The sequence below is a fragment of the Chaetodon trifascialis genome, chromosome 13, assembly GCF_039877785.1.
Source record: "Chaetodon trifascialis isolate fChaTrf1 chromosome 13, fChaTrf1.hap1, whole genome shotgun sequence".
In the NCBI taxonomy this organism is placed as follows: domain Eukaryota; kingdom Metazoa; phylum Chordata; class Actinopteri; order Chaetodontiformes; family Chaetodontidae; genus Chaetodon; species Chaetodon trifascialis.
Window position 1 is genome coordinate 17,753,704 of NC_092068.1, and position 144,179 is coordinate 17,897,882.

At 43.4% G+C, this 144,179-nt stretch overlaps 2 protein-coding genes across 10 annotated transcripts; one reads left to right on the forward strand and one right to left on the reverse strand.

Annotated features, from left to right (window-relative positions):
• Positions 1-2,993: 2,993 nt before the first annotated feature.
• LOC139340873 (transcription factor COE3) lies at positions 2,994-70,844 on the forward strand. 8 transcript variants are annotated; one of them, XM_070976971.1, is made up of 16 exons: positions 2,994-3,724; positions 4,013-4,169; positions 4,461-4,524; positions 4,797-4,852; positions 6,755-6,828; positions 8,618-8,686; positions 42,810-42,891; positions 44,998-45,115; positions 49,761-49,894; positions 50,026-50,152; positions 60,949-61,037; positions 66,037-66,102; positions 66,333-66,504; positions 66,919-67,104; positions 67,517-67,606; positions 68,935-70,844. In XM_070976971.1, exons 1-16 carry the CDS (start codon positions 3,594-3,596, stop codon positions 68,964-68,966), a joined length of 1,647 nt encoding a protein of 548 aa, XP_070833072.1. In that variant the 5' UTR covers positions 2,994-3,593; the 3' UTR covers positions 68,967-70,844. The 8 variants fall into 8 exon arrangements, with proteins under 8 accessions (XP_070833072.1, XP_070833068.1, XP_070833069.1 ...); XM_070976967.1 differs by having other exon boundaries at positions 3,001-3,724; positions 49,764-49,894; positions 67,517-67,684; positions 68,935-70,760; XM_070976968.1 differs by having other exon boundaries at positions 3,070-3,724; positions 44,998-45,139.
• Positions 70,845-78,727: 7,883 nt separating this feature from the next.
• On the reverse strand, positions 78,728-98,868 carry mgmt (O-6-methylguanine-DNA methyltransferase). Of its 2 annotated transcripts, none has more exons than XM_070978408.1 (5): positions 98,769-98,867; positions 96,050-96,196; positions 87,078-87,238; positions 82,500-82,639; positions 78,728-79,518 (listed from the first exon to the last, which is right to left on the reverse strand). In XM_070978408.1, exons 1-5 carry the CDS (start codon positions 98,783-98,785, stop codon positions 79,390-79,392), a joined length of 594 nt encoding a protein of 197 aa, XP_070834509.1. In that variant the 5' UTR covers positions 98,786-98,867; the 3' UTR covers positions 78,728-79,389. The 2 variants fall into 2 exon arrangements, with proteins under 2 accessions (XP_070834509.1, XP_070834510.1); XM_070978409.1 differs by having other exon boundaries at positions 79,255-79,518; positions 96,050-96,193; positions 98,769-98,868.
• Positions 98,869-144,179: the final 45,311 nt, after the last annotated feature.

Below are 144,179 nucleotides of genomic sequence, written 5' to 3' on the forward strand. Positions count from 1 at the left end.
ATACAGCTGGGAATGATGTGATGATTGTTTGAGAATAAAGGCTGCAGCCTGCATGTCACTAAATGTGATTTTTTTAAAACTTTTTTTTTTTTGGAGTAGTAGCTTGCACGTGTCACACGCACGCGGATAAATAAGTAGGTAAATAAAGAGAAATTTCAGCTCATCCATATACAGAATATTCCAGGTTTAAACAATGGAATGAACATTGTTAGTCGAGTTGCTGTAAACAATAAGTGGGCTGACTGCCTGTTCCTTCCATATGGAATCAGGAATGATGCGTAACTGTAGGCGTATTTGATTAATATTTAATCGAAAAAGGATCACTTTAAAACAACCTCTGTGATAAAGCCGTGAGCGAACTTGCTTGGTGGGTGCTAATAAGATTTCTTTTTCCCTCCTTCTCTTTTTGCCAATCAATTCATTAGGAAACAATGCAGGTGAGCATAATGAAAGTGTTGTCCCAATAAAGTGCATCGATGGACAGCTGGGCAGCGGCCGGCTGATTGACTTTGCCTTGACATCTGGGAGGCCCGCTGGCCCCTGGCACGCGTATAGGCTGATGTCGCCATTTACATGCAAATTTAAGGAGATCATGAGGGCCTCGCCCCGTAAATTCACACAAAAAAGAAGACGTCACCCTCAATACGGAGGAGGCTCAACCCGTCGAGACGGGAGGTCTTCGAAGTCATCGTGTACATTTTTATTGGGAGCCACGCGTCCCGAGGAGTTTGGTTTTATATCAATGGTCAGGCCGAAATCTTTGGGGGTTCATTCATTGTGGCCACTGAATAGAAGAATGAGATAACAGCCCCCCGTGTCATCAACCGGTCATTTAAATGAGCATCCAGCTTGGCTCGCTGCGGCCAAGACGCAGAGATCAGGCGGATAGTTTGCACTTGTTTCCCTGCTTGTCACCCATCACTTACCTCCAGTTGAGCACCAGGCTTTTTTTTCCCTCCCTCTCCCTCTTTTTTTTTAAGTGAGAAATGAGAAAATGTGACTAAGATCCTCTAATTCCACGCCCGTGCAAAGTTTTCATGCACGCAGCCACTAAAACAAACGGGGATCAACATTTCCTTTATTTTGATGCTAACATTTCACCTAATGATGGAGAGCGCATTTTCCACGGTGTAAGCCCACCACGCAGATGATCCCACAGAATGAGCTGAGACGGATTCAGGCTCCGCGCCTCAGTGTGTGGAGCAGCTGACTCCCTCTCTCCACGTCCAGATGGCTCCTGCACACAGATTTGCATTCATTTTCCTCTAATATCTTCTGAAATAGCGGGGCAGCTGCATTTGTTGTCAAATACGGTTTAAAACTCCCTTTCAGGACAGCATCGTTACCTACGTGACGGGTGTGGAGATCCATTTTCCCTCTCCAGTCAACAGTATCAGATCTAAGAGGATTTGTCTCAAAGTCTCCTAATTTGATAATCAGATTTAAATCGCCTTGGTGCGTGTAATCAGGGGTTAAGTTCTAATAAGCGACTTGAAACTGTGCAAAAAAAGCAGAGTGAGTTCTGTGCAAAAAAGATATTTGCAATCTCGGTTGAACAGACAAAACATTTCCAGCATGCGTGTCGGTTTGTTTCATCTGAGAGGAAAACGGAGAAGATTTTTTTTTTTTTACAAAGAGCACCCCCCCCCCCCCTTGAATTTTTCATAAATTGAAACTTGGATTTCTCTTCAATAATAAAAAAAAGTAAAACATCCACACCCTCATTTTGTGACTGGGCAATTTGGCAATAGATTGTGTAGAGGTGAAAGCAACAGCTTATAATTCACTTATCTTTGGCAGCAGCTATTAACCCTCAGCACCAGCTAGATAGATTGCTCAGGATATAGCACACATCTCTCTTCCTCGCACCCTCCCCTCTCTCCCTCCATCCTCTCCTCCTTTTCACCACTAATGAACCGAATTGCTTGCTTGCCCCTCTCGGACAGAGTCGGACATGTAGGCAGTCGGCTCTTTAAAAATGATTAAGATGTTTCTGATTATTACTGATTTACCGGGACGTGCGTGAAATAAAGAAGACACAGAACCATGGATTTCCTGAACTTTGTTTAATGTCATGAGACACTGGGGCTCTGCTTTTTAAGCCAAGGAAAAAGAGATCAGAAAATCTGACTTTATCGTCTGTGAGTGGCACAGTGATGTGATTTGATTTCACATAAAGAATATGGTTGCCGAGACACAATGTCTGATTTTCAAACTTTGTCCATATTTCATGCTCAGCACTGAATAAAGAAATGCTCTGCGATACACAGCAAAACCATTGAACGTCAATCTATTGTTAACAACTCTCAATGCAAAGTTAATGTAAATTAATAGATTTATAATCATGTCTAATTCTCTCAAATCAGCCTTGTATTAATTACGTTTTAATTACAATAAAATAACCCGCAGCATAGAGTTAAAAATGCACAATAAAAATGTATCAGTTCTATGAAGAAACATCAGCAATTACTGAAATATGATTTATGGCCTGTATTCACACTATAACTATTGAGATGCTTTCGATACATTAGTGAACAAACAATCTCATCAAGCCAATTTGTAAGAAGAATAACAAATTTAATCGAATAAATATGTCAAATACTATTAATTTTAATCCAATATAAGAAAACTAATCACGGAAATTGCTATCATTAGGCCAGCAACAAATAATCAGCAATGAATCCTGAATTCCGAGTTATTATTATGTATTATTTATTTATTTTTTTTTCCTCATTATGTGTGATGGTTACACCCGGTTGAATTTTCCATATCATTAAAAAAATCAAACTCACCACATATAGGGCCTAAGCAAGAGGAAAAGTGGAGCGAATGAATGTTCTCAGGCTGCTGCACTATAGGGCTGTACCCGTATAGTGGAGCGCCACTGCTTGACAGGAACCGTCAGCGCTCCATATATGGTCAAAACCACGCCCCTTCAGCGTCATATTCTGACAGCGCCTCTCCCGTGGGTTTAGAGTTTTGGCTCCCGGGAAAGATTTCAGTCCTCGGGGAAAGAGGGCTTAGTTTTGCATGTTCCCATCCATCCTGCACGACGCGAAAGGGCCCCTTATCCACCTCTCCTGTGTACTAGGAACACCTCCACTGGTGATCAGCCTTTGCCTGTGTTTGTCTTGTGGAGAAGCAGCAGCACCTTTTCAGGAGTGGGTTTTTTATTCAACAAGAAGTCCTGAAGGTTTTGGATGCGGTGCTTCAGGGATGTGGGCACTTTGAGAGCAGCATCACCCACAAACACAAACAACTGCCATCGATTTTTCTGTGAATAGCACAAAAAAAGAGAAAAAAAAAAAAGAAAAACAAAGAGGAACAATAGCAACACAAAAAATCTTGTCTATTGAACAATTCACTTTTCCAGTCTGTGGATACCGCTCTAACTAAGTACAGCACTTTGAGAATTGTTCACATCGGACGGACTGAAGAGGGAGGCAAGACCTGTGGACCGGGTTTTCCCTCGCAAGTCTGAATCGGCTCTCGCCACTTATCCCGTGAAAAAACAAACCCTAAAGGATAACACGCTTGGACGTTTATTTTCCTCTAATTTCGCAGGAGGCTCTTTTTCACGCAAATTGTCCTAAATGTTTGGGATTCAGGAAACTATACCGCGGGGTGGGACGACGATGAAGGAGGAACCGCTGGGTGGACTGAACTCGGTCCGCTCCTGGATGCACACAGCTGGGGTGGTGGATGCAAACACAGCCGCCCAAAGGTACGCATGCCAAAAGCATCTGATTTTTCTCACGCATTCCCTCCTCATCATATCGACCCCTCAATCCCCTGAATACTCTGTATCAATTACGGTCTCCCAATAAATGCCCCCCCTTCGGCTTTCCCTTCTTTCATTACATCAGATTACCCATTATTGTGACAAATCAAGAAATCTCCCCCGTACTCAAGCGTGCTTCTGCATCTCCAATGTTTCCATCAGCTTCTCCATCATCTAGTATCCCCGGTGTCCGGTGCTTAACCGAGCTGGTCTCTTGTTTTCTCCCCGCAGCGGTGTCGGCTTGGCACGGGCACATTATGAAAAGCAGCCCCCTTCCAACCTCAGAAAATCCAATTTTTTCCATTTCGTCCTGGCGCTGTATGACAGACAGGGTCAGCCCGTGGAGATCGAAAGGACAGCTTTTGTGGACTTTGTGGAGAAAGAAAAAGTAAGCGCTGTATTTTAGAAATACATGCACCCCTGCACATAATCAACACATGTATCGAAATTATGTTCTCTGAAATGGCAGTGGGTTACTAAGGGGATGTCACGTGTAATATTGATTTTTTTAAAAACTCAATTCGTTGATGACAGAGAGTCGTTTTAACAACTGAAGCTGTTTCTCTTCTTTTGCACAGAAACTACAAATATTTCTCTTTCTCCCCAACACGCGGGCATGTGGTGGTGATGGGCTGTTGTTTTGTTCATGTCGATTTTCACAAACTGTTGTCTCCTGCAGGAACCAACCAGTGAAAAAACTAACAATGGGATACATTACAAACTACAGTTATTGTACAGCAATGGTGAGTTCAAGTGTCATTAAAATTTTGCAAACACGTGCAAATATGTCCAACGTGAGTTGGTCTGTCTGCATGAAAGCACATATAATAATAATTTTAATAATAACAATACAAGCAGTGCGATATTTTTTACAAATGCAATGACTGTCTGAACTCTTTATATTTTTTATTGCATGTTATAAACTTTTTTTTTTTTAATCCAAGGCTTTCTGTTTTGATATTTATTGCCCACAATTCCTGGGAATTCACAAGTGCTGGTGTTTTTCTCTCCCCAGGTGTCAGAACAGAACAGGATCTTTACATACGGTTAATCGATTCCATGACGAAGCAGGTAAGCTGCTGTTACACTTGTTTCTACGCACAGTGCAGCACACTGCTCACATCCATGGTTCACTTGTGCAAAACCTTAACACGCCGTGCAAATTGTCACCCCTGAGATGCACACAGCACGCGCTTTTCGCAAAGAAGAAAAAAAAAATCTGCTTGCAAAAAGCATTTGTGGCACGAAATAAAATCAAATTACCGGTGTAACAAGAGCAGGCAGCTTCCATTTTGGCTGTTTATGCGTGGCCATATCATATTGCAAGACTCCAAAGTCAATTTTAGTCTGCCAGAGTTAGGCTTCTTTGCAGGCTCAGTTTGTCCAACATTAAAATTTAAACGCTACGTCTGCTCCATATGATCTAACGTGACTTCCCCTGCAAAGAGTCAGAGGTGACGCTCTAAACATATTTAAAAAAACGCATGATGTTTTACATCTATAAATCTAAAATTAGTATTTTTGCCGAGGTGCATTTCACTCATCTTCCTCACAAACATCTGAGTGACTTTTAACCCAGAGCTCCAAATGCTATTATCAAGTCTTAATGCACATTTCAAACCAACGCAAAGATTTGTATGCGTAATTATAATTGTGGAAATAAAATCACACGCCGTCATTCCAGCTCTCCAGCCCACTTTTTGTTGTTAAACAGAGGGTTTAGGTAGAGCCTTCTGAATAGAGCCGTGAAGCCTGGACCACTGGTCACAGACAACATTCCTGCGCGAATGATCCGAGTCAATGACGCAGAACAAGCAATTTATGGATTTGTGTTTCTACAGCTGCAAATAGCGACATAAATCAAACCAATATAGATAATCGCCCGGTTCCCATAAAAAAAAAGAAAAAAGAAAAGGAAGAAAAGGACGGGGGGGAAAAAACCATCAGGTCAAGTAGGACAGCTTTTAAAAGCGAGAGTGATGCGACCTGGTTCAGATATGTCACTTTTTCAAAGTCACTCTCTCATATTGGCCTCAAACGCGCGAGAAAAAAAAAAAAAAAACATATATGAAAATTATGAATGGCATCAAAACGCAAAGAGACAACACTCAGTTTATTTCCCTCTATTTTTGTTTGTGTTCTTTCTCAAGTATTTTGTCAATAACGTGGTGCCTTTGCCTGCGTTTCCACTTGGTGCCGGTTCAGTGTACGAGGGAGTGAAGTGTCTATCCTCAGAAATGGAAGAAGGAGGGAGGGATCGAGGGAGGGAGAGAAGAGCGGCAGAACTGATAGCTCCACGCCATCTGTTTCAGCCAATGCTCAAAAATTACTCAACCGTACCGCCAGACACCGCTTTTTATCCACAGAAAGATCATTGTTAGCGGCTCAAAATAAACAACAGATTGCCCATTAACACTTTCCCCCAAATATCCCCAGATTATAAGCATATTGATGACACTTCTATTGGATCTCTCCTTATGAAAATCTCTGTGTCTCTCTCTTTCTCTGTCTGTCTGTCTGAGCCACAGGATATTATCCAGATTAATAATAATAATAATAAAAAAATACAATTTGTTATTTTATTTCTCATCATGATCATTGTTCTTAATTTTGTAATTATATATTTTTTAGCATTACTGCTACTAGAAGTACTGCTGTTGGTGTTATCAATATTAGTCACAGTTATATTTGTAATTGTTTATTTATGTAGGTGTCATTGATGTTTATATTAATTAATATAATTTATAACGCTGAGAGATTGCTGTGATGATCTTAACCATGTTTCCTACTTAGCCTTTGCTCTCTAATATATTCTGTTGTGCTAACATCATGTGTATTCATGCCCTGATTTATTTTATTAAGTGCAAAAATAGCAGATACGTGAGTGTAATTATTTGTGAATTTCTGTGAATTAATATGTGTTTAAGAGATGACTGTGTTTTCACTTTCTTCCCATCTCATTTCCTTTCAAAGGCCATAGTTTATGAGGGCCAGGACAAGAATCCAGAAATGTGCAGAGTTCTTCTTACTCATGAAATTATGTGCAGGTAAGCGTTATTTTTGCTCTGTCCATTTTGCAGATCCAGGCAAAAAGTAATTCCCTCCTCTTCAATAAGTTTTGACACTCATGATTTGATGCAGCAATCCAGACTGTCCTGTGGTCCTTCAGCAACCACAGAGAGGGGGGGGGGGGGGGGGGGGGAGAGAGAGAGAGAGAGAGAGAGAGAGAGAGAGACAGAGAGAGAGAGGGAGAGAGAGGGAGAGAGAGAGAGTGAGAGCTGCTGTCATTTCTAACTTTGATATGATGTGATTCAACTTTGATATGAATATGACAGTGAAAATGAACTGACTGTCTTTTTCAGTGAAGGGAAATTGAATGTAGAATAAACAGCCAGTGACAGTACACAAGTTATGTTTTTTAATTTGTAGTTTATTCATTTTTTGTAATATATTTTAAGCATTGTATGTCATCATTTAAGCCTGCCAGAGACAATGTGTTTTCTGTTAAGTTATGCATACACGTTGCATGCTATGCATCAGTTTTTTTTTTTCTTTGGAGCACAGAGTCAGCTCTTGGTTGATCCCACCTGTCAACAATGATCAGCGAGCCTTTTAGCGTCGTTTAACCACATAAATCTCAAGCTCTCATATTGCGCTGCTATTCAGCGGTGTCATTGATACTAAAAGGAAAAACGCCTTTTGTTGTTATTGTTGAGCTCAGCATGAGCTTTGTGAACATTGAATTCGGATACTGTCGGTTAACCTCTCCTTTGTTGCACCGGTGCATTGTTCAAGTTACTGGTTGAGAGCAAGTGCAGCATGAGAACTGAGAATGATTTGTCTTTTTCCATGCATAAACTCATCACTCACGCTCAATTTATACATGCATCCATCACTTATTTGTGACACGTTGAATATGCTCGTGCTCTAGAGGTAATATTTTTTGTCGAGAAGAGGTGCATTTTGCTGCTGAATAACGAACTGCTTTAACTGCTGCCTATTATCAGATAAGAGGATGTACATAATAAGAAGAGTTCTAATAAGAATAATCTTTTGATATCTTATTGTATCTTATTTTTTGGCTTGTAATACATTGGTTCTTGAATTATATTTTTTGCCTTAATACTTTGAGGCGCCTTAGCTATAAAACACATCTTTATTATTGCTGCTAGAAAGTCGTGTAAATCAGGCATATTTAAATAGCGTGTGGTTGACTGACAGTAGATTTGCACAAAATCTTTGTTTTTCCTTCTGCACCATATGGCATAAATCAATCTTATTCACATATGTTTATATGTTTTCATTTCAAATGGAAGCTGGGATGATGTATTTGTTTATTTTTGCAGTTTTGATTCAAGTCCCAATCAAAGAAGTGAGAGGCAGCTAGCTATAGGCTTAGGGAGGAGATGGCTGAAACATGTGGTGGAAGATAGATTAGTGCTTTTGAGGCCATAATTGATAAATGCCCCGCAGAAATATTGGTTGAGGGTGGCACCTTGCATCTCCCTCAGAAATAGCAGCTTGGCAATTAGAGGTAAACAAAAGCTGAAGCTGTGAAAAGTGACTCCCCTGCCTCCTGGCCCAATCCCCACTCCCCTCCCCTCCAACACTAAGCCAAACAACACAACATGTTGTTTTCACCATTTTTATCAGCCATCAGCATCAATGGAATGGATAGATTGAGTGAAGGGAATCTCATGGCATTTTTTTTCCCCGACATCAAACCCACTCCAAGGCTTAATAAATGTATGTGGTTTTGTGTGCATTATTTATTTATTTTTATTTATTCAGCAAAGTATTGCTTGTTCTGAAACACACTTGTCTCTGTTCCTACAGCCGATGCTGTGACAAGAAAAGCTGTGGAAACAGGAACGAGACTCCATCAGACCCTGTGATCATTGACAGGTAGGCTGTGAGCGGCTGCTTTCTGTGCTTGTGAACGGGGGAATAAGTGAATGAGTGAGTGTCTGAGTGACTAAACGGATGAGTGACTGAGTGGATGAGCAGGCACATGGACGAGCTAGTGAACAAATGAGCTCCCTCCCGGTGTGCCAGACGGCCCAGTTGGGCTGACTTGCATCTTCGAGCCCACAGTGTGGGAACTGTGGGTGATTCTGTGTGAGTGGCTAAGGGGCGTCTTTCCCAGGTACATGTGCACCGAGGGGCGGTCACCACCTGGATAGGGTTTGTTCAATCACAGGTGGTTCAATCACTAGAGGATCATGCTGGGAATACACCTAATTAGCTTAGGCAACTTCACATTTATTTGGCTGGCTTCCCCTCTTTGTTTACGACAGTGATGCTTACACTGTCAATAGTTGTTTTTCATTGACTGTTTCCGTCTTTCAAGTTAGCTGTGAGCTAGATGCCATTAAAGTTTCGTTTTAGAAGGGATAAACATTTTATGTCTGCTGTTTTGTTCTGCACCTTTAGGGAAGCTACATCTGCCACATTTATATTACCTTCATCACTTTGTAAAGAGGGAGAATAAATGGTCTCCTCTCAGGCATTGACATTTTTCTCACACTGTGAAACTATATACCCTGGTCAGTCTGAATATGTTTAGATAGTTGTGTGTGTGTTGCATATAGGGGTGAGGCAGGGGGTGTAGTTTGAGCGTCGATCTCAATGTAACTCTCACCACGTAGTAGGGAGAGACAGCAATGCTAATGTTTGACTAGCCGGAATCACTGTTTGCTTAGTGGAGAATGCCTGGTATCTGACAGAGGGGACAACTCTCTTATTAGTAATCAAATAGGGCTGAGCAGTTGTTGCTGCCACTCCACTCCAGCAGCTTCTCATGCATCAGGAAGTAGGAGCTGGCTGCCCTGGGAGCCTGGATGGATTACCAGAGCTACTGCTGTCTGAACTCAAACTCACACAGACACACGGAGATACACGCACAGACGAGGACACAAACACACCGACAGACAGGCGCAACACACACAAGCATGCAAGTCCTCAAACGCATGCATGCTGCCTGCTTTTCTGCTTGACAGCCACTGTTCATCATATGCGAGAAAAGTACTGAGGTGTTTAGGACAATGTCAAGAGCTTTTTTTTTTTTTTTTTTGCTGTAACTGGCACCGAGTGGATTACTTAATTTATTAGTCAAGTGGGTTTGTTAGCAAAGGGACGGCAGCGCAAACATTAACATATAACTTGAGACGTCTACTTTGCCTAATTTCCGCTGCTTTTATGTTTGCTTTGTGTCGCTCTGCTGCCTTTTACTGCTTAGAGTTTCGCACACCATTGTTCTTCAATCTGGCGGACAAAACATGTAACATAAGTACAATAAGCAAAATGAATGCATGGAGAATTAAAGTCAAGAAAGAGGGGTGGGAAAAAAAAGAACAGGGAAAAGAGAAGCGGATGGATATTGTAAGCTCAACTGACTCAGGGAGGGCTCGGATTTTCATTGTGACGAGTCTGAATAGGAGAAGAGTATCCCTTTCCTTGCACAATGAGCGGCTCTGTTGAAACACAAAAGCATATGTTCCTCATTAGACCCTCCCATTGTCTCCATGTCGTAACTATGAGCCCGTCAGCTCACCCTAACAGACCCACACAGGTTCCCAGTGACTGAGGGAGGCTTGCAGAGAGGGGTGCTTGTGAAGGGTTGCAGGGTTTAGCAAGAGTTACGGACATGACCAGAGCACACTATAGGCTCGCTATGTAGGATTATTTACTGCAATTACTTGTCCATTCCCGCTGTGCATATGGGTAAGCTTTTAGTTAAAGCTTCCATGTTTTACAGCCATTTCTGTTACATCTGTCATTTTCTCATGCACATCATTACAGGCACCTGTGCTGCGGTCGCTGCTGGCAGAAACTGATTATTTCCAATTGAGTAGAACATAGTTGAGTGACATAAACCTAGAGGAGAGGTTTGATTGTTGAATCAGGCACGTCTCATCTGTCTACAATTACAGTATGAAAGCCAGCTAGCACTGCCACATTTCCTAGAGAAACAGTAGCATGGCCGAACCTTAAGAAACAGATTTGGAGTGAATCATTGATGGCGTTCATTCGCTGTAACATTTTCCCAGATGGTAAGAGGGGAAAGCGCACACAGCTAGCTGGCATCTAGCAAGACATTAACTGGCGTTCCCATGGATCTGGCATATCCAACGGAGTTTGGGAAACTTATCATTCCAAATGTGTCCTATTTTCCTGCGGTCAAGCCAGACATCTGTTTACCCTATTTTCTCTCAGAGTTTTGATACAGATTTTCACTCAGATTTTTGAAGAGGAAGGATTCTCTTTTAAAAAAAGTTGGTTAGATATAGGCCCAACAGCTGTCACAAAGTTTCAGCACTGCTTGGTCTTTAAATATTTCAGCACTTACATTCGATGCCCTTGCATTATTCATACTCCTTTTTGGATGAAGAAAGGCCCTATTTTAGTTGCATTTGGGCGGGTTTGTGCGTTGTGACTCAAATTTCAATATCTTTCGGGAAAGTCGGTACATATTTTGCTCTACAAAAAAAGTCTATTGTCTTTCAATAGCGTGAGCAGATTTTTTCCTTTCCTCTAACATCAGTTCAGGAAAAAGAGATTTCAGAGTCACACGGTGCTTATGTTAAATAAAGGAAACAGTAAATTTATCTTGTGACTAATTGTAGCACTGTTGCTACGACCGCATCACTTTGCAGTTCGGTATAATCGTCTCTCCCCTTTATAAATCCAGCAGTGCTACAGATGCCATATTTATAAGTTAATGGTGCCTTAAAGTAAGTGGGGGTGTAGGTTTATTCAGTTGGTAATTTGAGTCTTTAGAATTATAGTGATGAGGTACCCAATATCTGATTAGATGGTTTTCCCATTTACAGTGCATGTAGTGTATAGACAAACATAACTCAATTTGCGATGACTCTCCTGGTCTGGTATCTGTCTTCACTCTCTTGCATATTGACTTTGTCTTCTCTTGTGTGAAAGATTAGATACATTGTTCAGGCTTACACATGGATTTTGTAATAAGACAGCACATGTTGTTGAAAGAGGAGAGAAAATGACTCATTCTTCGTGTCGGGGTTCAAAGGTCACGCTTTACTCTGAGAGGCTGGAGCAATTTATGCAAGGAGAATTGAGACAGACGGAGAGCGAATGTGATATCAGTGTGTATTCTGCCCATATATGAATTTTGAATTTAATGTATGTTCATACAGTTTAACATCCTGTGTCAATTTACGCTGCCATTCACAAACGGATTCTGGACCAGATCTAAACATGTCAGCTCCATTTATTCCAGCGGCTACGGCACTCCCTTTCACTTCCTGTCACAAAGGTCAAAGAGCACTGACCTTTGGAGTGCAGCCCAGCCACTGAATAATTCATGACATTGACTTGTTTTTTCCCTTATTTTTCCCCTTGTCTCTTTTTTTGGTCAGCACACATGGTTGTGCTGTGGGAGGCTTTTATTCATTTAGCTCATTTATAAAGGCCTCACCGCACCTGTTCACGTGTTAATGCAATTAAATTTTGGCCTAATGTAAATTTTGCTTAGCTTTCCGTTATGTCCCTCATTAGTGAGGCTGTATTTTCTAAATGACTTTGCGTTATCGTTCATTTGTGGAACACCTACGAGGTCATTTCCCAGAGTGCACTTGACTTGTTGTCAAGTTGTTTACCAGAAACAAAAGACCGCAGTCTTAGAACGTCTCATATGTGGTTCCCTCGGCCTTCTAAGAAACAAATCAGAAAATTTGTGTGCTCCCATCTGGTTTTTGCAAAACCGTGATTACCTCCAAAAGCTGAACAAATGCCAGTATTTATAAGGTCAGCCCTTTATGTGGAAATGTGATGTAAATGAGAATCAGCGAAAGGGGACATTAAACAAAATTAAATTCATTGTCTCCTTTAATGTCATTTACATTTTTGGCTAAGCCCTGGACTGTCAAAGAGGATTTCTAAAACCATTTTAATTGCACATCAGCATTGGAAAAGAGGGTGTGTTTTCACCGAGCGGCTGTCTCGATAACCTGCAAAGAGAAGTCTGTTTATGAAGTGCCTAAATGACATGTTTTTACTGCATCTGCAGAGGGGAAATTAAGATGGCATTCGCTAGGTAGTGTTAATCTAGCATTTCGCTCCCACCATCCATAATGAAAATGATGCAGTGGATGGGGTCACTGTTGTTGTGATTGAGAGTTGATTGCTGCAGGTGTTCCTTCTTGATTTTTTTGCACGCTGAGCCGTGGGACCTGCGCTGCGATGTTTTTTTAGGCTTTACAGCGAGTCATTTAAAGCTGTTAACTTGTATAGGAAATGCTCTCTTTCTATATTTACACACGCTTGCAAACACCTGTGCACACCTTTTTATTTGTGGCTTAACCGTCTCGGGTGTTTTATTTATGGCTGCGTTTGGTGTAATTCATGTGACAGATGTGAGTTTCTGACGCCCATTGAGAAATGGGAGAATAAGCTGGCCACCCCTGCCTAAGTCAACGTGATGTTTGAGTGAAGCCTGTCTCCTCCCGAGCCAGAGTAGGAAGAGCAGGAAGTGTTGAGAGCGAAAGCTGTACTTGGCAGCTCTCCTTTGGCTTGCACTTGCCGAAAAATGAAACCCAGACCCTCTCTGCAGCCCCAGAGCCAGAACCTCCTTCCCAGTGCTCCAACATCCAGGATTGGGTAATACTGTTCACTAAGCAAAACATTACCTCAAATTATTCTCGCCCTGTTTTCTATTCCCTCCTCCCTCATGTCGGTTTTATCGCAGTTTGTAAATGTCAAGACACGTACAAAGACGCACAGTATAAATGATATTTTCCAAATTATGCTCACATGTTTGGGTTCACATGAGTGGCGGCTGAACGTAACGTGGTGCCTGACATTCCCGAGGGAGACCCACCTCACTAGGGTAGGATTCCCCAGTGGCATCAGCTAATGGCAAGACTTGACAACAGCAGAGAAGCCGGGGGTGTTGTGTTTTACTAGCGCTGAGCAGGGGTGATGACTTTAACATGTGTGCAGAGAAAGACGGAGATGTTTGTGTGGTGTGTGCGCGTGTGTGTTTTTTGCGTGTGTCTCTCTGCGTGCACACACTTGCACGTGTGTGTGTGCGTGTTGCGCTTAAGAGAGAGGTGTGCTGTACGAAAGAGTGGCGCGGGCCAACAGAGCGACGGATTCGGCTCCAGCTTGACGGCAGTGAAAGACGAAACATGGTTCCACATGTGTTGAGAAAGAGCAGTCCATCTGTCCATGGAGACAACCCCTCCCCCCTTCACCACCCCCTTCTCTTTCCCTCTTTCCTTCTCTTCCTCTCCTTCTCTTGCTCTCCTCTCCCCCCACTCTTTACTCCCCTGGTTCACTGCTGACAGAAACAAGGCCAGAGCCGGGGTGATGGGATGAATGCTGGGCCAAGAGCAACACTGGACCTTGTATACACACACAGTTACACACACATGGACACACACCGAAATGAGAAAAGGTTATCACAGATGTTTTTTTTTTTTTTTTTTTTGGTGTATATGTTGTTAAAGTTTACTATCTTCAGTCGCATTCACTGACTCGGTTTACGCTGCGTTAATGTGATTTAAATCCGGCTGTGGAGCAATGCAAGTGATTTATTTTGATATTATGAAAGAAAACAATCTCTTAAGATTTATTCACTTTTCCCTGGCACACTGCTGCAATAAGCCACCGTGGCGAAAAAAATCTTACATTATTGAAATTAAATCTGAAGTGAATAAAACATGCCACTCTTTCTCAAATATTTAGCAGCTCTCCTTTATAATTAAACTTTGTAGCTGTTTTGAAGATGTTGTTTGGTTTCTTAAAGCATTAATGACGCAAGAGCTTTGTCAAACAGCTCCTGATTCTGTGAATCACATTTAGGTCACTCAGACCGGTGTTTTTTTAGCCATTTTTTCTTTTGAAAAAGGGTCTCCTTTCTTTCTCTTGGCATGTTCTCACTCCCATTCAATCCTTATTAGGTTTCCCCTAATTGTCAAACAAACTGTTGGGTCAACCTCAGTCGTATCTGGCCGTAAAACAGCACATTAGGCCCTGGTGAGGGATATATGTGGTATTTCATCGGAGACGGAGTAATGCTGGGGTTTTATGGTTAAGTACCAGTTCACGCCCACGCCATTTGTTTCGCATTAGAGAGGAGGTTTTGTAAATCAGATCAATATGTTCGCTGAGATGTGATTCCTTGTCGGGATCTCCCGAGTCGTTCTTTCCTCAAGTATTTTTCTTAGGGGACTGGTTGTCGATGCACACTCCTCCGCTCCCCCCCCCCATCCTTCCCTTTTTCCCTACCTCTGTCAGTCCCTCCCTCCATCTCCACCTCAATCTATTTCCATTTTCTGAATGTAGCAATTTGTAGTGTGACACAGGCAAGATTAGGATGGGAAGCAGTCTGAAGATTTCATCGGACATGGTCCTGCTCCCGCTGGTGTGAGGTCACAGGACAAAGATGGGGGGAATTCAGGGATAGGGTCATCAGTTACCTCGGGGAAACGAGCTGGTCTGCTGGCTGCTCTGTTGGCCCCAGGGGTGCCTGGGATGTATCGGAGGAGAAGCCCCAGAGAAAGAGCCCTGAACCAGTGTCATTTATTAAAAGTGACAAGTTATTTCTAACTATAGCTCTGTTTTTATTGTTTTACAATGCTGTCATTTGGAACAGTGCCTCTCTCCTCACGAATCACAAACAAGTGATGAATGAACGAGGTGACCTGCTTTTTTAACATACCCACAGATGCTTGATGCACTCTGGTGACACGTGCACTGTTAAATTATATTTTGTACGTGTTTAAATTAAACAAATGTGCGGATTTAATAAAGATGGACCGTTCGATAAGCGTAATGAAAATATTTCACCATTCACCGGTTTTCTCCAGGACATTTGTTCAGTAAATTAATAACAGCTTACAGTATGAATCTCAAGCTGACCTCTGCATAATCAGTACCAGAAGTTCCACACAACATGACCACACTGTGGTGTGTGTGTGTGTGTGTGTGTGTGTGTGTGTGTGCATAGAGAGCTGAGCTTCGGTGTCTATTTTAGTGTTTGAGTTGGTTGGACTGGAGTTTCTTTATTAAAAAAAACACACATTCATGCTAATAATGGAGTATTTATTCCATGTTTGACCAATGCTCTTCACCGAGGGTCACTGAGGTACTCTGCTCCCCCTTTTTTTTTTTACTTCCTGCCCCAACTGCGTTAATGATATATGACAGAAATTTCCTTGAGCTGGTTCAGTGGCAAGAAAGGTCCTGGCTAGTCTATATCAATCCATCTGACTTATGTTCCCATGTCTTGAATTACCGCTTGATGGAAACCTGCTGTGGGCTTCTCTTGCCAATTGAAATCAGATCTCCTCCACAGCCTGGTGTGATATTGATCCATATTCAACACCCAGGCAGCCGATCGATCAGTATTGATTTACAATAAAAAACACTCCTCTGCTTGTTCAGCACTGCGATCGATACTTTAAAGCAAAGGGAAAAAATATATTTAAAAAGAAGAAAAAGGGGACTGTGCTTTTCGCCGCGCAGTGACCGGCTGGAAAATATAAAAACGTGAGGATTTCATCAGAGTGTGACTTTAAGTGACCAAGCCTTGACCACGCTGACAACCAGCGGCCGCGGCTGCAGTGAGCGATGATACCCCACCGCCATGTGAGACAAACCAATAAAAATGGTTTAACGGGATGACACTTCTATTAGGACTCATTTATTGAAGGAGGTGTGTCTGTTTCTGAATTAGTGGCACATCTGCACTGCAATGGGGAGTGCTAAAACTGTCATATCAAATGTATCTGAAAATTGAAATGAGATGCTAAAAGTGGGGGATCAAGCCCGAGCACTTTAGCTTGATTTCGGCGTGTTAACAGGATGACATGATTTCCTGTGGTTTTGATATTAATTTGTGTCTTATTCTCCATCCCACCCGCAAAAGCACACACATGCCAGGCCTCCACCTCCCACACGGTCATCATTAGGGCCCGGTGCAATGTCGAACACACTGGAACAGACTAAGGCGACCCATTCTGCTCCGGTCCAGATCCACTTTCCTCCCTGTCACATCTTAGTCCTAATCTCTCGGACTTCCTCCCCTCTGCCAAATAACCGTTCCCATCCAGCAGGTCCCAGCATTGGCCAGGGCTGCCAACATCTGAAAGTTATTATCCCCAATCTCTGACATCCAGGAGTTTACAGTTATATAATGATGGGGAAAACCACATGTCCCCAGAGGCAGAGAACATTTTTGAGATGCCTCCCCATCTGTTTTGGGGGAGCTGCCCATTTTGGGCCAAACTCGGAATGGCAGGCAGGCAGATTTTTTTGTAATTTTTATTTTCTACCACTGGAACAGACCAGTCTGGGAGTCATTATATGGGGTGATAAAGCAAATCCAATTGGGTCAGGTTCCCCTCCGCACAGTGCTGGTGGCACCAGCTCTCCCTGCCTCACTGCTCGTCCCTGACTGTGTAAGTGGTGGTTGTTTGTTTGTCCTAGAGAGGCTGTTCTGGGGGACTAATGCAAGCCCGGGGGCCAGCCAGGTCGGAGGCGACGGTAAACCCGAGCTGCCTGGTGTAGCAGTGCTCCCTCGCTGCTGGCTCGGCCTTGTTTGGACTGCAGCTCCGGTTTGCTTTCTTAGAGGGAAGCTGAGCCTCCGTAATCATTGAGCCTTTCGCTCGGGTGGGGAGCACAGCCGAGACCAGAGGGAGTGATGACATAGGTCCGCAGAGGCCTGGCCCGGTCCACCCCTGCTGCTCTTAGCATATTTATTTTCTCTTCTCATTGTATGGTTTAAGTCACACCATATTATGTTCGGACCTTGTGCACGTGCATAGGCACTCAGATGTGATGAGCTGCATGGCGTAAAGCTGTAGGCTTTGTTTTTACTAATAACGCCGGGGATTACTGACTTGCTGACCTCAGTGTAATCTTTATTAGTCTGTTAACCATATACTCTAGTTATGAAGCAGCCCGAACTGACGTGAGAGCAGTGACACTGACAGGCAGCTCAGGACAACACAAAGGGGGAAACTCACAAAATAACATGCTATTATTAAATCAATACGTAGCAGATTTTGTTACGTGTAGATGACTTATGTTTCTGCTAAAGCGATCCAAAATCTTACAGATTTAGATAATTTAAGACCCCCATGTTGCCCCGTGGGCACTCCTCAAAAATGTTTTATTCAACATCGCCACTCTGTTCTGTTTTGTTACGTTATTGAAATGGGTTGTCGATTCGAATAGAGTCAACCTGGTGGGCCAATCTCATTGTAGCCAGTGGAGAGTGAAAGCCATCTCTGCAGCGAAGGCTCACCAGAACACACACAGAGATTGGACGAGGGGGGCAGTGAGAGCGAGAGTGCCTTCTCCAGATGGAGATCCCAGATATGGGGGAAAATGTCCGGGCCATTTTCCAGGGTTTCCATAATGGGAATCTACCCCTTGCTTGCTTATTAAGTTGTGCACACAAGGAGGAGTGAGGAGGGAGATGGAGAGGAGAGGAGATAAGGGCAGGCGAGGCGAGAGATGGACAACCTGTGTGCCGTCACCTCTCTGTTGTAAGTGTCAAGCAGACCCTGTTGGAGAAATCACAGGTCATGTGGATAGATGATTGTCAAAGCACCACATTGATATAAGGGCTTTCTTTTTTCCTCTAAGCCGCGGAGGCGCATGATAAGATTTGTTTTTGTTTTCTGTCGGAGAGGCAGAAAGTATGACGTTGGGGTCAGGAGGGTCGGCTCGGGGGTCGCAGGGTCGCAGCCTTTTTGGTACCTGAGTAACCTCACATGGCTAAGCCATTTCTCAGGCTCCCTGAAATGATGGCGGGGTGCGGAGGGGATGGGGTAGGTTGACGGGGTGAGCAGGAGAGTGATCTATCAGCGGTAGCAGCAGACATGCAGACAGAATGGCAGCTACTGCAGCTAAACAGAGTGAGACAGATAGGCAGGAGTCTCTCATACGTAACACCAGGAGCTTTAAGAAGACAGCGCTGAGTGTTATGGATGCTTGACATTGACCTCTTATACAGAGATGGTGTATTTATCAAGGTTGTGGGACAATAGTGCATTTGTTTGTAAATTATTTAGTTCACTGGGTGAGATGCTACTTTCCTCACATAACACTTGGCACTTGTGTAATATAACAACAATCTGTTTCTATTCTCCCTTTTGTGCGTCTTGTTAGATGTTTCCTACAAGGCGTCGAATTTAGGTGATCATATTTTGAACACTGTCAGTTCTATCAAGTCAAATCCACTTTAAAAAGAGAAGAGGAAAAAGGCTCTGAAGCTTACATTTTTCTCGAAGAGAAATATTTGTGTACAGATAGGCCTGTCATTCTGTGAAACAACATTCATGATTCTTTTATTGGTGCTCAGCCATCACCCCCTCTCTTCCTCTGTGGAAAAAAGGGCTAGTCTACAAAGTGGCTTTTTGCCGTTTGAGAGAAGTAAACTTCATCAGGTCGACGGCGAGGTGTGCTTCACATGTCACTCAGTCGAGCTCCCTCCTAATGAAATGCTGCATACAGATTTCTGCCTGCGGGCTCAGGGGGATAAGACCGTGGTAACAGAATGAAACAAACCCCTTCCCATTCCCTTCACTCACACACACAAACACACGCACATGCAAAAACATACACTGACAAACACACATTCATACGGCTGCACGCGCGCGCGCACACACTCTTGCTGGAGAGCATCCATGTGAGGAGATCCAAATCTGCAATTTATTCAAATATTGATATTTCTACTTGTCAGGAGAAAGGTGCCTTGAAATTTCCTCTGAGTACTCCTGTCAAAAAAATAGCAGGAAATATGTCAGATAATTCATAAATGGAGTTCAGCGCTGCAAAGTCAGTTGGGAACAGCAAAAAATATATATGCTTGTCAATGAAGAATAGGAGCAATATTACAGAGCCTGCTGCTCATTCTTCCATCATGTCAAGCAAACAGCTTTTGCAGGCCCATAAGTGTTCGTTTCAGTCCGTGTGTGTATTTGTGTATATGCTTGTATATTTGTATATGTCCCCGTGTATGTACATGTGTATGTATATTTATCCATGTGAATGTGTGTGTGTGTGCTTTGGCTATGTTGTGACTCCTACTTAGATGTGTTTGTTATCTTTTTCCATCAAGACACCCCATTTCCCATCCTGAAGCAGCCAATGGGAACGTGTCCTTTTTTTTTTTTTTGCAGAGGTCCGTAACCGGACGCTGGCCTCCATGTGGTTTGAATTAGGGCCCCTGAAACTGTGAAGGACGCCTCGAATGACGTGAGGCACTTGCAGACCAAATTCCATTCTGCTGAATGGTGGAGAAAAGAGCTCTCCGGAATCCTCCGAGGTTTTTTGGCTCGGGCCCGCCAGCGATTAAAACAGGGCGGAAACCAATAACTCAATGAATCATGGGGCAACGTCCCATGAAATCTCTCACTGCTCTGTCACACCCTCATGCAAACCCAAATCAACTCGAACTCTGCTGATTAGTCTTTTTTCCAAAAGTGAAAAAAGGGAGAGAAATCGGGCAAAAGTCTTGTTCTGTTCTCCAGCGTGGAACTTTCAACACTTCGGGCAGGAAAGGCACTCTCTCCCCTGCCTCCTCGCTCTGTTAGTTGCCTCCATTTTGACAAAGTGTGGGCTTCCTGATGATGCATCACTTGACCATGTTGTGCCAAGGCACGACAGAATAGGACTCCACATATCTCCTGCGGTCATGTGATGCCATAGTTCATAGCAGTTGATGAGATGCAGTTTGGCACAGCTTGGGACCCATCTGGGAGATGCAGATACGCAGACAGGAGAAGTATTTTACAGCAATGCATCTGCGCGCTTGAAGAGCTATTTAGCATATGCTGCTATACGAGAGAATTTGCTTAGCTGTTGCCAGCTGCAGATTAGTCTTCATTTCTCAAAAATCCGACAGAACAGCTGATCCGTAGTCGTAGACGGCTAGCATCGAACACAATGCTGTTTTATGTTAATGCAGCGTGTTATTTACTATTCTACTGAATTACTTATGCATTATGTTGAATTATTTGGTTCAAATAATACAGGAAAAAGAAAGTCCTTTTTTCCAGTTTTTCTTGTACCAACACTAACAATGTCAAGCAGTGCAGTAATGCTGCTGCCAGCACTGGCCGGTTTGTTTCTGTTAGCTCTAGCAGAAGTCAAAGCCCATGCTGCTGCTCTAACTCAAGTGGCTGATATGTTAGGCCATCTAGGGCATGGCAGGCGGTTGACAGTCCATGCAGCCTGTCTACCCACAGGACATCTCCACATAGTGTGTCCACAGTGGGGCCAGTGCTGTCATCTGGGCCCACTATGGACCACTGCTCTGCTGACAGTGAGAGGGTAAACGTTTACCACCTCAATCCCCCATTAACTCGGTGAAGGCGCTTCGATCCTCTGTGAAAATAATGATATTGATTGGAGCTTGGCTCTACAAACGAAATGGTTGCAACTAAAAGAGGGATGGGCCCTTGCATTAGAATATGGGATTTTCGAGGATAAAAGAGTGTTTGGATCTTGTTATATTTTTCCTCTCCTCCATCTCCCTCTAGCTTTCCCCCACCTCCTTGTCTCCTCTCTTTCTGCATTTTTATGTGTGTGCATGTAGTGTGAGAGCCCGCGTGTCTCCTAAGATTACCCTCCGCTATCCCCGCAATCAAACAACAAATGACAACATCATTGCTCAGGCCTTTCAAAATACGACACAAAAAAGTGTGTTGTAGCTACATTAACTTGCAACAACCCCCTAATAGACCCTTGTGGGTTTTGTATCTCTCCGCCTCTCTCTCCTCTCTTCTCTCTGCTAGGCTGTCACATATCCACCCCCCTCACAGTGCGAGCCTCCGAGCCTCGGTGGAGATCAGGAGCTCCCTGTCGGAGGTGCTTTGTCACGTAGCCCAGGGAGCGTGGAACTCACCCAGAGCTGTTGAACAAACACAAGCACAGGGGCTGTCAATAGCAGCTCCGCAAACTAATTGCCTGTCAAATGAACCACCCTCGTTAAGCTGCCCTCACACACGCACACACACACACGTGCATGCACTGTGACATGCACACACACCCACACACGGAGCCGATTTGATTCAAAGAGTAGTGATACCTTGTTAGAAGAAAAGACACACGAGTGGCACTTCTCTGTTTGCCGTCTTGTTTCTACAATCGTTACCGGCGTGTGTAGTGCAGTCACCGTGAGATTGCCATTTTGTTATTATTAAGGGGAACATAGCATTGTATAGAGTAGCTGATGTAATCTAAACACATCCCACTCACCCTACAGTATATCAGCTGGCGTAATATTTCAGTTTTTAAAACCACTCATTAGATGGTAGCAGAGCTCCATACGCCAAATGTTATTGTTTTTGTGTTTGTTTTGCTTTTTTTTTTCCTGTAGTCATTAGGCAGTAGCAGTGGAGTGCCCAGCGCCTTGTCTGGGTGCCTGTAACAGTGCTGTCGGATTGACACAGCTGGGGAGAGCAGCTTGAGGCTGCACGCTCAGGAATACACAGGGGTGTTCAAAGCCCCTCTCTGAATCCTGATCAGAGCGCTGCCCCGGCCAACTGATGGCCTATTAAATATACATGCGCAGAGGTCAGAGCTGGAGGTCCCGGCTTCCTCCCAGCCATGTGCACTTAAGCGGAAGGGCTGGGCAACAATAAAACCTCCTCTCGCTCCAGCGAGCTCTCCCCTGACACCCTCACCTCCAGTGTGTACGTCAAGTACAGTGCTCACCTAGTGCTATATTACAACTGCCTTTGTGAAAAGGCCAAATGATGCATTTTTTACATGGTTATTATATATTTATATTCAATAACACCAAGGACCACTCTTGCGTCTGTCTGTCTCCCATTTTTTTCTTTTGTCACTGATAAATAGCCTTGCTCGACACAAGCATACACAGAGTTTGAAGCGAGTCCACGTCCCTCGTCTTTGTAGTTTACCAGAGATTCAGACAAGGAGGTAGAGGAAGAGCCCCATAATGGCCAGTCATGATTAACATATTCAGAGTGACACTCTCTCTGTGTTCGTTCGTTAAGCCCGGTCTGTCTGACTAATGAAGTGGAGCGGCAGTTTATCAATTAACCCAGCACTGAGCCATTTGTGCTGGGGATAACGCTCGCGCTGGGTGTCACGGTGATCCAGTTTGGTGAACTTTAACCTCCGTGAGTGTCCAACAAGGCAGGGCTGTGTGACAATGACAGCAAGACACACAAGTCCACAACTGGAGATCCACTAAACAGGATTTGTGCCTGCTGTTTGCCGGCACAATGCAGAGAATAGGGTGCGGATTGATTGGGTAATAGGATCATGAAAAAAGATCTCCACAAACTAACATTGGGGGTTTTCAGCATTCTCAGACTTCGCATAGATCATAGCAAACAACTTAGTGCTGTCTCTATTAAAACAAGCCCTCCCCTGCCATTATCTTTCCCCCCACTGCTCCTTCCTCCATTTCACATTGTTTGTGTTCATTAAGACATGGGCGACCTGCCTTATCCACACATCAGACCTAGCTCTCAAGAGTAATTGCGATGGTCTCGCAGAGGATAATGTGGTTTAAACTCAGTATAGCCTGTCTATTAGGAGAGACATGATGGCAACCACAAATAATAAAGAACTATTTATTCCTCTCTCTGTGACGCTAACTAGGTAACATATCAAGCCAGCACCGCTAAGGGTCTCTCTTACTGTCAGATATGGCACCCTTCATCCATTCCCAATGGCCCTTCCCTCGACATCTCTGCTCTTCATTTTCTACATGAGCTTGGTCATAAATGCACACACACCTCATATATATTTGATAGTTAATATTTATACTCGCTTGGGAAGTGCACTTTACATGTGGTAACATACGATTACCTGCAATTCTTATAGCAAAGAAACAAAATCGATATGGATATATAATTCATGACGGAGGGGCTATCAGTTTTTATGGCTCTCTATCCAGGCTCATTAAAGTTTTATCGTAATTGACTGCAAGCAGGAGTTTTTAAGGCATGTTTCTCCCTCACTTTCTACCTTTAATAATTAAGTAAAGTTTAATTGGTTGTATTTTGAAGCACCTAGTGGATGATAGGAGTCTCCCAAATTCAGAACCATGAATTATAGAGTGATATGTTATGCATTAACCTGTCAGTTTGTTCATTTGTTAAGGCAGAAAAGTATGGTCCCAACCCCCCAAATCACATCCAGAAATCGAATAACTGGCCAGGCCCTTCAAAAAATTCCTTTTCATGTCTTTCATTGCTGTGTTAATGTAGTGACATGACGCTGTCACTCAGAATGCTCCCATCAACCGCCAGCCCCGAATCGACTCCGCTGATTGGTGGTCAACTTGTTCTCTTGAAGGGAGATTGACAGACGGAAAATTGCACTCTCAGATTTCACCCTTCATTCGTTGCAGTTGTTCTTCCACTCGTCAACTCTCCGCCATGCCCGAGACAGACAGAGGCTTTATCCATTAGCTGCTGGCTTGGCGGGTGGGTGGGCAGATTGAGGCGGGATGGAGGAGGAGATGGGGGTAGGAAGACAATCCTACATTTGAGCACTCTGAGGGAAAATCAATCATGTCATCATAAGTGAGAAGTATGGATGAATTTCATCAGCTGGTTCCTGTCCTGTTCACGCCGCTGGCTTTCTGACTGGCCTGTTCCTCTGATTGGCATTCTCAATGACCCTTGAATCCGGAAAGGGAGAAGATTTTGAAAACACTTTAATAAGAGAAATCGGACAGTAGTTTCAGGGTCACAATTTCCCACTTTTCCTGCTGTTACACTGTCGGAAACCTCAAGTGGTTTCTCTTGACAAAGTGGTAATAGATTTACCATATGATTTTGTGCCAAACCACCATTAGGCAGTTTTGTAAGAAAATGTTTCTCAACTATTTTCCATCCACAGCAGATATGATGAAGTGTTACAGAGGGCAGCGGCGCTCTGCCACTGAAAATTTATTTTATAACCCCCCCCCCCCCCCCAATCATCTCACAAGGTCACCAATGAGCACTAAAAGCATCATAGGTATAGGGTGTGAAGCAATCAAAAATGGATGAAAGTGAAGACATGGAAATCACAGATGAGAAATTGACAGCCGTTTACAGCCTTGTTGTTGATGTGAGTGACAGAGTGAGGAAGAAAGTGAGAGGGAACGAGTGAGGAGGAGAGGGAAAAGGCAGAGTTAAAGTGGTGATAAATTTAATGGAAAAATCAAATACAAAACAAATTCATTCCTCTAAACTTGATGCTTCAGTCGTTCTTTTCTTGGCCTGTGCTAAGCCTTAGAATAAACTGTCACTCCTTATCGATCGCATCTGAATTGTTACCGAGATTTCTGAAAAGTAGTCTTGACACACACCCCGCGAATAGTAATCTTGGGAGATGAGAACATCCAGACTGAACAGCTAACACCCCTGACTTAAAATAAAAGAGGCTTTTCTTTTCTCCCTTTTTCAAATCCAAGCTAATACACTTGAGGTGAATTACAAATTCAGTGATAAATACGTTGCGGTGAAAGATGTGCCCTTGCTGGATTTTACTGTCTTTGCTGGTAACTGTGAATGAAGGGCGGGAAGAGGAGGAGGAGGGGTGGTTACTATTTTGTCTTGGGGAATGTTTATAAACAGCAACTGAGCATGAAATGTTTGTACACGATTTGTTTGCCATTTGTGATGGAGATGACATGATCAAGAAATCAATTCACTTCACATTTGATTTCCAGCGAGCGGTTAAATGACTGCTGTCGACAGCACCCACTGAAATTCATGTATCATGGTATGCTTCATTATATTCCGATGGTGTATTAATTATGGCTATAGATAGAGAGCTCTGCTGTGAGTGGTAGCCTAGCTGCTGTGTGCCAGAGGGAGCTAGCCTGAGGAGGAAAGCTCTGCTTGTATCCACTCATCCCTCAGCTGACAGGCCTGCTCCAGGAGAAAAGGATTTCTCCGGATTGAGTGCCATTTTCTCTTCTTTAACAAGGAAATTAGTGTGTAAAGGAGATCTGTCAGGATAAAGTGCAGCTTGACTGCTGCCGCCCTCCCCTCCTCTCTGTCTTTCTTTCCCGCCCTTCCCTCCCTTCCCCATCCTGTAAGTCTCCCTCTCCGCCTCTCTTTTGCTTTCTCTCCCTCTTTCTGCCTCTCCCCTTCCTCTCTCTTTCTTTCCCCTTCTCCCCCACTCAATGGCTCCCTCAGGGGATCTTCCTTGAGCATTAGCAGAACACATCCAATGTCCCAGCTACATGATTTCATGATATGATTTGTACCGGGGATTTGCAATAATCCGCAAATAAAGTTGAAAGTGAATGACTCTCAATAAGAGACGCAGACAAGCAAAACCAAACCTTTTAAGATTTTCTTTATCTTTAATGGCATGAAAAATGAATTTGTTTTGCATTAGATCACAACAATTTAGCAATGGCCTGAGTATGTTGTTTTGTCTTTGGCTTTTATGATCATGATTAATTCCTGCACAGGAACCTCAATGATATACATAATGCATCACTCGCTCATTTAAATGTTCAGTTCCTCTGCAGTTGCAGAGAGCTTGGTAGCTCATTACACATTACCCATGTGTGCCTGGGAGATGCAGTGTGCCAGCTACTCACTTGTAGTCAAAGATACTGTATCTGCTGCTTTAGCAGGATGTCACGAATTGACTATGCGATTAAACCTGTGTGTCATCTCCACCACTCCAGCTTCATTCACCCCATGTTAGTCCCTTTATTTTGTCTCAACATTAGCGAGAACTAACTTTTCACCTCGAGTAGATAGACAGGGATGAGCCCCACTGGCACATTTTAATAAGTCTGCTTCAAAGGTGTAGGGTAAGATAAAAAAAAATCAAAACATCCCGGGTTAATTTGAAATGTACTCTGCATCTGTGATGGGAAACAGCCTCACAGGTAAGTAAGGGAGACAATTAGGGAATATCCGTAAGTGCAGGAGCTGCATACTAAAAAACGCAAATCACTATTTCCCCATCTGGCCCCTACTGTGCCGAGAACTGCAGCTGAGGTCCGATTTCACCCGTCAATCACGGCAGCCTCGCTGTGGGGTGTGTGTCCTGGTGAGAGAGCCTACCCCCAAGTCATTAGCACACACAGTCAAACTGTACTGAGAACTGCCCTGCACCGCTCTGCTCTGCACCACGGTTTAAATATCCCCAGCCTGTGACAGGATCAGTTTAGCGATCTGTAGGATTGATCTCCTCTTTAAAGTTTTGCCTGAGGCGACTCTAATTGGGAACGAGGCTGCCTCCCACTCCCCTCACTCCCTTAACTGTCAGTCTTGGCTTTGTTTACTGAGGACATGCCCAAACCTATTTACTCAATAATGAGGAGACGTGGTGGGGATGCTGCTGATCACATTGAGGCCCCCAGCGGGACTTCTGCATGCTGGGAAGGGCGGGAACATCATATTAGACTTTTTGAGCTGAGTGAAAGTTAGCCTACGCCGTCGCCATAATGTTGTGATATTTTTCCTCCTTGTTTTCTCATATGGCTCTCATTCCCTGATTTTCAGAGCACTTGTCCACCTCGGGGAATTTATTGTTTTTCCTCTGTCATACCATGCAGTTAGCGAAAATAGAACAGCATTTAAAAGACAAAGCACATAAAGTAGTGCCATTTTACACTTGTGAAATGCCCTCCATATGTTGTCTGCCATCTAGAAAGAATGAAAGCAGACTGGAAGCCCACTCCAAACATGTGAGGTATCGCCATTGCCTTGTTGTGGAGTGGACTATTCATGACTGGAGTGCTTTGGCCTATTGGGCCATTTCCATGTCTCTTATAGTGAATTCCTCAGATTCTCACTCTCATTTAGGTTGTTTTCATTTGCACTGACTGACTAAGCCTTTGGTGTGGATGGCGAGGCAATAGAGTCCATTGATGCCCATTGGGATTATGAATGATGAAGTGGAGAAGCTGCCGCTATCAGAGGGACACAACACTGCTCTTAATAGAAAAGCATTTAGAAAGGCAGCGGGAGGAGGTGGTGGTGCTGGGGGCTTTCTGACACTCGACTGATAAGAGGCAGCTCTTCAGAGGTGGTACTGTGTACAATGAAACACGCTGATGGGGGATACAATGACACACATGTTGCGTCTGACAGGCGGTGATTTAGACGTGGGGGAGAAAAAAAAGAGAAAAACCTGGACCACACAACAGACGGTTTCATGACGCGATAGCCTCGATACAGAATTTTCTTGTTAGGCTGCCTGTGCATGTTTCTACTTATTGGTTTGATTTGCGGGAAAATGCATTGTCATTACTCATATCCGGCTTTGACAGATTGAAGAGGGACAGGGAGCGGGAGAGAGAGGAGTCAGTGGTGTAGTGGCACAGGAGTGAAAGAGAGATATGCAGAAAGGGAGAGCTGTCAGTTTGAGGAATGAGTCTGATAAGAGGAAGGGACTCGGCAGATGGGCTGAAGAAACCGGCAGCACACTTCTCAATTAAACATGAAAATACCAAAAGCAGGCAGCGACGGAGATGAGAAAGTTAAATAAACACAGCACCGTGCTGTGATTACAAGCTCAAAACACCACCACCTTTGCCACTTTTCTTTTTTAAGTTCCCACAACTCCAGCTAAACCTCTGTTTTAACAAATTCTATATTTCTTTTGTTTTTATCACATCCTGTGGCTTAATTGATCCATGCAGAGTCGCACTCTTTGCGAAGTTGCGTGCCCACCAGGAAGCCTTGATATCGATATAATTGAGCCATTCATCCATTCACTCTGTCCTTTGTTATCAAAATTAATATTTTTTCTAATAACTGTTGTCCATCATTTTTACATACCACCCCCTCCACCGCCCCTTGTGCGCCCTGCTGTGAACTACAGGGAGTATCTTAAATACTTCTGTAGGCAGTGTCCCTGACATTAATAACAATGAGCTTGGCATAACCACAGTGCATTCTTAGGGAAGATTCACAGTTTGACATTCAGCCCAGATGCTATCGCGGAGCCTCAGTGTTTAAGACCGCAGAGAAGACAGACATCTGTCACTTGTTACCTTTGAAGTGAATAAGAGAGGGACGCAGAAAAACACAGTGGACAAAAGGCCATTCTGACCACAGACCCTCAGTGTTTACAAACGGAAAGAGAGAGTGACAGGAGAAACTCAAGATGAATGGATCACTGCTGTTGATCTCTCCTCCTCATTCCATGTGCTAAGTTATTCCGTGGCTGCTACCCCAGTGGGGGGTGTAGGGAAACAGGAAGTTGAGAGAGGCAGGCAGAACGCCTCAAGGACTCTGGAGGAGCCGAGCACTGCAGCCTGCATGGGAACAAAACTCCCTAACAACTTACTGTACACTTCTCTAACCTGAGGTACCAAACATTACAAATGTGAACATAATCCACATTTTAATGAGTGGATGACGCTATATTAAGGCAATATTTGCAATAGTGTTGATTTGCCGTGTTGAAATAACAGGATCTATTGCATTAGCCGTTGTTTGCGTGGAGTGTGGATTAAGAGTAAGAGTAAAGAAGTGTATTTTGATATAATTATTAGAACAATGGCTGTATTCATTTATCTTCCGTCATGTCTCCTCAGACCTGTTTCTATTTCAGGTTGCACGTCAAGTGAGAGCAGCTATATCTGGCTGGCAATTAAGCTGGTCCTGCCTCCCCTTGATGCTTGATTAGTCCGATTGATGGAGGAGGCCATATGTGGCGGTGTCAAAACTTGGCAGCCAAGCTCCATCCTCTCAAATGAGAGGCAGGCAATAAAGAGGCAGGCTGCCCAGAGTGGGTGCACGTATGCGAGGCCTGCAGCGCCATGATTTGGGCCCCCTGATATGTAGCATTTTCTCTGGGGGTCTTCAGGGCACTGACCGCTCCAGCCAAGTTCTCGTCGGGGCAGAGGTGGCCACCGGCTAGGGGTGTCACTGTACTGAGCCCTCTGGGGCACAAGCTCCAGGCAAGGCGTGGGTGTGTATGTGTGTGTGCGTGTATGTGTCGGGGGGTGGAGTGCTAGATGGGGGGGTTGGGAGGTTTAGAAAGCTGAAAGATATGGCCCCCTTCCCAATCTCGCTCGGAGACAACAAAAAGGGAATGCTTGAGAAGGGGAAGCAGCGGGAGGAGAGCACAAAGACAAAGGCGCGGGCAAGGTCAGTCTAGCTAATGGGCCTGAGCCGTAGGCTGCCTGGGGCTAGGCACACTTCTGTTCTCTCTCACACACTGGGCCTTCAAAGACCCTTCAGTCCACCCCTCTCCTTCTCTCCTCTCTTCCTCCATCTCTTCCACTCCTCTTTTGCTCTTTTCCTCACTTCCACTGGTGACACTTCCTCCATTCAAAAGCGTCCGCACAGGTGCCTTTAAAAACAAATTTCCCACCCAACATCTCCCAAACGCTCGCGTCCGTCCGCCGTATCGACAACTGCGACGTCAACGGGTGACCCAAACGTTATTCCACGCGGCATTTCCAAAACGACGGAGAAGATATTTTTCGCTCTTAGACTAAAGAGGATGCAGAACGCTTCAGGTTTATCTGCTGTCACCGAGCGTCATTAGGTCCAAGGTGGGTCCCTGGAAGTGCTAAGAGGAACTGTTGGAAATGAGGAGGAGGTGGAGTGTTGTTGTCAGGTTGGCTGGCTGGCGTTGCTTGGCTCCACTCGAGGGCTCCTTTAATGTGCAGCGGAGTAGAATAAGTGAGTGGCTGTGGGCACCAGCTGAGCTCACTCTCGTCTTCGCCTGGTAGCTGAGGGGTGAGCCGCTGCCACCTGACACTGGGCACACGGCTCAGGGCTCCTCTTGGCAACGTGGCACAGCACACATGTCCTCTCATTTGGATGGAGATTCAGACACAACACACAAAAGCTTTACCCCCCCTGCCTGTCCTCCTCCTCCTCCTCCTCCTCCCTTCCCTCCCTCACTCACTCACTCAGTCTCTCTTTTCCCCTCCTGTTTTTTTCTCCTCTTCCTTTAGTTTTTGACGGCATCATAATAATCTGGGTATCTTCTTGATCATGCCCCATGTTTTTTTTTTTCTTTTCTTCCTCATCTTCTCGGAGACGAGTTTGAAATTGCCTGCGTCAGGACTTTGCTAATTAAAGTCATACTTTCAAAAATGCCATAATAACTGTTAATTAGCTTGATGCTATTTTCAGCATAATTTGCTAATTAGTGGAAAACCTGTACAGCGTTTCTCTCTAATTACAGTATGGCTCCGCACGGCGCATCTGTGCCTTGACTCCAAATGATACCATTACAAAGTCCCGTATTACGCATTCTCTCAAAACAGTTAATTGCCTCCACAGATAGTGAGATACTTCAGTCAGCTGATTTTTATGGTAATAAATGGACAGGCACAGACACAAACCTCCCTGGTTCATATTTATGAAATATGAAAAAGGAAAACAACCTCTTTATGAGATGCACAGAGTTAGTTTGGAATATAATCTGGTTGGCTCTGTGATGATTTTGTGTGCTCATGCGTTGACTTGCTGAGACTTTTAATGAAGTTTGATTTATTCTATGTTATAACCTTGTGAACAAGTAAGCCATAACATCGTAATTAAAGCAAAAGACGTCGGCAGTAACGACATCGACCTTATGAAAAGGTAAAGGCAAAGCTCAGATGGATTGCGCCTTTAGAGGAGGTTGCCATGTAAATACAAGTAGCAACATAATGTGGCCATGCCACAGCTTATTACCGAGAATGTAACTACCTTGTCGCCCGGCCAGTTATTTTCATGTAGTCTAGCAAGGGGAGAGAATTATGGACATGACCACAGGTTGACCCTGATACATGTGTATACTCGACACAAATTATGACTCATTAAGTGTGGTGAGGAGCATGATTGGCATGACCTCTGACCTCAGGACGTCAGCTGTGCCCATCCTCCGCTTTGCCCTGCTTTTGACAGCCACCAGTCTGACAGGGCTAGCATCGGCGCCGGCTAATTAATGCACCACTTCAGAGACCCTTTCATTTATGGCTTCTGAAAGGCATTATTAAATTAATTAAACCACCAAGAGTTAGTCATTATGAAATCAGGAGGTTTACATGGATGACAGCGTTTATGAATTAAACATCCCCAAAGTTCCTCGCAGGAGATACCCCGAGCTGCGTGCGGGTACCTAGCACGACAGATGTTTGCCCCCCCCCCTTCCTCAAGCTAACCTGTATTGCAAGCGATTTAGGTCTCATTTGGGGGTTTGAAAACTGAAAGCAGGAGAGAAAGAGGTTCAGGATAGCTAATGAGCAGAGAAAGAGAGGGGAAAAGGAGGTCACTAGCTCTGTTCATCTGTAGACAGTACAGATGGTTCTGTTTTATACAATACAACAATGGCGTACATCAATTTGTTGATCGCTAATAGATAGCTACTCTCAGATGAATTGCAGACTGGGATCAGTTGTCTGTGGGTTTTAGCTGAGAACTCTGCATTTTTAGCCTCGAAACATTTAGAAAAGCTGTGTGCTGTTTTTAACTCATCATGTGATGTGAAAACTACAAATGGTTCACGAGATAAATCCCATAAACTTGGGCTTAGCTGGAGAGCAGAGGGCAGAGATGAGTAGCTCACTCAGGAGCCTTGACGATAGACTCCTTTTCATCTGTGGACTGAGATTCACAGATTATCTCAAGAGGCTCTCTATCTCTGTCCTCGTCTCTATTTCTCTTTTTCTGTTTCTCCACCCTCCCTTTCTCGCCCCTCGATTCAGGAAGTTTGCCAGCTACTGTCTTTGTTTACAATGCCAAGGGAAAATGTCAGAGCCGTTGAGAAAAATATCCTTAGAATCTTTTTTTTCATCTTCTTAATCTAACAGTTTACTGAACTTGATAAGTGTCCTATCAACATGCTAATCAAATTACTTCGGAACCAAAATTGACAGTTTTCATTAATTATACAAGATTATTCTAATTGCAATTCAAATTTATTCATTCCGAACAGAAGGTATTCAGTAATATTTTACAAAATTTGCATATTAAATGGAGGGAGTTGTGCATTATGCATGGTAATGTATGCAGAGTTTCTTATTTTTAACTTCACGGCCATATGTGGTGTCGTTGTAGGAGCAGGTGAAAAGTCTAAGTGTGTTTAATTTGCTTGACAAACATTCGGCTGGAGCTTGTCAAGGGGAGTATTGTGAATGCCAATCTTTATTCCCTCTTTATTGATTACCCCAAACTCTAAACATCTGGAGGTAAATGGCACTGAGAGAGATGAACTGAATCATGGGATTAGTACCTTCAATGACTGAATCACTATCAATTACTTCAATAGCATAATTCAAGTGTACTGCATAAAAGCTACAGTACCTTGGTTTGAGCCAGGATTAATATTGCAATTTAACGTAACAATGGAAGCATGGGAATGATATGGATGGCGTCCAACTTTTTCACATTGATGTCGTAAAGCTAATGCCGTTATCTAAATACGAATGTATTTAATTCCTAATTTAGGCTTTGTTTGTAAAATGAAAAGGCTGAACGCATTAGGCACATGTTTTAAAAGGTAATGGATTCTGTGAGTAAAACAACCTTATTTATTCACTGAGACGCAAAACCCCCAATTTGCTCTTTGTTTTTATTTCCTAGAGCGGGCAGTGAAGTGCAAACAGCTTACTGGGAAGCTGTTTACTACTGTATATGACAAAGGGTGTGCGTGCATGCGCGTGCACGTGTGTATGTGTGTGTGTGTTTATGGGGAAGGGGGGCCGCTCTTCCAGCTCCACAGGCAAGGTCTTGTGTTGTAATGTAAGCGTAATAATTATCAAACAGCATCAGGGGCTCTGGGTATGGGCTTTAACAGGGGGAGAGCATGTTTGATATGTAGAATCAGCCCATAGTGCATCCATAGAGGGTGACTAAATCGCACGGTTCATGGATCACATTAGTATTGCTCTGCATCCACACTCGCACTATAGGTGATTTCCATTTAGACACACATTTCCACATGAAGATAAATATGACTTGAATCGTAATTTCCCTGAAGTAAATATAATACAAATACAACATAATACAGTGTCAGGCCAGGCAGGCTAATAGATTACTAGCGTGTTTTCCATTTGTATGGTAAGTGGTGAACCTAGGTGGTGGTCTGGCGAGTAACAAATTGAATGTTTAATCCATCTCAGTGCAGATTGAGGGTATCAGAAAGATCGGTAGTCCTATGAGTTCTCTTGTGACTGGTAGTACATTAGATATTTTTACTCTTCAGGGGTTTGAGGAATGTTGTTGGATTAACAAGAGGTGCAAAGTGGTAGATAAATGCAATTTCTTATCTTTTCTGGAGTTGTCTGTTATTTTTCAAATAGGTATTTGGATTTGACATGCAGTGTTTCCAGTCACTCAGTGGTGTAATCCCTGATGTCGGATTACAATAACATTGCCGCTGTTTTATCTTGAGATATTCACGCACTATTTTACGACTTTTAAGAAAAGAACTATATATTGTATTTTACGTTTCAACGCTGAATTATTCACTTGACTCTCTCTCATCGGTTTCGTACGTGGAAGTCATTACACTCACTACACTATGTTTTATTATTCTCTCTTATATGTTAGAGAGATAATTGTGGGGAAAGCATGACAAATGTGCAAAAGATGTGCTTCCTTAATGTTACCAAACATTCTCTAAGTACATATTTAATTCTTTAATAAATGTTTGCTCTGGCATTTTGGAGAAGCAAGATTAGCGTCAACTGCACAGCATCTCATATAAAGTGTGACAAATTGATATTTTTATATAGCTTAATCTGTTTACTATGATGTTTATGCGAGGAATTATTACAAACTAATTAAAGAAATCACTTTGATATAATTAGTCAGATTTCAGGAAGCTCATTAGTAGTAATTTGCATGAAAAATAAGCCCTGTAGTGGTGCTTAGACCCAGCTATTCGATCTGTGTTTTATCTGGTTACACATCAGCCCCCATTGTTTGTTGTTTGAGGCCGTCTGAAGTGGCCCACAATATTTTCAGTCATTGCCCTGAGAAGCGGTGGGGTATCTTTTAACAAATTCCTCCCCTAAAGCAAGTCAACCTGTATGTGGAAGCAGACACACGCCTCTGTGTACATAAGGCAGGAGGAGTGAGCGGCAAAACACTGTCTATTTATCTGTCAGGTTCCTGACAAAGAACTGAGCTGACAAGTAAGGGTTTCCCTCAGCAGAGCAGGGGGGCTTTGTTCACCGTACTTACATGCCCAGTCTATGCCCAGAGACTCATGTTATTTGCAAATCATATTCTTTGAAAACTCACAAACGGGGCGAGACATGCCACGCTACGGGTTTGTCAGCTGCCTTCACAACAGCTAGCTATATCGCTAACAGTGTGCGGTTCGGTAAGGAAGCAGCTTTCTCTTAGCATTTGCCGCGCTGTCACTTTTTCCAACACATGCGATCTGTGTCTTCATGCTTGGGGTCTCTCCTCCCTCAGAGGGTTGCCATCTTCCCTTTGGACTGACAAATAAAACGCCCACACTCCCACAGAAATAAAAAGAGGAAGAAAAAAAGGCTGGAATTACATCATTCTCTGCTGAAGCACTTCTTCCAGATATTGATGTATATGTATTATATTCACATAATTAGATAAAAGTAATGATTATAAATGGGGAAAAAAGAGGTATTTTAAATGCACTGTATTTTTTCTCAGGATACCCCTGTCTTTGGAAGAGGGGTTCAAAAACAGGACCTGTTTATTCTCTATACTCTTTTCCCACCATGGACGAAATCCTTCCCTAAACATCCGGACAGAGAGGCACTTGTGTTGCGCTGATGTCACAGACCTACCTGGCCTCCCTCTCACAAAAGCTAAGGTATCATTAGCTAGGCGCACACAATGGCCATTCAACCAAGCCACTGCGCTCCTCAGGACTAGGGAACAATGTTATTTTTTGTCTCAGAATTATAAAGACAGAGTTTTGCAGGAAACCTGACAGACAAAACCCTTTAGAGGTAAATGCTCCAGGCGGCTTTTGGGTTTAATCTTTTCCCATTAGCATTTTGCCCCCCTCCCTCCCTCTTGCTCACACACAAAGACCATATTTACAGGGTCAAAAGTAAAGGCTCTGAGTCTCCAGAGACTGTTTTTTGTGTAGATCTTTACTATATATTGACAACACGTACTGCTTTTATTTTTATTTTCTTCAAATGGGGCTACTGAATAGTAAAATCTTAAACAGGTATATTTATTTGTGTTGGTAGACACCTTTTTTTTTTTTTTCTACAACAGAATAATAAAACAACAAATCCAACAGGCTCCTTCACCCTTAACCAAATATTCTGAGAAATCACACACGCAAGCACATTAAAAATTATTAACCCACAATGCAGGGCTTTATATAATATAATAGTTATATTGTCAACAATACAACAGCTATGCTAAGGGTTCATACTATGTGCTACCTTTGTGTGTGTGTGTGTGTGTGTGTTTGAGTATGTGTGTGCTTGCGTGTGTATGTGTGCACACATTCACTTATACTTATGTGTGTGTGGGGGGGTGTGTGTGTATGTGTGTGTGACTCCATGTGTGTGATTCATTCCAGGGCAGTTTTAGTCCTTATAAAATATTCATTTTGGTTGTGCAGGGCCCTGTAATTGCCATCTCTCACCCTGAATTATTTATACCTCGCACAGACTGACAAAGCTTTGCCATACGGCCCCAGATGAATCAGAAAGCAGCCATCTCTGCTGCCAACAGCACTGGGCTTTCACACAAATATGGCAGCCACGTCTCTCTGCCTGGCCTCTCTTAATTTGACATTTTCTTTTTCCCCCTGCCTTTGTCCTAGGTGCACAGAAAGGTTACCTGTTAGCTTTAAGCACCGACCCGCTCTCTGTCTTTCTGTCTCTATCCCCCCTGCCTACATGACAGTCCACAGTGGGTGTTTTTTTTTTCTTCTTCTGTGAACGCGTTAATGTGGTGGCGATGTCAAGAGTGGCTGCCTCATGTTTTATGATGACTGACCAGTCCTGACAGCCACTTTAGATGTATGTATTATACATTAGTAATAATATGATGTAGAAATACACTCGCATACATTTGAGCATGCATGGACAGACAGCAAAACCACTGACTCACTGACCTATATATATCTAAAACACACAAACACATGCACATACACACACACACACACACACACACACACACACACACACACACACACACACACACACACACACACACACACACACACACACACACACACACACACACACACACACATGCAAATAAGCCCCCACGGGCCTGCTGGATCCAGCATGGCTGTCAGTAAACGGTCAAAGCCCCCCTGCTGGCCTTGCCTGTACAGCTGCGTTCCTCTGTGTCCTGTCTGGATCTGATCACTCCAAGGTGCCATAGGAGAGAGACGGCACTGTATAGCTCCCATTGTAGACTGGGTCTGGGGCCTTCCAGAACCCCACGTCCAACACCCTAAATACTACTATTCACCCAGGCCAGCTACTCCAACATATGCTTATCTTCCATCTCACCAGTGCAGGGAGGTGCTGACTGGTATTTCCTCAAGGCCCCGAGCTCCAGTGCTGACCAGTAATCAAAGCACCACATTTCTCCTCCTGCGCAAAAATAACCTGGAGATACCTCTCTGCCGTCCAGCTGGTGAGCAGAGTAAATATTCCTGAGAACTGCATTGTTAATGTGCATGATTATTTTTATAATGTCAGCAACCTCATGACTGACATCGTTCCAGAGCGTCATAGTCATTATCAGTGATCATCATCATACGGCTTTTATGGCGCCCGTGATGATTCAATAATATTTATGAATTCCGGTTTGGGTGTAGATGTTGTTGGCTCTATAGCGGCAACCAGTGTTTGATTCGTTTTTACAATCGAGCTGCGCAAGACACAACAATGCAGAATTATTTATGTTTTGTGTCTTATTATATTGTGTTCAAAGTCCTGGTAGAGAAAAGGCGTATTCAGAGTAAAACAAAGAGCAGCGTGCAACAGTACACAGCCTCAGCAGTATCTTGATGTGAGGGGATGGGAGAGGCAGAGAGAAAGCTCGGGGCTAAACATGCAGTATGTGGCGGGCTGGAGCTTAAAGCTGCATAAAGCGCACAGCCTTAGTCCACTGTTAGCAAGTGATGGATAGTTAGCAGGAGCTCCGAGTCTACGTCTAATCTGTTACAGTAAACCTGTGCCAAAGCCTGAAGGGAATCAGTGGGTCTTGCTGGGAGTGGGTTTGACGTGGAACCATTTGTGAAGACGAGCGATTCTCTTAAGTAAGAAACTAACAGTGTCCGGAGAGAGAGAGCGAGAGAGAGAGAGGGAGAGAGAGAGAGAGAGAGACAGGAGGTGAGAAGAATGAGTGAGAGTAGGAGAGAGAAGGAGGAAGGAGGAAGAGGTACCATAATGAGTCCTGTAGCCATGGAGCAAATGAAGAGGGATTGACAGAGTGAGGGATCCTCAAGTGAAATAATGTCAATGCCACTCTGCCCATTAGAGAGAAAGGGGGATGGTGGAGGAGAGGGTAAAGAGGGATGAATGGAGGGACACGGCTACATCTTAGGGTGCAGAGGAAGCACATAAATTATTTGTGACACCGCCGCAACACACACACCGCCGACAAAAATATGAAATATGAAACAACAAAATGAACTGACAATAGCAGCTGAAAAAATAAAGGAATAAAACAAAAAAAAGGCCTTGGAAATACCCAATAAATTCTCCGAGACATGTAGTTGGGATATTTGATGTCGAACAATAATAATCACAGTGACATCTGCCTTGCTGCTCTCGCAGGAGATGGGCAGAGCTCGAGCGTGGAAGGGGTTAATCTCCCAAACCCAATAAGGTTGGATAGTGAGGCACTTGTTCCCTGATAAAGAAGTGATAGGATCTGCGGGTCTGGTCCCTCGGCGCTTGTACAGGGGTAGAGCAAATATTGTTAATGTGCTGTGGTTTACTTCAGCTAAGGCGAGAAAAACAGCTCCGCTTGACGAGAGAAGACAGCGGCGAGCCAGAATACGACAGAAATGGCCGCGCGGCTCGGCTCGGCCTCCCAGGGACTTAACTGGCACATATATCCAAGACCACTCAGTTGCATAAATAAGTGTTCGGGAAGATTAAGATCTATAAGTGTCTCTATTTCTCGTTTTACCTGCTCGGCCTTGTCACAACAGGGATCTGAATGCAGTTCAGTGGAGTGCCTAATAACTGGAGCAGTAGGTAGGGAAGGCAGGAGGCTTGACATTAAGACCCTGGCGTTTTGGAAATCCGATACGCTATTGACCCGTGTACTACTATCTCAGCGTAGAGATCTGGTGTCAGCAGATTGTAGTCTGGTGTTGGGAGCCGTTTCTTACAGGGCTCCTGTAACAGGGGCCCATTGAGTCTGGGAGGCAGCTGGGGCGTGATGGGCTGGAGCTGGGTGGTGATCGATACTCACCGCCCTGCAACGGATGACCTCACTGTCATGGCTGCCGGCTGTGGACACTGCATGCTAGTCATTAGTGCCGGGGCACCAATCAGGAGCTTAGAGTTGTCAATACCTGACTCTTACAGATACTGTGGCCATCTGTCAGTGTATTGTGTAACGGCCTAAGCAAATACAGGGGAGCTCTTGTTCTTGTACAATAAGAACAAGGTGTGCTATCGAAGAAAAAAAAAACATACTTTCACGATAGAAGAAAGCAGCGAGTGAAAATAATTCAGCGCAGACTTAAAAATTTTCAAGCCGTTAAAAATAATCCAAATCTGAAAATGAATGGCTAAGAAAAAATGAATGAAATTGACAGGCGAGCTCGCCTCCGCTGTCGATGGAGCCTTCTTAATAATACAACATTATCCTTATTTGCCCTCTTCACTCAAATCAAAGGGATGGACATTTATGCATGAGTGACATCAACCCTGCAATTAAGTTGGCCATTCAAATGAGAGAAGGCCTTCCTCACCTCGCCTGTTTGTTTTTTTCCCCTCTCTCTTCTTTTTTTTCCCTATTCCCCTCTCTGTTTGATGATGGGAGAGGGTGAGCTAGAATTAGGGCGATGGGTCTTCCTTTGAGTGTCAGCCTAAAATGATCAGAGTAAAGATAAGAGGGTCTAGCAGCCCTCAAATCAGTCAAAGTGCCAAAGTCGGCCTTTTTCTCCTCAATTACCGGGTCTGTGAAGCCAGGGAGTGGAAGGCGCCGAGCCTGCTGCATTACTAAAGAGACAATCTATTTCCCCTTTGACCAGAGGGAGAGAAATCATTATGGCATGATTAGTAGCTTCGGCAGTGGGCGAGCATGGAGGTACTACAGGAGAATCGTATTAATTGCCTTAGACCAAGGCAGGAGCAGGATTGTTTTAACGTTGATTTGTGGACCTGTATGACTAGCTGTCGGAGATAAAAGCTGATGTCAGGTCTTAGTTATACTGGCAGACTTCGGGCATGCAGACAGAGAGGGTTGATGTCAAAATGAGCTTCCACGGCTGTGCTGGAAGTCTTTCTCTATATGCCTGTCGATGTCTTCCTCTTTGTCTTTCTTCACACTTCATAGTTTTCCTTTACGCCTCCCACTATCCCTCCCTGTACTCCCCCCTTCCCTCAGATGGACTACACCCCACCCCTTCCCGCACTCCCTTTCTCTCTCTCTCCTCCAACTGATAGCTGCCTTGGCCGATTATTTCATCCAGTGCGGTCCACTGAGAGCCTCCTCGCCCGGCTTTGGAAGAGCTTTAATTAGCCATGTTAATATCCCCTTCATTGGCCTTAATATCACTCAACACCTTCCTCCATCTCAGCGGCCACCAGGGTCCCCCTGTCCTGTCAGAACAGCTGATTATTGAGAAGGATAGCTTTAATCAAACCTAATTGCAGTTCATTCTTTCTCTCTATCCCCCTTTGCCCTCCATTGCCAACATCTAATGGCAGCGACGACTTGATATCCCATTAAAAAACAATTAAACAACCTCCTTTTGTCTCTGTGCGTGCCAAAACACCAGCACAAACTTCTGTAGATATTTAAGAAGTAAAAGAGAGAGAGAGGGGCCTTGTCTTAATTGCTCTCCTGTTCACCAAGGACCAATTTGCACTGTGCTCATAGAGAATCTTAACCAACTCAAATGTAATGGATGCTATAGCGCTGCCACTGCTGCGGACTATGAAAATTAAGCTTATCTTTTTAGCAGAGAAATTGTGCGTAATTGCCTTCATAACAGTAAACATAAAGGAGCTACTTTATGATAGCGTGGGCACTCAATTTCTTGTGTTTATTGTTTCTTAACTTTTGGTTTCGCTGTAGTAGAAACAGTATGTAAAAGCATTAAAGTATCTGAGAAAAGAGACAAGACTAACTCTGAAAGTAATGTGTTTCTTTTATGAAGTCAATGCATTGCCTGGGAAATGTATTCTATCTCTTGTTCTGACATAAATTGTCGACCAACGGGTGATGTATGGGCACGCACATGCACACACACGCGCACATCTACACGCACGCACGCACCCACAAACACACACTGTGGCCTTACCCAATCTGTATGAGAGGCGACAGACAAATAAAAGTCGTATTTCAGGTCTGCTTTCCGCAGATGTCTGCTGCTCTACATTATGACTCTTTGGGGAAATAAAAACAGGGTCAGGGAATTAGAGTACATAATGGTCATTTTGATGATCAGCCAACAGATGCAACCCGAAAACACAGTGAACACAATCAAGCGAAATGCACTAATGACAAGTCAGGTTTTTTATGGCCTCACCACACGCCGACAGGCAATCAGCATTCTGGCATGGGTTAAAACGTCTTTTATTGATGTCCGAGCCAAAGCTCCTTGGATGTGGAGTGAAAATATTTTCTCACCTCTCCTCTCCCTCCTGGGCCCTCAGTGAAGCACAAGGTATAGGAGTCTATCGAAGAACGCTTCTAAATGACCAGTGCATGTGTTAATGTGGCCAGGGTTAGAAGGGTCATTTCAGACTCTGATTTATGGCCTGGCCAGGATCCCACTGGGCGAACGAGAAGTCTTAAGTGTTGCAAAAGCGTCCTCGCAGGCCACACAAGCCACTGTATTTAGCTGAATGAAATGGCCGTGCAATCTATGGTGCAATCTATGGTAATCCAATGAGCCGCTGTGATTCTGTGAGCCAAGGTAGTGTTACAATGGAAACCACAGTATTGCATATAGTAATGCTAGTGCAATGTGATGAAAAATAAATATCATGGCACGGTGTTTATAATGAATCGGAAGAAAGCAAAAGCACAATCAGTCATGATTCTGTGGGGAGAATTTGCAAAAACAAGTCAATTTCATTGTTTATTCTGTGGAGTTGTGTAAGATTTTACACAATGGGCTGCGTATGAAACAATTTTTCTTATTGGCCTTGTTGTTAATCTTCCTCTTTTTTAACTATTTTATGTCTATGGGGCCACATCTGATATTCAGCTCTCAATACAAGGCTTTAGCAACAAATTCTGCGCAAACCCCCGAGAAAGTGAGAGACGAAGGCAGCTTACAAACTAACCAAGCCCAGATCTCACTCAGACGTGACATTTGTTCAGAGACGATTAGCCAGGTTGTAATTTGTGGCATAATTGCCTCACCCACCCACAAGTGCATGGGTGTGTGTCTACGTTATGCTTGTGTGTCTGTGTGTGTGGCATACGGTGGTCCCAGGAGTGTCCGCCTAATTGCCTGACAGGACTATAAGTTTTGTGGCGCGCTCTCACCTTGTTAGGTCCTTTATCCCTGATGCTCTTCAAACAAGACCTGGTCACAGGTGGGCCTCATTTGCTTCCCTATTGAACAGGAGAACTTTAATTGCACAGGGGGTGTCCTGGGATTAAAGAGGTGGGTGGAATATCAAGTGACTTCCTGTATGTTAGTGGCAGATGGGTGTTGGGAAAGACCTATGAACTCAGGTGAGGCGAATAAGATGACAAAGAGACTGATGCTCTCGATTTTGAGGGACTGATAAATAAGGCGACTTTGACACGTAGTGTAACATCACTTTGGTTTCTGACTGAATGGATGAATGAATCAGACGTGGGAGTGTTTGATAATTCTCTCTTAAATATTCCCACAACTTTGCTATTTCTTACTTTAGCTTTAAAGGCATAATAATCAATGGTCTTTGCCTTTGTTTTGTGCTCTCTTTCAGATTCTTCCTAAAGTTCTTTCTCAAGTGCAATCAGAACTGTCTGAAGAATGCAGGGAATCCACGAGACATGCGCAGATTCCAGGTGAATCTATTTCACATGTATGCTCTGTCTATTTCTGTCTCTGTCTCTCGCTGTCCGTCTCTCTTCTTGCACTCGCGCAGGTGTGCAAACGCACAACTGCACTAAGTCACATCGACACACATTCACATATGAATCGAATTCTGTTATTGGCACTGAAGGAGGCAACAACCAGGGAAAGAGAGAGTGAAGGATTCTGTGTCCTGTGCGCTCTGGACAGAATATTTATTAGGGAATACCATCTGACACAAATAAGGATATAGGATTTAAGAGTGTCATCAATTGTGTTCCTGACAGCTTTCTGAGCCCCAGCGCAGAGGGGAGGACGATCCAACCACATGTAACAACAGTGTTAACTCAGGATCTGTCTGGCAGCGGAAACGCATACCTTCTTATACACACATATGCGCAAGCACGCACACACACGGACACACACGCATATGGTTGCATTCCCATACATGCTAGGAGTGCATATATTTGCTTTCTCTACATCCCGCTCTCATTCTTACACACATATGCATACACTTAAACTCACACATATATGCAGCTCTCTGTGCAGCCAGTGAAAACCATGCTGAGCCATCTGAAAACCATCATTATTGCGGGCTGACAAAATGCTGCGATTTACACTAAAAGGACGTGACCGTTGAGCACTTTTACAGCTTCTTTAACCCTCTCACTTCTAATGTGTCAGGTAGTTGAGCCTTGAAATTATTGACCCCCCTTGCTGATCCATTTATCCAACCATCCATCCATCCTACTCAGACATTTTCACCACAAACAGCCCACTAGGTCAAGGTGAGAGAGTGAGAGTTTAGTGTGATTTGTCCTATCAGGATAGCGACAAACTGCAGGAGGGCGTCTGTCACTGACAGCGCTGTTCTGTGATAGACACAAAAGCCAGCATCCTCCAGGAGGAAGCCCAGACATGAAACAGGCAAGACAGGGTGTCCCCTCCTGATGTCACCACCTTCAGACCTCCCCTGCCTCCTCAAATCTTCCCTCAGGGTGAATGTGGACTGATGCATGACAGCCACCAAGGGCTTTCACCTCTCACTCCCGTGTGTCAAAAGGAATGCAAGACAGAAGAAAGTTGTAGCATCGCTCTTTTTGCAAAGCAAAAGCGTGTGCATTAAGTGTGAAATAACAAGATTCTGGATTTTTGTTTTGTTTTGTTTTTGCTGATGAGCATCCCTTGTCATCAGTCCAACAGTTAGTATGCCATTTTTCCCTAAATAGATTTCCCAGATGCTCCACCATAGGTGTTTCTCTGGCCAAAGTTGTGTATTCTGCATGCCTTCCACTCCACTTATTACCCCCAAAAACCAGCTGGAGGCCAGAGAGGGCCCAATCCATCATCCTCAGCTTGGCCCAGCTCTGAACCTGCTCACAAGAATGGAGCTCTTTCACTTCCCCTTCTCTCCCCTCCTCCCCTTACACCCCCACCCTTCCCAAACCAACCAAAAAAAAAAAAGCGCCCCCCTAAATTCCACTGCTACACCGAGGTCACTCACCGGCGAAGCAAACCTGAGAGGGGCTCTCTGTTTCCGGCTCAGAAACACTTTGGCCATTCACATGCGGCTCACTGTTTGGAGATGTGGTAGCCAAAAAAACAACAACAAAAATAAGCATTATGAAATATGGAGTGTGGCTTGGAATCCGATCCTAGTAAAATGTTTGTTGAGTGATGGGATGGAGTACGGCTCAGTTGCTAATGACTCCAGTAATATTTTAAAAGGGAGGCCTTCCATCCTCAAATAGATGGACAAGCTGATCAATAATTCTGAGCTTCGGCTATGATGACAGTTGGTAGAGTGGCTAAACGGAAATGGTATTTTAGCGATTGAAAAGTCAATTAGCCGCACACAAATGCAAGACACTAAAAAGCAAAAACAAAATGGCCGAGAAGCTGGGTAACGTGATATGTGCAAAGAGAACAACCACTTCAAGAGGTTTGACAATGGCAATCAATGGCACACAGGCAGGTATCTGGACACCACAGGATTTATGAAGTATCCGCTGCAACCCACAACAGAAGTGAGAATGTAAAACTGTATTTCTCTGATTGTTGTTATTAAATTGCGTGTTTCACCTTCACTCCTGTTGCAGGTTGTCGTATCGACGACCGTCAATGTGGACGGCCATGTCTTGGCTGTTTCAGACAACATGTTCGTACACAACAATTCCAAGCATGGGCGAAGGGCTCGCAGACTCGACCCTTCAGAAGGTACGCCTCCTTATCTGGAGAATGGTAGGCACATTTTTACATCTTATAATTTGCTACGCTCCTTTTTCCTCATACTTTCTTTCAGACGTCCTCCCATCTTACAAATCGCACACCTAGTTGCTTCTAGTTCCTTAGAATCTTTTTGTTCCTCCATCACTTTCATTTTTTTCTCTTTGAGTTGCTTTTTTGCCTCCTGCACACCTATTATTGCGCATTCGCTGGAAATGGTATGCATCACTCGCTGTATTTATCGTTTCGATATCACTAATGAGAACAATGGTACGCAGACTAAGTCGTGATTTTAAAATGTCATACTACTTCCAGTCTCCTAATGCACCTACATTTGTCCTAAAAGCCTATGTGAAACATGATCAAATTGCTTAAGAATTTGGCTGTGAGGTCAATTTCCTGTCATTGGGTTCTGCAGATTTAGCTGTGAGAGAGCTGAAACAGGGGGAAGGAGAAAGAGAGAAAGGAGGGGGGAGGGAAGGGTGGGTTGATGGTGTGTGTGTGTGTGTGTGTGTGTGTGTGTGTGTGTGTGGAGGGGTTGGTGGGGGGGGGGCGGCCTATGAGAAAAACAGAACTTACTGTTTTTCTTCCAACTGATTCCATATGATAGACTGATTGCCTGCTCAGCCAAAAGAGAGAAAAGAAGGACCACCAAACCATGGGAAATCCAAAAAGTAAAACGCACTAAACATAACCTTATGACCCTCATGGCCTCCACTCGCAGATGGGAGCGCACACAGCTGAAAGATTGTAAGAAAAAAAAAAGGGAGAGAACTGACTCGGGCCAATTGTGCAAATTGCTTATCTTCAGATTTCAAGAGCCAATTATGGCTGGGCAAACAGTTTATATACACCACTGACTAAAACAAGCTTCTCTACACATTAATGGGCATTAATGGTTCTATCACCAAAAGCAAATGTAATGTTTAATACAACAACGACTAATAAAAAAAAAAAAAAAAAGACTAGACAATTAATATATCTCAGTGCTCTCTAGTCCTAGTGGGGGAAAAAGCTAATCTATTTGTTTTTGTCTTTATTAATGACTCCTCTACTGGAGAACAAAATCAAATAATTAAAGTCCTGCCCGGAGCACCAAAGTCATTATGTTCGCTGACGTTCTGTTTGTGTGTTTCACGTTTATGACACGATAGGTGTGGATCGCCTAGCAACCAGTTTCTTAATGAGGGGAGCAATTAAAGAGGTTGAGCCCTCGCCTCCATGTTCCTCCACTCCCATGGGACCCCATGTGTTGTGTGTGGGTGAGTGTCTGTCTATGCGTGTGTGTGCTTGTGTTCTTCACAGGTTGCCCCAACCCATCCTTTTCTTCCTCTCTTCACCACACTCTTCAAAGCAGCAGAGTGACGCCCCGTAAAGCAAGAAAAGAAGCTATTGTCAACCGCCCAGTTGAACACGTCTTTGTCTAATAACTTTAATACACCTTCCCTGTGCTCAACCCCGTGCACTCTCTTACAACCCCCCCCTCCCCGCCCGTCTCCCTCCCTCCCAGACTCAGCTCCATAACAAACTAATTTAACATGCATCAACAACGATCACTTGCTTTTGTTTGAGTCACCTTTAACAAACAGAGATGTGACACATGAGAAAAGGAGACCCTGGTCATAAAATGTAATTCCAGCCATGTCCACCATAGTGCTCTGACAACTAGCAGACAGACAGACAGCATGCTTCAAATTAGCAACACATTCTTCCTTGTGAGTTCACTGGGCGAGAAGCCTCAGATATGCGTCTGGCTGACTGTGGCTGAAACAGAGAGGCATCCTTCCTCTGAAGCTCACGCTGCACTTGTGCCTCTCGCCTCGCATTGATCAAGAGGTGCTGCCCCCTATTGGCGCACACACGGGATAGCCTGTGGATGACAGACTGAATCTCACCATGTGACATTTTTGTTCACTTGTGTGTACTGTCACACAACAAGCATATTATGTATTCAGACACGAATGTGCTTTGTGGCTGCCTGTCACTCAAACATGTATAGATTCAGGCTCAAAGGTGCATAAACATGCTCACAAATAGTCGAGTCTTTCACACACACAGCGACACCCCCCCACACACGCAGACACACACGAACAGCACAGCACCGACACACACAGACTCTGTCTCCCTTTCTCTCTTTCACACACACACACGTTCCTTAGCTCAGTTCCACCATTATAGAGCCCCAGACAATATAGGAGACTCAGCATAGAGCCTGCAGCGCCTGCCTCATTTGCATGCCAAGTGGCTGTAATGCTGTTAGGGTTTATGCAATAAAGACAAGTGAATCCAGACTGCTGGGCCTAAGAGGAAGAAAGAGAGGGAGAAAAGAAGGAAGGGGGGGAAAGCAGAGGAGGAAAGGAGAAAGAGAAGGAGAGAGGATGAGAGAGAGAGGTTGAGAGTGAGAGAGAGGCAGAAGGAGAGAGAGAGAAACAGAGTGAGAGAGAGTCAAAGGGAACAGATGGCCCAGGGAGAGGTAAAAGGTATAATCCCATCAGCTGCACTATCAACCGACCATCTGGACATCCCACAGCACAATTACAACACATTTCAGCAGGCAGAACAAAGGACGGCTTCGCGGGGCCATATCAGACCTGTTTGAGTGTCACAATACTAGAGCTGAGACCTCCTCTGCTCAGATCTCAGATCAGTTTTGACGTCCTCTACGGCTAACCTCACCAGAGAGGAAAAAGATTAGGATGGATCACAGATCGGGCGCCTGAGGTCATTTCACAGCAAAGTGGAATTTAAATAAATTTAAACACACAAAACTGATAGGGTGACAACCCCCTCCCCACCCCCCCCCAAAACAAGCCATGAAATATGAATTCAAACCGAGCCATTTTCCTCTACTGTAACCCACCAAAGTTTGCAAAGACTTAGTGATGCAGCGCTCTTTGCATCCTCATCCGTCCACTCCTCATGATGCCTATCATCTGCTGAGGGGGCATTGTGCGTGTCTGTCATCAGATCGCCTGCGCTGACTGTGTAATCCACTTCGCCACGGTCCCCATTCAGCACATGCTCCCCTCTCTGTCTGTGCATTGAGACATATGCAAATTTTCAGGCAGAAGGGTGGACGGCTTAGGGCCTCAGTCGCTGCCTCTCCATGGGTCCTTCTGTGTGTGGGAGGGGGCACTGGGATTTCCGAGATGGTGCGTCTGTGTTTGTGTGTGTGTGCGTTTATGCGTGATTGTGTATGCCTGTCGTAGGTTTCAGGCTGCAGCTGCCCCCCAACAGTCACCATCACCATCAGGCCCTCTTCTTGCCTCCTCCTCCTTCCTGCCCCCCCCCCCCTCTCATCCCCAAAGTCAATTTGTTTACAGTAATTTTGAAGGGTGAATTATTTGCTGTAATCGTCCGCACTGATGAAGGTCAGGCCCTTAGAGGGGGCCCAGCATGCCCATAGAGGGTTGGTCCTCTTTCAGACGCTCCGCTTCGCAATTAAGGAAAGCAAATGTCACTCCTCCAGGCCTCACAAATGAAAATCTGTACGAGGTGATTAGCATGAAGTCAACAGCGCCTGTTAAAGTCAGATTCCCTGTAGTACCAATGTGTGTGTGTGCACTTTATGGGCAGAGAGAGAGAGCAAACATGACCTGAACAGACCCAACAGCAAGGCAAACAAAGGGAGATGTCTTGTCTGAGGTGATCCATACAACAATGGCCGACTGTGATTTACTTACTGGATGGAAAGGATAATAGAGGTTTAGAAGTGAGCTTGTAAAGGAAAAAAGGAACTTGCTGAAATAGTTGCTCACATTTTGAGGAGTCGAGAAAACATGCACAATTCATAGTGTATTAAAAGATATTGATGGAAATAGATTAAATTTGATATTGCTATTTTATGGCGAGCTGTCATGCTATTTCTGTTGTAAACACGGTGTTGTGCTGAACACCATATTAAGGTAATGCATCAAATGACAGTGGATGTGAGGCACCAGATCACTCAAATTAGATTATAATAACAACCCAGACTGTTGATGAATGGCAGAGCTACGTAGCAGAAGTCATGCCAGATGAAAAGCATTGTAATAAACAATATGAAATGGATTGAATCGATCACGAGAAAAAAAAGAAAAAAACTCAATCTGAATAATTCATGAGTGCATTTCACGTTATGAAACCTGAAACTACACTCAGTGTGCCTGTACTGTACTACATATGCAGAACAAAGGTAATGAAATAACATGAACCAGCAAAGCTTTAGCTTGTCATTTCCACTATAACAGCCTGTATTCTTGACTCATTTAAGATGTGTTCAACTTTGAAATTCTACTGTACATGCGGGTGCATGCTTAATCAATTCTGATAGCTACATTTGCCCTGACACATAATTTGCTCCATCAAATCATTTTCCTGGCGAGCCCGGCGTTTAGCCTTTGTGAAGTGGACCATTTGAAGGGTCTGCTTAACTACACCACTCCAGCGCGCTGATAAATGATTTTGATTCTCGTGCCTTAAAGGACAAATCCATCATTTTTTTTCCAGGGGCAATTTCCATGATTTGTCTTTGTGAGAGAGACATGGAGGGCTGAACGTGGAGCCGATGCAGTAATGTGTCTTTGTGGAAGTAGACATGGGCCCCGACCGTTGAAGCCTAGGTGCTGAATTTGCTCTTCTCTTTGTCTTGGATAAGCAGCCACCCCGTGCATCAAGGCTATCAGCCCCAGTGAGGGATGGACCACTGGAGGAGCCACTGTCATCATCATAGGAGACAACTTCTTTGACGGGCTACAAGTTGTGTTCGGCACCATGCTCGTATGGAGCGAGGTATGATCTGTGTCACTTAAATCTGTCCTACTCCAAACAAACTTTCTAGCCTGTATTTTTAAAAGCACAGATGCTCTAGCTTCTTATTGCACAGGGCTAATTATTTTCTTTTCTTTTCCTCTGAAATCCAGCTGATAACTCCTCACGCCATCCGCGTCCAGACTCCTCCTCGGCACATCCCCGGTGTTGTGGAAGTCACGCTGTCCTACAAGTCCAAGCAGTTCTGCAAAGGTGCCCCTGGGAGATTTGTCTATACTGGTGAGTCAAAACCCTCTCTTCCTCACTCCCTCTCTTTCTCCAGGCCTCTCCTGTGCACCCCCCTCCCTCCTCCCTCTGTCTGGATGGAGCCCTCAACCCTAAGTCCAGGTGCTAATAATGAACTAACCAGGGCCATGCTGGCTGAATGTTAAAATGTGTGAGATCTGCACTGCTAGCGAAAAGGTTTTTCATGGAGGGGCACCTACAAGTGCAACTCGATCCCCCTCTGACCTGCCATCATACAAGGGCGCTGCCAAGCTCTGTTAAACTCAAGCTGTCAGGATAACTCATTCTGCCAATTCTCTTTATCTGCCCTGTTGTGAGACAGATAATGCTTCCTGCTAATTTGCTGATTTTGTAAGGCAAAACGTGGTTTCATTTTTTATGAATCGTATTAGAAACGCAATATCCAGGTTAAGTGCATGAGTGCGTCTGAAGTTATTCTCATGTGTGCTCAACATAAATTCATAGGAGAGAAAGTGCAAAGAGATGAGAGAGACGTGTGTGTGAGGCAGAGAGGGTGTGTGTGTCACACTATAAGTAAGGGATCTGATTATCTTGGCTAACAGAAGGAAGTGGTGGTCTTATCTGTCATCATTGGTGAGGAGACAGAGGTTGTGGGGGTCAGAGCCTGTCTGACCTGGAAGCCTCTGTCTGTTCTTACTCTGATGGGCAGAATGAAACGGGGGCGCGTCAAAGCACTCTCACTTCCCCCAGGCCTCCAGCACAGCCCTGGCCTTGAGCACAGCAGAATTGCAAAGTGGGGGCTGGACCTCCACCCCCCCCTCACCAAACCCCTATCCAGACCCCTCCATCCTGGGGCAGCTGTTTCTCATCAAGTCCCCCCCCCCCTTCTCTTTCTCGCTCCCCAAACCACCGCTACCACCCCCAGCCATCCGTCCCCTTCTCCTCCAACCGTGCAGTCTGGCCCAGCTCTCCTGCATTTAACCTCCCTAGCAGGAGCGGAGCAGAGGCCAACAAGGCACCAGGATAATGAAACAGGAGTGTAGTGTGGCTGCGTAAGTGTATGTGTGTCTGTTTGTGTGAGAGCGAGCGAGAGGGAGGAGATGTGTGTGCGCCCGTGTGTGTCTGTGTGTACATGTGTTACTGCACAGCCCTGAGAAGGTGTATAAGTTAAGACATTAATGGCTTCTATAGCACCCTGGTGAAAGTGCCAGGTCCCTTAAGAACAGACCCCATTAGTCACAGAGGCTAAGCGGATTGGGATGATTACCATCAGGTTTTACTGGGGAAACGTGTCCCCTTCTCTCTATCTTTGTTGATTTCTTCCCCCCCATTCTTCCTCTCTGTCTTCCCTGGGTTCCTACTCACTTCCAGTTAGTATAAAGATACAATTACCCCTGGAGGCAACGGTGGTACAATTGATTAGTGCGCTGAATTAAAAGAGAAAGTCACCAATAGACAGGTCCGGCTCCTCTGCTCTGCTATTCCCTGTGTGGCTCACCCTGATTGTACAAGGGTTGACGCTTGAGAGAATGAACCCGTTAAAGAGAGCAGAATGCATAACGCTTCAGTGAGGTAGCACTGACTCCGTATGTACAGTAATTGCGAGGTGAAAAGATGTTAGCTACTTCTCCCAGACAATAAAAAGTGAATAGACTGACGCACTGAGTGCAAGAGAGTGGATCATGTATTTAAGAGTGAAACAGCTCATTTCAAACCATAGCTTTTCTTTCTGTGTTGCAGCACTTGAAAAAAAATGGCACTACATGAGCAAATGGGTTTGAAATGACCTGGAGTTACAATAGCAAATTACACGGGCTGAAAAGGGCATGTAGTGACAGGGTGCTGTCTAAAACGCACAAAATGTCCCGGTGTCATACTGGAGAGCAACATGTGCATATCAAAGGTCTAGTTATCAAAGCATATGGCTTCAAGCGTGACTTGAGAGCACGGCTTGAGAGGAGTGCCTTTTTAGACTTTTTTTTCCTTCATGTTGACTCTTCTTGCACCGCCACCCTAATTGTGGAGATTTAACTCGCTCAATTTAAGAAATTATCACAAATTACCAAGAGTCAACACAGAGGAGACTGCAGCCAATTCGAACAGCATAGGGACACGTCCTCACTCGGGTTAGTACCCTGGAACGGCTCCAAAACTCACAATCCATTCTCAGAAAGAGAGCACCCTGTAGTGTATGTCAAATAATCCTGTTGGCATTGACTATTGAATGCTTGAAACACTAATGAGACAAACAGACATACTATATAAAACTTTAGTAGACTGTAACAGACTGCTTCAAGGAGCTTATATCTGTACTTTAATTGGCACATTTTTAAAGGAAATGACATGTTGGCTATATTTGCTGTTTTACAGTCTATACCTTTTACCTTCTAACAAAATGTTGTCCCTTAGAGCTTGCTAGCTTGTCCTCTGTCTAATCCATGTATTGGTTATCCATTGGTCTAACTGTCAGCAAGGTTGTAGAAAATCAAAAGGAGAAAGTCCTGGCTGTACCTGAGGTCAATACTTTATTATACTTCCCACTTTATTAAGCACTGCAAACAGTACATGCTGGTTTGAACAAATATTTCTCAAAAAAGTGTCCATTTTTGGCCCCATTTGTGGCATCTTAACCTTTTTACTGCATAGTTGTAGCGCTGTTTGAAAGAGTAAATCATAAATAAAAACTTTGACCGTACAGTTTATCCAATTTAAGCTCCTAATTGCATCAGAGCTTTTGGTTTTCTATCTTGGCCAAGTTTCCACAAGAGCTCCCCTCCAGGGGCAACGATGCAGGCCCTTGGTAATATGGTTCTGCAAGCAGTCCTAACACACTCAGCCACTATTTATCCTAATCAGTGACATCCACATAACCAGGATTGCTTAAAATGAACCCCTTCCGCGCCCCAGAAAACGCACATTTACCGGGACCCCATTTGTCATGGGTAAATTGAGGGTCAGTAAACTTCGCCTGTATCCTCCAGTGGGGATCCAGGACATGCATCATAACGTTAGGAGAGAATGATTGGCGAAGGCGAGCTGTCACACATTTGTCAGGGGGAAGGGAACATTATTTGCTAATTTCCCAAGCTGGGCACTGACAGGGTGCTTCGTCTTCAGACCTTTGGTGACCAGCATGGCTTCTCAGCTATTAGTACAAGTCAAGTGTTTTTTTTTTTCTTCTCCTCACTGTAAAGCGGCAGTAATAAGAGTCGTTCGTTCGACCTCACAAGATCGCAGCACACTGGGTGAAGGATTTTGGATGGAGAAGATGCCCCCATACAGTGAGCTGCTCTTGCCCGGCCCTAGTTGAGGCCAGACAGCCTTGAGGGCTGATGGATCACAAACTTTCCTCGTCAAGGTGACGCTATCGACTCCACTGCACCAAAATCTGACAAAATGGGTATGAGGCAGTCATTCATCAACATAAGGACAAAGGGGTCATGTGTGCTTCACTCAATACTGGTGGAGATCAAGAAATGTCAACCCTGTAAGGGATGGAAAAGGAAGATGTTCATAGAGAAGAAGTAAGGTCTCTTTTTTTAGTTAAGCTTCACTTTTTCTATGATTTCTTACTTTATGAAAGTAAGTCAAAATGATATATCTATATCTATATCTATATCTATATATCTATATCTATATATATCTATATATAGGTATAGATATATCTATCTATATCTATATATAGGTATAGATATATATATATATATATATAAATATAGTAATAGATATTCACACACGTATAATAAATGTCCAACCAAACTAGACCAGCAACCTTTTAGTGCAGCACATCTGAGATATAAATAGTGATACCTAGTTCTCAAATCCAAAATTAAACTCAGTTCCTGTTCCGCTCTTAGAAAGAGGAACAAAATGTTATGCAGTCTCGGACACTCCTCTCACACAAACATTAAATAAACAAACACAGACATCTTTATCGGACCACATCAGATCGGGCTCTGCGCCGTTCAGCTTGTGAATTGGGCCTATCCTCGCACTCCTCTCCGCCCTGCCGTCACTTTGAAGTCCCAGACTCAGAAGCTGATCAGATGGAGAGCTTCCTTTTCATTTCCTGTCCTGCAGGGTTGGGTTTGGTACTGCGGTGGTTGCTGGTCAGTGATGGGGTGTGGCCTACAGCAAAGATATGCTATAATCAAAGGCATTCAAGGTGGTATGTAAACAGATCGCCTTTAGGGGAGGACACACCAAATACTTCATATACGCCTTGTATATTTAAAATCCCTAAATCTATTAAACACGGCATTGCAGAGTTGAATTTTTAACTTATCCGCTGAATTAAAGAAAAAAAAAAAAATCACCCTGCAGTACGAACTGCAGCAAGTAAGGATGAAATAGGCATTTATAAATGTCATCGCCACAGTCAAGTGGGTTGTAACCAGTTGGCACAACAGTTTTAGCATGTGTCAAAGCATGTTATCCACTAGCCATATCCTCATACCTGCCTGTCTCATTACAACTCTGGTATTTAGCACCAGCTCCACAGGAGAGGAGCAGACACTCATTGCCAAGTTAGATGGGCCTGGTTTGAAGGCCTTGTGAGCTTGTGTGGAGCGCGACAAGGTTCCATGGAGGAAGGTCCTTGTGTCCAATTAGAGGGCTGACGTGACACGTGCTTGCACTCCCCCACTGTCAGGCAGCTTGTCAGGTAGGCTTTGAGAAGCACACTGTGGCATTATTCCACAGCGTGTTATCAGCAAGTGACCTGTGAAATCCAGCTCCAGGAAATTGATTGAAATAAGTACTTGCAGTTGAGCATGTATTTTCCCCCCATTACATCTCTCTGTGAAATGTATTGTGGATATCTTTCAAGAGAAATATGAAAGTGCGTGTGTGTGTGTGTGTGTGTGTGTGTGTGTGTGTGTGTGTGTGTGTGTGTTTTTTCCACCCAGTAAGGATGGTATTCATTGATTTAATTTTAATTGGACCCACTTTTTGTCCCACTGTATCGTTAGGGGTCTGTTTTGTAATGGTTCCTAAAATGGATTGTCCTCACTAAGTCACAGCATCAGTCCTCTGCCACAGAAAAGATAGACGGAGGAGGCGAGGAGGGGGGCTCTTGATAGACGAGGATCTTTCCCCTCCTCCTCCCCTCTCCACCTCCTCTTCTTGCCCCATTTTCAGTACGATCCACACCCAACGGGCTTTAAAAGAACTCCACAACCCCCTCCTCCTCCTTCCACTGCCGCATTTTGATTGAAATTCATCGGCAAGTTTATTGAGAAATGAATGAGGGAGGCAGCACGGTATTGACTTTGAGAGGAAAACACAACTCATCTTGAATGAGGGGGAAAACGCGGCCGTAATTTAGCCGTCATCGATCTGTGCCCCGTCCATGTATTGATCTTCATTTTACAATATTAATTTGCGCTTGCAATCAGCTGTGAAGGGAACCCATTTGATTTCTGTTGGCCGGTAATGTGTGAAAGTCCGCCGACGTCCTTAGAGAAGTGGCACACATACTTTAGATGTCATCTAAGAGGATTGAACAGGTGTCTTTGGCCCTTTCTAATAATACGGCCGATATGAAGGGAGTCTGAAATTATGGATGTGCAATCTGTAACATTGCTCCCTTTTAACCGTGTTAATTACATTTTATCTGTTGCAGGAGCAATATCTGCTGGAGACTGTAACTGTCTAGATTTTTTTCATCTGTATTGGCTCAAAGTTCATGAAATTTCAATGAACATTGATCTGTCTCCATTGATTTATCCTAACTGCAGATCTTTGAAATTTTAATTTCCTGTTCATCTTGAGACTGCTGGAGATGGAATCACTCAATGATAACTGGCTGCAGTGGATGGAGATGATATGGTCAGTGTTAAAACAGATGAGGTTTGCTTTGCGTGGGTTTGCTGTGACAATTCCAATTTGGCTTGGTTTGTTTTTTTTTTTATTTTTGAGGATGGTCTCTACATCTGCATGCATGTTTTCTATTCTCTCATCACTGGAACATATCAGTGCTGTGGAGCAGCAGCATGACATCTGAGTATCTTACCTCCTTTGTATGCACAGTATTCAATTTTAACTCCTTACAGTAACACTGAGAGCTCTCTGTGTGTCTCCGGTGGACTCTGCCGAACATCAGCGAGACGAGGTCATTATGTGTGTTGATGTTGTTCCGAACTGCATCCGTCTAACAGACTGCAGGTGCCTAGAAGGCTTCGGTTAGACTGTTTGACAAGTCACAAATGCAATAACACTTGAATGAACTTCTGCCTGTGCTGTTTATCTGTCTCCCCCTTTCCAACTCCCACTCCACCTCTAATTTGTGTTGAGGGGAAAGAAAAAAATAACTGCTCAATGGTGTAGGAGGAGTGGAGATAAGCTCGAAGCAGTTAAGTATAATTAGCGAAAGTAATAGCTGGCAAATGGCAACAAGGCTAGGTTTTTATCTCCTGGAAAGATAGAGTTATCGTAATAAGCTGTAATGGCTGGCAGGAATGCTAGTACTCTGTGCGAGCCTCCATTCAGGCTCATAGACTTAACAAGGAACAATTTCCCTTGAATTTACTGCTTTGCTCAAACATTTCCCTATGTTTATACCCCGATACTGTAAGTCAATACATGTGTTCAATCCACTTCCATATAGACCGAGGGCACACAGTGGTGTATTGCCATGTAAGCACTTCTGGCTGCCAACGTCGGCCATGTTACGCTGTTCCTGTAGAGCGGTTACTCGTGTCCTATTTCTAGAGAACATGGAGAAGGAGCAGCAGACCACACTCAGATGCCATGTACACGCCATCCACTCTACATTTTAAGTAAAGTGGCTAGCTGAGGCGGCTAAAGGGGCTCTCAGGGAAAATGTGTTTGTAGCATGAAAGGACGGGCAGATTAAGGCGTCAGATCAAAATAAGATTGGGAAGTGCACATTCCAGGCAGAGGAATTCCACTGAAGCCCTGCCATGAACGCCTGTGCGCATGCGTGATATTCAAAATTGGAAATGATATGGTCACAGCTGCGCACCGAGTCATGCATTCCATTTCTTCATATTCTGAAACATGATCATTCGCTCTCCAGAGTGAGAAAATGAGTGAAATATTCGTAGAAATCTTCCTCCAAACTGCCGTGAAGAGGCAGCGAGTCTCTCTCTCTGTCAAGAAATCAGTAACCATGCTCCTTTTACTCAAATACAGCAATAATTCTTTCAGTTATAGCCTGTTAGGTTTGATATTTGCTGTCACTTTGTTGTCTCATTACTTTTGTTAAATTCTAATCATCTCTGAAATCAAACCATGGAAACGAATCTATGGCCAATTATATCTCTGTATATGTACCATAAGCAGGGAAAAAGATATAAGGGTTGTAATTGAACAAAACATGCAACCTGTCTAAATCTGAAAGAAAATGAGAGAAAATGAAAATTCTATTAGTCCATAATGTTCCCTCTGACGCCCCCCGCCCACCCCCCCTCTCATGTGCTCTTCATCTCTCCTGCAAAGTATTCAAATGCAAGCCCTGCCTTACCTCCCCGTGTCTCTTTTTCTCTAATTATCCATGAGGTCAGTAAGCAAAATGGGGAAGAAGCCAGGAGATCAATACAAATTATCCCTGAGCAAACCAGTGCTGACAGTTTGAATTGCAGCATATGTTTACCCAAAATCAGGCAATTTATCTTAATATCAGGCGAGTAATGCAGCAGGGGTGAGAGGTCACACAATCTCTCCACCTCATAATTACCCGCCTCTAAAACAGGAAAGTGGTATTGATTGGCCGCGAGCCGGGAAGCGGGCGTGACTGGAACGTGCCAGCGACCCCCCCACCACCACCACCCTTGCTTGCTCGCACACACACGCACACATACACCCAACCCTATCATGCCTCCCCCCCAGTTCCCCCCACTGTCCTCTGTCCCTCCTCCCCTCGGCTAGACTCCCCACCCAGTGCAGGATTTATGGGATGTGTGTGGAGGGTTTCATGTTTCCTTGCAGTCACTGAGAATCCTTACAGGAGGGGTAAGGGGGGGAGTGGGGGGGCACGCTCCTTCCACACCCTTAACCCCCTTCTTTCACCATACTGTGACGGTTGGACGAGAAGGCCAAACTAATTTTGGCATGCATGGAGTCATGCAAGGGCATCGCTCGGCCCGATTTGCCTGTTATATCTTTAGGAGAGTAAAGTTTACGACAGGGTGTGAAGCGGGAACATAATGATGTGCCAAGGATTAAAAAAGACATAGGGTGAAGAGGTGGGAGTAAAAGGGGGGGAAGGCTGCTGTCAAAGTGTGTGGTGTAAGAAAAAGTAAGAGGAGTAGTACCAATGATTCTTGTAAAAGCTCAGCAGATGAAAGAAAATCTTTGCTCGGAAGAAAAAATGTGCAGAGCAATGCGATGAATACACACATAACGCATTTATTCTCCACATTCAATATAAGTGCTCAGTATATATCATCAGCAGCTCTTACAGGATTATTGACATTGTCTGTGTCTGTCTGCACCAGTGTACATGCTATGACTACAAAACTGTCAACTCATCAACTGACAGCACCGTTTAGCGCTAATGCAAGTCTCCATCAGCTGTCAAAAGCATTTGCATGAAATCAATAGCAGATGGCGGTCTGTGTCACCAATTTCATTACGCTGGGGTTGTTACAAAGATCATCTCCATGATAGATGAGATGGCGACATGTCGACATGCGGAGATCATGCCTGACGCTTGGACTTTGAGCCATGTGTTAAACCCGTACTGAGATGAGTTTAAATGTAATTTTTGTTTGACACATTTAAGTGCCTCCATATGCAGGCATTTGGCGCTGTGCAGAAAATGTGAAACACACTGATAAAATGCAGTTTAAACTGTTCTTTAAGGGTACAGGATACCCTACCCTCCAAGCCACATTCATCATCATTCTTAGGTCTGCATTTACAGTAGGGCATCATTATCATTGGAAAGGCACATCAAAAAGAACACCTCTCCCAACCTAGGTCTCGTCCTGTACTGTACGTCTCTCCGGCTGTGTTCCCAGCATGCCTGGCGGGTTGTGTAGGCCCCAGCTGAGGCAGAGGACAGGAGAGCGTGATGTATCACCCTGAGAGAGCCCACTGACAGCCTCTGATGATGGATGGCCTGATTATGGAGTGCTTTTTACACATACACAATTTACATCACACTGAGCAGCGGGGTCTGGCAGGGCTGCCGTGCACATACACTCTCTGAGCCGGGCACGTGCACTCACACACACACACGCACAGACACATATGCATGCTGATGTGTGTACACATGTACAGGACTGCCAGAGTGCATAGATAAGAAAGGGGTGGAAATAACAAAAGAAAGGGGGCAAATTCTTTGCTACAGCCTTGTCATGTACGATCAATACGACAGATCAATCCTTTATTAAGGAGAAGATGGCGTTCCCCCACGTTCCGACGAGGGCCTTTGTCGTTTCGGGACACATGATGACATGTCAAATCAGATTTCCAGCGGTGTATGTTGTTGTGGCGTGGGGTTTACTCAGGTGTGCCTGGCCAGTGGGGCAGAATGCTACTGTATTTGCAAGCTAGATCCTTGCTATCGATTAGCGCCCTGCATTGTCCATGCTTGAACACATAACTGCTCTATTTGATCATGGTCGAGCTGGCAATTACTGTATTCAGGTTCCGGCAGAAGCGGTGCATGTGTCAGTACATGACAACTGTACGTATGCGTGTGTGAGCAGGTACAGTATGGTTGTGAGCATGTCTGCATGTGCGTTTGGATGAAAGGGAACAAAAGAAAGTGAGAAACCTGAAGGTTTGTTTTCCTGCCGTGACTCCCTGGCTTGTGCTTCAGTGGCCCTGCCTGCCTGCCTGTGTGCGTGTGGGGGGGCGTTCGCTTGCTTTCACATTCTCTGGCGTTCAGCAGGTTCAGCGAGCTGTGCGGTGTTAATGCTGAAATTACATGCTGAGTAATGAGTGATGGGCCAAATTACAGGCTGAACAATGAATAGAGGCAGGCAGCTCTTATTAGTCTCCATAGAAAGCCATTGATTTATGAAGCGCCTTGCTCGGCGGAGTTACTCTCCTGAAAATGATATCTACATTGAGAAGTGATGTTCTCTATTAAGTCGTTCCTTCCCCCTTTACACTGCTCTCCTCCTCTCCTCCGCTTGCTCTCCCTCCCTCCCTCCCTCGCCTTGTCCTGCCTATGAGTGTACACATGATTGTTTAGAATCAGGCGGAGCTGTAAGGAAGCCTTCAATTACCCATTAGGACTGTCAGACATAAAACGCCCTGCTCTCACCAAAGTCTGGGTTATGATTCATTTACTTTGTGCCTCTGATTCATCGCCCAATATGCCTCATGCCCCAGATTACTATTTGAGGGGTGGGAGAGATTAATGGCTCCATGGGATCCGCTGCCGTATTTCACGGGCCCAGTGTTGCAGTACAGTTGGTGCAGAAGGGTGAAATGACAGCAACTTACACTAGATCAATGTGTGGACAGCCTTTCACAGATTATTAAAGCTCTGTTAGATTAAAAGACCCCCGCTATGTAGTTTGCTGTAGTCAATATTCTCAAGCAGATAAAAAGGGGGAGGGTCCCTCTGAAGGATTCTCAGACTGATGTAGGTCATCACGGCTGTTAATGGAATAACACTTGGTGACACAAGTGTCAGAGGAACCCGTGTCATTTCCCGCCGCTCGCCCCCTGGAGCCGGTGATGTTTCATAAAACATCGTCTCACCCCTGAGGTTTCTTTGAAATTAGGCATTCTGAAATGACTTTTGTACTGAAAATTCCAGCAGATTTCTCAATTAGTTTCTTCCCGTCTCTGGCAAAATTAGCCCCGAAAATGGTTCTAATTTTCGTCTCCCCTCTCTGTTCTTTCAGCCCTGAACGAGCCAACCATCGACTATGGTTTCCAGAGGCTGCAGAAGGTCATCCCCAGACACCCCGGCGATCCTGAGAGGTTACCAAAGGTCAGTGCGGTGTCTGCGCAGCACAGGAAAACACAGAACAGCAATGAGACAGAGCTGTCTGGGTTGTAATGCCTTAATACTCTGAGTGTGACAAATAAACAAAACAACATTACCATCAACGCTGAGCACAGTGACCCCAAACCGTGACAGCTTTGCTTCACATATGTGGCTTACCCACTAACCAGCGTGGTAATAGTATTGGTTTTGTGTGTGGAGAGAGGCGTAAACTCTCTGTGTGGTAAAATAGCTCAATCAGGCGTTTTCCTCTCCAGTAGTCTGTGGAGATGGTAATCTGGTCAGAAACGACGTCTGCACCCTCATTACCCCACTCATGTTTTCCTTTCATTTTCTGCAGCTCGATTTGGTTTAATCTTTTGTTTACAGAACCCTGTGCCGTAAACCCCCTAGTCTTACCGCAGCTAATAGACAAAGACTGCATGTTATTATGCTTTGGCTTTCTTATTGTTTTCTTTTGAACCTGGGTGAAGGAGTTGAAAGCCACATCAGTTTTAGACACACTGGTGTGGCACATGAATAGGCTGCCATATTGAAAGACCCGAGCATGAAAACTAAAGTGCACCTGTTTTTTTTTTTTTTTTTTTTTTTCCCTTTCCCTCCCCTGCAGAAAGTCTTTGATTCTTTTACTCATTTCATTCCCTTTGATTCTTTTATTCTTTCCTCTTCCTATTGATAAAATCTATCTGTATGTTTTCACTAATTGCTACCCTGCCAGTAACAATTTTGGTGACTGACGTTCCAGATGTGTCAAGTGTAATAATATGACTGATTAGTACATTCAAAACCCCTTGGCATGTAGTAAAGTGGTGGCCACCTCAGAGTTTTAATAATACTGTAAAACCTTTAAAGACCTTATCTATTAAATCCCAGCATGCAACACAGCAATATCATTAACGTCCAACGGACAATTTAATAAAGAACAGACTGTGTGGTAGCTATAGACGTTTGACCAAGGCAATGTGGAGAAATGGAACATCACAGCTAGTCCCTGGTTCAGTATATGAAGTGTTTCAATTAGACTCGGTCCCTGTGGAGACAGGAAACAACACCTAGACATGAAATGTTACTCTAATTTCAACTGTAAACGTAGACCAAAAGGTAAAGTACACTTGCCTTTAATATCCACATGGCTTTCTCTATCTCCGCAGGCATCACTGGTCAATCTAGCCACACTGTTTCAATTTTATAAAGTCACAGTGTCTTTGCAAAATCCACATCTTTTCAGCAAAGAGAGCGACAATGTTAAACACGGCTTTATTACAGAGAAACCTTACTTCTTTCCTTGAATACAAAGCGTCGTTGGTCGCGAGACAGATTTTGACACTGGACCCAAGATTAGTTTCCTGGGTGCGCGTATACTTAATATAGCACGGTCTCCCAGCCTTTGCATGAAACAATCACAGAGTGAGATGAAACCCTGCACTTCCAATAAACAACATAAATATTTGATTTGCTCTCTAATGGACCCAAATATGGGGTTCAGGGGGCATGTAAATGATCCCACCAAGTGATTCGTCATTGTTAAGCTTGCCATCTGAGGGTCAGCTCTCGGGGTCAAAAGCACATTCCCAATAAAACAGCCGGCGGCGGGCTGAGGCTGGCATGTACATTTGGAATGAGAACAGAAACAGCATATAGAGAACAGCCATTACAGGGTGCAGGTGAGGTAGGGAGACTCTATAAAAAGAAGATAAAGCTGGAGGACGCGCGGTGTGCATTAGCAGAAAGGCAAATCGACACCAAGCCCACTCACCGCCTCTACCCCCCCCCCCATGACTTCACCCTCCAGTTGATAATATTACTGCGCTATATTGATTTCCACCAGCCTTCTCCCTGGGACCAGTAAGACACGTGGTAATTGTAAGGAGACAGAAAGCCAATATGGGAGTGCTCATGGATAGCAAGGGATGCACGCTAATATTGTTGCTACACAGAGAAAAAAAGGGGGGAAGCTGCCTCTGATTGAAGTTTACCTCGTAATTCTAAGACAACATCGTAGATGACAGTCTGACCCTGTGGGAGGAGTGGAGATATAAAAATTCAATGCAAAGTCCAGGGTGAATATGAAAGTAATAAGTGTGAGCAGTCAAGTGATGAGAAAGGAGATTGGTTTGCGGGCATCGCGTTAAGTGAAGAGAGACTTTGGAATTCACCCTCCTTTTTAAGATCTTGTTATAAAACAATTTTCTATTCATAATATAAAAAAGACAATTTATAATACCATTTTGTGCCCTCTGGCAGTAATGGACAAATAGACTGGATATCACATTATATCACACTCAATTTCTCTCTTCTGTAACAAATTAGATTCATTATGAAATTAAAAGTGGAAACTCAATATTGTTTTATTATTAAGCTGATTGCTTTGGATTCTTTTCTTTCCTCCCAAAATGAGCATAAGCCCATTCTTTTCCAATTCTTTGTGTAATCCACAAGGAGAAAATATTACAAATGTGTTCATGTCAAGCAATTACCCATGTATTTAAATGAATCTCTCTTCCTGTGCTCTTTGAAGTACCTTCATCTAATGGCCCTATGCTTCTAAATGCATTCATTACCTCAGGCTAGAGCTAACAGAGTAATTGCCTTACAGTTTTATAATGGCATTAGCACTCCAAGCTACATAACCTAGGCCCTCTTTTATTAACTGTGATAATATAAATACAACATCCATGTTAATCTAGTGCTTGAAGAATCACACTCAGGCTGATTTAGACCACATCTCCTTATTGTTAGATATTTTTTATAACACATCATTTGTTACGGCTTCCTCCCGTTTTTTTCCGCGGCATTAACGGAAAACAGCTTCTAAATCTTGGGTGATCTGTCATCTGAGCAGCCCCATTTAAACAGTTGTTGAACACGGGACCTTTATGCAAAGCAAGGCAAACAATGGTAGGAATCTGTCACGCATTTGTCACAGAACAACAGAAATCATTTGAGGCCTTTAATTGTTTCAATTTAACATGGTGTGTTCTGATATGTCTCCATGACAAGAAAGCCAATTACACTTATGCTGGAGTAGTATTGAGATTTACATGGAAATGCCCTCAGAACACTATTCCGTGTTAATCGTATTCACAGCGTGAGCTGATACGCATGAAAGCGTCTCGTCAGAAGAAAACAAACTTCTTCCTTGATTGGGTGCAGCACTTCTCATCATCCTCGGATATGACTAGGTTGCCACTTAAGCATAGCCTTGCGAGTCAGCTTGGTTAGTTAAGACACCACGCGGTAAACGACAGATTAAGGATGAGAGGCAATATCGTTTTCTCTCCTCCTTTTTCCAAGCTGTCCTTATGTCACTGCTGCAAAGTACCATATGGACAAGGAGGGAGAGGACGTTTTACAGAGAATGAAACATGGCTTGTGAACGCGACAGTCTTAATTGCTTTAATTGTTGTTTAAAATTGAGAGCCATGTAGGAGATCTTGAAATATGATAGAATAGATTATTGGTAATTATTAACTGCAGACAAAAAGAAAGAAAACCACTTTATCTCACTCAGCAAGAGAGAGAGAAATCTGTTCTGCCTGATGAGAACACATCAAGACAGCTGGTCCTCTCATTTAGTCTACCTGCCTCACGACAACCATAATTCTTTATTTGTATGCAAACTAGATGCATGCAACGTTGAGCATACACACCAATTTCAGAGGTAAATGCCCATTCTAAGAGCCACCCATCCGGTAACTTGGGGTGGATTAAGCGATATGTTTCTATAAGAGAGCATGGCATACGCTGGAAGTGGCTTCTACAGTGATTCATCTTGATAAATCAAGGACTGTGGTAGATATGCTCCTCAGGATGAAAGGGCCCATACACACACTCCGTACACACTACATACGCTGCGCCTTGGAAATGCAGGCCAAGTCTTGGAGGCCGCTGTTTGAAGGCGCGAAGGCTGTGTTTACATTCATTTACGGCAGCTGCCGTCTTAATCCCACACTGCTATTGCCAAGTGATGGAACACTTCAGACAAATTACCGAGGCCCGCAAAAGAAAACACAGCGAATGTGGGAAGAAAACAAGCGCCATCTGAGATGTTTCTGGTGACAGATTTGCATTGCTTTTAACCAGGGTTCTAACAGCGCAGTCGACAAATCTCTGCTCTACAGCAGGTGACAACAAGCGAGCATTTTAAAAACACACGCAACAGCCATGTCTGCAACTTGCCTTTGTCAGATTAAATGCACTCTAAAAGGAGAAGAGGGTTTTCATAGAGCATATTGCCTTCTGTATTATAGAAAACAAAGAGAGCAGTCTGGTTGCTTGAGAGGGATTTAATTGTAAGTGCTGAATTCAAAGAGCAGATAAAGACACACAAACGGGCCAAACCCCACCTAGCTGAAAGCCCGAAACAGAGTGGGGGGAACGGGATCCGGGGCCAACTCATTTTCAGTGTTAAGAGCCAAAGCAACACAGCTAATCCGCATTGTCAAGCGGGGGCAAGCATGCAGACATGGATAAGACCACATCCTGAGCATCCGTGTCCCCAAGGCACAAGCACCCAGCTCTTGCTGGATGGGAAGTCATTTGTGAAGTCCTTTGCAACAGCCAGTCAAAGAGGTTAATTGAAAAATTCCTTAATGTCATTACAACAGAACTAGATTAACCCAGAGCTAATTCACTTTATTGTTCTGAAGAGAGGGGACTCAGCGCTGAACTCCAGAGCAAACGTGAAGCCCAGAATCAGGGGTGAGGTGTTGTTTTTAAAGGACTATGCCAGTTTAATTAAGATAGGGAACATTATTCACTGCTCTGCATGGTTGGAAGGAGCAAAGTGGTAACGCTGTATAAATGCAGCACCAGTGCCTCTTAAATCAGGATGGCTTTTATTTAGCGCTTGAATATGTAAACATTTCTGAAGCTCTCCATGACCCTGCTGTGTAATGTTGTTGTGGATATTGTTTGTTAGTGTGCGGACCACTGGGTAATCTGCTCAGGTCTTAACATTTACTCTTCCTGTTTTTCTCATCAGGAGGTGTTACTGAAGAGGGCGGCTGATCTCGTTGAAGCCCTGTATGGAATGCCCCACAACAACCAGGTCCGTATCCACGCAGCTGCTTCAGCGTGCTAACTCCTCTGCTAAACAAGGAACCATTGAAAATTTACTGATAGTATCACCAAAGGGTATTTTCACCACTATATCTGGAACAATGCAGGCTACATGTGTTAACCATATAGCCAAGAACCAAGCATCAAAGCAAAAGCACAGCTATAAAAAAAACCAAAACCCATAAATAACAAAACCTCTGCCTTCTCTGCGCTTCTCAGGAGATCATTCTGAAGAGGGCAGCTGACATCGCCGAGGCCCTGTACAGCGTTCCCCGCAACCACAACCAGATCCCCTCTCTCGCTAACACAGCCTCCCACGGCATGATGGGAGTCAACTCCTTCAGCAGCCAGCTAGCAGTCAATGTGTCTGAGTCACAAGGGAATGACCAAGGTATGTGATTTAGGATATGGCTCCATAAGTCAGTGGTTCTCAAAAGTGGGGTCCGGGGACCCGCAGGGGGTCCTCGAGGGGATTGCAGGGAGTTTGCAAGAAAATGAGAAATAGTTAAATTTCACTCGTTTTCTCCTCTCGTTAAAACGAGAAAATGGAGAGAGATTAGGTTTTTGAACACTGCCCCCATGCTCACCTACGATATAGGCAGTTAAAGGGTCTAATTAAGAGACAAATTCTTGTTCTTGTTAAACTGACATCTGCAGTATGTGCTGATATAAAAATGCTTGATTGCCGTGGTAAATTTCCATTATCATTTGGTGTAATCAGTGAACATTTCCATGGTAAATACTGTGCAGACGCCAAAAAGAAATGAATGAATTTCCCTTTCTATCTCCCACCCATGTTATTCAGTGGGCTACAGCCGGAACACCAGCAGCGTGTCCCCCCGGGGCTACATCTCCAGCAGCACCCCGCAGCAGTCGAGCTACAACACCGTCAGCAACAGCATGAATGGCTACGGCAATGCCGGCATGAACCTGGGAGTGCCAAGCTCCCCTGGGTTCCTCAACGGATCCTCTGCCAACTCCCCATATGGAAGTGAGTAGCTTGCCACTATCGCACGCTGTAGTAGCACTAAGCTGCTGCTGATTTAATTCCAGCTCCCACATTCGTTTTCACTTCTATGAATCACTTCTGACAGGGTTATAACATTATTGATGGCGATAATATATTACTATTCATTCACAGGGGCTTGTTTAGTTTTAGTACTTCGGAGAACACACATAGAGTAGGAGAAATATTCATTTTTATGTGTATTTCACCATACGCCACCTGTATTTGTTCAACCGGACAAGATGTTGATGGTAGGGGCCTGTGAGTACTGATCGTGTATCCCCCCTGGCAGTAATACTATCCTAGCCTTACCTTAACTGCCCTCTCCAGCACTACTCACAGCACGTTCTCACTCTCTCCCTCCCTCCTTCCTTTTCCCTCCCTATCGTCTCCGCAGTTAAACAAAAGAGCGCCTTCGCCCCTGTGGTCCGACCCCAGGCCTCCCCACCCCCCTCCTGCACCAGCGCCAACGGCAACGGACTGCAAGGTGAGCCCCCCTCACCCCCTCATCCTTTCCCTACGGACTACTGGTCAGATACCGCTGCTCAGGCCTCTGTCCGGTTTGGTGAGGGACTAATCATTACAAATATATGCATTTTGACAGGCCAATTTACACCTTTCAGTTCAAACACTCACACAGAGCACATCTTCACACACGCATCATGCAAGCACTGTGCAGGACCGCCGTCTCACGTCTGCACAAACACACACGCAAACATACATCCTCGTTGCCCTTTCATACAAATGATCCCCTCTGATGTCGCAGGAAAAGACCTTCCCCGAATTGTTTTAGTAATTATGTTTATTAGGTTTTGTGCATGTGTCATGACCAACATGATTGCTTTGAAAACAAGCTTAGCCGTAGTGTGTGCCCCAAGATTAATAACATTGGGCTTAATGAAGTGGGAAATTAAAGTTCATCTTGCTACACGTTCATACTTATTAATACATGTTGTGCAGAAATTAATGAGCAATGCCTTGCCATCATCTGCGCTGGCAAACTTAAAAGCATTTCAACCATGACTCTACAAATACACTCAGAGCAATATAATAATATATCATCCCAGCACTTCACTAGTCGCCTAATTGTTAAAACGTGTGAAAATACTGAATATATAAACTCTCAGGGTGAGGTACAGTTGCTAATGATATCCTAAGCAGATGGTCTTGGTAAAATAACGGAAGCTACCTTTGATCTTGCCTAATCTCTCTTAGATAATGACGCAGACGCACGACTTGGGGAATGTGGAAATGCAGGACTAATGTGCAGCACAGTGCTGGAGAGTTGAGGATAGAGAGATGAGGGGAGGAAAGGAAGCCATAGAAGGAATCTGAGGGGAGTCTGAGGAGTGTCTAGTACTGTAGCATTGTGGCATTGTGGGAAGTGACCGTGTTGTTGCTCTGCCGTCACCACGGCCGCATCCCCTGGGAGTCTGGGCCACTGTTTGCCATTACCCCAACGCCAGGAGAAATATCACACATAGCAAGACTGGCATGCTGGGGGCTGAAATGTCAGAGCAGGAGGGAGGTTTTCAAACTCTCCCCGTTAGGAGGACGTGCAGCAGCAGGCTGGCGGACACGGCAAACACTCACAGGCACATACGCAAACAGCCACATTAAGGCATACATTCACGCACTTGTGCAGCGTCAGATGGCTGGACTCGCACACACACACGCACACACACACGCACCAGCACATAGACACATGCATGCACACACGCACAATTTTTTTTAATTAATTTTCAAATGTATAGCCACACCTGTATTAGCCCAATAAACTAATGTCCCTTTCCTTCCTGTCTCTGTTTTTTCCAGCCATGTCCGGCCTGGTTGTCCCTCCAATGTAAATGCACTTTCATCATCTCAAGCACCAGTCTACACACTACCACTTCACAGGACACTCCCTCAGCACACAGCAAAACGCTGGTGTAATGTATAGTCAGCCGCTCGTTCTGTTTTTAAAGATGAAGAAGAAAAAAAAAAAGAAAAGAAACAAATGATTTTTTTTCTTTTAAGTGACTCGCAAAAACCTGCAGAAAAAAGGATTTCATGAGGAACAATGTTTTTTTTTCTGTGGGAATTTTTTTTTTTTTTTTTTTTTGGTTTGTTTATTTCCCCCACCTCCCCATTTAATCACCCTTGAAGAGGACACGGGATGATGAAGGGTTTATTTTGTATACCTTGTCGGGTTGCGCTTCGGCCTTGGATATGTCCAATCAACCACACATTCAATACTGGAAGGGACTCTGTGGACTCACCATCTGGTTGTAAAGTAAAAACACTGATGTACAGTACATTTGCCAACGAACTTCAGAAATTGTTTTTCTGTTTCAACTCTCTTTTAATAGATTCACAACAGTTGTGTGTCTTTATAATGTGACTTTTTGTATTTTTATGTGTGAGAAAAATACACAGGGGCCAAGACAGTTTGAATTTCAACTGGAAAATATATGAGATATATAATGTAGAAAATCGATCATAAAAGTACAACAAATACGAGTAAAAAGGGGCGGGGCTGGGCGGGTAAGGTTGTATCATGTTTCATTCCTGCATTTTAACTTAAATTTTGTAATTTATTGTAGCTAGAGCTCATCTTCAAAAGTAAAAAAAAAAAAAAAAAAAAAAATCCTCTTCGATTCAACAAGCACACTGACGTGTACAAAACACTGCTCTGTTGATGAATATGATGTACTTCCATGTCTAGAGCTTCCTTTTAAGCAAGTGTGTTTTGCCATGTTTTTCAACTTTTTTGCTAGCACTGTATATTAATGCATTCCTAGGCTACTGTGAAGTCTGTTTCTTGTTGATGAGGAGCAGTCTCCCCCTTCTAGCTCCAACTCCCCTATGTGTTTTATATGTGGTTAAAAATTGTAGACTATTGTGATATTGCCAAACTTGTGCTAAATATTTATACATCTGTCTTTTTCATGTTCTTTTAGATCAACAAAAAAACATTTAAAAAACAAAATTAAAATCCATTGAGAATGTAGGCGTATAGTAGTTCATTGTCATATTTCTGTTCAAATACACACTTGCGCTCACTGAGGGAAATTTTGTAACATATCAACTATAAATAATGTATTTATCTCTGAAATTTTGTATATTGCTTTTCATTATGTATGTATTAATCGTCATGCCCTTAATATAGTGATGCAGCACAGATAATTCAGCCAAGAACTGTTGCCTTCATTTGTTTTCTTTTTGTATTTGATGAAATGCAATGTGCATATATTTCATGTGTATCCTCAAAATTTGTGTTACTCCGTCAAGACTCTCTGTTCATTTTTTAAAGGGGAAGTCAAACTTCATTGTTTATTTTTATATTGATTTTAAATTATCTATACAGACCATTTTGGAGAAAACTTTGTTGGTTGTATTGTCAAATAAATTGTTTGTGACCCATATGATAGTTGTTAAGATCCAATAGAGACTAATGTGCATGAGGGACAACCTTGGAGATAAAAAAAAACACTCCATTTGTGGTTGTATTTTTTTCTGTTTTGTAGAATGTATAGAAGTCATTTTTACTCACCACTTATGACTCTGCCACATAGCTTACATGTGTTTACAGGGAAGAAAATTTAACAATGTCAACATTTGGAATGGAAACAGAAATGAATAAGTGATGTTTTATTAAAATTTTCAGTAAAAACACAATAGCTCCTCAACTGTGGACTTCTTCAGTTTTAAGTACAGTTTGGCTGGCAGACAAACTGACAATCAGGACAAACGAGAAAAAGAAAAAAAAAAAAGAGACAGTCGAAGCTTCTGAGGACAAACCTGTGATTCGTCTGTAAGTTGTTAGTGTTTAGACTTTGCCATAGAGATAACTGTTTGAAACCTGTGGAAAAGTGTGACATCCATAAAAGATGAAAACTGCTCTTTACTCATATTCTTTCAGCAAAGCACTCTGACATTGTGACATATTCCTACTGGTCTTTGTATCAGCATATCCTGCATCTGTGGTGCTTCAAAGGTTCATTGTAGTCATTCATAAACAGTGCAAGCTTTTTATTCAAAGCAGCCCAAATGGGGCTCATTCAAATCCCTCATTTCATTGCATTAAGCCACCTAGTTAATAAAGAATCAATACATTGAAAGAGCAAGGTTATCCTTTGTCTATAAGGGCTGGTATCGTTTTGAACCTCTTATAGTTTGAGCGCTGAAAGGGGGGCCACTGTGAAATCTATACTTATCAAGTGGGTCAAACAGAAGGATAGAAGTGTTTGAGGGAAGAACAGTGGTTCTCCTTAAAAACAACTGAGCATCTTATCTGGCATCCTGAGTGGTCGCGCAGAGCAGGTCACAAAATGTCAATTTCTCATCAAGGCAACATTGTCCGAGGCCACCTCTGCCTTTAATGCACAATTAAACGACGGCAACCTGAGTGGCAATCAGCATATCACAGCTTATTATGTCGAGCAGCGTGCGCGGATCTCGCGGCACGGGCAGATAGTCCAGGAGCTGCTGATAGCGCAGAGGACAGATACACTCAAAAGAGCGATTTCATTTTCAGCTGCGATCGCCTTGTGCTCCAAATCATTCCCTGGATAATCCAATGTGTCTGATAACAATAGCCACACATCTGCTTCCTGACACTGCATTATCTGTTTCAGATACACATACACAGGTTGGGATCTATCGCCTCGCTTACTGCTGTCTCTATTATTCAACGGCAAAATGCTGCACAAACTGTATATTTATTTAGTCTTAACTGCCCAGCGAATGAAAGCAAGGAAACTGGCTCTCAACGCAGAGACGATAACCAACTGAGGGGAAAAAAAAACTCAGAAAGAACAATTCGGAGGGTAAAAGTGCAATAAAAAACGACAAGTTGTTGCCAGTTTTAAGAGCGCCAGAGCCTGGCAGACGGGCTGGTGGTACAGTATATTGCCTCAGCAGGTTTCCCTGTACCCAACGAGCAGCTCCTAGCTCTGCCACACCACTCAATCATCGTGAGAGCCTCTTTATTGGAGAACTCTAATGGCCACCCTCCACCATGATCTTAATGTGTGCATTAAATATTTATAAATCCTGGGTCAATAATGCCCCATAACCAGAGCCTGACAGACCCCCACCGTACCATGTGGCTGCCTCCCTCTCAAACACAGGCAAAGGTCAAGGGGTCACGCAATCAAAAGAGAGCGAGGCTCGCCACATCCATACGTTGCCACTCTTATCAAGACTTTCCTCCGTACTGGTTATCTGTCAAAGGAAAGAAATATTGAAAGCAATATCGATCTTAACTAGCCTTGTGTTGCCGAGGGCCACGCTTCAAACATCTGCTCGTGCATTGTTATATTTCAAAAAAAAAAAAAAAAAAAAAAAAACCTCCTCTCAATAATATAAGCCTGAGCTGTAATATTGAACATCTCTGGCTGACGCAGGCCGCCTGAGCATGACAAACAGCCGCGCTATTAACAAGCGTCACCGGAAGATTTTTAAAAAGTTGATCCGCTCGCTGAATATTTCTTAATTAGCGCCGGGGTAATCGTGCAGCCTGGCATCTGCGCGGGTGACTCGGCGGCTTTGCGTGAGCACATCCAGGCTGCGCTCCTGTGCTGTTCAGGTGAAAGATTGTGCTCCGGTGATAGCGCTCACAAAAGAGCGGCCGGACAATGAGCCAGTCAATGGAGAGCTCCAGCTGAAAGAGCCACAATGGCTGTGCATGCTGGGAATTGGGCTGGATGATATAAAGGAATGAAACCTTCATTGAGGCCATGGAGGACACGCATTCAGAAAAGAGGTTTTGTTTGCTCTTTATCAATCTGCCGTTTCCCATGAGAAAAAACAATTCAAACTGACCTTAAAAAGAGAATATTACCTTACTCCCTATGTAACTCTTATTGAGGGGCTTATACGTCCACTCTTAATGGATGTTAATGTGATAATACCTTTGTGCCAACATGTGTACAGTATCGAGGCAGGCCGTAAAACTAAAAGGCCGACGACGGTCTATCTCCTCTGCTCGATGGCCAGTGCTGAGAAGTACTTTTTAAGGATTTGCTCTTGGACAGACAGTATTTGTGTAACCGCTGAGTGATGTGTTTTGCGCAGGAAGAGAAAGGAAAAAAAAAAAGGCGGCTGCAACTCTCGTGAAGTTTTACACGAGTGGGATACGGCTGCTGTGACTCATAAAAACTGCACGACTAGAGATCATAACTTTGAGATGACAATGAGTCAAAACAGGGAGTCTGACCTTTTTTTGAACAATTTCGCATTTGAATCCAAACAGGGAATCTGACCCTTTTTCACAAAAAACAGTCCCACATTAACAGAGTCTCCTGTCTGTGAATCGGTACATCAGATAAGACACCGCTCCCCTGCTACTATACACTGGGAGTCAGCTTTGCAAGGAAAACTCTAGATCCTCGCAAAGATTTCCACTTCACTCACTGCAGTCAAGGAGGATGAGCAAAGTATCCCAGTGCTTCAAAATCCATTAAACTTGTATTTGGGTGTCATTTGATACTTCATCAATGTTTCAGTGCATTTCAAACCCACAAATGCAGGATTTACCCCTGGTAGAAATACAGTATTCACTATATTTTTCTTCTATGAACTTCGCTTAGTCCAAAAAATTACACTATAAAGATTGCCTGGTCCGGGTGTGTTAGGCTACGGTGATAAAATAATATCACTTGAACTGTATTTTCTGCCACAGTCTCCACCACATAGAGCTCCTTTCATAGCACCCCTCTGTAGTGCTTTGTCCAGTAGTTCTGGATATGATATCATCTATTAATAATGTATTGGCAATGGATTACATAAAAAGGGACCAGAAATAACATCCAATATTCATGCCCCCTGAGCTTGACTGTGTCCAATCCGTTTGGCCCATAAAACCTTAGCCCCATTTCCATATCCGCTGTGGGTCACGACAGGTCTGCCTCACAAAGGCTCACAGAACAGCTCAACTCAGGAAAAGGGCAGTAAAAATCGGGTGGATTTCTGAACCCTTATGAAACAGCCCCCCTTTGGAAAAAAAAAATGAAAAAGCCCTTTTCCGATTTCAGCGCCTGTGAAAAACCTGGTACTGTATTTCCCTCTTTAATTGTGCCACTTGAGAAATTGACGTGCCTCTGAAACATGGCATGAATCTCACAGTTATTGCAGTCCCCTTGGCAGGGAATGTTGATACAACATCTGCATGCTATAGAAAGTAATGGAAGTAGCAGAGGTGGCAGCTGCAACTCTACAGGAAGTGTGCCATTTTCAGGCAGTGCTGCTGTGAGAACCACTAACTGCCAGCCTGGTCTTGCAGGCAGCTCTGATTGCCAGGACACTATGACAAACACGCAGGGGCTGGGAGTGTTGCATCCTGGGGGATGACAGCTTCTGTTTGATTGTCAATAAGGCTCATTAGCAGAAAAAATGGAGAATGCGAAAAGAGATTAAATGGCTTGAGACAGGGTCCCCCTCATGTTTCATTATGGGGGATTTATCAGAGCCTTTATTTCATCAATTCCACACACAAAACAAGAGAAAAATCACTTATAGCTTCCCCCAAAAAGTAAAGACTTGAGTACATTTGTATTTACATACACCTGCGCCGTCCAGATACTGCGATGAACTACAGGCGATTCCATCAAAACAGAAGCCAACAAGTGCTAATCGAGCCCTTTAAACATCATCCCCACCTTACATCAACCTCTCTCCCGCTCCCGGCGACTCTCATCTTAAGAACAGTGGCGGATGTTTCCCTCCATCTTAGGGAGGAACGGCCAACAAAGCAGCGTGTAAGGGCCTTTCCCTGAAGAGTCCTTGTCACGCCGCGCCAAACCTCTGTGATTATCGTTGTTTTTGCAGAGAGTGTCCACGCCTGCCAATACCGCTGTTCCATAAATGAATTTGGCCCCTCGTCAACGAATTACCTAACACGCAGAACTGTGTATGTGTCACATCCAATTCCAACTCACCGGCTTTGGTGGTGTGTGTCAGCTGGAGGACTTAATCATCAATCGTCAATCATAATAAGCGAAGCACATTGATAGGGCTCCCCGTTTTTTTTTTTTTTTTTTTTTTTTTCCTCTCCTACACAGTTAAATAAAGTGTAAAGGGAGAAGTTAAAACTGACCTTGTTAAATTGGGACCACAATTTATATTCCTAATTTAGTGTATGGATTAATTAGTCTTGTGTGTGCGTATCAGTTTCCATGCGGTGGAGCTTAGCAGCTGTATCTGCTTTCATAAGGAAACTCTGGAATGATTTCTGTCAGTCTAATCTTGATGTTTTTGCTCAGATCGGGCTTTGCGTGTTTTTAGCTGCACACTTTTAATTAATGCTTAATTGGGCAATTCATAGAGAGGACTTTTCCAGCATTAGACGCTTATCGATAAACCCCATCTCACATCATATAAAATTAATCAGTATGACCTGTTATCAGGCCTTAATGCAACCACACGCGCGCACACACGCACGCACACATGTAACATGCTCGCTGGCAAAGCATGCATTTTGCACAAGGCTGAGGAATCTGGCTCATATTTTCCCTCTCCCTGATCCAATCCACTCCTCACCCCCGTCATATAGATCGGAGTCTGCGGGGGCCAGAGGCGCTGACAGAGCCCAGATGCTCCCAGTCTGTCTGGGGGACTGGGGAGACTGGTGCCATGGGGTCCTGGAGCCTCTGAAGTGCCGCCCCTCCGTCAACATGACCAAGGCTAGACCTGCACTTTCTCCAGGCTGAGACAATCTCCTTACCACGCTGACAACCGCGCTGCATAGTCACAGATTGATGCATGCGGGGAAACGCGCTCGTAGGCACCCGCTCTCACGTAACGCATGGCCGTTCATCAGCCGTTCCTAATTAGAGACCCCCAGACCAACACTCGAGTTCATAAGGTTACAATGACACACTGATACAAGGTTACTAACGTGCACACGCTGGCATGCTGATACCTCTCAGGGTTTCTGTTACTTTCTCATTTAATCCTGCTGCATCTCATCACTACTGTCCTAAACTTGCTCATGTGGAGGGGTGGGGGCGGCTGGGGGGAGGGGGTCTCTTTGTACTAAAGAAACAAAACAAAAAGAAAGGCACCATGCGAATCCTCCATCCTCCCGCTTTCTCTCTCAAAACACAAAGATCATTACAAGAGCATCAAAGTATGCCATGTTTGAAATGATATTTCTCTTTGTAGTTGTGGCGTAGCGTGGAGTGTGTTGGTATTAGATGCTGCTGTGGCAGCTGTCGTGGCTGGCTGCGCGGTGCCTCGGTGTCAGGGCCTCCGAGGCCAGGCTGTCCCGGCAGAGAGACAGAGGGGGAGGAAACCCGATAGTGCAGCCAAGCCCCAGTCTAATGTCTGTCTATCCAGCTATCTATCCCTGTGTCTATCTGTGTGACTGACTGCTGGACACTGCCTATCTGCATGCCGGATACTCCTCTGGCTTCCCAGCAGCAGTGCACCGCTTGCAGCCGAGTTAATACGTTCCAAAAAGTTTCACTTCTTCTTTTTTTTTTTTCTTTTCAGGCGCAGAAACTTCTTAGGAAGAATAAAAGCAGCTATTTATGAATCACTAACGTGGCTGCAGGATTAGATTCTGCAGGGTCCCCACCACTAAGCCTTGCGTCTTGTACTGAGGGGTGCAGGTTGTGATAACATTAAAATTACGAGCCGACATGTATGAAGAGCACGAGATGGAAGCGCAGAGTGTGTTTGTATTTGATGTGGGGGCAGAAAATTGTTCTATAATGAGGAAGGGTGCCAGGATATGAGATGGGAAGTGGGGAGTTGGAGACAGGATATAAGTTATGAGAAGGAAACTAATGTTAGGAAATGCAGAGGCTGTTGTTGTTGTGCCTGTATAAGCTAACTACTCGCTTTCTACTACCGGCCGTGATTAATACAGCCCGGCCAGGTCAAAACCCCGCACTAACGCTGCGAATGCCACCAACTATATCCTTGCTCTTCCTGGGGCTCAAATGAGTGTGTGTCGTATGTGAGAGAGAGAGTGTGTGAGGGGGTTAATAAATGTTGAATCAAACGCCGCACGAGACACTCACACTCCTTAAGGGTTGCCCATTAGCGGTGTGTGGGTGCATGGGGAGTTTATCAGTGTCTGGGTGATTTATGAAGTCAGACTCAATATCATCCACTTCACCCACACACATATGGACATACACATGTGCACACACCAACATGCATGGCCACATGCTCTCTCTCACACACACACACACATACACGCACGAGCATGCGGCGCGTGCACCCGCGTAGTCTCTCTCTCTGAAATGGAGGCAGATATTAGGCCAAAATTAAAGGTTTCACAGAGATTAACAGTGCGGATGATGAGATCGTCTCAGCCTCTTTTAATCTAATTCCTTTTTATCAAGGAGCCAGCGTGATACGGAAGTGGTGCACATGGTGAATATACAAGCACAAAATAATACAGACATAATAATAACGCGGCTGCTGACGCTGATAAACACTAAAATGCCCCGAAAAATGTAAAAATGGAGAAAGCAAAAAGGTGTGAATTATTTTAAAGAGATTCCTCGGGTGCCTGAGCAATTACATGGTCAATTACTGGCAGCATGTCTGACGCTTTGATGCTGGACTTGTTTTTTAACATCAACTACAGAACTCTACAGACATCAGTATCTCTGGTTGCTAAATTCGTAGCATTCCTTAGATTTTACTTAGCCACGAGCAAAAAAGGAGGGTGCTTACAGTGCACTTCAGAGTGCGCCTGGCTTAAATGGGACCCCTTGTGGCTGTGTCACAGCTCCCTTCGTTAGGGGGCTGACTGTAGCCTGTAGTCACCACAGGCATCATTAGCCCTCTGTGAAACCACAGACTGAGTCTCATTCTTCATCTGCCTGTCTGCTGCCTCAACATCTACGCCGCGATGGTGCTCCAGCGGCAGAGAAAGTGAGTCCAGCAGCACGGCAAGACAGCCGCACGGAGCCGATCGGATAAGAAATTCAAAAATGCAGCAAAGTTCAAATGTATTCAGCGAGCGGGCCACTTGAATTGGCTCTGCAAAGGTTAGAGCCGAGGTTATTTTTGGAGGGTGGATTATTAGGCTACCTGGGCTGAACAGAAGAGGAATAACTATGGGCAAGTAAGGGTCACTCTGGAGCTGCACTAGACAGTTAGGAGAATCCAGAATTTAGCAGAGAGAAGACTAAACTGTCAATGTTGCCACAGATCATCGGGAGGAAATGTGGGAAATAAAAAGCATGGGACATTCAATTAAGCTGATTTTTCTGAGCACACACACCACCGCCGCCGCCGCTGCTGCTGCTGCTGCTGCTGCTGCTGCTGCTGCTGCTGCCCTCTCCATACAGCCTTTTTAAAGAAAGAATAATTCACCCCAAAGGAATTTAACAGGGCTGTGATGAAAATAAAATAACATATAAACATTTAAGTCACAGATTAAATGTGCAGGATGAATTCAAGGTTGAAATGTTGATTTCTGTTTCCCGTTCTGTACTGCCCTCTAATGGAAAACACCACTCAGAAATAAAAAAGAGCTCTGACACAGAGGGCTGCAGCGAGGAGAGAAGACGTGCAGCATAATTAATTATGAGCTGCACTGAGTGAACGCTACATGAAAATCAATTTTAAAATTAAATACAATTAAAATGATGAAAAGGCAGGATTTGTCATTTTGAGATGCATTTATTTAAACATGTAGAACGTAGCAAACGTACAGTATGCCATACAGAAGACGTCTCCACTCTAGGTGGATTATAAGGCAAGAGCAAACAATGAGATCTAAATGAAGACAAAACAAATGCTCCACTACAAAGCTTTGTAGCAGTAAAATTCAGAGCCTTTATCACTGGATGTTGAACAAAGCATTCACTTGGCAGGAAATTAAAAAACCAACGCGAGGTACAAAGACTAATTCTGCTTAGGAAAAAAAAAACAACAACAACAACAACAATGCAAGAGACATATTTTTAAGGGAATAATAATTCTTTAGAAAAACCATTCCAGCACTATCTGGCAAACGCAACGGAGACCCACGGGAGCATATGTTTGTAATTCCTACTGTTCTCTGTTTAAGTTATTTTTGTACATTCTAATTCTGCAACAACTCTGTATCACATTAACTATGCAGCATCTCTATTCTTAGATTTTAAAAAAAAAACAAAGTAGTATAAACTGAATATCTACAGTTGTTCCACAGTGTGTGCCAAGCACGCTAAACTTTACGGCCCTGTTTTGTGCTCTTAACAAAAAGAAAAAAAAAACTGGCCTTGTATGCGTGTGTGTTCGTGTGTGTGTGCTGAATGAAGGACAGTTGGCCTCTGTCATGCTTTAGCCTTCCCCTCGCTGCCTCTCATGGGCGAGCAGCCATTGTTTGAGATGGTCGCCCTTGCCGCTCATGTACGGCCCGCTCTGTCCACTGCTAGAGATGACTCGGTGGCAGGGGATGATGAGAGGAACCTGGCACCGGCAGACAGCGACAGAAAATTCAACTCCGAGGAAATAAGCGCGTGGGCAAGTTTTGCAAATATTACGCAAGAGCACTTTTGCACGCAAACGGAGATGCTTTAAAAAATGTTTGCTTGTTATGTTCCTTGTGAGGAGGCTGCAAAAAGCGTGTTTTCAGTGTGCAAGTTATGAAGCTTAAAAATACAAATTCCATGAAGGATCAGCACTGTTGCCACACAGCTATGATGTGTCGGTAAAAAACTAATATTTGAAGGAAAGTACAGATTGGAGCTTGGAAATTCGACGGCTTTCTTATTCTCTGGTTGACATTTACTGTCACAGCATCACAACAGTTGGAGGTGCTGATAGCAGATATGTATTATGTATTAAAGAACCTCTGATTTACCGCATAAACGGTGTGACTTAAAAGTAACCAACGTGCAGAAAATATGAATCTGCACTTTCTTTTTTTCTCTCTCTCTTTTTTTTATGTTCATGCACTGCATGAAAACAAAGTGCCACACCAGAAGTGTCTGGTTTGATCCTGCACAAATCCACATTCAGGGTGATGGCTCAGTCTTTGGGTATAAATGTTTTTTACTCTTTAATAGTGTAAAGCAAAGAAGCAATCAAAAATTAATGGGCAAAAACACCAGCAGGATGAATATTCAATCGAGAGGGTGTCAACATTAAGATCTGATAACCCTGTGATCATTAAAAAGAGGAAGTCGGTGGAGCGTTTACTCTTGTTGCAGACGACTGCCAGGGGGGTCCCGAGTTCTTTGTAAACTAAATGGCTGGAGAAAGATTAAACAAGCAAGCCTAAAACACTTCGATCATTGTGAATTCAGAACAAGGAGAGTGGCAATGGTTGGAGTGAATCACAGCAATTATTTCTTCTAAAAATTTCTTAATGTTGCCCTCGTTTTGTTCTCGTTATGGCTAACAGAAAAACATCAGAACCGCTGCTGCACTGCGCCTGCATTCCTCCAATTTCACCAAGTTATCCCGACGTGATGGCTGCACCTCCAGCCTTTTATATAAAAGTTGGACAAGCAGTGTGTTTCAGTTCAAATCCATCATTAAGCCCGCTCCCATATCAACAGCAATAAAACTTTCCGAGCCCCAGATTAACCTTGCAGACAGAGAAATACTGCTCGAGTATTCCGATCAATACTGTTCCCCGGGTTTGGAGGGAGAGCAGGGTACCCTCAAGGCCTTCGGATCTGCCTCTTCACTTGGGGGGAAAAGAGCACTGCACCAGGCTTATCAATACTCAAATCCTGGTGAAGAAGAAGTGCCACAGAGAGGCGAGGATCGATTGAGCACACTGAGCTTTTCACAGCTGAAGCCTGAGTGGAGCAGCACTACTGACAAGTAATTGACACTGACAATCTGACTCTGGATCTGTATCAGGAGCTGAGGGCTCAGGCTCCCAGCCTCCCTGACGGAAGGCAAGAAATGTCTGTAAAACATGAGACTGAGAGGTATTATACAGCCATCCAGAAGCAATGCCACTGGCTAATGTAACATATAAAGTACATAAAGAAACCGCTGCGTAGTTTTAAAAACACACAAATGCTATTTTTTGTGCTTTATTTGCATTTATTCTGTGTTTGAAATTACTTCGCGCGCCTACAAATTACTTCTTCCTCCCGCTTTCATAACAAAAGCAGCGGAGGAGGTGGAGAAGCGCTGCGCTGAGATGAGCTATTTCACAGCACATATGAGGCAGAGCATCTCACTGGCTGCATTTCTGTACAAGAAGTGTGCTCTGCCTCACAGAGCACACCGGTGGTGCCCACAGCACTACATGGGCAGAGCTAAACGGGCTTTGATCAAAGGGTTTGATCAAAAGAAGACACACCACTTGCCCTCTAGCCCTCCATTTTGTACACAGTGGATTCATGGGCAAAAACGATGCGGGCCAGGTTTCCTACAAGAATCGGAGATTTGCAGCGAACATCTACAGTAAAGACTTGAGAGGACGGGAACAAAAGGTGTGGGCTTAAAATTGTGCTGTAGGTAGACTTTCACCGCTCAGCCGTCTCACAGAGGGAGGCGTTTATTTCGCCCGTATTCGAACACACCTACGGTTCGGATGGCGTGGCCTACGTCAGGGAGATTTTGAGAAAATTATTTTACTGGACACAAGAAGCCTCTTCAAGAAAAGGACAGAAAACAGGGGCTGGAAATCATTCTGTACATGACTACGTTTCATCTGCTGTCAGTGTCTACAGTGAGCATTTGATCTCAGATGTTTAACTGCACCCACAGTACAGATCACACACCATGTCTATTTATTCATTTGTTTCTGTGTGTGTGTGTGTGTGTGAGAGTATGTACTTATTAATGAATTCACCATTTCATTCATTCATTCAACCTTTTTTCTTTCTTTCATTCCTAACTTTTATATGCGATCACAGCATAAAACATTGAAATAAAACCTTTAAGTCTATTCTAACTCATCTGGTTGTTTCACATGAACAGTCACATTTAAGAATATTTAATTAGAGACGATTATTAATCTGTCATTTTCTCGATTCATCAATTCCTCTTAAAAAAAAAAAAAAATCTGAATATAGTAGATAATATCCCTCGCAGTTTCCAAGGTGATGATCTGAAGGGTCTTTATGTGTTTTTATGACCAGAGGACCAAAACCAAAAGATATTGTGTTTGCAGTGATATGAAGCAGAGAAATGCAGCAAATCCTCACATTTCAGAAGCTTTGAGCTGAGAATAATTTGACTTTCTGCTTTGAAATCAGTTGTGCATCACTGCAGCTCTGTGTTTAATACTGTAAGTGATGTCATAATGTCTCGAGTTTTATTCATTACTGAGTATTCCTTATAAACTTCTGACTACAGGAAGCTTTACTGTTTGCACACGACATGCAGGTTCGGATAAAATCTAATAAAAACAATCACCTTCCCGATCTGATAAACAAAGTAAGTGAGGGAGAAGCCTGTCAATCAATGTCAGCCGCACTCACCGGGTTCCTCCTCATGGCCCCTCCCACCGCCCGCACCGCTCTGGGGTTTCCCGCCATCTCAGCGAGGCGTTTGTACGAGACCGTCTCTCCAAACTTCACGTCCCTCAGCAGCACCTGCAGCACGCGGCTGGTGAAGGCGTCTTCGCCGCAAAGCGGAGGACAGCGAGGAAGAGACAGAAGGAGAGAACAGAGGACGGGAGAGCTCCTCGTTTAATCAATCAAACTCAGACAGCTGACTGGGAGGCTGATGACAACAAGGCAACACTTGAGCAACACGCAGATTTTCACTCCTTGATAGAAACTAGTGTTTGGGATTGCGATCAAAAGTTTGACACATCGCAACGTTGTGATTTTGTGCAGGTTTTCATGATGTCTGAGGCCCGGTTCTTCCTCAAAAAGGGCTCTGCACCGCTCCTCTTCCCTTTACAAGACTCATTAAACAACGACACACACAGAAGTCCCTCCGTCTGACCTCAGAACTAGTATCAACATGCTACAGAAGCAGATGTGAGAAAATTATTTCTATGGCAGAAAAATCTAGGTTATGCTTTGAAAGGTCACAGCTAAAATTAAAAAAGTTCGCTCCTTCATTTAAAAGGATTAAGAGAGGCCAAAAAGACTGCAAATCTGCTCCAGATTTTTAATAATAATAATTTGAATGTTGCATACCATTTGTGGCAGTGGGATGACTTTGAGGTTAATCAGACCAATTTGTCCTTTTAATTGCTTTCTATTCAGAGTAGATTCATTATATCATCTTCACTTAAATGGCGGAATTCTTCAAATCATCCGCAGCTTAACCGACCACATTAACGGCTTTGATTTCATTAGCACTTTAGCGGTAGCATTATCTTTTTTTTCTGGATTACCAGGCAGTGACTGAGAGGCATGTTTGTCTGGCTCTGATTGCTGAAGAAAAAGGGGGAAAAGTATTTGAAGCATCCCCAAACCTTCCGACACTGATGCACTGAGCTCGTGTGGCGAGCGAACAACACTTTTTTTTCTTCTTCTTCTTGCACAGAGAACAAGATGGGGAACAATGGTCTCGTTATCATGAGGGGGTGACATTCTTCTAGTATATACATGTACTCAGTCATGAAAATTCAATTAGTGATCTCCCATTCTCTCTCATTTATATGGTCTAAGAGAGCACATGACAAGTGATCTATGAGAAATCCCTCTAAATTGGCATTGTGTGAAAACATGTCACACCCCTGTCTCTCTTCTACAGAGTGAACATCCTTTGCTCCCCAGGCTCCCTCGCTACCTTATAGTCACTCTCCACTACACAAAGCCACGCGAACAAGGCAATTTGCCTAAACTGGGGGGAATAAGTGTAAAACCTAAAGGGGATATATTTGATTGATGCGCACCCATGTGAGTTCTTTGTCTTGAACAAGGCCCGTAGGTACTGTTTAATAATTTTTCAGGTAATAATCACGCTGTCAACGAGATGACGGGCTCTTACGCAGACAGACTTAATGTTATGAGGAGATACTGAAATTTCTTTTATGCATTATTCTCCCTCGCAAAGCTCGGATTTGGCCACATGAGGTGCGCGGTACATATTGGTATCGCTATATTGGTGGGTAGATGACAACTTGCCCAGACTATGGCTAGGACAAATCCCCGTTGATGCAAACGTTATTGACAAACAACCAAAGTCAGCGTCACGCCAGCAGACGCCGCTGAGCGCCTTCGCCTACGAGCAGACCCAGCAACAAGCCACGGGGCTGTTTATGCCTTTTAGAAATCCCGAGCAGCTGTTTCTCCTGGAAGGTTTCGCATCTCCAACAGTTCTGGACAAAAACAAGTGTCTGTGCTTTTATCTGCTGCTGCAGAGGTTAAAGAACTTTGCCCTCATCAGTGTTCGTGACAGAGACTTCACGCGGGTCACTCGAGGTGACCAGCAATGATTTGGAGAGCGGTCCCCTAGCCCCATACTTCATAAAGAGCCTAATACGGTGTGTCTGGGGTCAGGACCCTCTTTAGATCGGGGTGCTGTGATGTCAATTGTTTAAATAAAAGTTGAGGGGAACCACTTACATGTTTACAGACATCCCATAATTATGTCACAGGTCATTACCTACCATGAGGCCAGGTGATAGGGCCTCTGCAGAGGCAGGGACAGATCGACCCATAGCAAAATCGAACCCATCTAGTGATTATGAAGATATTGACATGTATGATTGATTTGCTCATAATTTTGTATATGAGAGCACTTTGAAAGGAAATATGAAGCGCCTTCATGCAGCCCGGCTAATGCTAGATTTGGGGAGATGACTTCCAGCTGACAGGCACCTCATACACGCCTGTGACAATAAAAAGACAATAGTGGAAATGCAGCTACCTCATTATCCTTTGTGTCTAATGGGAGGGAAGACTTTGACTCTCAGTCAAAGTGTCTCTTGAGTCTTGAGGGATCCATACTTTTGAAGGCTGACGGGGTGCTGATGATTCTCTGATTATTCGATATTCTGAAAACGTTCATTTCCCTAATTCCTCTCCACATCACAGGGGCGAGTCCTGGTGAGTGTCTCATCTCGCCCTGCGCTGTGCACAGGGGGAGGTTCAGGCTCCTGCAGGAACACAGTCATTTGGGCTTTGAAGAGCGCCCTTCCCCCCCTTCGCCTGGCCCCCCTCCCCGCATATTCCCCGTGCCGCTTACCGAGACTAAGATCCTCTCGTCTGTTACATATGGATGTATAATTAATGAGAGAAGAATATGCATCGTTTTAAGAACTCATGATGGTGTCTGTGTTTTTCTGAGCTGGGTGAGCGCGAGTGCACGCACGCACACACACGTGCACGCGCTCCCCGAGCAGGACGCACACACGCACGCACTTGCTCGCTCGCTCGCTCGCCATTCCTCTACCTCTGACGACCAAACTTGCGTGTGATGTTGCGCATGACAATCAGTCAGACAGTATAGAAAACCGCACCTCGCGTCTCCTTTCATGTCACCTCTGTTGCTCAGGTATAACGTGACAGCTAATATGAAAAGTGGCTTGTTTTGTCAGAAATGTGTAAATAAACATGGCAACACTTCAAGTGAAGGTCACAACTCAATATTACATGACAAGCAAGTGCAGCGAGAGCGCTGTCGCGTTCAGGTTCTCCCACAAGATAACTGAGCAAACAAAAGTTGGTTGTCACAGATTGTAATGACCTGATTAAACTTGTATTTTTTTTTTTTTGTTCCCAGGCAGAAGGCGGCTGCATGACTAGATCGAGGAGGAATTTGTACAGCAGTAAGGCAAAAAGTAATCCTTAATATTTGTGAATCAACAAGCAAAAAAAAAAAAAGAAAGAAAGAAAGGAAACCTTCTATTTCCCTCCCTCAAAAGACAAATACTCTTGATGCTCACATTTAACATTTTTATACTGGCATGGCCTGTGGTTCTGACTACTGAGAGCAATCCAAGCCTAAACCCTGTATTTACTGAGCCCCAAAACAACAGGCGAGGGAGAGAGGTGGAACACAGCACAATCACCTATTCAGATCAGGTACTAATGAAGAATTCCATCTATCCTGAAATTTAATTAAAACCCCAAAGACTTCAGATGAGATGCGATTTGAAAGAGCCTGGGGCTGGTACACAAGCACTTGGTGGCGAAGGGAATCACACTGAAAGTTGATATCGTAATTGGTCCTGATGTATTTCTGCATTGCCTTTGCGGGAGCGTGGGACTCATAGCTGTATACAGGGTCTCGATGGAGTACCTGCTCATTGAAAATGCCATCACTCAAGCACTGCAGATCTGCATGAAATTAGAGAGCGACTAAGGCCTGATTGCAGGGGAAGAGAGGCACAATTGTTAAATGCATATATTAGAGTTATTTTTTTTCCACTGTGTAGGTGTGCTTCTGGGTCTAAATGAGCGCTTCGGCGGAATCTTTAAGTTAAAATGCAATGAGCGTCTCAGTGTGACAAAGAGCTAGCCTGTAATTGTTTCCAAAACAGCACGAGCGCGATAAGTTTCTGATTTCAAAAGTGAGCTGTCAGCCTGCGAGTATTGTTTGTTTCCAGGAAACAAAAAAAAAAACGCCAGGGATAATTAATTCCTCGTTTCTACCCTCGCCGCCCTCAGTCGTTCGCTCCGCAGCCGCAGCTACCAGTTGAAAGGCCGCTAATTGTCCGTTTTTTGGGGTGCTTTCATTTTACTCGCCCTAGGTGACTGGTCAAGCCAACAATAAGCTCATTCAAACTTTACAACCATTCACATGTTGTCATTGAAAAAAAAAAAAGCGCTTCCTGTCTGAAAATGTCAAGAGTGGAATTCGATCAGTTTCAAAGAATGTGCCAAGAATCATGGAAAAGCTTGCCAAGACTAACACGCGTGGTAAGAGCTGCCACAGATTACTGAACCAAGTTACAGCTCTGTGTTCTGTTCTCTCTCCTTCGCTCACCCACTCGCTCGCTTCTCCTCCGCTCTCCCTCTCTCTGCCTCTCTCTCTCAGCCATAAAATACTTCATTATAACACAGTGAGCCAGTGAGTGTAAGTGATGTAACTGACAATTAAGAGTGAAAGCCTGATCCCAGTCATGGCTCTGCAAATATTTATCCATGACAGACCTCCTTGCAGGGCGGGGTGGTGAAAGGCAGGGAGCGGGAGACTCCCAGCGGTCTGCGGCTCACTGAAGTACGCCTGGAGCCATTCGACGCAGCGCTGCAACTCGGGGCTCGTTTCTGCCGGGCTATCGTTGACCACACAGCTCAGGGGGGCCCCGCCGCTCCTGTGAGGCACATAAGGAAGGATGGGGAGTTGAGGTGGGGATCAGAGGAGCAATCATAATACCCGAATCTTGGTTGAACGGCGCAAAATATGTCACAAGAGTGTAACAGCGCGCCACGGGTGATACAGGCGCGAGATGACATAATTTGCAGAGTGAAACTTAAGTTGCTCAATCGAGACGTGTTTAAAATCTTAAGTCATGCATCCGGGCTGCGACAAATGTCAAAGCTGTGAAAGACAGAAAGAGGCTCGAGAAAACGTTAAGGACAGTAATCCAGTCATTAGCTGCAGTGGATATGCGTTTATATGAAGTGCAGCAGGATAGAGTATGAAAGAAAACATTGTCAGCTCATAAGGAACGGCGCTAACAGTTTATTTCAAACCGCTTTAAGGAAGCAGAACCAGCCTCTTAGAAAAAATACGACCAAAAAAAAAAAAAGAGTTTTCAAAAGTCTTGCAGCTGTTACGGGAAAAAGTTAAGAGCACAGCGTTAACAACAGTTTCAACTCAGCTTGGGTCTAGTTTATAGTTCATGACAAGAATAAATGGATTTTTTGGCCAGAGCAGTGCTGGCCAGCAAAGCGCTGCACTTGGACGTGCATCTTAGCATGAGTAGATGCTTGGAGGAATTTGCCGATGGTTGAGTTGGCATCACTTAACAGCTGAATTTCTCTCCGCTGCTGACCACCCCCCAGGTCAATGCAAGCAGACTGACCCATATTTGACACTTAAAGACCCTACTGGGAAGGTCCTCTCTTAGCATGTGCATTACTGCAAAGTGGACCTCAAGCTGTGTTGTGGATCTAAAGCTGCCCGCCAATTCCATTAACTGGTGTACAGGACTTATAAATAAATAATATCACCATTTAAGTGCCCCTTTTTCAAAATTGGCTTATCCTGTATGGTATTAATAATAGACATTTACTTTGTTAAACACACAGACCGTCTCTCTCCTGCCGGCCGTAACAACGCGGCCCTCAAGTGTTTTTACACTTCTGCAGGTCACAGTTTGAGCAACGCTTTATATTGGACACGTGAAGTCGAGGTTTACTGGAGTGTAATGACGGAGCAGGTCAGTTTTCAGGGAACCGCTCTGCCTGCTAGTTTGTGGCCGTGTGATGAAAATCTCCCGGGTGCCGTTTAACAGTGGGTGTAAATACAGTAAAATGTGTAAATACTCTCATTTCTAAATAAACCGCACAGCAGTTTATAGTTGAGTGGTGAAAACTCGGAAACCCACCGGCGGGTCCTGAGCTGAGACCTGCTCAAACAATGGCCATGGCTCATGGCAATCTCTGTCGGCATGGGTGAGTGCCCAGCCAGCCCCTACTTGTCATTGTCTCTCCTTTCTATCCCTCCCCTCCCCTCCCTTCCCCTTCCTCCCCCAGCTCTCCCTCCTCATTTCCCCCTCTCTATTTCTCTATCCTCCCACTCCAGCTCTTTTGGCTCCCCACAACCTACACCCCCCAGACACCCACCCACCATCCCCCCACCTCTCTTTCTCTCGGCAAGGATCTTCAGGCCACTGTTCCCTCTCCACAACCCCCCCTCCTCCCCCTATGCGCCTCCTCCTCCCACCACCACCACCACCTCCTCTACCCCTCCGCAGCCCCTCTTTCTCTCTGAGAGGATGTTCCAGCCGCTGCACACTGACAGCTCGGGGATATTGTGTGTGGAAATGTTCCTGTTGGACCCGCAGGCCCTTACAATCTACCGGACAAAGGCTAGAGCACCTTTGCTTAAGGCTCGACACCTTTGACCTCCAGCTCACACTTCAGACTTGTCACCGTGGCTAATTTTCCTCTCCCCTCAGCCCTCCATTATGGATGCGCCGGCTTTAAAGGTGTTTTGAGTGATACAACATTGACAGTAGTAAAAGTTAATGCAATGCAGTACATGTTATGGCCGGTAAACAAGACCAAAATAAATAAATAAAAGTGGAACAACATCAGTGGAGCTGAAGTCTGTCACCTCGAGGTGCAATGGGGGATTGTTTTTAAAGAGCATGTGGGCAGTGGAGATGTAGCTGTGCTGGCAACATTTCCAGTCGCTTCAATGAATCACAAATCAAGCAGCATCATATGATCTTTACAGAGTCCAGAGAAGCACATTACAAACTCTGCCCTTCAAATGAGAGATTAGAGATGTGTAATAAATGTCGGCTAATTACAAAGAAACTCTCTGAGGAGGAGCAATCTTTATATTGTCTTAAAGCAACTGCCATCCTCTGTATATAAGCCAATAATTATAATTAGTTGTGATTATAAACCGGTTCAATAACTGCGTTTAACAAGTGTGTTTGAGTTTTCATAAACAATTCAAATTTGGTTAAAGCGAAATCCGTATTTATTATCTTCTGACGAGCTAAAATCCTATTTTTTGCCATGTCCTTCAGGCGTTTACTATTTCATCACAGGTAAGGAAATAAGAAACTAATTCCAAACTGGCCAGGATCTGCTGCACTAAAAGAATATTTCCCTTGATAGAAGATTGTGATTTGAGAAAATTTCTAATATTGTGCTCCTGTCACAATCAATTTCCAATTACCATAAATCATTGCTGCGTAAAGTGGGAGTCATTTGGAGTTCTACCTATTTTCCAACTCTAATATAAAGAATGAATTGAGCATTTATATAATGTTGGAGGTTATTTCATTCATCCTGGAAGAAACAATCAAAGGAGACAAAGGAAAAAAGAAAAGCTGACATTAATTTTCTTCCTTTGGCATATTCTGTATCTATAGTTGCACAAGACTTCAAGTAAGACTTTTTCTATCAGCCGCAGACGCAAGAATGAAACAGGTTAACCGCGGGATCTAATTGAAAGGAATCTGGCGAAGGGTGTAATGGTATATTGCACAAAAAGGGGAAAAACTCAGAACTCATGCCTCCATCCTGTGAAGCGTGATGGCGCTCATCCCGACTCGATCGGCTGTCACTTTTGACACAGCCTGCCAGAGTTCTCCTTCACCGATCATGGGTAACATGGCGGGTCAGAGGATGAAATAGAAAAGGCCAAGAGCAGTCCAATATTTTCCTCAGCCTTATAGCTGCAGATACTTAACTCAGAGACGTCAAAGACTCAAGAGAGCATGAAAAAAGCCTAAAATGACTGTCTAAAAAGGGAAAAAAATACAGCATGTCTCTATGAATGTCAAGATCCTGATGGTCTCTGAGCCAAAGGCTGTGATACAATTGTAAGCCACTTGCTCAATGCAGCTCGTTCAACCATTTGAAGATCATTCAGATGCCTATCTAGCTACTGCGGCACTAAAGTGGAGAGCTTTTGGAGTGCTAAGCTGTAAGGAACGCTTCCTGTTCTGTTCGGGGGGCGCGCGTTTTGTCCTCCGCTGTTTCAAAATAAAAACAACTCGGCCGGATAAACTGCTCTCCAGATATCCAACAGCTCTTATTAGCGAATGTCCACCGAAGAGGCCGCAACACTCAATTCAATACATAAAGGTGGTGGTAAAATACTGCAGAGTAGGCAACAAAGCACACAACAATTAGGTCTTCTCCCAACTGGCTAGCCACAGGAGTCAGTGAAGGCATGTATTACCAGAGCCTTAACTCTTACTCCATTATGTAGTGTATCCACACCCCGACGCAGCAATGTTTATCTACAACAGACTACTGAGCAGTTTCAAATAGTGTTTTTAGCCTCTATTCTCAAGTGCCACAGTAAGAGATTCCAATTACCCGAATGGTAAGGAGCCAGTGAGGGAGGCATAAAGTACATTAGGGATCCCCTGTAACTGCAGGGACCTTTTAGAGCCTCCACTGAAGAGGGCCGGGAGACTGGGGGGACAGTGACCCTGCATGGATAGCCTCTGTCAAAATTTGACCACGTCAAGCTCAAAGGCATTATGGGAATCCAGTGTCACCAAGTCCTAATTACTGTCTGTGTTCAGAGCAAATTACTGCCTTGTTCCTCTGATTAGCGAGGAGGCTAATCTTCACCTGTGTACGCCAGCACTGCCGAGGGCCCTTGAGTGTTAGCGCTTCGTCTTCTGTAATTTATTTTTAAATCAGTGCCCGCTCCCAGGAGTTTTGAGTGTTTTGTTGTGAACCGCTTACCATGATCCCCACCACCGCCCCCTCACCCCTAAATCCTTGACTAAATCCTTGTTTGGTGCCGCAGGAAGATAAGCAAGAACAACACTTGGGCATAATTGACTCGTACTCCTCTCCAAGATGTCAGAGCGGAATCATCTCTCTGCATATTGCTTTAGTATGTCACACACTGTACACTTCTGCATGTTGCAGATATAGAATCCAATCAAGTTCTAAAACAAACTAGCACAACCCTCGCGCTGGAAAAACTTCCCGGTCGACAGCAGGGAAAAACAAAACAAAACAAAACAAGGAGGGGAAGGAAAAAAAAAACAAACTGCAGGAGCTGCTTTTAGCTGCATCGCTACAGTGAAGGGTAACTCTCGCTCAGCTCCTGTCCTCACCCTGGAGGTTCTGCTTTAGAAACCACAACATTTGCAGATTTTCATCTGAGCGAATGTCAGTGTCTCGTCTGCGTGGGGCGGTTTACAGGTAGTGTGTTACACAGGTGTTGGTTTACACAGGAAATGGCACATGCAGCCTGATTGGGACGGTCCCGAGAGATGGAGGCATAAACATAGAGCACAGATGGGTCCAAGGGCCAGTGGGAGCAGCACCTTAATGAATACGCAGCTGAGTACTACACTTCACAACATGCAAAACAATATTCTAAGGCCGCAGTGAAAAATAGAACAAAAATCATCTGAATATCATTACACAATGAATTATTCATGCCATTTCTAAAGGGACTACGTCAAAAAGTCTCACCCCCTGCTTTATTGATGATTCCATTCAATATCTCAGCACATCACTGTTTCTGTGACAAAGCATTTTGGTTACAAATGTAAGCAGTTTATTCAGCACGCCGCTGTGTCCGCATATCGAGCTACGTGATCATTTAAATTGATTAAAATTAGGCGGTAGACTAAATGTAAGAGAAAGAGGAAGGAGGAGAGGCGGAGACGGAGGGAGAGAAATTACAGAGGGGGTAAAAAGAAAAAAAAAGAAAAAAAAACAAGTTGTTGATATGATTCCCGGTGAGTGAGCACATCACGTAAACAGGCCCCAAACAGGGAACACATTTACCATACTGCTATTCAGCGTGAACCAGGACATTGATTCACAACACTACATGAGTGTGAGAAAAACGATAAATGCATCACCTCAGATATTTCACACCAGCGTTGGTAGTGTGTAAAAGCTGTTGTGACAGCTTGGGTATTAGGGCTGGATAGATGGAAAATGTCTGGCTGCTTATGAATGCCAATGTGACTGGGGTGACGGGTTTGACACAAAAACACTCCACCTCAGAACAATTAGGCTGTTCTCAGGCCCCATCCAGTGTTGTCAGTGATAATGGAAAGCTGTGAGGATAACTGGTGATAAATAGACTTTAACACCCTCCTCCTTAAGACCAATGCAGTCCTGCAGTCCTCTCATATGCTTAACTAATCATGACCATGGCCGGCAAATTCATACAAAAGACTAATTACTGTTGTACTTCACTTCAGTCTCAAAGGCCTCTTATATAAGGACTTGGGGGTTCTCTTGCCTCTTTTCTCCTCTTGATGGGTATTTTTTTTACAAGTAGGCCTCATGCTAGACAAAAGCATTTAAAAATTGGTGATTGCTTTCATCCGCTTTAATTACATTCAGAAATGGCATTTCTGCCACATAATACACCCCTATTGTTTCAGAATTATCTGGCTTGGGGAGTAAAATCTACAATATTTGACGATGCTCCCGAGCTAAATCGCCTCTTGAAATTGAAATATGCTGCCGAAATACAAAATAAAAAGCCAGCCTTTCCTGCTGATAGACTGGAAGCTCCTTGGCTTTCTGCAGAATGCTATTATTATGCATATCCAGGTAGAAAGTTAATTAACCCAAAGCTTAAGCTAATTATGGTAGCAGAATGCTATCAACCAAACGCTTTCAGTCAGACAGCTGTCCAGAATTTCATTTGCTAATCATTTGTCTTTTGCCGGAGCATATGGTACATTTCCCCACTATCACAGCAACAACAAACAGATGAAAATCATTAACTAAAAACAATGTGCAATGTGAAAAATCAGACACAGATTTATAAGGCTTTGTGTCAGAGAAAAAAGGCGGATTTATGGCTTGGGAAATATAATGATAATTTTGGGTTTAGCCACTCAGGATTTTAGGCAGACCATGTGACCCAAGTGTGCTGGGAATTCAGATGCACAAATATATTGTTTATATCTATATGCAAATGAGACTGAATGTTTTTCCGTGTAAAATTAATTACAATTTTCTATAGGAGCATATGCAAAGAGCTTGTTCTTAACAATTTTTAGCTTCTAGCACATTTTGTGCCTGTTTTTTTCCAACACGTTTTCATGTTGTTAAAAGTAGAAATCCCTCAGCTCAGAATTAAATCAATTATTTTCCAAGAAATGCTTCATGCATTATTTTTTCTTTTCTTTTCATAAAAACACATCATACTGGCTGTTAAAGGGTGATTGATATCGGCATTGCCTCGCGACATTATCAGGCAATAAAGGCTACTCAGGTTCTAATGCAACATGTCACACACAGGCTCCTGTAGTACATTTCTATTGAGGACCTCACAAGCTAAATTGCTTTTTTCCTGCTCCCCCACATCTCAGCCAGCTTGACAGACAAATTGATCAAAGCATTGTAAAATAATATGCTCACAAAATGTCTCGGGGCAGGAGTCCAGCCCTTTTTTCATTTTTCACCCTAATAAAAAAGTACTCTATGATTTCCTCTGTATTATGTGTCTGTGCTCTGTGTGAAAGAGGCAAGAAGCATCATATTTCAGATAATAGTAATCTCCTGTAAACAAAATGCGTATCATTTTTCTGTGAGCGCCGAGGCCATGCTAAAAACTAAAGGGGGAAAAAGCTGGTTAACAGGGAGGCTGGTGCGTAAGGCCCCAACAGGGGTTGTTGAGATGTAATGAATTTGTTCATCTGATGGTGCCTTCAGGGCTGTCGTTAGACTGGCAGAGGAGGCTGATTTTAGGAAATGTTCCTAAGATCAGTTAGGAAGCAAAAGGGGCTTGAGACATTTCTATTAGAAAGAGCTGACGGTCATGGTGTGTAAGCAATACTTCAAGGGCGTTTATGTAGCTATAATGGCATTTATCAATAACTATCTATCAATGCCATGAATGCTTTTGTTGCTGCTGCAGCTGTTCAACACCAAGCAATCATGGGGGGAAAAAAAAAACAAAACAAACACAGAAAGCAAACAGAGTCATATAAGCCCTCAAATCTTTCACTTGCTCACAAATATCTACCGCAGGTCTCCCTTTATGTTATGCATGGACGTTATCTATTTCCCTTATCCAAAATATGCTCTTAGAGATCATTTATCACACTGACTTCCTAAGCCTGTGCCATACCACATCCAAAGCTGGAGAGAGCCTTGTTTAGTATGTCATAAATAAATCAATGGAAATGGCTGATTTGAACTATTACTGCTACAGGCAGGCTTTTGTGAGATCTACATGTAAAGCCGGTTGCAAAGATAAGCCTATATTTTGTCACTTTATCTCGCCTCCCTTAATGCCTGTTTACATTGCATTACTCCATATATCTGAGGTGGCTCTAGTTCCCCTGTCCTATGACAACAACATCACATTCAACTGGTCGTGATAAAATCTAAACATTTTCTTTAATGATTTCTCGCTCACACCTATGAGAACATACAGACAGCGACGTGATCGAAGCCTCGCTTATGACCGACATAGCAAATGATATTAAACTGAGAAATGATCTAGTGATGCGAATCATTAAATTCATTTGCATATTCCTACTGAACCTGAACACACAAATTAAACCCTGTTCACAAGGAGACGGAGAAAGGTGCTTGCGCATGGTTACAGGACATCTTCCATAATCAAAATTCCATATTATTAATTTTCTCACTTCAACTCATTAACAACAAGTGGAATGTTTTTACTGCTTGATAAATTTTAGGAAATAGCAGACAGTCGGGAAGGAAACACATGTTGAGGTATAATATACAAGGTCATTAATGGGTTTCCATAAATTAGAATTTGAACATACATTTTCAAAAGGATAGCTTCCTATCCGGGTGCATTTGAAAATGGTTTAATTTCCCAAACCATTCAAGTTTATCAAATGCGAATCTGCGATACATGGATATTTAATTTCAATCTAATCAAAACTAATCTGATATGTAGGATGTGGACCTGTAAAAATAAGGAATAAGCACTTATTAACGCTGAGTTTAATCAGTTTCAATCGCTTCAGTAAGACTGTCAACATTCTAACAAATTTGAGGGATGGGCAGGGCATGAAATGCAATCACATATTACATTCCTGAGTGTCGCTTGACACTCAGGACTACTGCGTGCAACTTGAAGGAAACATAAATAAACAGGAGTGAACAGTCCATGCTCCCCATGGCCTTTGCTGACCCTACAGACATCAGCTCTAATCAACTCCCCTGTGGGTAATAAACAAGTTATTTTTCTGAAATTTCAAATATACTGCAGGAAGAATCACAACCACATGCCATCAGAAATCTAATTTCAAGCCCAACTGTATTCTAGTGCCCCTCATATTTCTACTGCCTGCTCATATTTGCCCAACTTTCTCCAGGATATTTCTTGTGGGATCTACAAAAATGCCCTGCTTCCAATGAGGAATGGTGGCACTCCATCACAGGAGTGGATTCTGTCCGCCTGTAAATTTCACACCTTTGTTTATCACGTCACCATCCCGGCTGTTGTACAGTACCTTTCAGCAGGTGCGACATCCATTAGGATCTGGATGGTGTGCACACCATTCTCACATCCACTGACTTGGATCGTCCCCAGGGGGCTCAGCAATGAGATGGTCTTCTGAGTGCACTGGCTCTCCCTCTGCTTGTTCATCGCTGCCCTGCTAAGGAAGCACAAATTACACTCTGTTCATTGACATATTCATGTGGCAACTTTCACAATTTCCCACACATATTTGCATTGAATGATCTATTGAAAACCTAGCGGGCCACCAACGGATGATGACTTACATATTTGAGCACCTAGCCTCCAAACAATGTCATGATGTGACTTGATCCCCACATTACTATCCAATATTTCTTTTGTGCATGGAAAAGAATACGCCTATCTAACCAATAAATCGCCCATTTTTTCCCCTCTTTCTGTTCTATATATCACATAAATGAGAAAAACAATGCAGTCTGTTCCCTTGTCTGGTGGGGGATTCCCAAGATAGCTCGACATTATTTTCAATCCGTCATTTTTGGTTGATGGTCGGGATGTTTTTCTAGCATTAAATTTGTTCCTTAGGGTGCAACTCCGATGGGATTCTGGTTTCCAGCCCTTAACAACAGCAAAAACGTGCAGCTTTTCTGACGACTGAGATGGATACTGGCAATAACCAGACAGCAGTTCCTTTTTTATTTTTACTTTGAGGGAAGGAGAGATGATTGACTATGTTATATGTGAGTTTTTGAGAGATGGGGGTTATAATAAATAAAGGTCACATTGATTGTAAGAGTTTCAACTAAGGAAACCTTTCCTTCCTGGAACCTTGATCTGAAAAGTGTCTAAAGGGTTCAAGTACAATATCTCTCTTTTTTCATTTTTAATGGTGCATTAACTTTCTGAATTTTCAACTCATAGGTTCGTATTATAATTCTGATATGCACTGCAACAAATGTTTACTCTGCTGATTGTTTTCACAATTAATGAACTAATTCTCAAATCAACAAAATGTCAAAAATAGTGAGAAACATCCATCGCAGTTCCCCAGAGTCCAAGGTGACGTTTTCACATCAGCTGTTTCGTCCGACCAAGAGTTCAGAACCCAAATATATTTAGTTTACAAAGACATAAAACAAAGAAAAGTAGCAAATCCTGAAGCTGTAACCAGAGAACGACTGGAGTTTTTGCTTAGAAAAGTGACTCCAGCTAATAATAGATTATCAACATAGCAGTAATTTTCCCTCAATCGACTAATCAATTGTTGGACTAATCGTAGCAGCTCAAGTACATCAATAGACTTGACACTCTGTGATGGAGAATTTCCTCTGGAATATTAACATTAGAAATCTAAACATGTATTTTATTATTAATCAATAAGTCCTATCATCAACAGCAAGAAATTCAAAATGCCCTAAACTCCTAACACTCACTAGATGCAGTAAACTAGACCTTATTAAAAAAAAAAAACTCCAGAGATTAATCACAACCAGCCTCTCTTATAATGAACAGTTAATCCTTTTATTTTTTCAAGGAAAAATCCTAAACATCCCCAACATCCAGCTTCTAAAATATGAGGATTTGCTGCTTTCCTTTGTCTTAGGTGATAACAAACTGAATTTGGGACTAAAGACATTGAAGATGAAGGTGTCACTTTGAGCTTTAGGACACTGTGATGGACATTTTTAACTGTTTCCTGCCATTTAATACACCCATCGATAATTCAAATAAGTTAGCAGCTGACCTAAAACGTTCAAATAAAGATGCTCCGGTGCCCTGTGTAGCCTGCACTTTCAATTTAAGAATGGATGCACTTATTTTTAGATGAAACAAAGGTGATGTGCTGAAAAGTAGTCATGCATTTCCAGTATTTCATTTAGACTTTCAGCCCCCACCCCCCACCCCCCTTTCACACTCACACACACACACACACACACCAGCACATCTGTCATGGTATGCGATCACAAATGCGTCTGCTTCAACTTTCTTGTTTCTACTCTTGCAGCTCTCACTGTATTCATCGGGGGTTTGCCTGAACTGACAATAAAGGCGAGAAATTTCTGAGCCAAACAATGGTACAGTGCACTTTGGATAAGCGCTGAACACACTGCCTGCCATTTAGCAAGCTGGTAATAGACTCATAGATAGAATAATGGACTTTGGCAATAATGGCCTTGGCTAATAGTCTGCACTGATTAAAAATAATGCTATCGTGTTTGTGTTTGTGCCGCTTTTTGTTGCAGTAGAAATGTCTAAGTGACTACTTGCACGTTGGGGTGTTTACCCAGATCTTCACGGTGAGAGGCAACAAACAATAAGCAGCTTGTGTTGTTAAAAATCGCTGGCAGCAGCCTCATGCTCGTCAATCATTTGACTCGTTTCTCATTAGAGTAGTTCCTGGTCAAACCTGCGTGATTAATTGAGTAGAAAGCGCCGTGACTGCGCAGGTGTGGAAATGCAACATGTGTCCTTATTGTGCTGTTTTACAGGATGGAAATTCATGCCGAAGCGTAGACGAGGGTTTTCGCAGCTCTTTAAGTGTCTTACCTGTCTTCAATGGGGTTAAAACACATCTTTGCTAATAAGTGTGCACTAAAATGTCGAAAAGATAAGCGGGGGTTCGTTAATGGGGGCCTACGCTAACTTCCTCAACAGATAGCCCTCCGTAGTGAGGGCATGGATAATTTCTGGACTGCCAGCAATGTCAGGCTTTGCTGGAGTTAGTTTAGCACCGTAAATTAATGTCTTACAATGAAGCCTTCAGCATTCAGCAACCACACGGTGTCTATGCGATGTCCTCCTCTTCTCTCTCAGCAAAACAAGCGTGATATGAAGTCTCTTCCTGTTTCTACAGACTGCGTGCTGGAGTCGGCCAATCACGGGAGGCAAAAGTCCGCTCTCGCTCTGTAATTGGCCGGCATGAAGTCCCCGCTCCTCCCCCTGCCAGGGACAGACATAGAAGGCTTGTCTAATAGGTCTCAAGTTGGGATTTGGGGTCCTTCAGGGGGTCCCCAGTACACCGAAGACTAGTAATGGTAGTGATTTAGATATTTGATTTGCTTGATATTTTTACAGCTGGAAAAAAATATGATAATGCAGATTCTGAGCATTAATTTCAAACACTGTTATCTTTCCACTTATAGCTGAGACATTTATCCAAATCTGTGTCTCCAGTGACAGCTTCTCAGTGAGGTCTTCAGGGTCCCAGGCATAATGTGTCTGGATAAAAACACCTATGTGACTCCGACAACCAATGACATCTTATGTATTGCCGACTAATAAAGTCAGCATGTTATTATGAACAACACATGAGACAGAGCACAATCCCTCTTATTAGGGTTTTATGTAGTTTAAAGGAGAGGAAGTTGCCTTATGTTGCCTGGAGCAGTCATAGATTTAACTGGAGCAAATATTTCAGTCATTATGACCAAGTGTGAGGCATCAGTCATGTATTGTTTTAAAGTGTCTGTTGTCCTCTGCAGCTTTATTTTTATTTCCGTGGTGCCTTCAGCTCTCTGCATGCCTCCGTTTGGAATGTGTAGGCCGGCGTGGGCCTGTGGCCCACACCCCATCTCAGCGGTGAGGGTGGGAGCGGGGGAGAAAACGCCACCCCTGCAGAGACCATTTTGAAATCTGTGAGGATTTCCGTGCCATCTGGACCCGCTGCCAGTCTGCCCCAGATAGTAAGGGTTGGCAACGGTACCCGACGGTGCAATATGGCTCTCTCTTTAATGAACTACTAACTGTCCCCCGTTTTAATTGATGTGACATTTGAGCCATTTATCTCTGACATTTCAATGAAGGATGATTCTCAGCCTTGCCATTTACTTTTTTGTGCTATTTTCTAAGAGTCATTTGCATTTTTCTGCTCTAAACCTGCTTTTTGTCTCTCATTAGCTAATTAGAGAGCAACATGCACAATTAATAAAAATGAACATAACCTAGTTTGATATAGGCTTGATGAGGGATAATCAGAAAATCACTGTTTTCTTAATATTCATCAAAAATGATGTGAAGGGCTACCTGTGGTAAAAGGTGACTTCGATAAAGCCTTGTAACCTTTACCCACATACCAACATGTAGCCTACAGTGTGGGACAACTTATGTTCGCAGCATGGGGAGAATCAAGCTCAATTAATCAGCATATGATTGCAGTAAGCAGCCCCCTCTGCTGGATCTTCTGAGCCATACTGTTTGAAATCATTTTAATGCTGCATTCAGTGGCCAGACAATATCATATGTGGCAGCCACAGTGGATGTTTTTGCATTTGCTTTAATGCATTTAGAGAAAAAAGCTGTCTCAAATGTGCAGTTTTTTTCAAAGGCAACTTTTGCTTTTTGTCATCCTATATTTATTGTATATTAATTTTAATTACTACTGGCACATCAAAGCTGTTTTGCACATTTTATATTTAGTTTGTACAGTCATATATATTCATTCTGATGACTGCAAATAATTTATTTTAAAAACAGGAAATACTTTAGCCATGGCGTGTTGAAATAAACAGCCTGAAGTGCGTGTGAGTGACATAACAACCTGGTATACTAAAGGCTCCAGACTCAATTGTTTTCCATAATGACACATATTTTCAATCTTTTTAAGATATCCTTTAAAAACACGGCTGCACTGATGACGACTGTTCCTTTGATTGTGAGCGGCATCATTGCCAAGGTGTGGTGCCCTGTCTGTGTTGGCAGTCGGGCTGATATCTTTTGTTTGAGACTCAAAGAGCTCTTTTTCCTGTTCAGTTTCCCTCACTATTTTTGTTTGTGTGAGGTGTTGACAGACTTATATGTTGCACAGCTTCCTTTTAGTGTACAGCACCAGATGTTTGTGAGAATAACAACCCTAACCTTTTTGTCATCATGTCAGAAATTGTTTATTAGCAGTTTTGTCCATCCGGTAATGTATGATTGTCATAGATCAGTCATATATACTGCCTGTCTGTGTCTTGCTCTCTTTTCCTGTGTTCGCAATCTCACTCTCATGTTGGCGTGGGAGGAGTTGAAGTCATTTACGATATCAGATATTCTCCAGGAGAGCAGGAAAGTCCTGACAGACTGAACAACCACCATCCTCGCACACAGTGGTGTGTGTGAGTGTGCATTTTAATCAGGAAAAATGGCTCTGTGGGCCTCACATTGCACATCGAGGAGGTCTGAGTGTTCTCATTGTGTATACCCAGTGTACAGTACATGTTATGTCTGTTCCTCTAAATCAAACCATGAAGCAGGCATGAAAAAAGCAACCCGTTATTTTGTTCTTTTTACTTTGACACTTTGTTATTCCTCTCCTCTCAAAAGAATTAGCCTGATCATCACATCAGCAATGCCGCAACCACAAAGACGTGACAAAATTTCTCTGTACCCTCTAGTGTCCACTTATTTAGTGTGCCTGTGTGCCTCTGTCCCTCCATATCTGATATGATGTGGCTTCTCTATTTTACTGTTGACATAGTGCTATGAATGTCTGAGCACTTTGCAAATGAAGAGGCTTGAACTCCTGACAGGCAGTGTCGCCGGCACCATGACACACTGGCCCGCACATGCTGTGCGGCATAATGATGACATTAGGATCCAGTGATAATATCAGGACGCACTTCAGATAAATGACTGATAAACCAGGGGTTGTGCCTCTCGTATTACACGCTTGACAGAGCAGCTAATCAGTGTCCAAGTGACTGCTATTACATAAATCATGAGCTCGACTTTGATGCATATTCCATCAGTGTTCCCTATTCATCACGTCATCTGGGGGAGACTCTCTGGATGACTGGCTGCTGGGCCAACACACATTTTAAGAGCACATTATGTTTTCATTAGAATTTGATATGATCCATTCCAGTGTTGATTTGATTTTACGTGCTCGGGTCATTTGATAGGAAACTACCAAGGAGAGGGAGTGTATTGTTACACTGCGTGAGCTGCTTGGGGTGTCATTTCACTCTCACTGGCCACATTTACAGTAAAGATGCTTGTTGATAAACAGCGCCGTTTCTTCACATGACAATGAAGTTCTATTGAAATTGTCAAAATTGTTTTTGTATTTTTGCGTAATTCCGTTCAACCCACAGTCTCGGTCAGTTCACAGGACTGCCTTTAAATCAGCACTGAGACGCTGAGCAGTGCATTATTGTTTTATTTAGCAATAAAATCAAATACATTCAGAGATGAAGTTGGAAGGGAGATGTGGGGTGTTGAAGTGAGTCACCATGTATGTTTTATTCTCCAGTATTGGGGTCAGAGGATGTGAAGGTGGGGGTGTTAATTTAATCCCCATTCTTACCCAGAGCATGGCCACACTCTCTAAGGAGCTTTATCTCTGACAACTGTGTCAAATTAGAGAGGCCACGAGCCCCTCATAAAGAATATGTCTGTCAGACTACATTGTTCCTGGCCTATGAAATATACGGCCGAGAGAGACAAAAATAGAAGATAACACCGCAGTCCCACAGTTGGACTTGAACATGATGAAATAATTTTCAAGCCATGTGATCCTGTCAGTGAGACAAACCGCTAATAAAACTGACGTGCACGAATTATGCTGTGCCTTTGCTGCTTTGCTATTCATGGATTTCAATGAGTATTGCTGTAGTCAAAAACCTGTTCTGGGATTATTCTTAATGTTTGTGTGGTCTAATTATTTCCATCTTTTATGCTAATAAAACGCTTGAACGGAATTATTTGGAAAACTTTATTGGATGTTAATTCATTGTAATTCAGCCTGGCTGTGTATAATTGATGGGAGCGTTACATTCCATTAGCCATGGTACATAACTCTAGGTCAGTCCAGTCTGATAAGTGCCCATCATTTATCTCCCTGGTATCATCGCTGTCCCACAGTCAAACATGTAAAACAACTCTTAATGTTCTCCCGAGTCCCCTATGGGTGTTTCTCCCTGTTATCATCATTGCCTCTATTCTAGGGGGACTTCCTCAGGAGACAACATTTTCATAGACCTTTGACCTAAACCATATTTTCCATTTGAATGGTCGGACTAGTGAATATTTACAAGCATGTTTAATGTATAATAGATCTCATCTGTGAGTATCAGGAACCATTTTCTGCTCAGTCAGGTTCCGGTGTTGGCCTTGGCCCCTTGCTTGAGGTAATATTGACCCCTCTTAAAAACAAAATGACCTGTGCCTCATTTAGGCCAAGTAGTATGCATACGTATTGTACAAGTCCTGAGGGCATACATGTTTATAACAAGGAAAGCTGGCGCTCTCGAATGTAAACATCTTAGCACTGTAATATTATTGTATCAGTAAAGTCCCAGAAGGTGGTAGATTTAATAATGTGGGTGGATTATATAAGAGAGAGAAATAAAGCAGTAATTTGAAATTGTTTGGGGACCTTTTGTGTCAATGGTTATGGAGGCTAAGGGACAATTCCATTCCCTCAGGCCACTGTTAAAAAGGCAATGACTTTTCTTGTACATGCACAGCATTTTGGAATCTACATGCTTTAGTAGCACCACAGGCTTTTATCATGTGATTAGTAATACATAATACATTTGATTCTATTATCATGCATGGGAAAAAAAAAAAAAAAGTGAATGAAGGTGGTGAAAGGAAGAACACGTTGGTGATGAATAACGTGTGCAGTGAAGTGCTTGAATATACATTTAATGGTGAAACAGATCTCGGTTTGCTTCTCGTGTGCTTATACAACGACGGGGTTTTTAATCTCTTTCTTGCCGATGAAAGTCCCAGTAATTGCTATATTTCCCTTTTTGTTTCAAGGACCTTTGATGATCCCTTGGCTTGCATCAGAGGGCAAAGTCATTAGTGGAGAAATGAGCTCAAGTGAAGAGAAAGAGATTGCGGGGCTCCCAGCATGATTGGAAACTTTGCCTCACATTGCATCCTAATTTGAATTCAATTTTCAATGTATACGTGATAGATAAGGACAATTAGAAAATATGTACTTAGAAAAATAGGTGACTTTAACATCCCCTCCTTAGGGCTGTTAAGCAGTGTATAAACATTGAATAAATAGTCTATAACACCCAATGATGGTGTTGAAATCTGTCAACAATTACAACTTCCTATGTGACGACATATTTTATACTATTCCACTTATATCTGCTCACAGCTACATTAAAAACCATTGATTAAATGTTTATATACAGCCTATAAATGCAGCACATACCAACAACTGGAACTCCTCCTGTGGGCACCCGTAAGTGGAGGCTGGTGCATAAACAGATAATTAATTTGTACAAAACATTTGTAATAATACAAATTATGTGCTTATAGAGAAGGTTTAAATTGTTGACAACCGCATAGTAATACATACTCTAAAAAAATGCCGCTAACAACTGCATCATAAACCATTGCTTAATAAGGAATTTAAAGTAAAGTTAGCAAAAAAGGTAGTTTTGTTTGTTATCCATCTTTGCATAGAATAAATGTTTGAAAAAAGAACTACAGAATAACCTCTTTCCTTCCATTTTTAATATCGTTAATTAAATTTACACTGACAACAGTTAATTGGTCACACAGTATTTTAAATTTACTGCAACACGGCGAAATAAAAAATAAAAAAAATGCATGAAGTTACATTTCACAGTAGCTAAACTGGCAATATGTTCTGTGTTATAATGCTGCAATCATCATCAAGTTGTTCGGGGAGGGAGTAGGGGGTGCAGGGACATGTGAAATATGAAATCCTGTCAATCAAACTGCGGTATGCAACACACTGTTGCGGTTGGGTGACAGTGGTTCTTTCATGTAAATCACAGACATTAGAAATAAAAGACAGGCCTGTTGACTTGTTTCATGCTGGGAATCGGTGGCCCAGCATGTGTTGCTCTGTCTGTGCTTCACTCTCCTGTGGAACCGCTGTCCCCTGGGTCCTAGCACTGCTCCCTGGGGTGCACTGCATATAATTACCCACAATCCACCCTGAAACAGCTCTCATTTACAGTAATCAACAGTCTGCACTTCAAAGGATTCATGTGGCATCAGACACTGTGTGTTATTACAAATTGTTATTATTGCCTCACAGATACCTACTGAAGCTGATGACTGTTAACTAAGGAGACTTCTGCATATTATTTTTATTATTAATAATATTGCTATTATTATTGAGATCATTATTGTAGCCCATTAAGGGCTGATGAGGGCAAAGATGGGATCTCATGCTGCTGACAACTTCAAAAGCATCCTTAGTTCAATATAAGGTCGGACAACAGCAGCAAAAGCATCAGATGCCTAATATTATACAGGAGGGCGTGAGGAGAGACGGGGGGTAAGCTTCATCAAGGGCTTAAATTTACATGACTAACGAATTCAGACTGCAAGTAAGAAATGCAAGATCATTTGATCATTTGGCAGACATGATGGTGGTCCGTGTGATAATGGTCATTATCATAAACCGGAGCCATCATTAGGCTTGATTTCAGATAATGGTCAGTGCGGAAACCATTTTATACAAAGAAAAGCCTCTCCCCATTAAAGACATATTAAGTGAATTAACTCACATCATGAGTAGAGAACAACTGTGTGGTATTGCCTGGAACATAATGTGCTTATAATGTGAAGTGATTTCTCCTGACTGGAGACAAGTCAGCCGGTTTACCTTCATAATAATTTGCTTTAACCCTGAACCCTTCAGCCCTTCATTATAAATTAAATGGATTATTTCTACATCTATATAAATGATAAATAAGAATCATAGAAAAATTATGTGTCATATATCTGAACCTCTTATATTTTGCTTGACAAAAGGGAAGCAAATTACCCAGATACATTATTTTATACAATGTAAATAACTTGAGAAACATGTTAATTGTACATACTGTTTACACAATATTTGTCTCTAAATTCTCATTTGTGATTTCATTTGAAGCTGTATTTTTTGTACAAGGTAATTCAGTCTCCCAGATAATGGCATGAATGTCATATACGGTAATGTGGTATTGAAGTGGCAGAAAGGTAACAGTGCAGATTGCACTGTTACATGCATGTTGCATGATATAAATTGGCATAGTCATAGTCATCCAAATCCAAATATGTCACCAATGCATGTTCAGAAATAGAGTTTGTAAACAGCACATTCTAAAATACACACTTCTTGCAGAGTTTGTTTTTAATACGGAGATATACAGTAAGTGCACGTGCAAAAGTACAGTAGATGCGTCAGTACTTCAAAGACGCTTCTCCCATTTACCTCCTGGCAAAATGGCTGCTGTGCATCCAGAGAGACCACCTTCAGACATGACATCCTCTGCTCTCTAGTGGGAAGAGCAGCGTCCTCCACAGAAGCTGCCTCTGACCCTCTGGCACTGCCGGGCCTCATCATTGCCGGTCCATTAGGGATGCTGGAGCAGGTCTCCAAACGGGCACGGCTGCACCGCATTACTCCTACCCCTCACTGCTGGCAGGTCCCCTAGGGGCCAGGTCATGTCATGGCATGGGTGCCCTGTGAGTGAGCTTGTACCAGGTCTGCCCTTGACATGCCCCCCCTACTCCTCCTCCTCCTTCTCCTCCATGGAGAAGGGAGAGCAGACCGTCCGGATGGGGCACTGGGGGTGCCAGCTGGTGCCAGCTGCGAGGGGAGATATCCAAGGTGGCGGACACCTGTCCTAACTCGCGCCCCCCAGCTCCCACAATGCATCTGGTGCGGCCCCGCAGACCCATCGTGGGGAAATGAGGCGCTAACCTTGAGGAGAAATGCTCCCAGCGTCGCATTAAGAGAGGCCCTAATTGCTGAGTGCTAGCACTGCCAAATGACATTAGGAAGTGCTGTCGTTTACTTTAACATAATGGCTCAGCGTGTTTTTTGGCTAAACTTCCTTTGCTTCTCTGAGGTGTTTCACCACAGTGGCCATTTTGGCCCTGTCATGACCAATCAGGAGGACTTGAGGATGATAGCAATTCTTGAGGACAATAATTCTAAAGACATTTGAGAGTTGGGCATTCAAATGTAAAGTTGAGCTCTATGGTGGGAAAAAAACCACTGCAGCGGACCGTATGACTGCTCTATACTATGAACTCACTATACCATGTAAATGGCTGTCGTTTGTGAAACAGCAAGTGCATTAACTGTACAAGCCAGGTGAGCGATTGTATTATTTATTTCCTTTTTTATCAAACCACATGCTTGTATGGCTTTGTCGTTTCAAAGAAATACTAACGCAGTCCACTCAGTGTGATTAAATTAAACAAGCATGCTCATTACATTATGCATACTGTAATAAGAATAGCCCTGACCGGTCTGCAGCAGTATAGCAGGCTCCACAGAGAATGATCACATGTTCCGCTGCTGTACTAGATTTTTGGGGCACCCATTAGCAGAACAAAAATCACCTTTGATTTAATGAAAGGTCCTCATTTGCTTACCGGCTCTCCTCACTTACGGGCACATGGTTAAATTAAGCACCCACACCACCACCACCCCACCCCCCCATCTTTGCCTCCATTCGAAGGAGACACCGTCCCCTCTCCTGCAGTATAATGCTGTGATGATTCTATGATCTGGTGTTTCAAGTCTGCGGGAGTGTCAGAAATCCACTGCAAGGTGCTTCTAATTGCAGATACACCTCAGCACTTGAAAGTAATGAATGTGAGCATGGTGAAACCTCCAAGGATCAAACGCTAGTAATACATCATCAGTTCTGAAAAGGGTAATTCGTTTCCCTTCGCCAAGCAAAATATTAGAAGTTCAGATAGGGGTTTTTATTATTAATTTATTCTTCCCCCAATACATGATTTTGTAATTGAAGTGCTATGAATAAAGTAACCCATATATCTTAGTGAGCCACTATGCATCCGTTGACTAGACGTGGGATTTGAGTGTGTAAATATTGTCTGTAGCGAGTCGCAACAAGGATGATTCCTCCTCAAACACACTTTGGTGATATGTTTGATTGGATTTTGAGCCATGTATTTCCCAAGACCATAACAAATCATACTTTATTGTGTCTCATCTTAGATCTATAGTGTTATTTACTGTACTTCTAGCAAGCTTAACTCCATGATTTTGTTTGAAGTTTTGTTCAGATAAAGGCTCACACTGTTGGCAAGTCTTTTTAAGTTGTTTAAGTCTTAAATGGAACAGACATTTTTCAATTCAAGAAGGTATTTGTAGCATTCCCTATCCCCACACACTCAGCACTGTGCATGCAAACAATCCAAACGTTATTTCTAAACTTTGCTTCACCTGATCCCTCGAACAGCATCACCTCCAGTCGCCAGTCGGTAATCGTGCCACAGGGACCCAGTCAAAACAAGTCCAGCAGTTCACTAGAAGACAGCCTCTTACTGCTGGTTGACCCTTGCGGCCACCAAGCTGTTGACCCCAGGAACACAGGGGTAAGAAGTTCAAAGCCCAGCTGTCCATGCGTGATCTCTTCGTCTAGGCCACGGTCGTGCGCCACAGGGCCACTTCCCCCGCTGCCTGAAACCGGTCTTCACTCAAACAAGATCAGGATATGCTATGCTCCTTCAATGGTGCTCTAAACTGCTGAAACTCAGTTGAGCGCAGAGTGTTTGTGTGTTCGCGGGATGTAATTTACGGCCTCGTGTTGAATGCGAGCTACCAGCCTCGTGCAGGGACCAGTGTTGCGGCTGCTCATGGCATCTGCTCAGATGGCCACTGAGGAACAAGCATAACAATGTGCCATTCACGGGCCAGATGATGTCCAACTGCGAAGAAGAGCTTGGACAGGAAGGGTAGGAGAAGGGCAAAAGAGACAGGAGAGGTTGACAGACTTAACAAGAAAACCAACAAAATATGGAGCGAAAAATCACAAAAAAAGAGGAGGAATCACAGGAACAGGGGAGCAGCTCATTTCACGGCATGTTTATGGCATTCTTACCACCATACAGCCCGTCACTAGATTGCTTACATAATCAATTCCTTATTTCAGTGAAGAGACAAATCAGGTTGCGGTCTATAGGTAAAGCCGGGTCTCAGCGACCTGTCATCTGTGGTGCACAGTTAGGCGGTGGCTAACCCCTGGGGGAGGAGAGAAAGTGCTGGGGGGTCTGAGGTGTAAAAACCCAGGAATTTCAGGGGCTGATAAATGAGGCTCTTCCTAACTGCATATGGTATGTGTTTTAAACTGACTCCCCCTCGGCCCTCCTCGTAGCCAGCCATCCTTCATGAAGAGTTCAGGGGCCCTCTGCTGTACATGGGGGCCCTGTTTTGTTGCCAAGACAGGCCCCCTGCATAGGCTGCATATGGGACTATATGACGTCTGGCTTGGCCGGCTTTCATGGATTGTTATGGTGGTGTTATGAAGGCCTCACATTGGGTCATTGTTAATTTACACTGACTTTGTAAGCTATTAGTTTTACAAAGGAAATGGTTTGTCACTCAGGATATACACCTGCTACCTGAGAATAACACAAGTGTAATTACAATATTTCAAAAAGAAAAACAGCCAAAAGGCGAGGAATTGAATGACATCTGTCTGACGGCTTCTTAATGTGATCTTGAAGTAAGTAGAGACATGAAAACAGCTTTAACAACACCTTCCTTTAAAATAGAGCCCACATGTCCAAGTATGTAACCATTCTCTCTACAAAGGGCAGCGCATGAATACGACACTATGATGTTTCTCAACAGCAGCACTCGTAAATTAAACTAGTGACAATATCGTGACCTTTTTGGTGAAATGAGCACTTAGTATTGGTCATTTCTGCACGTTATAGCCGCCCATTGGCCACGGTAGCTGCTCACCGTTCTGTTCGGTAGTGTTTTAACCAGCCAGCCGGACACATATGCCCCCCGGTTATTCCACCGGACCTTTACCTCCTCTCTTATAATAGCACCCCACTCTCTCAGTCTTTCCAATGTATTCTACTCATTGTTTACTGTACATGCGGGTCCAGAGTAATAATAAATAAGGAGCGTGTGTGCCGTGCCAACATGATTGATTACGACAGGGAGGCAAGGTCAGGATGGAGGAACAGGCTAGGGCTGTCCGACTCATTGAGTTAACACTGTATCCGTATTGTATGAATGTCACCAGCGATCCTGTGATTTATTACTACAGCCACTGCTCAATTCTCCTTTTCTTCCTCCCCCCTTCTTTAGGTACCTGACCGAGATACAGGATATGAACACAAGTGTAGACAAAATTCAGTATGTCAGCGAGCAGGTTACATCTGTGTTGGAATATTTTAGCTATTTTCTGTTGTGGTAATTTGTTTGATTTGCAAAACATTAATGAAAAATGAAATAGAAAGTTTTTTTAAACTTATGTTAAATTCTGTTTTTTCCACACATTTATTTCAGGATTTGTATTTTGGCTATTTAGTTGTGTTTTTTTTCCTCAGTGAACTTAATCTGCCTTTCATATGAAGCCATGATCAAAACAAAAGACTCTCACATGAACATACACACCTACATTATGCCTGCGCACGGCACCTCTGCACAATAACAACAACAAGGAAAAAAAAAAATCTGAGAGGACTGACTGAATTGTTTATTTGCTTGAATAACACACCAAAAAAAGTCATTGTCACTTTCAACAATATATACTGAACTACTCTTTCTTTTCTGAGGATCTAACCTTTCGTCTTGGACTGAATACACAATGCCCCTCTGGACCTCTGGACTGCTCACTCTTTAGTGCATGTCAAGAAGACACCAGTCTGGACTATTTCCTCTGGGAGGTGGGTAAGCAAGCGCCACGCTCTGTCAGTTAGCGTAAAATGTTTCAGACTGAAGATGGATGGAGACGACGTGTCACTATGGCTCAACCGGGCTTTCACTGCTGCCATGGCCATGTCCTGGTCACATCAACCCAAGCGACCGAATCGCTAGGACCTGTCCTTCCTTTTGAGTTAGCATATACACTACATGACAGAGCTTGTGGCCTTCACTCACTCAGGGCAGCAAGAAAGAAAAAAAAAACAGAAACGTTATTTTGGTACGGCAGGTCGTCTGGATGAAGCAGAGTACTTTCATTGATTTGTTTTGTTTTACCGCACTTCGATAGAAAAAGAAGTGCTGCTGCATGTCAACAAGAAGTTATTTGAATTTCAGAATCGGAGGCGAGAGAGGCGCAGTCAGCAGTGATGTAACTGATATTGCTCGCATGGCTTGATTTCCAATCACAGAACATTACAATTAAAACAAGCCGGCAGAACTAGAAAAACGTGAAGGGTCTGACGAGAGAGGACCCTGACATGGAAAGTCTTGGAGTGCTGACCTCTGCGCTTGACCTTCCCAAATATGTTTCCACAGGCAATTCCATAACTCTCCAGCCAACATTTAAATGCTTCCTGTTTGACAGGAAGTTCCACATCGCTCTGTGGGACCAGGGCTTGCGCTCAACTGTGCGAAACGGCAGCGCGCAGAACCCAGAGTTAATTTATATCATGTCTCATCACCTTTTTGTGGAAGACTGCACCCACACATGTACACAATCAGGCAGAGACAAACATTTGAGCGCTGGGCTTTTTTGGTCATGCATGCTTGTGCGCAGACACACACGCACGCACACACACTCTCTATGGGCCGGTAATGTACCCGCCATTTGAGTCAAAGGTACAGTATGTAGTGGCCATACACACTCGCTGAAGTAAAAGTCTCTGTATGACAAGATATTTTTCTCACACTTTTACTCTCTCACTCACTCCATCCCCTCTCTCTGTGTGTCTCTTTCTCACTCACTCACTATTTCACAGTGTTGTTATTGGAATGTGTGTGTGTGCTGGTGCGGACTGTGAAACTGATGAATGACCAGCCATGGCAGATTCATAGTCCGGATCCTGGTGCAGCTGGAGAGGAAACTAATGGCAAGCTGGGACTATGGAGGTCTCAGAGCTAATACCTGTCTCTTCCATCAGGAGACCTGGGGGCATTTTTTTACACCCAGCCAAATAAGAGCCACCCCCCACCACCACCACCACTCCTTCTTTTAACACCCTCCAACTCCTCACCGCCACCCCCTCAACATAAACCCCCTCTCTCATGCACATACATACACATGCATACAGGCTGCACGCTTGCATGCACACGCGAGCAGTCAAGCACACGAGCATGCAGCCACACACAGATGGACACACACCCCTGCCGAGCCCCCAAACTGTCCAAACTGTGGGGTGCTGGGGGAAGAGTTTAATAGTGAATGGGTGGCCTTACAGGTACTGGGCATCAGCTGTCTGAGAGTAAATGTGCGGCAAAAAGACAAGGATGGGCACTTTACTGGACATTGGCTTTTGCTCCCTGCTGATCAGCCACTCTATATAAGACTGCTCTTCCTTTGTACGGGAGGTTCAGTCGTGCCGCTTGAAGTTGGACCCGTGGAAATGTTGCGGTTGCACCCATTTCCCCAGCAAGCAAGTTTAATACTGCACCCATATCTCAATACATATATTAACGTTTGCAGTGGTACGACTCCCAATGTTATCCTCATTAGTGTTCTATACTGTGCTCATCCTGAGAGCAGGCTGTGAAATAGAATCAGAGCGCTAGTGGAAGTCATTAGTCAGTTTTGAGTGTGCATATGTTCAATTGACCCGCAGTATGTAAATTCCTGCAATGCTGGCCTTGCATATGGGCCGAGTGCCTCACTGGAGGCCCGTCCAGCATGGTGCCTCATTACAGAGCGGCTTTCCAGAGTCCTCTCTGTTAATTAGAGAGCCTTTGTCCGTCACGTGACTCTGCTGGTCTGACACTCTGAGGTCACAGTAAGGACTTATGGATCTTCCTCCTGCAACGTCCGTTTGTCTATCTGTCGACTTGCGCTGCTCTGCGAGGGTGCTACCTTTCACATTTTTCATCTTTTGGTGAGCATGTTGGACAGCTCTTCAATTGAATGTTGAAGTCATCTGTCAACTTTCATGGTCAAAGGCTTAAAATAAGTCAGCAGCTTCCAAAGTCAATGTTTTGGTTAATTAAGTCTGGATGTCTTTAATCTACTGCAAAAAAGAGGCAGCCCAGTCTCGTCTCCTTGTTATACTCCTCTCTGTGAAATTGTCAAAATTTTTCTCTTTTCTACCTTTTCACCTGCTTGTCAGACTTGCAAGGCACTCACTGAAATTATCTCCAGGGCAACAACAAAGCACTGTCAAGATACCCGGCATCCTGCGGCTTAATTGTTATTAATTTACTGCAATTAAAATGTGTCTCTCTGTCTGTTTTTTTTTTTCATGCCTTGACAAGCATGGATATTGTTTACACGCAAAGAGAAACTGTTGAAGAACATTTCCAAGCAATGTCACTGTCTATGCATAGCTCTAAGCAATTCCGGCACACATCGCGATAAAGCCCATATTTGAATAGGAGCGGATATCAAACACATTCATTAGGTTACATGCTTCACTTGATTAATTATATCTGAAGAAAATTGCGGGCACTTCGGATCTTAGTCTGGTAGTATCGCCATGTGCCACGGATCCCTAATTTCCAAAAGAAAAGGGAGGGGGGCTGAAGGGGATTTTTTTTTTTTTCTCCCAGTCTATCCCGGACAGCCTGCCTCTCTCCCTGAGGAAATGAACGTATTCAAATGTATCTCCATCAATGAGCACAGTAATTATGAATTCAGCACTAATTAGTAGATACACTACTTTCCTTGCATATTTGATTTCCACTGTGAGATGTTAATAAGGGAAGTGCCCATTTTTGTCCTATCTCATAAAAATTCCAGAGTGTTGGAGAGGGGGGGAGGGTGGAGGGGGAATGGGGGGGCGGGGGGGGGGGGGGGGGCCTGGTGAGGGAGGGAGGGGGGGAGGTGGAAGGGGGGGCAGATGGCGAGAGGGAAACAGGGGATGCATTAAGTATGCATGGAAGTCGAAAAAAATAAGTTTACAGATAATTGGCGTGGTTACTGAGGGGCTAAAACAACGCTGCTTACCTTAGTTAACATTCTGCTGGCTAAACATGCCTTTTAAAAGACATACATGCATTGTATTACTCTTCTCCCGTTTACTAGACAAATAAAGGCTTTCCACCAGGAAAAAAAAGGACCCCAAATACAACAATTACATGTTGAATTACTCATGTCACACCCTTTTCAGGGAGTACACATTAGCATATGAATAATAGACAACCAATGATTTTTTTTTTCTTCAATTTTATATCTTTGTTCAAATGTCATGAAAAAGTAAAACAAGAAACTGTTTTGCTCTCTTACAACGCCAAGGGGTAATTACAGTATTTTCCCTGAGAGAGAGAAATAAGAGAAACCCTCCCCTTCTTTGATAATGTTGCTGAAACATATTTACAGAGCACCACTGCTTGTGATTTATTAATATTAGAAGACAGCTTTTGTTGCAGTGTTTTCATAGCCAGTGATTAGCACAACCAGCTACACTGAATAAATTCATAAGTGGATTAAATTATCAAAGTGGAATAAATCTAATAATACAAATGTTCATTGGAAGTGAAGGACTTCATATTTCCAGCGCTGTCAGATTAGGGAGCAGATGGTCACCCTTATGCCAGTGTTACTGTGTGAACGCTCATGTCAGAGGCCATACCTTTACCAATAACATGAACATATTTCTGGACAACACACAATAGCATTGGATACAGTGGATTTATCTAATTAATCCAATCATCTCTTTTGAATGGGGATTTCTGTGCCCATTGGTCTCCTCCTTTTTGACTGAGATTGGCGTCTTTGTGCCAGGCTGCCAGGCTGCCAGCCTAAGAGGCTGGTCCCCTTCTCAAGGAGACTGTTATGACCATGTGGTGTTCGTGCCAACCTCTGGCTGTGGCGGGGAGATAGGGAGCGCACAGAAAAAAAAAAAGAAAAAAAAAGAAAGAAAGAAAAACACACAGAGGCAGAGGCAGAAAGGCGAACACAGTAAACACACGTAAGAAAACAACAATATACACATATACTCAAAAATGCACTTGTAACATTGATGTATACACAGATATAAACACACACACACGCAGACTCATGGGCAGACGGGGCTGCCACTCTTCAATCTACTTAATCTGTGATCAGATAAACTACAATAAAGGCAAGCCTGGCAATAGAGGGCACTGGCTATTATGAATGATCTGTATGTTGCTCAGCTACACACACCAACACACACGCACACACAGGGTAACAAACATGAGGACAGCCATACAAACACACACACGTACACACAAAGGCGGCCCCCTCACACTCTTATTTGACTTTGTGTGTGCTTCGCTGGGTTTATTATGACAGGCTGAGCGGCGGGGAGGGAATTAAACTGTTAAGCAGACATCAGAGGCAGTCTAATGTTTAATGCAGGAGCCGGGGCATGTGCTGACTGATAATGAATACAAACAGGCCAACGTCTTATTTGTTGTGCTTTTCATTGGGAACGACTCGGGTGCTTGACATCCACAGCTAATGTACTGTACGGGGCTATTGTTCTAACCCCCCTCTCATCCGTCCTCCATATCTCTCTCCGTCTCACTCCCCTTTTTTTCATTTCACTTGTCTTCCGTTATTGTGCTGATTCTTCAAAGCTGTCACTGCCATCACACAACAAGCCTGTCTTGGGCGCGATGTGACAGGATAATGTTGTAATTCTCGTGGAATCACAATCTCCATCATGATAATGTGTTGATGGGATGTGGTAATAGTTGTTAAAAGGTCACCCAGTGTGCTGTAATTGGCTCTTTCATACTTCACTACGTTTACTACGACAGAAGGCATGACCTCGCTGGCAGAGACGGTAAATATGCCATCTTGAGAGTGTAATTATACAAGCCAAGCCTTCTTGGATCTCTCTCTCCCGCCTCCTTTGCCCTCTCTTGCCACTCGTTTCTTACAGTCTCACTTTAGAAGTCCAAATGTAACTGTAAGTTGGCATGATAAACGAAGCAAAGCAGCAGTACAATACTGTACGTATGCCATGATTGGCAACTGTACAGTATTGTTAGGAGCGACGGGCGATTTTAAAATGAAGATCTCATTTGATTTTTTGAAAAAATAATTATTCAGATTCATCATCAATCTGAGAGGCTTTGTTCCCTTCATGTAAAATGAAACAAAGGATGACTGAAAGCAATCTAAACAATATATTACTAGAACTGATATCTTCATAATTGGAAAAAATATAGAAATTAAGCATGTACAAACAGTTTAATCACACTAGAATTCCATCGTGACAGCCCAGGGAATAAATAATAAATAACAATCCTACACTTTTATTTTTCAAAGACAGCAGCTTCAGCTCTGCTCTTAATTAGTTCAAACGCACAATTAAGTGGAAGAAGTATGATTTATGTTTTTTGGGCATTAGGTGTTAAATTGAATCAATACTGTAATTAATACAGATACAATGAGGGACTGTACATAAAAGGCATAATTGCTCTAATCACACAGAGATGGTAAACACATGCATAAGAGATGAGGAATCTTCCAGGTAACTTCGGTGGTTTTGAGGTTCAGTATGTAAATATTTAGAGATATGATTCTTATAAGCGTGTTCATCTTCTCTATTATTAATATTCAGTTTGAATTGGTATCCGATCTCTGGACTCCTTACATGAAATAATTTGCAATTTAAAATCTTTTCACCGTTCTTGTTTAACTCTGCTGAGGGCTGAACTTTCTCCTTTTTTTTTTAATTCATCAAAGTGTGTCACCATGTTATCTATCTATCTATCTATCTATCTATCTATCTATCTATCTATCTATCTATCTATCTATCTATCTATCTATCTATCTATCTATCTATCTATCTATCTATCTATCTATCTATCATTTCCTTAAAATACTGTACATTTAGATAAAAATACATACCAGCAAAAACTAATTAATTCACTCAGACTTAATTTTATATCTAGCTATTTTTTACTCAAGATGAATTCATAATTGTCCTTTAATAATCCACATGTTTTGGCTTAAAGATAAGCCCCATTCTTCTTACTCATACCTCACTGACAATGAAGCCTTTTCTGTTGACGCTCTTTCTAAATCATTTCCTGCTTTATATTACAAGCTTCTGTTTTGCTAAACGAGTGCAACAAGATGTGCTGGGTAACAACTGATCTCGCAGATGTTCAAAGTGTTATTCATGTATAAAAGTACATGTGCTGCATGTAATAGGGGATACAGATCCATAGCACCTCCCTGTGGTGCTGACCATCTTATTGTGTGTGGTGTGAATTGGTTCCACTCTCTATATCTTATCTTACACTTCTTCTACTTAGAGTCACTTTCACCTACCTAGTGAGGATTTTCTTGCCATTTTAAGATTGCCCTGTGAAATTACGGCATCATAAAACATTAAAAAAGAGTGCTTCTTTTGGAAAACTTATCATCCAGTCTGACAACGTGCTTCATTCAGTTTAGGCGGCTATTGAAAACTGCTGCCATCATTGTAACATTGTTATGGTAACTGCTTGAGTGAAGTCACCAAATCTTATTGTAAGATCTCCTACAATATCATAATAACACTTGGAAGCGGGGGCAGCAGAGTTTGACAATAATATATCTGTGGAAATCTTTCCCCCTCTCTGCAGATCCTCAGTGAGAGGCACATCAGAGGAGACATTTGCGCTTTATGAAGTGCATTCATTTGGCCATTTGCCATGTTTCCTCACCAGAGGACTGCTATGATGAATGAGAGAAGAGAAGAAGCAGATTTTCTCTCCCACCTCTCGGCTCTCCCCTGTGATTACTAATACAGAGCCCTGCAACCTCCCACACCATATGAAAACTGTAGGCTTGCTCTCATATCCTGGGTAATCCTCAATTTCCCAGAGTCATTAAACTGAGACTAGCATCTCTGATGGCTGGAGATACTTGACATATTATGATTATTATCACATGAATACCTTGTTGTTACCTAGGAAGTGGCGAGGTTGCCTTAAAATCGATGTGGAAGACTGGCATAATAGCCTTTCTAGGTTGTTGCATTTGAGAATAAAAGCTCCTTTATGTTTGTGTAAGATAAATCACTGGGAATTCACCCCTCAGCTGTTGCCGTGCTGGACAAAACAAACATCCAGGAAGAAACAGATGCAGCAACTGAAAGGTTTTAACTTCAGAGGCAAACTTTTAAGCACATGCATTCAATTTAACAGCAACAATTTCATTTTATTGTTGTTCAATTTTCCAATCGTCACGGTTTGTTTCACAGACTCGTCCATGCAACCACCTGGAATCTGATCCCATGTCTCTGACCATAACTATCCGGAGGTGGATACTCCCTAACTAGCAGAGCCACCACAGGCTTGTGGTATGGAAACACTAAAACTTTCAAATGCATCATTTACTGTACATATAAACTCACATTTCTGATTATAAATGCTACCCTTAGGTGAAAGGGATGAAATTTATAAAGTCGAAATGCTGAATCTAGAGAATTAAAGTTGGCTGCTACTGTGTTGGAGGGGGGGTTACTCTGCTGTGGAAGGCGGACCAGGGAAATTTATGTGGGAGAAAAATGTATGTTCAGCGGATCGGCTCCAAACCAAACATATTATCTTTTGGTATGCCCTCCTCTTCGTAGCCTCAATCAGTTGTTCACAGTGTGTAATTCGCTGACATGTTCACCATGCGGAGACTTAGGAGAACATGCTCTCTCTCTCTCTCTCTCTACCTCTGAGGGGAAGGATACGGAGCTGATACTGGAGCTAACCTGGCACCTCTTCAAAGATTCAACACAGTTTACTCATGGAAGAGGATTTTTTTTAAAGGTAACAAAAAATGTTAGAGTCAAAACTGAATTGTGTTTTGTGCTTCACTTCAGACCCACTTGGTGCACAATGTACAGACTGGAAGGTTTTTAAGACTTAAGGCGCTGTCCTCTGCAAGTTAATGACTAAAAATGTCCAGGAGCATTCAAGAAGTGGAAGTGGAAGCAAGAAAAACAGTGTGGCCCCTGAGGGTTAGATTAGCAGATCTCTGCTCTGTCTTCTGCATGAGTTCTAGTGACAATTTTGGAGGATGGGTCAGATGAAAGACAACAGAAGGAAAGCAGGATCAAAAGCCACATGCTTTCCTGTATCCCTGCTTGTTCTAAGGGGCATACATAGTGCATTGGATTCATATCAAGGTCTTTGTACAGGGAGAGTCGGCCAACATGAAGTGGCCTTATTATTCTTTACTTCAATAACAAACCCACGTCTTCCCCTCTCGCCATCAAAGGCACAGCTCTCCAGAAGTGAAAATACACATCATATATGAGTCATTCATCTTCCTTGAAATTTAAATAACTCCTTTGAACATTGTCTTTGGTAAGTTGTGGCCAAATATGTAATTCCGCATTCGTTGCGATGTATAACATTCGTCTGAGACAATTCAGGGGCTGCCAGGCTCCCCCGTCGTGGCGAACGCCGGCTAAGAAATGTGCCTTACTTTTCTCACACAGTGAAACTACAGCACATAACTTTTCATACCTTTCAATCGACTCCCATTCGCAACCCGGTAACGACATTCACTCCCTCGCCCTGAGTGACAATAACTAAGTTGTCCACATCCATTCCACGCAGTTATCCACCCGTAGCCTATAAAACAGAAATAACGTGGAGGTTTACTCACAGTGAGGGGTTACTCTCAGACCGGACCTGGGCAGCCATTTGAAGTGACAGGGCCGCCCATCATGCGCCTCTAACGGGGTCAGGGGGCCTTATGGGGACTTGATCCAGAGCGAGGCCAAGGGGACCGGGCCTTTAGAGAGGATGGATGGAGCCCTGGTAAGAAGGAAGGACGGGCTGATTACATCATTTTTCAGACCCACCAAAAGGCCCTGTAAGGACCTTTGGGCAGCCGGATTGACAGTTGGCCTCTCTGCTAATACATTTTGGAGTGATTTGTCAAAATGAAGAAATTGTTCTTGCTGACCTATCTCGCTCAGCTGTGAGTGACTCAGTTGGTGAGACTTGACGAGACGAGCGACATATTGCTCGTGCTCACGGTGGCTCGTGTTGAATATATGAGAGGAAAAGTCACAACAAAGCATTCATCATCGTGAAAAACTCACTTTAAAAAAAGAAGCTTTCAAGTCTGAGGAAATGACATTAGGGGAAACATGTCAGGAGCAGAGTTAATCACCTCCTCAGTGTGTGTTGTACTGTAGGTGGCGTTTGCTTCTGTCGGAGGGAAATGTTTTGTTTTTGTGCATTTCCTGAATATCTACAAATATTCCCTGAAGGCACGCTGCAATGCGATGTTGCGCCACCTGTTTTCAAGGCGCAGTCGTTCCCCGGGGCCCCTCAACAAATCATCTTCCTTGTTTCTCCTGCGGGGAAAGAGACACCGTCACTCCTGGGTTTTGGGTGTCATATCATGCTGAAAGATGCTAGAGCAAATTCGACATTTCCGTCTGTCCCAACAGGTAAAGTGAGAATCAAAAAAGCGAGTGATTGTGAAATTAGAGGAGGTTGGAAATTCTTAGCGGGAGTTTTCCTTTTAAAAATCCATCAGGCTAAAACCTCTCAGTTCTCTCTCTTTGAAATTTTATGGATAACTAGATTTTGGTTTCTTTTTACACAGCCTTAAGTGTTTTACAAAGGGGGTTATATTCTTCACTTTCCCTGGTTTTCCTTCAATGCATAAAACGGCATCACCACACCCTCAGCTTAGTCCTGTATCTTTGTCTCAGCAGTGTAGACATAATGACTGACCTGGATTCATTCTACTGTTTTCAATCACCAACTCCCTCCAAGGTTATTGGCCAAAATCCAAAGGTTGTTCTGGGATTCCACTTTATCAGAGGCAGAGGCAGAGCAGCATGCGGAGTTAATAATAATTTGGTCTGTGTTTTACAGCTGTTACACAATGGACACTGTGTAAACCTCTTACGACACCGGGGCCTTGGAGCAGCCCATTTTAGAAGTAGATCTGTCTCTGCAAGACAGTCAATGACAGACAAATAACAGAAAGATATTAGTGCAAAGAAAAGAACAAGACAATGTAATTGGTGGTTATCTATAATGCAAACAGTGCGGTACACTGTGTTCTTTTGATGCCATATTCAGGAGGCAGCGACTGTGAAGAAATGTTCCCTTAATAGCACGAGTGTGAAACTTTCTATAGATTTTCATTACAGTCTCTTCATGTGGTGTGAGAGAGCCGAGTTAACACGGCAGCAAGTAGGTGCTGCCATACCGAACATCTGCTTCCTCCATTACAAGCCGAGCTGGAGAGCATATTTAGAGCCACAGGTAAGCGTTAATGCACTGCTTGTCGGCAAAGCCAGCACTGTTATAAGCTTGCACATTCAATATAGATTAAGCCAACGTTATTATAACATCATCCAGGCGGCAAACATTGTTAAAAATTGAAATCCTGAAGTTTTGTGTATTTTCCTGCAGAAAATAAAAGGAGTTTACTTATTTACTGTGCGACTCGGAACACTTCTAATGATGAAACTGACGTCTGTCAACAATGCCTTTTTTTTTTTTTTGAGTAATAATGAATATATTTACAATGTAATTCAGAACTCCAGTTGCCTCTAGACAGTTGAGCTTCCACTTCGCGCACCTCTGTATTTTATTCAAAGCAGAACCTCACCAAAGGAAAATCTTCTATTATCCAGCCTAACACTGCAGCCTGAGGAGAAACACTGGGTAAAACAGTGACTTAATATTTCATATTGGTTAGATTATTCATCCACACAAAGACATTTCCCTTTTTTCCTCCCTCACATCGCAACGTCCTCATTAAAAATGGGACACTGCACATTGAAACTTTTTAAAAATTCAAATATTTTCTTTCAATCTTTAAAGAGCTTATATCTAATGAACTAAGATTTAATTTGGCATGGCTTAACATCCATTTGCACTGTTCATAATTAGGAATGCAGACCTCGGTATTAAAATGAAGGGGCAAAGCCCTCAGTAAGTTCCCAAGTGAAACAAGAATTGGTTCCACTTTAAGTATTAATTGATTGGCTTTGCAGTATCCCTTACAGGAGAAGAGTACACACACACACACACAGACACACACACATGCACATCCAGTCCACCTACCCACACACACACATACACACACAATTTACAGAGCACTCATTTCTCATCAATCTGGTGCTGCTTCATTTGCCTGTCTCTCAGTCCCCCAGAGAGGGACAACCTATCTGCTAGCGGAGCTTAGCATTTGATCATGAGTGTCAATATCAAACTGCAAAGCAGGATTACACACTGCTGTCGTCAATAGGCGTAATGGTTTTACATGTGTTAAGGTTAACTCAGCCATTTAATGTGCATAGTACCTTAGAGATAATCACTCAAAAAGGACTTAAAAATGTCACACAAACCTCAACAGACCTGGGCTTCTGCAATGATCACACACTATACTCAGAGGGTCTTGTTGCATTTTTCTCTTTTCTGAGATTTGACAGCTTATGACTATGGAGTAGACAATTTCTACTGTATGAAACTAGTCTTCAAGGTATTTGATTCAAATTTCTTACAAGGAATATCTTCTGTGAAGTATAATCAGACTGTCTGCAGAGTCACCAGAGATAGTATTATTGATCACAGGCCGACCTAATATAAATTCTGTTAAGTGTTTATTAAGGAAGAGCTTTAGTCCTGCACAAAGAGTATTCATTGTTGATCATTTTATTTCACTGTGGACCGCACTTCTGATGACTTTAGAAAGATTAGATCATTTCTGTCCTCACTTTTGCTCTTTGCTGTTCAAAATTCAACAAAATGTCTGCCTTCGCTTTTATGATTCTTTATGTATGTGTCGGTGTGCGAGCAGTGTGTGTGTGTGTGTGTGTGTGTGTCCGTGTGAAGCCATGCGCAGGAGTCTCTTATATTTATTTTCACAAAACATAACACTCTCCCACTGTAAACCTCTGCCGGTGCAAGTGACAGCTAAAAATCCCCCACAATGCTGTGAATTAGGAACTGGTCTATTAGACACATGATCACATGATGTGGGATTAGTGGACTGGAGTCTTCAAAGCTGCTATTACAACTCCTGAGATGTGATACAGGCTCCCCCACTGCTCTCTGCAGGGGCGTGTGGCTCTTCCTCAGAGAATTACCTGACACCGTCGTGTCTGCGCTCTGGGAGACAAGTGCTGTGGCTCGGAGTGGAACAGCCAACATCAGTCGGAAATGCTCCCTCCATGCTGCGCTGAGCCAACAAACCCTGCATTTAATCCCATGTGTGAGCAGCCATGATGGCTACATGAGTTGACATCAGAGAAAAGGAGTTAGGGCGCTAAGGCTGGAATGATGGGTGATAAAGTGGATTACAGATGGGGAAATGCCATCATGCTTGAATAGTAAGTCAGACTCAAAATGTTAAGAATAGGGTTTCGCTATTTGGTGATCACCCTCGTTTAATCTGGAGATAGCGTCGTGTTGTTAGAATTAGGGGTGGAGAGATTTCACATATTAGGTGAAAAGTTTAATTACTGTGCAGACTGAAAAACGACCTTTTCTTTGGGGAGGTTAGTTCCACGCATGGTTAAAAAAAATAAAGAAATAAAAAATGAATGAATTGATCTAAAGTAATAATGAAAAAAAAGATAAGACATCTGGCTAAAGCGTTTGTACAGCCAGGGATTTTATGATTGCTCTGCATGCAAGAATTTTATCCTGAACAAGTTTATGGTGTTGTTACCTCTGTATATACTATATCACAACAAAGAACAAAAATGGAAGAAATAAAAGAGAAAAAAACATAATTTGCGGAAGAAAAAAAAAAGTGGTTGCATTCTGAACTTCAAGTTACCTTTTCTAAAGCTGAACACTGGGAATTTGGACCTCCCAGCGCAAACATTAACGGGCTGAAATGCAGCTCTGGATGTAACAAAGGAAACAATACCAGGGAAGAGAGCCAAGAAGGCAGAGCTGGCACGCCTGTTCCTGGGACCATGGGAATTTGGCTCCCAGAAATAATGGGGTTGAACAGGGCCCAGCACCACTGCTACTGTAGCTGGGAAAATGGTGCACCGCAAGCCAGGCTCCATCCAGGGAGACTTAAAACAGGGGAGGGAGGGGGAAAAAAAAGAAATGAAATATACAGTATGGGTTTGCACCTCACAGTGTGAAGTGAGATGAGTAAAATAATGGAGGAAGGGGAAGCCTGTCTTATGTTTGTCCCGAGCAAGTGATTGTAAATCAAAAACACTGCCCGGCTTAGGGGCTGGATGTGAGCTAACATAATACTCTGTACGGACAAACTGCTACCTGGGCAGAGAGAGAAAGAAAATAAAATGATAATAAAGTGCAGGACATAAATGTGAGTATGACACCATGTGGCCAAAAGTTGAGGTAAGCTACATTGCTATGTATATGTATATATATATAAATATATGTATAATATTGGTAGTGTTAATGCTAGCAGCCCCTCTCCAGCCTAATTAGGACAATAAAGGGTTATGGGCTAATGTATGACTGCCATGCCAAAGCTAATGAATGCCTGGTATACCTTGTTTCCTCCCAAGCGTCCTTGGACTGTCATCTCCAACCTTTTGATGTTGTATCTGATTATCCAGGCAGCGATTAATCATGATTAAGTAAGCACCAAGTCTCAGAGAGAGAAAGCAAAAGCAGAGAGGGTGGGTGGACAGCAGGAAAGTTGCCCAGGTTCAGGCCTTAATTCTGGGCAGCACAGTCTCCTGCTTCTGCCAAGTGGACACTGGTAATGAGACAGCAAAGTAAAAATCATGGTGCTTTTTTAAAGTGTTGTTAAAGGCAAGATTCATTATCCAAGCCAGGCTTTATCCAAGCCATAGTTGAGGCTTCCAAAGAAACGCCTCTTGCCTTCTGTGGTAACCATCAACTTGGACACCACAGCTCATTTTCACATGCCCAGTGCTATTTGACAGCCATTTTTGCATGTTTTGTTGATCCACAGACATTTCAATATACCTCTCCGCTCGCCGCTTTTCCTCCTCTCCAAAAACATTTTCCTGCTTTGATATCAGTTGATGGAATATAAATGGGTTGGAGCAGACCTAAGGTAACCACCTATTGGCCTTCATGCATTTCTAATGTAACCTGTTCTGCCCATGCTCACAGAGTAGGGCTGGCTTCATTACTCCAAGGTGCTGAGTCTTTTGCCAGAACCCTGCCTTTTCAGCGAATAGATCACCCTTGTGACCAGGGTCTCTGATACTGTATGCACCACCTGAAAGCTGTAGCTGTTTGCCCAGGTGCCAAAATAATCAAGTTCAGCTCGCATGGCAGGTTATGAAAGAATATTAACTGTGGGAATAACCCGGCTTGACATGCGTCGCCCGCATGCATGATCAAACGAGAGCCCTCTCAGAAAAGGAGTTTTCCAGGTAGGCCTACTGGCAGGGAAGTCTGGGCCTGTGATGACACCAACTCAATCATTGTTACTTTGAAGTCAGAGGGGTCAGTGTTGTAATGGGTTTGGACAAAGGTACAATGATTCTCTCTTTTTGCTTTCCGACCTTTTTATGTTAATGCATTTAGCATTCTGCTTGTGTAATGGCTTTCCCAGCGAAGAGGGAGAGTGGAAGCTGTTGTTGAAACACGTTTAATGACGTACCGAAGGACATAGAGCAGAGGTCCACATTACTGCCACTATCAATAATACAACTGTTTAAGTGGTCCACTTGGAGTATAGGCAAATAATACTTCCCTTTCTACCACCCTGCTGCCGCTCACTGTGAAAAGTATTTTCTCCAATGAGATCCGATGTGAAGGAATTTGTTTTGAGTGCTCGGTCTGAAAACCGCACTGTGTCATGGTTTTCCTGTCAGAGTTTGTTTCTGTTAAACCTAAAATTTGATTTTACTTAGAGGATTTAAGGTTTCCACCTTCGTGTTTTTTCTTCACTGCTTTCCATCAATCTTTCTGTTTTCCTCCCTAAAACCAGTATTTCAAGCTTAAATTATGGCAAATGATGTGTGTTCGGGGTGTTGTGAAGGAAAACAAAATAACCCCTGATGACTGCACTGTAACTAAACATCTCCCTCACGGCCTAACGTTTAAGTGGAAAACTTCCCGACCGCGAAGGCATAAATCAGCCCCGCTCCCCTGTATGTTTCATTATAGAAATGTTGAATCACTTTTCGGAGCCAATACAGAAACATGGAAAAAATAAGAACGCAGTTATAAGTTATATCTTGTGCCCATCAAACACAGGGAGAAATTGAGGAGATCAGCATATAATTGGTTAGAGTGTGTGTACACATGTCTCCCTCCAGTTCCAGCACAGTCCTCCAGTTCAACACGGGCTTTGAAATGTGGATTCAAAGCTAGCGGACTTCCCTGAATCACTGAAAACCCTCAGGACATGGTTTGGCCTTTGCGGAGGTGGAAGCCAAATATGAGTCTGAGAAGATGAAGCACCCTGGCCTATCGTCTGTTCCTGGTAGGTGTTCACTCCCGATAAATATTTCATTTTGGTACAAAACAAATAACTTGACATAATTCCTCCCCCTCTCTTCCGAGTAGAATGACAGAGTGGCTGATTTACGCATGGCGAGAGGTGTAAAAAGCATGCAGGCATGCCGCTTTTCTCTATCCACCATCTAATGGATGCAACCCGACGGGCTAACAACTGTTTGCCTTTTTTTTTTTTTTTCAGACAACTGTGAAGTGAGGACACACTTGGATTCATATGAATTGCTGACTGTGATTTGTGAAGAGCTTTCTGACACCATTGGCTAACTGCAGTACGTTGCCCTGAATATATCTGAGCATACGGATACTATTAAAATAGCAATAAAACCCTTTTCCATTTTTTTTTTTTTTTACCACAGAAATGATAAGTGTTAATTACTCCTGCAAAGGCCTTCTAGCGTGTTCCTTCAAGAGGATACAGGCTAAATTGTTTGACCCTAGCCAAAGTTACATTGCAGACATGAGAGGACAAGCGATTTAAACTTTAAATCCACTGTGAAAGTGCATTAACCACTTAACTATTTTCTCATTTCTTTCTTCATGAATGCTTGAGGCTGTCTCTGCTTTGTTGCATTTGTCAATCACTGTAATTTGGGCTCCATTTCCAAAAATAATTATCAGGTGAGTGGCAGCCCTTTGCCTGGAGTGCCAACTTGGAAGCGACGTGCCCAAGAGTATTAATTATGCCGCTCAAAATATGAAGTCTTTTAATAGAGAGGCTGACGTGACATCATTGTTTAGAGTCTTTCTTCCCCTACAAACATGACAATCACGGCTGTCCCTCTGGTCATCAGCAAAGATGAGGAGGAATTGTCAGAGGAAGTTATTAACAAGCTGTGTACCATGTGATAAAGTCAGTCAGACTCTCACTGGTGCCATGTCTGTTGATTCGCATAGAGGAGAAGAGGAGAGCGCACGAGGAGCGAGTCAACAACTTCAGTGCAGCTATGAGAGATAGAGTGAGGTGGAAATATGCAGAGGAGCGACTGAGGGGGAGGTATTATGTGCAAAAAGCCCCAAATCTTTCAAATCCATGTACTAAAATTATTGCTGAATGTAACTGTTGACGCTGTACTCAGAGGACCATCCAGTTTCATACAGTTGCCAGCTCCCTGTCTCTCTCTCTCTCTCTCCCTCCCTCCCTCTCTCTCTCTCTCTCCCTCCCTCTCTCTCTCTCTCTCTCTCTCTCTCTCTTTCTGCCAATCAAGTGCTCACAAACAGTGCTGCACTGTAGTTGTGGTTCACATTCAGCACTTGCTTCTGTGAAACCCTAAGAGGGAGAGACAGCTTCCAGGTCTCATTAGCATCCAGTAGCGGCTAATGCTGCCTCCCTATTACTGTCTGAGGAGCTGAAATTCAGTTGGAGATGAGCACAGCCCAGGGGGCTTAGGGTTGCCAGTTTAATTAGTGCCTGATAATTTCAATAATGAGTGACAATTCATTGGGGTTTTTTAGGTTGGCCCACTGTTTGAGTGCAAATCGATAATCCTCTGTTTCTTCCCCCACTCTCACGAGCAGATAAAGGGCGAGCGTGGGGGTGGGGTGGGGGGGTGGTGGTTGGGGGGGGCTCTATCCCTTTGCAGGAATTAAATGAAAAGAATCAACTTAGAGAATGTCCCTTTGAAACCAAGAAAGGGAAGCCTATGTGATTTGATTTGCTGTTATTGGATGAGCAGGTGGGTCTTTAGTTGCTGTCGTGGGGTCCAGAGTAAAAACAATTTGCCTGGAGTGATACGGGGTAAGTGAGTGGAGGGTGAGAGGTTTACACTTGTTGTTTTCCACTCATCCAAACGCTCTCATGTTAAAATCAAAGCAGCAAAATACTCTTGTCTACGATGAGGTGGACAGGATAAATTTATCAAGGTAATCTGGAAATATCACCCTCCAGAGCAAAGCATCCGTGAGAGAACGGAACCTATTTTCTGCATTATTTTTCAGTATGCACAGCTGTTTAACATACAGTATGCCGGTATAATGAAATGATGAGGAATGGTAATTCATTCAATTGCCCCTAGGCTCAAAAAACATGTTTACCTTGGTTACTTGAGAAAGGTGTTTGAACCTTCTGTAATTCAGTGACAGGGAACACAGTCCTGTTGATGCATTGCCAGAATTCCTCTGTCTTGCTCTGGAAGCTATTTCACAGCTCTGCGTACAGAAGAATAGGTGAGGTGAATAAGGTTTGAACAGGCACTTTTCATATTCACAGAAATAATTATGCGAGGTAGCACGCTGTTTTGCAGTGTTATTGAAAATTCAATTTTAGGTGTCAAAGATGGTGCATTAAAATACCAATTAACCACATAACACCCAACCTCGAGCTGACATGGCATCATAATGATTGTAGAAACAGGAAACAGGAGCCCATTATTCTCTAATACACTTCTTCTGTCTTGAAAGGAAAATATGTGATGTATGCAAAAACAAATGAAGACTAAAAATTCAGCGAAAAAAAAAAAAAAACAGAACTTGACAAAACACAGAGGGAGCAGATTGGCATCGCGCCCGCTGATATGGAGTGCGGTGCGCTCAACCTGTGCAGCAATGATAATGGTATGGCTTTATTGCCCTTTGCGACTTGTCTGCATTTGACACGGTATATGTTCCACAATATCCTGATACAATACTGAGTCAGCACACTAGCTGCCTCTATATTCAGACCTCACCATACAGCGACGGAGTGAAAGTGCAGTGAGAGCACGCAGCATTTCCTCAGTCAGTTAGCCTGACATATTGTGAAGGACAGTAGCCTAATTATTCCCTGGCAGTGGCAGAGACCTGCCAGTCCCTTCAGATTGAGCTGAACCACCGAGGCTGGAGTTTGATTCCTTCGCGCCTGCTATGTTTTGAGTCAGATAGGATCATGTCCACTGGAGATTTAATTTGGACATTCAGTGGTGTGAACCCGACCCTTATTACTTCAGCCCCCTCATCACATGACCTGTAGTCCTCCTCTATTACAGGCCCAAGAAAAACAGCAATCATCACGTTAATACAGGGAACATCAAGAGACTATTGATTGTGGTTACTTGCGGAATATTCCCTCCATGACATGCGGTTCAGTGCCCCCTTCGTGCTCATCTGTGGCAGTCTTTTTAAATATTCATGACGAGGTTGCCTTATGGTTCTGCAGCTGAATTTCTAATTGGGCCGTCAAAAGAGATACAACATGCCCTTAAGCAGGACCGTAACAGCGGTCAGCTAAAACAGAAATTGTGTGATTCAGCCACAGGGCTAATTAGCAATTAGCATTCACTGTTTACAAGGGTTTTTACCTGTGGGCCAGGGGATGGCTGAATTGAGCTTAAATCACTCCATCCTGCCTTTGAAGCTTCAAGAGCTGCCTGTCCATATCATAATGACTGGGAGGAGAGAGGGAAGCGCTTCTACTGTGTAACAACATAATCATCAATTAAGGCAGGGAAATGGCAAGAAGTGGGGATTTTAGCTCATTAAAAAAAGCCCAGAAGAAAAAGTATCTCTGGATTTATATATATTTTCACTCTGTCTGTCCTCTGTCAATGTCTGCCATCTTTAGAATTCAAATGATTTTGTCTTTCAAGATGAGTGGAACTCCTGAAAATGTAATTCAGAGACTCGGAAGCAGACATTCCTAATAAGGGTTAAAATATGAATGACATTTGCTCCAAGAAGAGGCTGGATGGAAATGGGATTGCCACTGATTTAATCTACCTTATTAGTTTCCCCTGTCCCTAAATTACGCTTAATGTATTTTTTACAGCCATTATAACGGATTCCCCTTTCAAAACAGACATTCTTGAAATTATTGTGGTCATTGCCAACTTATAACTAAAGTATCACCATTACTACCACTCATACATACTGCATAGCCTCAAGTCATAGTTGCTACAGTAAGAAAATGGAATTCATACAGCAGTATATCTGTAATATGGCCTGCATATTGTACGTGTAGCCAGTTTATATTACCTCTGTGTGCAGCACAGTCGGAGCCAAGGCCACCTTGTCGATTTTAAATGAAAATATAAAATACCTGTGACAATTCCCACCATGTGATGCTACTGTTTAGTTGCTAACAAGCTGTTAATTCCATATTTCATCTGTTGCCCCCATAAACAATGACAATGAGCATTTGCTTAGCCCAGTATGTCACTTTTATTTGATATTTGGGGATACCCAGTGGCTAACCTGAACCTGCGTAATGTATCATCACGGTAGAGCCACTACAAGGACATACAGTAGCTCATGTCTTCAACAGCTTTCCAGACATTAAAAAGAATATCAGATTCCCCCAACTTCTTTGAGGATGTACTGCCTTTGAGAGAGGACTTCTTTTGAGCATATCCAAACGTTTTCATCTCTCTCTCGTTTTTTTAAAAAAATCTATTTTTGCCATAAAGTAGGGACTCAACACAAACTAATTCAGGGTGATAAAACTGCTCGAGTGGATTTCCTGCCTAACAGAGTACAAAGATGGCTGATAAAGGGCTTATTAGAGAACCATCATTACTCTCACTTTGGGTTGAAAACGTTGACTGAGAAGCACCATTATGTCCTGAATTTTTCGCTGATGTGGCTACAAGCTGAGGTGATGCTGAGGCTTTCCCCTACTGTCTGAGGGTTAGTTGAGCGGACCTGTCAATGATGATATCTAGACAGCAGGAACAGTGCAAACTCAGGGATAAGAGTCAACAGTAATTAGAATCTATCTGGGGAGGTGGGAACACACACACACACACACACACACACACACACACACACACGCTGCATATCATGATGGACTTGTGTTTACAAACATTGCTCGTATGCACAGTCTGTTTAAGAGGCAAAATATGCATTTATATTAAAAAACAGTAAATATTTCACATATGCGCAAAAGTGAGTACATGTACAGGCACCTACATGTGCAGCCTACACACACACACACACACACACACACACACACACACACACACACACACACACACACACACACACACTATTCAGAGACTCATCAAAGACATGTCCTTTAGTATGGAGATTCTGACTGTATACTCCCCTTTTCCTTAATTGCTCATTAATGAGATGGAAATATATTTCTGCCTCAAAGTTTGAAAAAAGATGCACTCATTGAAAAAGCCATAAATCTAAACATTTGAAAAGGATATAGTAACGGGAGCCTCCCATTCTTGTTCTCTGAAAAATTAATGCAGCGCATGTTATATTTATTACAAGGCCGACTGTCATTCATTTTACCCGAACTAACAGAAATTAAAAGTGACAGCAACCTCATCAAGAATGAATGCCATTGTATTCTACACGGAGCAGAAAAGACAGGGAAAAAAATCTGATAATAAAACACAGGCTTCCACAGTGCATCTGTAACAGGGAAAACCAAAGCTCGGAGAAATGCTGTGAATGAAGGAATGAGGGCAAAAGAAATCATAAAATGCAGAGCAAAAAACACAGCTTCGTAACTTTTATTTCACTTTTTAATTTTGCTGCAATGGTGACGTTGAATCATCGTTAAGAATCTGAAAAAAGCGGTGAGGAAATCATCGTAATCGACATGCACAAAATAACAGGAATAAACAAAATAAAATACAGTGACTTGTATAGTGAAATATTTAGCATGGCTACTTCAGATCTATTTTCAAATATTTTGCAAGATGTGTATAATTGCTGGCTTCACTCATTAAAGGAGAAGGGTTCTGATCTGAGTATGCTGCAGCTAAATGGTCAGGTTCCCATGTGAGGGAAATAAATGAAATATTAGTTTATTACATATTTAAATCTCTCTCCCCAGGCTGTCTTCCACTCTTTTTTTTTCCGGGGTTGGTTTGCATTATAATGTTCACCAAACAGTTTTCCCAACTAATGGCTTGCAACAACGTGGTCCTGCTTTTCCCCTCTGCTTTTGGTCTAGATTTTCATAACAAATTACTGTGGTACGCCGAGGGAAGGGAGAAGGCTCCAACTTCCTGAGGAGGCAAAAGGGAAAAATTCATCTTTAAGCGGTACAAAGTTGAGCATTGCCTGTGGAACATTTTCACAGTGTGTGTCCGTTAAACATTGAGTAGACAGTCAACTGCAGATAATAAGTCAGCGTTGTCAGGAAGATGACAGCAACATTTGGAAATAGAAAATCCATATTGCATTCTGCTTCTTGGGAAACGCTTTTTCACCAAAGTGCGCAGGACTCTGATGCACTTTTCCCTGACGGACAATGGTTTTATTAGTCTTATTTGCATATTAGGTCCAAGGTCACGTTTAAAATTCCCGACTGCTTTGTAAGTTCATAATCTAAGTCCTATCCATCAAAATGCTGATGTATCAAAACAAACAGAGGGCTGAGAACGGAGATACTGCATGGGCTGGGCCCTCTGAATAATCGTTAAGGGCAGCCCCCTCGCTCTCCCTATCTCAGGTGTGTGATTAAAATCAATTAAATCACTCCTCTAGTGTCAACCGCCCCAAATCTCCTGACAAATGAAACGGTGCTTTAGGAAGACGAGGATGTTCCTGGTCCTGTCGTGGCTCGGCTCATATTCACAAATGAGATTAAGATTGGGCTGCTGAGGGATTTCAAAGGCCTGTTTTCCATAAGAGCATGAAACAGCCTGTGAAGCCCGTGTAGGCTACATTAAGTAGACTTGAAAGTGTCTGGAGCAGAGATCAGCTCCCAGCCCACAGTGAGAGTAACTAGCTGGAAAAAAGAGGAGAGATTATTTACCTGCATCTACAGTACAGTGTAAGACTTTCATGGCAGGAAGTTGGATCTGTAACACGGTACTGTTCTGGGAAAATAATCCGATATCCCATAAATTCTTAAAAGCCCTTAATCTATTTATGACACAGTATTATGATTTGTCTGATGCATCCATTAATGAGTTATTCATCTAATATTAATATGTATTAAATCATGTGTTTTGAGTCAATACAGTTTGCAGCACAGCACTGCCTTTGCTGTGTGTCTTCAGACAAATTAAGCCATTTACAGAGCATCAATATGGAATCATTAAATGCCCTTTGTGTATTGTTCTCTATGGTCTATGGACCACCCCTCTTTCCCGCTCTCCCTCTCTCCCTCTCTTCCTCTCACTCACACACACATGCACGGCAGCTTTGGCTCGCGCATCAGATGTGAGTCGAGGTTTGAGCCCTCCGCAGGCTTCTTTATGACGACAGTCGGTGAGATCTGCTGATCCCATCTCCAGTGGGCCTCTGTAACCCCCCTTTGTAACATTAGGCAAAAGCGCTAAATCAAAGTGTGGAGTCAGCCCAGTGTGTGTGTTTAACGTCCCCCTGCTCTTGTCACCAATGACCAGGGGCGGGCCGCCACGTGTCCTTGCCCTATCCCCCGGTGTCCTATCACTCCTTTATCTGTCCACAAGGCATGGCCGCTCTCCCAAAGACAACCACACATGCATGCTCAAGAAGGGCCTTTTTTATTCATCTCAACACCCACAGAGAAAATCAGACGTCCCAAATTGTTCCCCTACAGCGATTGTTTTATTCATGGTCGCATTTGAGCCCTTTTATTTCTCACACCTTGCACACTTAAACGTATATCCATAACAGTGGTCATTATTCACGTCAAGCGGGGAGATTTGTGTAAAGAAAACACCAGAAAGGCTTTATGGTGAATTTCAAAATTTAGCAAAAAAACACAAACTCACACTTTAAATATGCTGCAGAAATGTTTTGGAAACTGCAGCAAACTTATGTAGGACACTGACCTGTATTTCATTTTGAAGAGCAAAAGAAAAAAAATATACTTTTTTAACTCTGAGGTTCTTGTGGGAAAACAATAACAGACAGTATGTTTATTTGCGATGAAGCTACACAGCACAAAGACAGAGCAACCATACCAAGGGATTTTCCTGACTCTTGAGAAGGGTACAACCAATATTCCCAAACCCATGCCAGGACTTGTGATTCCGCTGTATGCTTTTTTCCTCTCCTTTATGAAGGATGATCAAATCAAGCATGGGAGTGTGTTTCATCAGTCTGTTGGAGGGTAAAGAGAGACTTTCAAAATAATCCCTTAAGTAGATGAGGTTTTTTTTATGTATTGCTTTTTATTGTAAGATGCAGCATGTTTCAAGACAGCAATGGAAATGACAATTAAGCTGATATACTGTCTTCATGAATGGCAGGACCTTTTTCTGGAGCCATGCACAATACTGTATTGCATGTCCGCACATCTGATCTAGCTGTGTTATTATTCAGTCTCTTGACAGGTCATATTTTGTCAAATGAAATGCTGAATTGCTTCATACTCGGCACGGAAGCTGAAGTGATACATGTAAGTAGAATTAAATTACTCTATAGCATATTACAGCCTCGGTGGGATTGTGGCTGTTCCTCCATTTTTAATAAGTGCTTATTTCCCAGGGGGCCATGTTGGGCACTGTGGGTCAACAGTGTCCAAGAGGGCGAAGCTTGTTCACCACATTCTAGAGCCCTTTAATTGCTTGAGGTTATGTGTGCTATTATCTTCCTTTTTCTCTTTCATTATGGAGGTGCAGAGGTTCAGATTGACCCATCCTCTCAATTTTGAAAGCACTCGCCGCGTTTAGCGCACTTCAATTAAGTGTGCAGAGGAGCGCTGTGATGAGATTTATTTAATTAATTATTCCAGTTCTGCTTTGGCCCATGCATATATTCGTTTTTTAAATCTTTCCTTTGGTGTCCCGGGTCCGCTCTTATTTATTCTGTTGTGATAATGTTACAACTGTAACAGCAATATTTTCGGTGCTCCCAGGAGTGTTTGGTCTGACTCAAACATAATAACCCACGGCAGTGTCTGTCTGACTCTCAGCCATTCTCATTCCTGCTTGCAGCTGATGCCGTAACCCCGGCCCCTTCCCTGCAGGCTGTGCTGACGGCTGGCTCAGAGCAGGCACACACACACACACACACACACACACACACACACACACACACACACACACACACACACACACACACACACACACGCACATTGAAAAAAAGACCTGTAGACCCGCATTTGCATGGACACACATGTTCACACGCATACATATGCAAATACACACATGAACACATGCCAGTGTAAGCACTAACACAGAAAACATGCACACGTCTTCTATTTCACTCCACTCTCATTTAACTTGATTCTCCTCATCTGTTTCTAAGTTGTCTGAAATTGCACTATGGTCCACTGCAGGAGCTTTAAATGTGGATTATGTGGAAACAACAGAAGTTGTTGCAAAATATCCACCATTGCAAAGTTCAATGGTGGGAATTGTTTTGGTGCCCATTTAACTCCACAGTGTAGCACTTGCGGGCAAACACTGTTCCCAAGTAAAGGCTTTCAGAGTACAGAGCAGTGGCTTCATAAGGGGATTTGATCACTTTTACCTGTAATGCTGACAAGTCTTCCCTTCAGTTCAAAAGGAGGGAAAGCGGATGACTGATCAATATAAACGCAGGTGTTTGGAGAGAAGCTGCGGATTGATCAGTAATAGTCCCTCAACCCGGAAAAAAAAAAGAACAAATCACAGGAAAGAAAGTGAAAAGTTAAGTAGGACACTGTCAGGGATTCCCTGGATACGAGTCTTGGAAAAACTGCACAGCACAAATGAAAAAGAACAGAGGAGAGCTGGTTGGGGAATTCAAAAAAGAATAATTAAAAACTCAAATCGGGTTTTTAACTGTGAGAAAGAGAGAGAGGGAGTGAGTGAGTGAGTGGGTTTTTTAAATCCACCAACAAGAATACTCTTGGATGATAACTGCCTCAGCCGTAGGCTATTAAAATATTAACCACCGCTGTCCGAGCTGGGACTTTCCAAGCGGTACTGAGCAGTATCCTCCCCGGATACTGGGCCTGAGAGAAAGGCTCTGCTCCCGCTCGCTGCCCTGTGGGAGGCTCTGGCTTGCATGAGGAAGTGTTTTAATGTTTCTCAGATGCCTGGCTCACTGAGAGAGCTTTGACAAGGCAACTATCCTGGGTGTGATTTAAAGGTGTGCACAGAGGGAACCAGGTACTGGAGCTGAGGGCCTGTTAAGCTACCAGGTGCCTTTCTAGCGGAAAAGGAGCTAACTTTTTTTTTTCTAATTCCCCTGTTGCTGAGCAGAACTTGGTCCCTTAAGTTTGAATCGTTATCATAACATGAAACAGACGCTATAATGTTGCTACGACCCGATATTGTTCACTTAACACTTGAAAATATACAGTGAATACATTTACAGCACTGATCTTGTTGGGAAAAATGTGAAAGACTGCAAAATGTTCAGAAAATGAAAAGCCAACAGATTGTTGATATCTGAATTATTTTGGCTCCACACCAGATTTTCATGTGTGCAGAGTTTGTTTCCTTGTTATTTAGTTCAATGACTGATGCTTCCAATAGCCTCCAATTGCCTGGAGCTTATTACACTCATAATGTATAAGCAGATACTTAGTGAGTGTATATCTAAATCATTTAGTGGGACTTCGTTTAGGGGAACACATGGCAAGGAGCGCACTCTTATCTCAAATAGTGCAATTGTAGAGGTTTTATTGACTCTAACAGATAACAGCAATTATTTCTCTGAGTGTGCTTTCTGGTCTCTGCCAAATGTGAGCTGGCAGATTATTAAAAAGACAAGTGGTCTCTTTGATACCGAAACAAAATACAAGGGTGTATTTTTAGCAACTATAAAGGGGTGCCAGCTTTGTTCAGGTGAAATTTCTGCACAGAAAATAATGTACGTTCATGTGCTGCCTGTAGCGAGAAAGTCGCGCATTAAGATACCGTGGTACGTTGAGAAGCTGTTGAATATTCAGAGTGGCAGGTTCTTTGAATGTTTCATGAGATTACAGAATCATGGCATGTATCATGGCGTTGACTGAAATTGTTAAAGTAGCCTGAAGTTCATCGAAAGGGTGAGGTCTCTAATCTTTTATTCCCTAAACTGTGCAATAGTGTGTTTCTGTCTTCCCCACTCAAGTCTTGCTGTCCTGTCTTTGCCTTCGCCTTTCTGACATCCCCTCGGCCCATCTCCCGCTCCGGGTTCATCCCGTGTAGCGTCCCAGTTCTCCCGGCTTCCCCCAGTCAGTCCAGCTTTGTCCCCTCCGTTGTCTCACGTCCCCTTCTCCCCCTCTCTCCCAGTAATGTCCCATCTCTCCCTGGAATCAGAAGCCTGGCTGGCTGGCAGGCAGATGGGACAGATGAGGATGGCAGGGATTGGCTAATCCCTAATCTGCTGTCTCCTTGCCACTCTGGACCGCAGAGGAGAGAGCGAAGCAAGAGAGAGAGGGAGAAAGAGAGGGAGAGGGTGATGGAGCCAGCTAGATGGAGCCAGCTGTCAGATGGAGAGTCTTTCATGGTCCTGCGCACACAACAGCTGCACAGGGCCCGCCTGCACGGCTCTGCATTATTAAGCATCTTTTTAGTTGGTTCCAGATGCAGACCTAGCTGTGTTTACCCAGGCTTTGTGCTTTCTTGCTCCCCCACCCCGCTCTCCACCTCCACTTCCTACTTCAGCGTCCCGTCATAGCCCTGTTTCCTTGTTGCTGCGCAGCTTGATGCGGTCAAAATCACTTGACTTCCCTCACGTGTCTTTGCTTAAGTATAATGTAACGTTCAAGCGCGTGACCTCTGCACCCGGAGGTAGCATTAACACCTTAATAGTTTGGCCTCATTAACGTATTTCCAGTCAGAAGACATGCATTGGAATCATTTAAACATGTGAGTGCTTTTTCAGGGTCGATGCTTTTTCCTTCTTTTTGGGAAGAAATAAAAGTTTAGCTGTGGCGCAGCTTTGCAGCACTCTGCCAAATGGTTACGGTGATATCTACTGACATCAGATGAAAAGAAATCTTTGCTGTAGAACAGATACGATAATGGCAGAGATGTAAAATGTAATTACAACATAATTAAATGGTTTCATTGCTGTAATTACGTACCATTTAATGTGCGGCTGTCATGACGATTGTACGTGTCTGCATATAGAATGTGCAAACAGGCAAACTTGTTTGAACACCAAAGCACAAGCGCATACAAACACACAAACATATGCGCACACTCACACACCACTTCACACCAACATTCAGATATTCACACAGCAACCTTTTGCAAAAGCCAGCTTTGAGAGGGCTAATCTGTGCCTCAGTCCCGTCTCTTGTCAAGTTCAAGAGGGTTAACAAATCTTTACCTCCAGAACAGCCCTCCTCTTCCCCCTTTCATGTCCACATTTGTTCGCTGTATGTCCAAAAATCTACAGAGGCCCGTCCCGACTCAGTTGGGATTGGTTTAGCTGAAGAGCTGGAGGCTTTTCAGTTGCTGGCATCTGTTGTTCCTCTTCCCAGAGCTGCTGGCAGTCAGTTAATGGCCATGCTTGGGACCCAGAGAGAGAGAACAGTGGCTGATTTCCCCATAGCCATCGCACCAATCCCGGCACACCACCAACTGCAGATGAGCCACCAGCAGCTAGAAACATTCAGGCTAATGCTCCGCTTCTCTGAGAGTTTGGGGCAGATGTTCCTCACTCTCTGTGTTTCGTCACATAACTCAACACTGTCAAGTCTGTCTTTTGATTTACTCCAGTGTTCAGAAATGCTACATTTTGAGTCACCTAATGAAAACAGCCGCACAATTAAAAATATGAAATCTTTATACCGAACAAAAACTAGACAGCAGCCTCACGACAGCGGTTATTTTAGTTTCACGTATTATGATCAGATCAACAAGTTATTTTTCTCTGCATTTCAATCCTGCGACCAATGCGTGGTTCATCTCGACTTAGCGCGGATCATGCATCTTATTATTGCAGCCACTCCAGGGCTCACTCCTTGGCATCTGCATAATACTGAAGGAGGTTGCTACAGTTTAATCAGTATCTTGTTACTCTAGAGAGTAAGGCTGGATATGTTATCACTAAGGAGGAAGTTCAAATGAAGCTCGATAAATAAATTAATGCCTTGATGATTAGCTGTCACATAAGCAATTAAAATGACTTCAAATTATTCATTTTCAAACAGGTGCAGCGAAAGAAGGGTGTGATTGTTGTAGTAATTGTCAAAATCGAACAATTTGTTTTGATGAACCTTCCATATGCACCTCTTATGAAAAATTCAAGCTAGCATGCATGAAATAACTCAAAGTCATTTAATAATAGAACCCCATACAGCTTATGTATCAAGGGTATTTTTGTCTCTTGCTTCAGTCATGCCTGGGCCTTTTTTTCTCTCTCTCTCTCTCTTGCTCACACGGCTGGTATGAATACTCCGGGCTTTGGAAATCGCCATGACAAAACTGTGTATAAAACTCAATCACATTCTTTTAGCAAATTATTAATTGTGACTGTCATAGTCACAGCATCCTCCTGACAGTCTCACAACTGCCTCAGAAAAATACACTTGACAGCTCAGGACCCCAAATCCCACAATGAATTCGTCCTTGACACATCCTTAATGACGATCATCTTGATGATTGTAAATACATTATCATATCAGATCACGTCTGTGTTGCAATCATCACCTCCATTTCCTTTTAATTAAACAGCAAAGCTGACACCACATCTGTCAAAAAGGAAGTGAGACTTTTTGAAATCGGTGTGAACTTCTTCTTTTTTTCCTTATTCCTGTTCCACAGCAAACAATAGAGAGGAAGAGGGCTTTGAAAATAACAAGCTCTATCAGTGCCTATCTCCTCCTTGCCCTCTCCGTCTCTCTTCCTTTACCCCTTTCTCTCCCCTCTCTTTCTCTCTCTCACACGCTCTCACCCCTTCACCGTCTCGTCTCTCCCCGTCTCTCCCTTTCTCCCACCACTTGAAAGGCAGGGTAATGAGACAGCTAGAGAGCAAAGGAAGGTGTCCACGGAGCATCAGTTGTGCATGGAAGAAGTGAAAATTTACTGCAAATGAGACGATGCCCGTAAATTCATTTTTATTCAGATTACTGTCATCATACATTACAGCTTCCCTTGTAAACATTTGGCCTCGGTCTTTGTGATGAGGTGTCATTATTTGCCAGATTACGTTATTAAGCTATTAACACGTCAAGCACGGCGGGCAACAATACAGGGGCACGCTTAAACAAGCTGAAGAGAATGGAGGAGGTGTCACTGGCTTGACATATGAAGGCACTTAATAGCTACTGCTCTGAGGACAGACGAGAGAAATTAAATAGACAGCTTTCAGCGCAGAATGGAGAGAGCTATTCACAAGTACTCAGAGCTGACTGAACTGTCTTTTACAGGGTGATTATTTACCAGGCCACTAAATAAAATGCAGCAATTTAAGTCTATGGAAAACATATTTCCTCTCACATGTATGTTTATAGCACCTATTTACATGTTATTGGTGTCATTATTAAAAAGGGGCCCATGTTTGTTTTGAACTTCAAGGCTCAGCAAACTGTTTTATAACACTGTAAATGATACAGACACTTTAAAACCCAAATAGTTCTTAATTCAGTGCGTAAAAGAAAGTTTGTGGAACGCAAAGACGTTGATTTAGAGTCTGCAGCTTTAAAACTGTCTGACTGACTAAAAAGTTTCTCTTCATGTGTTGTTGTGTTGAACTTTAATTTTTCATCAAATCTCCTCAAAAAAAATGTCAGCATTATGAAATAAACTGGGGTCCCACTGGTGACATGAAGAGGCTGTACATGGACAGCCAAGTCAGCGGTTTTGAGTGGATAAATCCATGGTAACCTATTGAAATGGTTCAACCACAGCCAAAATCAGCCACGGCAGCCAATGGAGCCAGAGCCCCCCGTTCAGCCAGCACAGCAGCTTAGCAGTCTTAACAGAGAATCCACCACTTATCATCATCGGCATCCAGCACCACAACACTCCACCATGAAGAGGCTTGAGTTAAGCCGGTTAAAATAACACGAGACAATACATCAACAACAGCTTCCTCTTCCCTTTTGATGCCTGCTTAATTTGAATGGTACAATGGGCTGAATCCTGTTCTGGTGCTCGACCAGAGGACCACAGAGCTCTGTCCATCTCTCCTTCACATCAGAGGCTGCTGGAGGAGCGGGGGGCCCCCTGATACTGTGTGGGGTTGGCTGATAAAGGCCTTATTTCAGGGTCTTCCAGTGAGGGGCTGGATTCTACTCCCCAGCAGGGACGGCATGGACCGCGCCGGTTAAGGCAGATGCTAGAAACTGCAGTTAGAGCGGAAACAGCGAGAGGGGAGGGTGGGGATGGAGAAAGTAAAGGAGAGAGTGGGAGAAGAGACTGAGAGAAGAGGGTGAGTGAAAGAGAGAGGTGTTGACTGATAATGGATGCTACCTAGAGAGTTTACCATGCATATGACACCTTTAAGCTATAAATTGGGGAGTTTAAAAGTTCAATCTTTCCACTTTCCCTTTTGTTTTGGGAGGCTGGAAATGTGGCCTCATGGTATTTGACTTTTCTTCCAGGCGCTGACATATGACTGAGGTCCCATTACCACCACCCCTGTTTGCTATTGAGGCAAACGATACCCATTGACTGGTACGGGCCCTGTGAAGCATTTTACCTTGGGCTCATCCAGGACTTGACATGACCTTTGAACCTGAGGAGCACAGCTGTCAAATGTCTCCCCTGTCATTCCCTTTGGAGACGCGCTGATTCTTCACAAGACACCACACACACTCAGTGACCATGAATGTGCTCACACACACACTTTCACCACATTTGTTGGATGAAGAGACTCACACACTTCAAGAAGCGAATTCAAGGTTACATATTCTGGTATTTATGGTACATATGGAGAAATATTAATAACTTTTTTTAATGCTATACGGAAATTCCAAGATTAAAATAGCTGAACATGCATATGAATATGGATTCCCTTTTTCTTAATTCTTCAGAATATGGTGTAGTAGGGCTTCATGAATATCCTCCGTCATCTTATAAACATGCACATGTAGTGGGAGGAGAAGATGGGGATCAGATTATGAAAAGTGGGAGTGAAAGAATCTAAAATTAGTAGCAGCAAATACAAGTTTCTATTGCAAAAGAGGAGAGAAAGAAACAATTTCTCAAGCATGTCTTGATATGAAATCTAAATTTGCATCATTGTCTGCTGTTTCTCCAGCCCAGTGTGGAAAAAGCCAAGAGTGTATTTATCTGAATCACAGAGAGAGCCAAGCTTGTGAATTCACTGTGACAGGAGCACCACCAACTGGTCAAAACATGCCTCCTCACCATTAAATACCTGACTACTCTCTCCTCTGATGTGCATTGAAAGATTAGTCACATGCATCCAGTTGCAACCTCTACATTTAAACAGTCTTGATTTATTCTTAGTGTGATCTGAAAAACAAGCAAGGTTTTTTTTTTGTTTTTTTTTTTTACCTCAAAACCCCCTCGGAGAGGTTGACTTCACGGTATCCATCATCATGCATCTTTAATGACGTCAGGCCAGGAGCATGGGGTAAAATCACAGTAGTGGCCTCAGGCTAAAACCAGCTAAAATGAGGTTCCTCTTACCCCTTCCCACGCAGAGAGAGCTGCACACAGGCCGAGAGGGAGGGTACATCGCACCCATCGATCGCTGAGGAGGCTTGGCGGCTGGCGGCCACTCGGTGGGGTTGATGGATACATTTGTGCCGTAAAAACTCCGAGTTGGAACGCGGTGGGCCCGAGCCACGAGCTGGGAGACAGAAGTGTGACAAACGATGGATGCCTTGATTTATGGGTCCTTCTGCAAGACCAGGGAAAGGACAATCTCCTCTCACCCAGTTTGGTTTAACTGTAAAGGGCCTTTGGAGACCCACCACACAAAGTAGAGAAACTTCACTCTATTCAAAACACATGTCAGAAATTGGAGCAGGAGAGTAACACTGCGCTTTTGTCCGAGTCTAAATTCTGTCACACAAATCTCCACTTTTCCCATCACCTATAATTCTATTAGTCACGGCTTATCCACAGACAGAAGAAAAAATACTGTTTTTCACATTATGGAGATGAGAAATGGACTTGAGCTCAACTCAATTACATACAGTAACCCTCAAACAAATAAGTCAAATATAGCTCAGGGCCAAAATGCATTTTATGTCACAGAGAGCAAAACAAAAGAGCAAGCAATAAAAAGATCTCCCACATTTCACAGCGTACAGTATTTCTAAGCCGTTTCCTGTAAAACTCTATGATAGTCTGAGTGTGGCTTGGAAACATCTTTCAGTTGCCGAGCCCCCAGCCTTGACCTCGGGGGTCAAAGTCAGTCAGGCTCTTCCTGTCTGTGGCTTTTCCCAGGATCCCCTGCCTGTCGGCATGTCAGCACCTCTCCTGTCTCCTCACCAACTCAGGATGTTGCTTTTGCCTTCCAAGAGTTTCCTGAAACCGGAGGAAAAAAATCAGATCGGTTTCCATGCAGGGGTCACTTGGTGTGAAAAAAGAAACGTCATTAAATATTGCTGTTTTGTATATTTGACTCAATTTTACAAACTTGCTGGCCTTTGACTGGGCCTATTTGTGGATGTGAGGATGCGCTGGCCTGTGGGGAGTGAAGAGTGCATAGAGAGAATCGTTTTTACGAAGGGTAAACACAAGACCCACCTTCCTCATTTTCCTTCCTTTTTTTTCCCAGACAGCAGCTACTCATTCAGTTTATTTTCCAACTTATAATATGGAGAGCAAATAATTTCATTTGGGACGAGACGCCGTTGACATTAAACCGTTACTCTGATGAAGACCATGCAGAAAGCCTCGGTCGGAAGCAGCTTTTTTCACTAAGATAATTAAAGTTAGCACTAAAATGGGGTCATCTTCTTAATGGTCTGATTAGAGGGCATGATGGACAATTAAGGGTGACGTTGCTAAAAAAGCAGCCTGCTTTTGAGCAGAGGTGACTGGAAATGGGGCACATCATTAAACGGCATGTAGGTGCCTCTCTCTCTTTCTTTCTCCAGGTACTGAGAGGAAGAATGAGGGCTAAATGACAAGGTTGCACCCCGGGCAACAGACGTCCTGATTACTTTTTGTCTCAAGCCTCACAGCAGCCCCAAATAAAC

Excerpts from the sequence above, each read along its gene's own strand:
- mgmt (XM_070978408.1), bottom strand. Across the intron at positions 82,640-87,077 it reads CCACCCCGCCCTGCAAGGAG|ACGCCTTCACCAGCCGCGTG; the intron begins GTCTGTCATGGA and ends TTTGCGGCGAAG. Across the intron at positions 79,519-82,499 it reads GGGCCATGAGGAGGAACCCG|GTTCCTCTCATCATCCCCTG; the intron begins GTGAGTGCGGCT and ends TGCCGGTGCCAG.
- LOC139340873 (XM_070976963.1), top strand. The coding sequence starts at position 3,594 with ATGTTTGGGATTCAGGAAACTATACCGCGGGGTGGGACGACGATGAAG. Across the intron at positions 8,687-42,809 it reads GACCCTGTGATCATTGACAG|ATTCTTCCTAAAGTTCTTTC; the intron begins GTAGGCTGTGAG and ends GCTCTCTTTCAG. Across the intron at positions 61,038-66,036 it reads ATCCTGAGAGGTTACCAAAG|GAGGTGTTACTGAAGAGGGC; the intron begins GTCAGTGCGGTG and ends TTTTCTCATCAG.